The 144,179-nt window shown below is 38.3% G+C and overlaps 3 protein-coding genes across 8 annotated transcripts in view; 2 read left to right on the forward strand and 1 right to left on the reverse strand.

Annotated features, from left to right (window-relative positions):
- Nucleotides 1-3,178, forward strand: part of NEUROD1 (neuronal differentiation 1) — a 4,430-nt gene extending 1,252 nt beyond the window's left edge. Inside the window, exon 2 of the mRNA XM_007422291.3 lies at nucleotides 501-3,178. Within this exon, the coding sequence (XP_007422353.1) occupies nucleotides 511-1,614 (1,104 nt within the window). The 5' untranslated portion in view covers nucleotides 501-510 and the 3' untranslated portion in view covers nucleotides 1,615-3,178. The remainder of the gene's footprint in view (nucleotides 1-500) is intronic.
- A 17,226-nt stretch (nucleotides 3,179-20,404) lies between these two features.
- Nucleotides 20,405-60,702, forward strand: CERKL (CERK like autophagy regulator). 2 transcript variants are annotated; one of them, XM_088135743.1, is made up of 13 exons: nucleotides 20,405-20,854; nucleotides 31,012-31,248; nucleotides 38,632-38,763; nucleotides 44,219-44,282; nucleotides 46,210-46,352; nucleotides 49,611-49,685; nucleotides 50,175-50,352; nucleotides 53,068-53,136; nucleotides 53,609-53,634; nucleotides 53,709-53,817; nucleotides 55,938-56,034; nucleotides 57,499-57,671; nucleotides 58,811-60,702. In XM_088135743.1, exons 1-13 carry the CDS (start codon nucleotides 20,593-20,595, stop codon nucleotides 58,890-58,892), a joined length of 1,647 nt encoding a protein of 548 aa, XP_087991869.1. In that variant the 5' UTR covers nucleotides 20,405-20,592; the 3' UTR covers nucleotides 58,893-60,702. The 2 variants fall into 2 exon arrangements, with proteins under 2 accessions (XP_087991869.1, XP_087991870.1); XM_088135744.1 differs by lacking the exon at nucleotides 20,405-20,854 and adding an exon at nucleotides 21,093-21,284.
- Nucleotides 60,703-60,884: 182 nt separating this feature from the next.
- On the reverse strand, nucleotides 60,885-106,854 carry ITGA4 (integrin subunit alpha 4). 5 transcript variants are annotated; one of them, XM_088135741.1, is made up of 29 exons: nucleotides 106,478-106,854; nucleotides 105,386-105,507; nucleotides 97,747-97,853; nucleotides 97,365-97,491; nucleotides 96,112-96,179; nucleotides 95,225-95,354; nucleotides 93,788-93,873; nucleotides 92,889-92,951; nucleotides 92,654-92,791; nucleotides 91,254-91,365; nucleotides 90,173-90,267; nucleotides 88,899-88,989; nucleotides 85,513-85,558; nucleotides 84,654-84,808; nucleotides 82,875-83,032; nucleotides 80,062-80,211; nucleotides 78,461-78,537; nucleotides 76,013-76,054; nucleotides 73,578-73,728; nucleotides 71,986-72,084; nucleotides 71,289-71,368; nucleotides 70,869-70,958; nucleotides 69,853-69,943; nucleotides 69,008-69,115; nucleotides 67,450-67,569; nucleotides 65,333-65,452; nucleotides 64,955-65,053; nucleotides 64,316-64,435; nucleotides 60,885-63,440 (listed from the first exon to the last, which is right to left on the reverse strand). In XM_088135741.1, exons 1-29 carry the CDS (start codon nucleotides 106,669-106,671, stop codon nucleotides 63,354-63,356), a joined length of 3,126 nt encoding a protein of 1,041 aa, XP_087991867.1. In that variant the 5' UTR covers nucleotides 106,672-106,854; the 3' UTR covers nucleotides 60,885-63,353. The 5 variants fall into 5 exon arrangements, with proteins under 5 accessions (XP_087991867.1, XP_007422354.4, XP_087991865.1 ...); XM_007422292.4 differs by lacking the exon at nucleotides 76,013-76,054; XM_088135739.1 differs by lacking the exon at nucleotides 60,885-63,440 and having other exon boundaries at nucleotides 63,448-64,435.
- Nucleotides 106,855-144,179: the final 37,325 nt, after the last annotated feature.

Raw genomic sequence — 144,179 nt, forward strand, 5'->3', positions numbered from 1 at the left:
CTATAAATCCCTACAAAACGTTACATAACGCTATTTGAGACAAGAGGTGTCATCGTGGGGAAGAGAATTAGAAGTTTGTGGTTGGGGAGAGGCATCAGGAATAAGTTTCATTGCTGGGCAGCATCCACCAGTCAGCTCAATTAAAAAAAAATATATATTTTGAATTGATCTTGGGATTTACTTAGAAACGTGGTGTCCCTCGAGCTGCAGGTGTAATGGGAGTTGTAGTCCAACACATTTGGAGAGCTGTGGAAGTTAGGGAAACTGTGCTAGATGGGTTTTAGTGAGATCCAATTGAAGCCAAAGATAGCTTCTTAGAACGAAATTGTAATGGACAATGCTTCTCTAATAAAATCACTAGTTCAATATCTGACGGTTACTCAGAAAGATGTCTTATTAAGTTCAGTGGCACTTACTCCTTCAGAAGCATGCTTGCAAATATTGTGTGAACATATATGTAGTGCCCATAGTTTAAACGTGTTTATTTCTTCTTGGCCTAGGACACTCAGAATGACCAAATCATACAGTGAGCACCCACTGATGGGGGAGCCTCAGTCCCAAGGCACCCCCAGCTGGACTGACGACTGCCTCAGCTCCCAGGACGACGAACATGAAGTGGACAAGAAAGAGGAGGACTTGGAAACCTTACATGCAGAGGCTGAGGTCGAGTCTCTGAGAAACGGCGAGGAAGAAGAGGAAGAAGAGGATGATGAGCTGGAGGAGGAGGAGGCAGAGGAAGATGAGGAGGAGGCAGAGGAGGAGGAGGAGGGAGAGGAGGACGACCAAAAGCCCAAGAGGCGCGGCCCCAAGAAGAAGAAGATGACCAAGGCGCGGCTGGAGAGATTCAAGCTGAGGCGCATGAAGGCCAATGCCCGCGAGCGGAACCGCATGCACGGCCTCAACGCCGCCCTGGACAACCTGCGCAAGGTCGTGCCCTGCTACTCCAAGACGCAGAAGCTGTCCAAGATCGAGACGCTGCGCCTGGCCAAAAACTATATTGGGGCCCTCTCCGAGATCCTGCGCTCGGGCAAAAGCCCCGACTTGGTGTCCTTCGTGCAGAGTCTCTGTAAGGGCTTATCGCAGCCCACTACCAACCTGGTGGCCGGCTGCCTCCAGCTCAACCCGCGGACCTTCCTGCCTGAGCAGAGCGCGGAGCTGCTGCCCCACATCCAGCCCTCCGGCGCTTCCTTCCCGGGCCACCCGTACGCCTACCAGTCGCCGGGCCTTCCGAGTCCGCCCTACGGCACCATGGACAGCTCCCACCTCTTCCATCTCAAGGCGCCGCCCGCTTACGGGGCGGCGCTGGAGCCCTTCTTCGAGAGCGCCCTGGCCGAGTGCGAGAGCCCGGCCTTCGACGGGCCCCTCAGCCCGCCGCTCAGCGTCAACGGGAACTTCTCCTTCAAGCACGAACCGCCCAGCGAGTTCGAGAAGAGCTACGCCTTCACCATGCACTACCCGGCCGCCGGCCTGGCCGGAGCTGCCGGCCACGGCTCCATCTTCGCCTGCTCGGCCTCGCGCTGCGACCTCCCTCTCGACAGCCTCCTGCCCTACGAGAGCCAGGCCCACCACGAGCGGGTCATGAGCGCCCAGCTCAACGCGATCTTTCACGACTGAGCCCTTCCAGCTGTTCAGGCGGAGGCAGGGTGCCCGCGGCGGCCAGGGACTCCGGGCTCACTCGTTCCGTGCAGGGGGCGCAAAGACGGAGGGAGGGGAGAATGAAATCCTCCCAGGCTCAGAGACCCCTTTATGCGTATTATGGTGACCGCCTTCAGGAGCAACGGGGGGGGGGGGGGCGGCGGACATTTTCCCGGTCCCGCCGGTCATTTCCTCGCCCTTCCTCCTTCTGCCTCTCCCTCCCGCCGCTCCGAATCTTGACGGTGTAAATGAGATGAAGTTCGGCTCCCCCTTGATCTGACCGGGACAACAAAGTCACAAGCAATAATTAGGATCTATGCAATTTTTTTTTGAAACTAGTCAACTGGCCAGTTACAAAAAAAAAAGAAGAAGAAGAAGATGAAGAAGAAGAAGAGAAAGAAGAAGAAGAGAAGAAGAAAGAAATGAAAAAGTATATATAAAATTTATATTTTTCAATCAACATTTTTCCTACTGGTTATCTTTCCCGTGCTGAGTTATTTTGTTGTGATTTTTGTACAGAATTTTTAATAACTTTTGATAAACTATTTTAAACCATGCAGCTTCATCAATTTTTATAACTATCAGAAACAAAGTAGAAGTATATCTAATTTATATAGAATAATTTAAGTAATTTAAACCAGCAGAAAGATACTTAGAAGAATGGGGGGGGGGGAAGCTGTTTTGTTGCCTTAGCATCTCCCCCATCCAATTTCCTTTCAAATCTTTCACACACACACACACACACACACACACACAGAGGAAACTTTTCTTTTTGGGGGGTAAGAGCCAGATCTTTACAGTTTTCATTTATAAAAAATGGTTGAAAGTACAGAATAAGGAAAATATTTATTTCCTATTAAAGCATATTATTCCAAGAGTTCTGCAAAATGTTGTGTGTGTATATATATATGCATCCATGTTCTCATGAGCAAATATCCTGCATTTCTCCACTAAAAACAGCTGTTTTAGGATCATATTCAACTTGCACTGTTTTTTTATGCTCTTTGGAGTCCACCCTAACTCCTTTCAGAGCATCTGATTTTGAAGAAACCAGAGATAATGAGACATTGTTTCCATGCAATGTTAAATGCATGATTTTTAAAATACATGATCATATAAATTTGTTATTTCTGTCCAGGAGGCAAAAAGCAAAAAGGTTTATGATGGTTGGGTTATATTATATGCCATTTGTAGTTAGTAGTTTTCAAACCAATGCAAACCATTTGACTTTGTAATTAGAACAAGATAGTTATGCATGCACAATGCAACCCAGAATAAGTGCTGTCTGAAATGTAATGCTGGTTCACCTGAAATCATTCTGTACTGTAATCTTGTTTGTAATCCTGTATGTGACAGCGTAATGCACATTTGGAATGTTAAAAACCAGAAGCTGGGTGACAAGGTAGTGAAGAGCCATTGGTCAAATGTTGCATTTCTCCCTAAGTCCCTTGCTCCATTCCTTTCCCCTCTTAGTGTAAACAATTCCTATGGGATTATTGTAATAGTTATTAAAAGGTGCAACATTCACTATTTGTACAATAAAATGAGGTTTGAAAAAATCCTGTGGTGCGATCCAGTAAATTGGCAGAAGCACTAAACTATGAAGAGACTATCTGAACTTGAGGCTACAGCAAGTGTGTTTTCAACTCCCGTTAAGTAAAGTATGGAAAAGGTAGACTGCTGAATCATCCCAAGGCCCTGTGTGGCCAGCTCTTCAGTGATGGAATACAATACGCAGACAGTAGTAATAGTAGAGGATGAGAAGGCAAATTGATTAAGGCCACATGTTCAATGATCAAATTGTGGAGATGCTCACTGTGGTTGAAACTGGAAGTCTCATGCTATGCTCTGGAAGCATTCTTCTCTGCCCCAAAGTAAAGTGAAGGAGTTTGTAGACCACAATGTTTGTAGACCATGTGATTTTCATGCAGAAGCTCTCAGGTATAGTATGTGACATCTCTAGTTGAAAAGAATCTCCAGTCAGGATCTCCAGTGTACTTTGATGCTTTTCCCAGGACTAAAGTTACCCGTTTTCTTTTCTTAAATTATTTTGTTGCCTCATGAGTAAAGGAGAATTAAACATTTAGTGGGAAGAGAAAGGCTTATCTTGTTACAATTGTTATTAATGACTCCACAAGACTTAAAAAGAGACCCTGATGCATCTTAAAGTAAACTGAAGTAAGTGTTGGCTGGTCCCTCTCTCTGGAGCAGATATTTAGTTTCACTCTTGCAGATGCTATCAAGATTGTACAGATATATCTGACAAGAAGTCAGGGGGTTACTGCTCCATCCTGTATGCACAAATAATGATTAATAGAAGTTTTCTGTAACACTATGTGTGAAATAGTTACTGATACCAAAGTCAAGGTCTTTCCAAACTAAAAAGAAAAATTATAGGAAAATAAGGGAAAGATTTTAAAGAGCCAAGATCTGAGTAAATTATGACTTCCCAGATGTTCTGGAATCAAGACTTGTTCTCCATTCAGTTTCAGCACCAGTTTTATTTTCTCCAAATCAAGTAGGTGTCACTTGGAATAGACTAACATGAATAATCCTCTGCAACAATGTGTGGAATTAACTTCTTCTCTTTGATGATGACATGCATATCAATAATGCTTACAAAGTGGTTTGTGAGTGAAGGGATGGTTCCTCAAAAGTAGGTTTACAACAGAGGGATGGGCATCCCAATCAATTGTATTAGCTTGAGAGTAATATTACTGCACTGGACATCATCAAGAGGACAAAACTAGTTAGGTATCTTCTTGCATCTCATTCATGTATTTAGAAATCTGTGCCTGAATAGGGCATTACAAATCAAGAGCTTGGAAACTACATTTTTAACTCTTCTGACTTTAATATTCTTGATTTAAATTAAATAAAGTGCCATCCATAGGACATTGATGGCAGTGATGTCTCTAAATATAAATTAAATAATAATTTCAATACACTGATACAGGAAGGGATGGGAATGTTTGTAGACCACATGATTTTCATGCAAAAGCTCCCAGGTATATTATGTGTTATCTCTAGTTGAAAAGAATCTAAATAACATTGATAACCCAGAGAGTCACTTCCATTTAGAATAGATACATTGAGCTAGCCAGACAAATAATATGACCTATCATTATCTTCCAAAAATCCTAGCCCTGTTGACTTCCATGAGAAGGTGCTGGCTAAAATGCACATCAAATTGAAATATCCTCAAATTGTAAATGAAGAGCTGGGTATAAAAGCATAGTGACTTGAACAAGATCATTTACAGACTATTTGTATCCATGTTTCAGTCACTGGGCAGACTAGAATTGATAGTGTCCCCTTGCAACAGCTGGCATAATAAAGCTAAGCAACCATAGTTAGATTACTATGTTGTTACCAGGAAACCACATAAAAGACAGGGTTTCACTTATGGAAGCCACATTCATTTCCATCTTCAGCAGTGACTCAAACCACAGACTCCACATAGCAAGCTTCCTTAGAAAGCTATGACACGATGCCTCCCATGCTTGTCTGTCCATAGTGCTCTTTCCATTTTTATTACAAAATGCTGGTTTGCTGTGCTGACACATGTACATATATTATCTACATACTTCTGAACACTAGTTGTCTGGAATTATTGGTATCTGTGTCAATTTCAAGCTTTCTTCTGAGAAACCAATTCATAATCTGCATGAACACTGCTGGGATTTGATGGCAAAGCACTAGGTGGTTTGTGGATTCCACAGGCCTTTTTCCTTGTTTCCCATACAAGTCTACCCATTTTTCCTCTCCCAAAGCTGATCCTATTGGCTAGTTTCTTGAAGGACCAGCACAGGTCTCCTAAGAAACACAGGAATTCATTTGGGAGAACATAACTTTTTCTCTTCTGGATGAACAGACTAGGTTTACCTGATCTTAAATTATGTAGATTATGTGTCTGCTCCTTGCATTATGTGCTCTGTTTCCACACAACCTGGTTAATAAATAAGCCCATCTTTTGGGTTTGGACAATCCACTGAACCTTAAAATAACCAAATGGGTTGGGTTTGCACAATATGTTAAATCACAAAGAACTTAGCCACTGAGTTTGGCATACTGTATGAATGTATCTGCTAAATCTTTACTTGAACTGGTTAAGTATCTGGTGTGAACACAAACAACATATGTTATGCAAATTACAGGAGTGAGCAAGGATAATGATGGGAAAAAGGTTTTGTGATTTAAATAGGGTAGATAGTGCACAAGGAAAGCCATCCCAATGTGCCATTTCCTCCATTTGAACTGTATTCCCACCAGTGTAGCAAATGGGCTCCAGTAGTGTCCCAGGCTGCCTACATATGGTACATTGAATTGGGTTTGGCATCTATTCTTTATGCTTAACCTATACATCTGGCAGGCAATTCTGCATCATCCTTACTTAAGATCTAAAGTCTTGATTTTAAACCATTCAACTTGCTCTTCCACATTCCCCAAATGCTTTGCTCTAGAAATTTATTGCTCTTTAATTCCTATTATTTCTTGCATGTTGATTGGAGCCTTTTATGTACATTGAATGTGGAGGTGTCAACGTGTATTTATTTATTCATTCATTCATTCATTCATTCATTCATTCACCACATGGCTGGTGCTATCAATGTTGTAGGATCATTTCTAGTTGTCTGATCTTGTACATTTGGCTTTGCTACTGATAGAACATAGGATTTTAATTTATAGATGCCAAAATAAGATCATAGTTCCTCACCTGAGTTTATGACTCATGGGGGATTTGAACGAAACTCATTCTTTTAGTATTACGTGAGTGAAGATATGGGAAAAGAGGAGCAGAGTAGAACAGTAATAAAGAGAAGGCAAATTTGACAAAATGATAAAGTCACTATTGCTTGGCTTCCAAATAGCTGTTAGCCCACAAGTTTAGGCTTACACAAGACTGTTATGTGATAAATCCATTTTCTCCTTAGTTAGTGGAACACTGAGAATAAGCATAAGCCATTATTAGTTGGAGTAACTGCTGTAGAAAATTGTAAGAAAACCAACATTAATTTGTATATATGAGATGCATACTTTGGTCAGTAATGTTTAAATCTGTTTGGTTGTGATGAACTGGCTAACTCTGTTGATTCATTCAAATATATTCTATGTATGGAGTCATTATGGCTACTGCAGGGCCCCATGCTTGCTAGGATATGCAGAACTGTTTGCATTTCTTAATAGCATGATGTACAGAAAGTGTACAGAGAGCCAGTTTGGTGTAGTGGTTAAGGCACCAGGCTAGAAACCAGGAGACTGGGAGTTCCAGTCCTGCCTTAGACACAAAGCCAGCTGGGTGACCTTGGGCCAGGCACTCTCTCTCAGCCCTAGGAAGCAGGCAGTGGCAAAACACTTCTGAAAAAATATTGCCAAGAAAACTGCAGGGACTTGTCCAGGCTGTTTCCAGGAGTCAACACTGACTTGAAGGCACCAAAACAACAGAAAGTGTAGAATTCTATGCTTCTTGAGATTCTGTTTTTATTAAAGGAAAGGCTCATAGTCCTTATAATTGCAAAGATGACTCCTTTAATCTGAGAATCTTTTGACTGAGTAATCAAGGTAAATTGCAGTGGACTGCATTAAGACAAGAATAAACTCCCACAAACACCCATAACTGAAGTTTTTGGTAGTCTGGAGAATAGATGGGGCTGGAGTATGCTACAATCACGTCTGCAGATCTAGCCCAACTGGCAGTGGAGAGTGTTTGCTTTTGGCAGCTGCTCCTTCTAGGAGTTGTGGTGGGGTAAATATGGTCATCTCCATGCAGAGCTGAAGTATTTAAGACAAGCTTACTGAAAGCGAGTAAGGCACTGAAGAATTCCAGTAGGCAACCCCCACCCCCCCAAAAAAACAAATAAAAACCAGAATAAAGTAAACTGCAGAATGAGCAGTTGCCTAATTGAGCCATCTCAGATTTTCTTCTTTTATTTTGGTTGCAGGTAGTAACCACAAGGCACTTTACCTAAGATGAAACCCATTTCTGTCTCAGTAACTGCATGGGCTTGTCCACGTAGTCACCAGGAGTCAAGGCTGACTCAAAGTCACACACACAGAGCTTGGGAAACAGAGAAGAAGCACCTTGCCGTAATTCCCTTGGACCTAGCAAAGGAAGTGAAAGGAGATCTGTATCAAGGTTCATCCCCTGCAAAGAGAAGATTGAATGCATTTGCCACTCTGTTTCCCATTTCCTCTCAGGACTGACTGACATTTGAAAGTAAATTAACAACCTAAAGGTTCTACATCTGCTTACCCCATCCCAGCTCTCATATGTATCTAAGGGCTCTGGAAGACGGAACAATAAGAGAAAATTGCCTTAAGGTGGTAGTGTGAATATATAGCCTTATATCTATTTTTAATTTATATCCCATCTTTCTTTTATGAATTTCAAGGAGTCATACACAAGGTTCCCAGAAAGAAAAAGAAAACCCTGACGTGGCAGACAGAGCATATATATGCACACACGTGTGCTTACACACATGTATATGCATATTTAACTGATTATGTGCCATTAAGTTGGTGTCAACTCTTGGCGACCAGATAGAAGCATACATACATACACACACATCATTCTTCAAGCAACTCATGGAACACTAGAATATTGAAACACCAGAATCTAGTAGGATTCTAAAAAATCTCAATAGAATATGCCATTTAAATCAAAGGTGATGGGACTGGATGTGTGAACTTCCTTGTTTTTAAACATATGTCCATGGAAAATAAACCCAAGTAAATTATCTTGACTAAGAAAAGGTAACACATCACCTGCAAAACAAAGATGACCCAGTCCAACATTCAGCATTGTGAGCTAGTGGTAAGCAATCATATATATATATATATATATTCCTATGCCAAATAGAGGCCGGGGATGAGTCACCATCTTATACCTGTGTGTAGGTATACATATACCTCTATGTACAGATATAGAATGAGAGCAACATGTATCCTGCATAGAGATTATGTCATTTAGAAAAAGTATCTTAAGCACCACTGTCTAGCTGTTCAATCACCATGTTATTCTCTTGTGAAATTCTCCTTAGTTCTGTTTATAGAACTAAGACCAGTCTCAGAACCATCTGAGACATTTAAAAAAAAGCAGTATTTTACTTTTCTTAAACTTTCATGGTTGCTGCATAAAGCTAAACATCAAGCAAACTGATAGTTAAAATAAAAAAGGTGTACAAACTCTGTATTTCAGAGGTCAGAGCCTCTATTTGTACCACATGAACATGACTCTTCCTCCACCCCACCACTGCAAAAGAATGAGAGGTGGTAGCTAGAGAAAAGTTTGACCTAACCATTAAAAAAAAAATAGAATCATTTGGTAAGAGAGGTGAAGGGAGTCTCCCCTCCCCTGCTCAGTGCAAGAATCCAAATTAAAGCTTCCCAGACAGATGGCTGTCTAGCCTCTGCTTGATCGCATCCAGCAAAGAGGAACCCACCACCTCCCTGGGTAATTGGTTCCACTGTCAAACTATTTTTATAGTTAGGAAGTTTTTCCCCCCTAACTATTTAAAAAAAACAAAACTGTATCAAAATCTGCCTTTCAGTAATCTAAAACACTTTTTTACATTTCATTATGTTATTTTTCAGCTCATTCCTCTAGCCTGTTGAGATTGTTTTCAAATTTATTTTGTTTTCTACAGTATTTGACTATCCCACTCAATTTTGTGTTATTCATAAATTTGAGAGCATACCCCTTACCTTCTCATCCAAATCATTAATAAAAATGTTGAAGGGGACCCAGAACTGAACCCAAAAGGGTTTAGATCACTGTTTCTCAAACTTGGCATCTTTAAGATGTGTAGACTTCAACTCCCAGAATTCCCCAGCCAGTGTAGGATTCTATTCTGGGAGTTGAAGTCCACACATCTTAAAGTTGGCATGTTTGTGAAACACTGGTTTAGATGCTTTTCTTCCTCTCCACAGTTTTTACTTTCTGTCAGAGCTATGGCTGGGAACCAGAGAAGCACAAAAGTAATTTGCCACACCTCAAAGGACTTTGGGGTTGTGCTTCTCCAAAAGCAGCCATTTTGCATGGCAAACTATTTAAACAATATTTAAAAACGATTTGTGATGTAGTACAAGAGATAAAAAGATTAAAACAAAAACAAAAAACAAAACCAAAGCTGCATCTAAAACAGTGCTTTGGAACCAAGCCTATCTATTAACCACAAATTATATATGAAAGTTAATTGATAATTATACAAATACAGTTGCAAGAAACATAGTGTCCATCACTTCTTTAAATTGCAAGATAGAAAGCAACAGTGCAGCTAACATTTATGGTTGGTTTTTAACTTGTTCCAAAGAGTTATTGATAAATGTGGAAAAGTAGAACAACAATTTTTGGGTGAGGGGAGCGTTCATGTTTTGTTCTTTTGGAGGAAGTAATTTTATTACAAATAGAAGGATTCTTCTAGTCAGTCAAGGGGCAACTCACATGCCACCATCTTTTATTCAAAGGCAGCACAGATGTTCCTACTGCAGGGGAGATTTTAATTTATGAAAATGATATTTTTTATGCATGAATGCACTCCACATAACACACACAGCTTTCATCTGATGAGAGAAAACTGCAGAACCACTGCCAATGTCAGGAACAGATTCTGCAAATTTAGTTGCTTAAATGTTTAATGAATATTTGGAAGGAATTGGGGAAAAATAGCTTTTCAGTTATCTTGTCTTCTTCACAGCTAATCATTTTCACCTCCTCTATCCAATGTAATTGACTTTAAAGTCTTGACAAATGTTTGTTGTTGCTCTGTTTCAAAAGAAATAGCGATTAAGAGAACAAACAAGCAAATTTACATGGTGAGGAAATATTTGGGTTGAGAGAGATCAGTTTTATATTTTCCAGAAAATTTTTGGAAATCACGGTCAGCATTTTTCCTTAGGAAGAGTTTTATTTATTTTCTCTTATATCAGAACACAAGTGATAAGAACTGTGTCTTGGTGGCAACAGCAGTATCAGTAATTGTATACAATTGTGCTGAAAGAATATTTAATGCTTCTTTTGCTAACAGGTTTATTTGCTATCTTTTAAATGTATTATTATTATTATAAGGTGCTTCTTTGATTTTCAGATTATCTTTTATTTTAATAAAATACATTTACCAGCAACTGTGGCATAAACCCTATCTATGTTCCTTAGCAAATTCAGTTTTTGCTAAAACCTGAGCTAAAACATCTTCTGTCCCAAATGCCTTACGTCTCATGTAAGATCATTTGGGTTGATCCATCTTATTGATTTATGCCATTGAGTTGGTGTTGATTTTTAGCAATAGCATAGATAGACCTTCTTCAGGATGTTCTGTTCCCAACCTGGTCCTTCAGGTCTTCCAATGATGCACCCATTGCTGTTGTAATGAAGTCCATACACCTTGCTGCTAGTTACTCTCTTCATTTCCTTCCTTCTACTTTTCCTAGCATTATGGACTTCTCAGGGAGCTAGGCCTTCATATAATGTGTTTCAAATATAATTTGAACCTGATCATTTGTGTGTTGTGTGAGAAATTGATTTGTTCAATGATCCATTTGTTGGCTATCCATGGTGTTTTCAGGAGTGTTGTCTAACACCAAATTTCAAAGGGTCAGTACTCTTTCTATCCTGCTTTTTGAAAGCCCAATGTTTGCTTCCATAGTGTGTCACTGGAAAAACCATTGCCTACGATTCTCATCTTGTAGGTATAGACATGTTATAGCATCTGAATATATTTCCCAAGATCTTCAATGCTACCCTACCAAGTGCTAGTATGTGGCATATTTCTTGACAGATAGTTGATCTTAAAAGGTAAAAATTATTCACTTTATTGTGAATTCTAAGGCTGGTTACCATACTATTGTCATTAATTTGATTTTCTTTATATTTAATCATAGTTCCATTTTTCCAGTGTGCTCCTTGACTTTCATTACTAGAGCCTGCAGATAATTTTCATTTATTCAGCATATAGGTTGGATAAATGAGGAGAGAGTATGTGCTCTTGCCTCATCCTTTGCCACCTAGAACCAATCTGCTTTGCCATATTGCATCTGGACTGTGGCTTCCTGTTCTCTGTATAGGTTTTCTATGAGGACAATGAGATATTCTGGAATTCCCATTTTCTTAAGGACATTCCACAGCTTGACATGTTGACAAAATCAAGGGCCATTCCATAATCAGTGAAGCACATATTGACTTCTTTTTGGTATTCTTTGGCTTTCCAAATTACTCAGTGTGCATCAGCAATAATGTATCATGTTCTTCTGCCTTTTCTAAAACCATCTTGAACATCTAGCATTGCCTCCTCCATGTGGGGATCTAATCTGCATTGGATGATCCTAAGCATTATTTTGCTAGCATGTGAAATTAAGGGTACTGTGTAAACAGTCTGCATACTCTGTTCTCCTTTTTTTGGAGCTGGTATGTAGACTGACATCTTCCAATCTGTTGGCCACTTCGTTGTTTTTCAGATTTGCTGGCATAGTTTGGATCCATCTTAGTTATGTTTAAATAGGTCCACTGAAATCAAGGCAAAATATGCTATTGGCTAAATGAAGAACCATTGATTTCAATGCTATTAACCTAAATGGGGGGGGGGGGCAACTTATTATTTACAAGTAGAAAAGTATTTGCTTTCAACTCTCAAGAAAATACTTGTTATCATAATTAAATCTACTTCATTCTTTAAAAACCTGTTTAGTAAATTTGTTATTATTTAGTATTCTTTAAACATCTGTACTACCTAAACACTATAAGAATATCTGACACCCTTTAAAATAACAAGTTAGAGAAAACATCGCTTCTGGAATTCTTTCCAACCCCTTAGAAATACTGTGCTGCAGGTCATAAGAAGGAGTGGGGCTCAGAATGGAGGGATCAATAACCTTCTGAGTCAATGGCCAACTGCATTGTTTTGTTTTTTTCTCTGCAGCCCCCATCTAAATTTGGACCACTTTCAAACTTAATCTTCTTTTGTGGGTTTCTCCTACTGCAGCAGCTTTGGTTCTGTTTTTGGAGTTATCCTGCTGACTCACATGCAGATAGGTAGAATCCTGACACCTTAATTCTATTGAGTTAGAAAGAAAAAGGATCTTTACTGAATGCTTATAAGATCTCACTCTCTCTTTTTAAAAGTATAGCTATTTATCTTCTATCAGCTATTTTGTATTAGAAGGACTGGATTTATTATCTTATTTATCATGACCTAAATATACTATTTAGCTGGAACACTATGACTATGGAGGGGTTCTTCCCACTCATCTACATAAAAATGTATTAGTGCATACTAAGAGTAATGTTAAAGAGAGATAAGGTAAAAAGGAGTTGAAGTTTAGGTGATGTAGATAGTTGCTAATGTCTGTCTTGGCAATCAAATCTTAACAATGGAGGATCCCAGAACAGTTGATCCATGCTGAGCACCATGGAATCTTCTAGGATCAGCTTGTTCCCAGGCTTGGCTAATTGTCAGAGGATTTTAGGATTTAAATGTCTGTGAAGTGAGTGGTTACAGCCATTAATATGAATAGGGCAATCATGCTAGGCAGTGGAGAATAAATTAAAAGGACTGAATCAACATGCAGAACAACACAAGGCACAACATATACAGAAGGGGGGGGGGGAGATTAGTTTTCTTATGTCCAAGTACCAATGTGTGAGACAACAATATACTGTAATTTACAAAACTCAAATTCTATTTTACAGAGAGTGTCGGTAAAACATTTGCTTATATATTGTTAATTATATTATAGATAGAAAACTGCTAATTCAATGTGGCTTTTAAAAAATATTGATACTAGGTGAATGCAGTAGGCTATTAATGACAGTGGCAAATTTCTCACTGACCTTTATGAAACAGAGTTTCCCCTACTGTGTGTGTAAATGTCATTATTAATCCCTCTGAGAAAAAAAGAAGGGAAAGGGATATGTTTCTCCTTATCATTTTAACATGCAAAGTTTGTTGTACCTTGAAAAAATATAATAGCTTTCACAAGTTAGTTGTTGACTGACATCTTAAGACAATATACTTAACAATCTCTATTGATAACTTGAAGATTTTAAACTAGAAGAATCAGGCAAGAGTGCCAAGATTTCAGTATCTGATAAAGAAATCAACAGGAATTATTTATAGACCTTGGCACACCAAGTGTCAGATTGTAGATGCAGTGTCATTTAAAATTATTTGTTCTTCCACTTATTCAGTTAGGCTCACAAACTCTCCCATGAGTGTCACCTTCTGCTTACAGAAATACTGTCAATAGGGAAAGGGGAGAGAAATAAAGGCCTCTCCCCATTATCTCTAAACAGGCAAGCCACATACAAGGGAAGCAAGGTAATAAATTAGTACTCATGTCAGGATATTCTAGGATGGAAATGTGACCAGTGAACATGTTAAAAGACCATACAGGGAACAAAGTACCTTTGTATGTGCAAAAATATAGCCATATATACAGTAAACCAGTTAAGAAATGGACACATGCTATACATGTTTGTAAATACTGTAGCCATTCTAATGCTGGTATCTGAACCAATGATTGTTGCTGAACAAATTTTCTCTTTGCCTGTTGGCCTACTCTACCCATTGGGTGCAGAACTATTCCACAACAGGCCAAAACATTGGTTTCACCGTTCAGCATAATCAGTGGAGAGAGACTAACAAAGGACTGAGCATTTCTATCTCCCTTATCCCCACCTTGGAGCATCCAAAGCCCCCTGACTGAAAATAATGCTGGAAAGCTTGATGGAGAGAGACTGAGGAATGTCACAACTGTAAGCATACATGGGGCTAGAAGGAAGATTGACAATCTTTACCTCCCCAGGTGAGAGATGGAAAAAGGATTGAGAGAGGAGATCCAGGTGAGGACTAGGAAGATGGCTGGCTGCCAACCAATATTTCTAGATTAATTGTCAGGAATCCCCTGTTGCCTCTGTGAAATGGAGTTCTGTTTAGCCTTGTTTGTAATTATTTCTGTTTTAGGTTTTATTTTCCCTTTGGTTTTGAGCTAAGATGCTAGATTAGGTCAGTTATTTATATTGTCTAATATTGTTTGATAAATACATTTAGAATATTAACTTGCTGGTATTAATTCTACTTATAGTTGTTCCTTTTCAATTATTCAATTTAAGGCTGTTCTTCTGATGTTTTGAGCCATTTTGGGCAGTTTCTAGTAGGAAAAGAATTTTCAGATAAACTAATGAGCAGTTTATAAATATTCTAAATAAATAATTATTAGTGGTCTTAAGTCATGTTTGCATTTATTGTTAATTGTGAGTTGGACCCAGAGATACACAAATGGAAAGAACAGAATAGAATAGAATAGAATAGAATAGAATAGAATAGAATAGAATAGAATAGAATAGAATAGAATAGAATAGAATAGAATAGAATAGAAATCTTTATTGTCATTGTACTACTTGTACAACGAAATTAAATGCCACCCCAGTGCAGCTTTAAAAATATAAAAACCATAGAACACATAAAACACATATCACACATAAAACATATAACACAACCTTCACATTCCATATTGCACAACCCCTGATGCTGCATTAATACTGCACTATACGATAGAATTCAGTATAGTTGCAGCTCTAAGATAGAAGCTATTCTTCAGTCTATTCGTCCTTGTTTTCATTATCCTGTACCGTCTGCCAGATGGTAAGAGTTCAAAAAAAGGATGTCCCGGGTGGGATGGATCCTTAAGAATGTTTTGAGCTTCTTAAGGCAGCAGGAACTATAAAGTTCTTCCAAAGAGGGGAGAGGGCAACCAATGATCCTCTGGGCAGTGATGGTAACCCTCTGGAGCGCTTTCCTATCTGCCACTGTGCAGTTAGCAAACCATACACAGGTGCAGTAGGTCAAAATGCTCTCAATGGTACAGCGGTAGAAGGTCACTAGCAGTTTTTCATTCAGTTGGTGTTTCCTGAGAAGTCTCAGGTAGTATAATCTCTGCTGGGCTCTCTTAACCAAGGCTGCAATATAAGCGCCCCAGGTCAAGTCCTCCTTTATAGTAACACCCAGAAACTTAAAACTGGCCACCCGCTCCACTCGGTCTCCATTGATAACCAGAAAGAAGTTTGGTTGTTGTGCAGTTCTGTGAGCTTTTGTTCATGAGCTAGTGGAAGTCACTGTATGATACTGTACAAGGCAGTGGTGGACTAATTAGGATAAAACAAACATTCTGGGGTGAGTTCTTGGCCCAGCCTAGACTCATGGGCAGTTACGCCTCATCCATGTAAAAGAAATAGACTTGGATTTGTCTTATTGTGGGCTATCCTCCCCTAGTCATATGCTCTATGGGTCCAGATAAAGCTCTAGTAGAGCTTAAGTGGAGAGTTTTGGGCCTTGATGTTCAACCAGATAGATAGTCCCACATAGAATGGCACATTGGTGTGATTTCATCCCTTGCAGTTACTATAAGAACATACAGTATTGCAATATTCCTTTTACAGGATCTTCTTTATGTATGTTCAGATATCAAGGTCAAGTCTGTGGCAAGTGTTGTTAGACTGCTCCTTATATAACAACTGGTGTGGTGATCTCATTGAGCAAGTTTTCTCACCAATCACAATCAGCAATTATAATCAGCTGTTGCAAGATCACTGCACTGAAATATCTAAAAGGTCACAAAATTCCTAGTTGTAGCTATGGTCATAGAAACTGGTGGGTTCATTCTATAACCAGCTAAGTGGGTGTGGATAAAAGGATCTCAGCTGCTGCAGTTACAGCTGAATTGGGAAATTATACAATTTGTTCTTTGTCTAAAATCAGGGCACACAATTAAGGTGCAAAATCAATGCTATGGAAACTAACAGTCTCCCAAAACTGTGTCTGTTAGAACAGACAAAATCTCAATTACTGACCTCTTGGATTGTACAACTGACAAATTATATCAGGAACTGTGGTCTCCCTGTTTCTTGTCCAGCTGTCTCTGGAAAACAAATTTAAAAGATTGCTGCACAAAGAATTATGGATCGTAAGGCTGGCACGTTGAAATGGATGAGCTGCTATAAATGTACCTTCCAAATTGCCAAGTACAGTATTTAAACACAGAAATGTCTCAACACCTTAGTGGGGGTATTTACTCGAGCAAGATTTGAGCAGCTGGACACAATGCTTAACTATGGAAGGTTTAACCAAGTCCCTTATAATGAACATATTTGCGGAGCCCCAGAGATAGAAAACACATATATTACTTGAATGTCAATTGTTTAAGAAAGAGAGAGATCAGTATCTTGGATCGCACATTAGATGAACAGCCTATTGAAATCCTTAGATCAAAACAGCATATTTCATGTGTGGTCAGAATCCAAAAATTACATATCACATGGCTCTTTATTTGAACAAAACAGTACAGTGGAGAACTGCATATGTGGATCCGATTGAGCTAAATTGTAGGGATGACATGGAAATACAGTTTGCATTTTCTTTTACTTATTTCTTTTATTCTATTTTTAACATATGGTCTTATTACTGTTCTGTGTTTTATATTTTGTATTCTGATATGGCCTAATGGCTAATCAATAAAGTATTACTGATACAACCAGCTACACCCAGGTTCTCCCTTTTCCACTACTATTGACTGCCTTGTTCCATGTCATCCCACCAATCTGCATACAGTATAGAATTCTAATACCTTTCATAATACTTTGCTCCTGTCCAAGTTTGACTTACTTATTATGTTGACTTTTGTCGTGGTCTATATGCTGCTGCTTGTATGTTTTCATTTCTTTTAAATATTGTGAATCTTACTGCTTGACCCTCCCCCTCTCCTATGGTCCATGGCTATTTACGAAATAAATAAATAGAATAGTTTTCTAAGAATGCCCCTAGGCCCCATTGGGATTAAGAGACTGTATGGCTCATAACAACAGTACCCCAAATTTGCACCTTGCTTTGTAGCATGCCACTTTCTCCTTTTTTCTAAACTAAAAAAAGGATTTACAAAATTTCAAGTCAGTTGTAACAGCACTCCTATAAGCACCAAAAAAGTTTTTTTTTTTTTTTTGTCTGCGCTCAGTCATTGCTGACCCTGCAGTGACTGCTTGGACGAGTCCTTGCAGTTTTCAAGGCAATTGTTTTTCGGAAGTGGTTTGCCAGAGCCTCCTTCCTAGAGCAGAGCCCAGCTGGCGAGCGCAGGAGGTGGGGTTTCCGTTGCTTCGCGCCCTTTTCGGGCGCGCATGGTTTTTTGCGCTTACCGGCAACTGCTCCCAACTCCTTTTTGCAAGGCGCCGCCAGCATTTTTCCTCCCACCGGAGTGAGAGTACCCATTTATCTACTCGAGTACCCATTTATTTATTATCGTGAGTTTTCGACCTGTTGGGTTGACGGGAACTGGGGAGGAAACAGGAGCTCACCCTGTTTAACGCGAAGGCTAGACTCGAACCGCTGAAGCGTCGACCATTTCTGGCCAGCAACTTTCAGCGTCATTAAGCCGCTGCGCCACCGCACCACCGCGTCCCCCCTCCAAAAAAGATACCCAGGGCAAATTAATGCCTGAGGACACCATCACTAGACTGAGCAAGAATGACTTCTGTAATTTAAGCAGAAGTGTCTCTCCACCCCCAATAAAAAAATATGGAGGAATGTTTTAAGAATAAGAATGCTACTTTCTTAATTTTCATAAGCTTAAAATGTATGTGAATTGCTTAAAGCTAAGCGCCCTAATGATTTGTGATTACAGTATACTGAGGACAATTCTTCTGGTTTGCCTGTCTTTCCCAGAACATTTCTTTCCACTATCCAGTACAGAAACGTGAAGTAGCTAATGGAAAAATTGATGTGCTTGATGACTGGACAAATCCTGTATTGATCATTTTATTTATCCACACAAGAATTACTTTTTAGTAGAGCATTAAATGGTGGGGCTTATTCTTTAGCATACATGTTTACAGTTAAGCCAGCATTTTCAGATACTTTTCCCAGGTAACCAGAAGCGAAAAAATTGTGAAGTACTGCCTATTCCATGTACAGAATGTATCTTATTGCTATGCACAGATATATCCATACATGGGAATGCACTTGGTGCGCCATCTCTTCTCTCATATGAGCCTTGGAGAAGAAGGCTCATTTTAAGCATTAACAAAACACCAGGATAACCAAGCACCGCCTCTTAGCTTAACCCAATAGAAGAGAATACATGTAGCTCAGGGTTGAACTATGGGGTCCTTGGTGCTCTCGGAGCTTGGTTGTCTGCTTGCAGATGTTTCATTACCCGACTACAAAACATCATCAGCACTAGCGAGTGTGGGGTTTCTCCCTGTTTATATACAGTAGTTTGCCAGTGATGGAGGTGGTGTGGTTTTCTCCTTGGTAGTTTCTTGATTAGAGTATTGTTTTCTGCTTTTTGGCTGGTGTTAATCCCTGCTTATCTAGGTGTTGGCTGCTGGAGGGGATGTATTCTGGTCTGTTTCCTTCTTAGTTTTTTTTATTGTCTCTTTTGAATGGTTTGTAAATGTGGTTTATCTCTATGTGTCTATTGATGGCTGATTAGTCTGAATGCCAAGCTTCCAGGAATTCCCTAGTGTTTTTGGATTTAGCTTGATCTAAGATGCTTAGTTTCCCAGTTGAAACTATGGTTGAGTCTGTCCATGTGTTGTGAGATTAAGGAGTTTTCATCATTGTCTTCTGACTGCTAGTTGGTGTTCATGCATGTGCTCGCTAGCACTGATGATGTTACCTAGTTGGGTAATGAAACATCTGCAAGCAAACCACCAAGTTCAGAGAGCACCAAGGACTCCACAGTCTTAGTTTAAACTAAAGAGCAAACAACCTGACTGAATTTGAATACAGTACAGGTGGTCCTTGCTTAATGACCACTCATTCAGCATTCAAACTTACGAGGACCGCACTGAACGAGCGATACTTACGACTGGTCCTCAAAGTTCCAGCTGTTGCAGCATCCCCGCAGTCAAGTGATTGCAATCCAGGCACTCTGTGACTAGCTCACAATTATGCCACAGTGTCCTGCAGTCATGCGATCGCCATTTCCAACTTTCCCTGCCAGCTTCCAACAAGCAAAGTCAATGGGGAAGCCAGCAGGAGGTCGCAAATGGTGACCACATGACATCACGCTTAACAACAGAGCAGGATTTGCTTAACGACAGCAACTGGACGTGCTGGAACTATGGTTGCTAAACAGCACAGTCATGTGACACTGCACTTTACGATCACATTGCTTAGCAGTGGGAATTCTGGTCCTAGTTACCATAGTTAACAGAGGACTACAGATGAAATCCAGAGCACAGTGTTTGCAGATCCTCACCTGTGTACCCTCATGGGCTCAACTGCCTTGCAAGCCCTACCCAACACCAGCTTTCCACATTTACTCAGAAAAAAGTCTCAGCACAATTTCTTCCAAAGACAACGAGCTTTGGTTGGCAGCCTGAGAAGAGCAACGTTGCCCTTTTGTCCCTCTTTTCACCGGTGACATTGCCACAAAATGAGCTTTTATTTATTTATTTATTAAATTTATACACCGCCCATCTCCCCAGAGGGTGACTCTTGGTGGCTCACAATTAAAATCAAACGGTAAAAACAGTAAAAATAAATTGTTGTTGTCGTTGTTAATGACCACTCATTCAGCAATCATTCAAACTTAGGACTCCTCGTTTTACTCCTCGTTTTGCTGACATTTGGTTTCATTCCTTCCTCCGGCCCTCAGAAGCCTATCAGATTTTTTTTTTTTTTTGGAGGAGTAATCACTGCCATTCCGAATCTCGCGCCCAGCGCCTTTCCCCACTTTGCAAGCGCCAGAGAACTTTCCCTCCCTGCTTTGCGAGGCTCGGGCGGCGGTCGCGCGCCTACCCAGGCACTCAGCCCACGAACGCGCATTAGGCCTCTAATTCGGCTCCCATCCCCCTTCGGGGGGAGGAGGAGGAGGAGGAGAGCAGCTCGCTCCCTTGGTAGCGGCCGCGACGCTCTGCCGGGCTATTCTGCCTTTCTCCTTTGTTCGAAGGGGGCGGGTGAGGTGCCCCAAATGCACAGGCCCAGGAGAATAGCGTGGGCCGAGAGCCCCCCGGAGGTCTCTGGCCACGCGAACCCCGGCTACTCTAGCGGAGAAGAAAAAGGGGAGCCCCCCCCGGGGAGAAGCGCCCAAGTGAGCGACGCGGCAGCGATGGGGGACGAAGTCGACCACCCGCTCCTCAGGGGCATTTTCGAGATCGAGAAGAAGAGCTGCGACGTGGTGCTCCGCGCCCAGCGGCTCAGCTGGAGCCCTATCAAGCCAGAGAGCCCCGTAGGTGAGGGCTGCGTCTCTGTGTCAGCGTGTGCGCGAGAGAAAGTGTGCGGTCCCCCGCCTCTCCTCCCCCCTCGACCCGTTTCTTCCCCAGCTGGGACGGAACTCCGGCGCACAGATTTAGCCGCACGTAGGATACGATCCGCAGCCGTACCCGGAGGCCGGCGATTTTAATGAAATTTACGCTCCCTTCCCCCGCCTTAGAAGCGCCAGCTCCTTCTCCCCGCGCGCTGCCGTGCAAACGGGGAGGCCGGTGAAGGTGTGGCGTGGGCGGCGAAAGAAGCGGCAAAACTGAAGAAAAGTTTTGTTAACTTTGAAGATCACGTGTACCCGGTGACGAGTTACCTAGATCGGAATGTAGCACTGGGTAGCAGGTGTGAGGAGCGAGAATCTCGGCTTTTCCTCCTCCTCCTCTCTCTTCTATACCGGCTAAGGTGTGTGTGTATGAATGCGCGCTTTCAAACTGCGCTTTTAGGTAACGATCTCCCTGCTTCTAATGCGGAAGTTTAGGGGAAATACAGGCATCTTTATATTTAAGTTGCGAGCTCTTTTGCCTTTTTTTTTTCACTGCGAAAAGGAAAAAAAAACCTTTGAAGCAGATGTGTGCCTTTCAGGTGTGCCTTTCCGTAGTAAGGCTAGAAAGTGCCATTTTGAAAGAATCTTGGATTGAGTTAAATTAGTTTAGTCAATTGAGTCTTGCAGTCGTGTCTAAAGTGCAACTCCAATCATTCAGTAGTCCAACCAACAGGCAAAGGAACATTTTACTCTAACGATAAAAAAACGGGCTGACATTTCTCTTTTCATCTTTCCAGTTGAGCTTCTTTTTCTTTATCTTAGCCCTGCCCAAACCTTAAAAAAATTAGTAAGGATGGCACACTAGTGATTGAAAGAAAAAGGATTTGCTCCGTTTTTCTGGAGGGGGAATAGGCGCCCCTTGTATTTGCTGTAGTAGGCGAGGTTTATGCAAATCATACTATTCCTAGCCCCTTCTAGTTAGTATCTTCCTTAATGCCAAGGTCGGGGTGTGGCTGGGGCTGATCATGAAATGTAGTGTTTTCTCCCTGAGTAGGAGAACGCAGTCCCTCATCACCTCCCATGACTTGGAGCTTTTCAACAGGGTCTGGTTTATTTATTTTACAGCACTTCTAGGCCACCTAGTTCCCAATGAATGCTGGGAGGTGAATAAAACAACAGTATATTTTAAACAAATACAATAAAATTCCTGTTGAAAAAGAAGAAGAAAAAAAGACATCATGGCACCTTCTTTCAGTTTGGACCAGAGTTCGTGGCTATTTTCTTAGTAGCATGGTACCCGGGGGTGGGGGGGAATCAGTAATTTGATAACCTGGCTAATTCCCAGAATATGCCTTCATAAAACAGATAGGTAACAGAGTGGTCATTATGGGAAAGTGCCACGTTACTCTGCAGGGATAATAGAGTACCAGAGAGATAATCCACATGATGCCCTCAGGCAGAGTCAGGAGTTTAGGGAGTTGGTGAACTCAAAACAAACCAGGCTCTTAACTACTAGCTCCACCCTTAACAATGGAGTGTCTGTGAGTCCTATGCAAAGTAAAAGAATGGAGCTGTGTATTGAAGGAAGTCTCCATGCAATCCAATCTTGTGTTATCAAGGTTCTATTAGAATTCCTGTCACATGAGTGGACTTTCATTTGCATGATGTGAGCTTTCCCCTCCATTATTCCTGATGAAGAAAACATTATCAAAATATAAAGTGCAACTTGTACATTCAAATTTTAAAAGTAATAGCTAGCAGAACATTTATTGTCATGGATATAAGGTTTTTCACATTAAGGATACACTAGAATGTTAAGGTATTTAAAATTTGTCCCTAGTTATCATTGCTTTGTAGTTGTTTTACATGTAGTAGTGTTTTACCCAAAACATTGAAATGTAAAAAAACCCCTCCTTTTTGTATATATTGGGAAAATTAAAATAGGAATAAAATGACAGTTATCTTTGCTTGTTGACTTGTTCAGTGTAGCAAATCTTAGGTGAATTAATTTATGTTCTATTTTTATTAATATTGCAACTTTAATCAGTGTAGTATTTACAGAAAAATGTGAATTCTGTGAAACATAGGTTACATACTTTAAAATGTGCTGTACTTTTTATGAATTAGCTTTTCATGAACAAACTCTGGTAATCTTTTTAATTATTTTTATGTTCTTATGAAAATGTTCTGTTGAAACGATACGTTACATTATGTGTTTGATACATACATTATCCCTCTACCATAAGGGTCTGCTATTATGTTAGACACCAGCTGATTTTATGATAGTATTGGATTTCTTTCACATATGCTTATGTTTTGTCCAGATGAACTCAAAGAACATCTGTCACTTTTGTGGTGGTATCTGCTGCTTCCTTTTAGAATTTGACCTTTTGGTTAATGATAGCTACAGATCTGCAAAGGGTTTAGTATCATATACTTCTTGTATGAGTTTCTTTTGGGGGGAGGGGATGAATATATTGTCCCTAATTGTCTATCAGTAGATTATTGAATTCTGTGAACTATTTAAATCACTTATAAAACAGGCATATTTAAAATATTTTATTTTACCACTTAGAATTAAAATTATATAGTTACATTTAGTTTCATACTTATTTAACTGCATTCTTCCAAGCAGATTTCTTGATCCTGAGGATGCTGAGAACCAGGTATTTATATTCCCATCCAAATTCTGAAATTGGAATACATAGAGAGTAGATCAGATAGAACAAAGTTCAAGAAGGGCAAGCCACGTACAGAAACTATTTTCTGCCTACTAGCTGATTTCCTAAATAAACTACCTGTACAAAAAAATAAGTTGAGAAAAAGAAAACACCAACTACTGTATAGCATAAATTCGGTATTCTAAAATCATTAAAGAATGGTAAGTATCACAGATCTCTTGTATTTATGAAGTATTAATGTCATAAACTGATTCAAGTTGTCCTGAAAAAGACAAATCACATGTTTTTTAAGTGCAAGTGGTCATTCCCACTGATAACTTCTTTCTTCTGTGATGTAGAAGTCATTTCTTTTCCTTTAAAAAAATGCTTAACATATTGCTTCAAAATGTTCTGTTTACATTTATGTAAGCTAGGTTACATAATCTGAATTTTATTCTCTAAATTCTCTAGCTAGGATTAGACTAGACACCTCCCAATTCCAACAACAAAAAATATATGAACTGGGCAATCTGACAAAAAAGAAAAGAAAGTTTATAGAATTTAGATTGATATAAATGTTTAAACATAAATATATTATGTCTAGACTTTAAATTTAGTTTAATGGAAACTGAGGATACGTTTATAGGACTAGATGCAAACAATCAGTAATATATATTTAATAATAGCATACTATTGTCATTTTAATGTCAGCATAGTGGTGCTGGTTTTTGTTTTGGGGGGAAAATTGTATCATGTTTTTTTCAGATGGAGAAAAAACGACATTGATATAAGATGCGAGAAAGTAGGGAAGCACTGTTCTCAGTGAACATTTTTTTGGGGGGTGGCTTCACAGAATCCTAAAAGGCTGTCTTTCCACTGTCAATTCCCTCCATTTCCAGCCTCCTGTGCCATGTGCCATCCAATTCCAAGGAGTTCTGATATCTGGGAGCATATCTCCTGAAGATGCAGAGGCCATGGAGAAAGGGGAAAAATGGGGAAATTCTCTTCTGCCCTTTAAATGGAATTTAGTTCTGGAATTTCCCTTAATAAGATTTTTTTAATGGTATAAATTTTACTAACCCTAAAGAAAGGTAACGTTTGCATGTTTAATATTTAAACATTCAGGTTTTTTTAAATTGAAAATGATCCAAAATATCAGAAATTAGGACTGTGCACACTTCAGAAACAATTAGGAAGAAGCTCTTCAGACCTTGTGTGAGCATAGGGCCTCCCTGCTGTTCCTTAAACTAGTTCATAGTTTGAAGAACTTCTATGTAAGCCTAAAATGGATACAGCTGCTTTAAGAAGCTGAGCCATTAAAGTTAATGGAACTCTTAAAGCAGTATCAATTGTTTTCAAGCTTGCATAGAAACCTGATGTTGGGCTGCTTTAATGAATAGAGAGAGGTCATCTGAAGTATTTCTTCTAAATAGTTTCTGGAGTGTACACAACTCTGATGGAAAGAGAATATTATACTTAATTTTTTCCATTTTTAAGATAACTGTTCAGATCTATAAACATTCTTAAAATCCCCCAAACCATAATAAAAATATTTCAAAAAATAGCTATAAAAAATAAGGGATACCAATAGTAATTGGATCAGACTCTAGTGTTACAATCAGAAAAATTATTCTGTGTTAATGCAATACTTCAGTGCAAACAGATTTACCGCTGGCACTGAGGCCCTGATAGTTTTTTACAACAGCTAGTACTTGATATTCTGAGGGTGGAGATTTTGAGGAAATCTAAACTTGTAGAAACATACCATGATAATTAGCACAATTATGCAGTGTACAAGTATGATTTCTTATTTCTGAGTCCCAATAAATTTCAAAATTCATGCCTTTATGTACTGTTTAATACAGTATTATATGTAAACATGCTAACTTATTTTGGTTATTTTTTAAAAAAGGAAAAACCCTGATTTTAAAAAGTTACTTCCATGCTTACAGATACATGTGTAGTTATGCCAACATATTATTTTAAGAATTTTAAAATGGAAATTGATAATGCATTTTTTAATGGTGGAGTTAAAATTAGTTTGCTATGTTCAGTAAGTGGTGATAGCATCTGTGGTGTAAAAGAAAGTATGCTTAGGTTGCTTTGCAGACCTTTTAATCTCTGAAACAACAGATGTTATATTCTATCTAGTAGTGTGTATCATGGAAACAGTGATTTTTCAGTGAAATAATTGATGAAATGATATAATTACTGATGCAAGGAATACATTTTTGTTATTTGTTGACTGTGATATATTGTGGTTATGCTGATATTTTTGTAAAACAGTATTATGTAAAATATGAAAAGAAATACTGGAAAAGAAATGATGGGTTATAACAAATGCGTATTTTGTTTGTTTTTTTTAGTTTTCTGAAATGGTTGTGTTAATGATTATGGGCTTGCTTCTAATGTTCATACACAGATGGAGAACTGCTGTTAATAGGCAAGATAAAGCCATGTCCTTGTTAGAAGTTAACAGAAAGGACAGGGAAGTCCTGCTTAATAAGAAGCTGTGAGATGATGGAAAAATGGAGGAGCTGAGTAAGCTGGTCTGCAGTCATAAATGTAACTATGCTGATTCTTGAGGACTGTCAGCTGTCCTACTTCATGATCTCCCAATGTGCTGTATGTACTAAACCAAGTCTCTTTTGCCACATCAGTCAGCAATAGAAATATGTCTGAACTCCCTCTGGAGGGAGCATACCTTGATATTTGCAACAGTTGGCTGGACTTTCTACCTGCTGACAGTGAAAGCAAGATTGTGCAAGGGACCTGGACTGCTTGTGAGCAAGATATGAAATATTTTTTTGCCTTGCTTTGCCAAGTACAGGTAGTCCTCATTTAGAGACCAGAAACTCGGTTGTTAAGTGAAGTGGTCACTAAATGACACTACGATTGTGCTTATGATTTTACTACAGCTTTCCTTTGCTTTTCAGACCTGCAAAGGTTATAAATGCAAGGATTGGTCGTAAAGTTACTTTTTCATTACTATCATAACTGTGAATGGTAGCTAACCAAGGCAGTTGCTAAACAAGGACTACCTGTAGAATTTTGAATGTTCGGTTGTTGGTGTGTGTGCATTTCTTTAGGGCAGATGATATGAATAAGACACAAGACTTAATAGAAAATTGTAATTTCTATTACAGTTACTTTGGATGAAAGCTGCACAGTGAAAATGAAACAAGATTAACCTTACTTTGTATGCAGCTGACATGTATATTATTCACTTTTCTTTTTCAGACACATAGGTGAATGTAATTGAGTGTTGAGTTTACATTTTTTTAATTATTATTAATGAATTTTCATTTATACAGCATCTTATATATCTTTTATCAGGTTTTCAGTTTTTAAGGTTATATTTCTGATCCAAGAACTTATGATTCTTGACCTTATTCTATGACATTTTTGTAATATTACAAGTATCTTGCAGTGGGACGTAACATGGAACACTGTGGGGAAAGAATACAAAATTTGAACTGGAAGTCTTTTTGTTGCCTGAGTAATAGTAGTACACATCATATTGTAGTATGAGGCATGCAGTGCTGTATGGGATATAATTTTTAAAAATTAACTTCATAAATTGTGCATGACTCAAGAAGGGTAAAGGTCTTGTATAAAAAACAAATTCTCCTGCACCTCACCTCTAACACTAAACCCAAGTGTATGTATCATTAATTGCATGTTCATGCATATATACCTTTATTTTCTAGATGTATGTAACACAGCTTACATTCTAGGATAGAAATGGTGGCATTAGCTTTCTTTTATCAAGTCTGTCACAGAATTAGGAGATACCAAGTAATGTGCACAGTCAGTAAATAAGTATCTTTGCTTAGTTTACTTTTAATGATGCATAGTTTGAATGTTTTGAAGCATCGATCATTAGATTCTGCAGGAGTTCCACCAGTAACAGTTGTTTCTGTAGTCCCCAGGTTAAGAACGAGTTCTGTTCCTAAGTTTGTCTTTAACTTGAATTTGTATGTAAGTCAGAACTTGTACTTACAAATGGACTGTCTATTACTAAAAATGGCGAATGGCGTTCTCTTTCCTCGAGCCAACAAATCACTGAAGCCACACAATGTTTTCATGAACTGCTGAAAACAGGCTGTATATTAAAAACACATGCCTTGAGTGGTTCATGAAAACATTGCACAACTTCAGCGGTTTGTCGGCTCAAGGAAGGAAAACACTGCCATTTTTAGTAATAGGCGGCCCATTCGTAAGTATGAGCTGTCTGTAAGTTGGACATTCTTAACCTGGGACGACCTGTATAGAAGATAATTTGAAAGGAAATATTCATTCTTCTGAACACAAGAAATTACTCTGGATTCTGAATGATATTAGTACTGCATTTTCTTGCTCTGAATGTCAGGGAGGTTTGCTTTAGATGGATATTGTTATCAGATTTCTCTAGAAAATGTTTGACATTATTTGATGCATTTGATTTGTATGTAAGTGTGAATTTACAGGTTTCAGATATTAAAAAATTCATCAGTCAGTTTATTTAAATCTTTAAACAGGATAAAGCATGAAAGAATACAAAATTAATTCTGTAATTAATGTTTTACCTATAATACTAGGTGTTGTTAACCTAAAAAGTATTTTTCATAAAATATGTGTGAAATAGCAATCTGACAACTAAAAACTATAAGTAAATAAACGTATGAATCTAAAAACTTTGTATTGTAAGATTTTTCTATAATGTAGCAAAAAAGCTAAATTCTATAGGATTTAAAGCTATACATGAATGCAGACATAATTCTAAAATGTGTATCCCTATAACTTTCAGTAGATTAGTTCTGATTCTATTTTACCTGTATCCTTAGTGATTCAGATTTAGGGTGCAGGGAAGTATAAATCCAAAATCTAAGAGACTAATACTTTGCCCTGTATAACACTTTCAGCTCTGGCAGATATGATCATCAGATCATGTGAGGATGAATGGAAGGCATTGAACTCATTCATGTCTCTATCAGCTAGTAACTGACATGGTTAAAAGTAGTAGTAATATATGGTTATTGTTTAATGCTCTTAATGTAAATGTAGGAGAATTGATTATTTTGTTCAAGACACTTTTTGAAAGAGCCAGATTCATTCCTGAAAGCCAATCTATACATGAAACTTGTCTTCATATTACTTTTCTGGAATAGGAGCAAAACTATTGAAAAAAATACAACCCCTTATACGTGTTTTAGTTTTGCTAAGGCATAATCTTTTATGAACCTTACAGCCCTCAATTCTACCAACTGCAGTCATATATGTATATGTGTATCTAGTTGCAGAATCTATTTTTATAGAAAATCTGGTTTTAAATTTCTCTAGTCATCCAAAGTAGGGGAGAAAATCCAATTGTCTGTAACTATAATTTGTGTCTTGTTAACAATAACAGTTATTAATTGGCTAATAAATAAGTTTCTGTAGGTTCCTGAAATCTTTCCATGTATCCAAATATACTGCCCAATATAGTGGAAGGCATTACTTTCAATAGATGGCCCAATTGAATGCCCATTTGTTTGAGCACTCTACTATAAACAGTACAGTGCCAACCAACAAACTGCGTTGGATTATGTATTCTATTTATGTTGTGTTCACTTCTGTAAGAACAGGTAGTTCTTGGAGAACGTAAGTTCAAAAGTATTTTTGTCTCCTATACCCCTCCCCACATAATCTCAAAAAGTGTGGAGTACAACCCTCTTAATAATTTTACGAGAATTCATGTAGTTCCACTGACTCTTCTGTTGCCTGGCAGAGGTCATACTTGTAAAGATTTGCCAACTGGTATGGTCTTTTTGGAACCATGAAGAAGAAGATGTCTCTGTGCCATGTTGGCTGAAGTTAAACTTCTCCACTGGCAGCTCCAGCATATATTAAACCATGAAGAAAGAAAATTTGTCTTTCTGTATACATAGTTCTTGAAGATAATAATTTGGTTCAGATGATAACACCTAAAATGGTTGTCTTCTGACCAGTTTCCTTCCTTCTGCCCAATATTTGCATCCCAAGTTTAAAAAAGCAAAAGAAAGAGAATGAGAAATATCTCCTTCCCCTTTTAAGTCTCAGAGAAGTAAAATATGAGGAAGTGTCAAAGATAAGTTTGGTTATTAAAGAAAATTATAAATTTGAAATCATTTGGGAAGGTTTAGTTACTTATGAATATGATAACTAAAGTGCTTAACACATGAAGATAGAAATTAATATCATAGCCAACCTTATTTTTGTATTGTATTTGAAGAAGTGGACATGTGCAGAAACTGTGAGTACAATTAGTGTCAAGCAGATAAATCCACCTCTAATCCTGTTTATGCTCTACATCAGGCAGATGTGCCAAAATTGATGTAGACAAGCTCTTGGCTTACAGTAATATTTTTAAGAGCTATGTAGTACTGTTTTTGCTAAGACCTTTCTTAATGTTAAGTGTGGTTAAAAAGAGAAGAAAACCTAACAAGTGTAACCTACTTTTTGAAGGTGTGTGCCCTGCTCTTGTGATGAAACAACGTAGCAGGAAAGACTATTCCTTGTAATTAAATTGATTTTAAAAATACAATGGGAAGTGGGAGCAGAATCAAATAAATAGCATGATATCTAATGTATACTTAAATCCCCTGTAAGAACAGATGGTACCCTGTATCCTTCTAGGTAATATGAGAGGAGAGTTAATGTTTTGAAACAGCTAGCAATAATCTGTATGATACTAATGAATGGATAATTCTTGAATGGGGAAAAAAACTTTGCAGTATAATTTTATAAGCCAGTTTTAATAAAAATTAAAAAGTTTTTTTAACTGAATGAGAACTTAGTGGTGAAATTCCATTGTTTCAGATGAACTTAATTTCACAATTTCCTTCTAATTAAAATTGTTTATAACTGTTTGACATAACATTGTGTAACCATTCCATTGAAACTGTGGCTAACACTGTGATTTCCTTGTGTACAGAAAAGCTGCAGAACTATCACTTCCAGGTAGTAGTCTCCATAAGACCAGACCAAATTAAATTGGAATTTCAAAAAGTCAGCGTTCTCCTCTTTTGCATACTGACAGACAAGATCACTGGGTTCTTTGGATGTGACAGCAGTACAAAACAACACAAGAGACATATTTAATGTTTCTATAAACTTTATGCAATTGGGAGATTTTTCAAAATATGCTTTCCTTCCTACTATGATTTTGTTGGCTGTGGGCCCTTGGCTATATCACTCCACCAGCTGCTAGGTGCACCTATTCGTGAATTGATGTGGTTTTTATTGTTGTTCACAATCACTTCCAATTCTTCATGACCTGATGGACATCATTTCACCAGGATTGTCTGTCAGTAACTACTTCTTGTAAGCTCATGCTTGTGTCATCAATGAGAGTATATAGCTGCCTAGTGCTTCCAGTGAGCACTCTAGTGTGTGTGTGCGTGCGCAAATACATAACATTCTCTCGCACTTACATACTGAGAACTGTATATGATTAAACTGCATTTATTCTTTTCCTTTTCTGCAGGAGGTTCCAGTATTGGTTTACAGCATAAAGAAGAATTTGTTGAAATGAAAGATGTATTTTCCATAAAACTGAAACGTCGTCGTTTTGCTGGGCAAGAAAAAGGCGTATTATTAGGAATCGCTATTTTTGTGTGTCTAAAAAAAGGCAATAAACTTAAAGATGCCACCATCAATCTAGGCAACATAAGTGAAGACCATTGTTATTTATGGTATAGATCTTTGAAGGAAATTTTGAAGGGTAAGTACTTTATTTTCATATTTCCAAAAAGTTTTGCAATAAAAGATGTAGCAGCAGCTTTACCATTTTATTGAATAATAATTTCTACTGAGTTTAGAAGAGTTTATGTCCAGGTAAAGATACTTAGGATTCCAATGATTCTCTTAGCCACATATCTCCTTTTTCTGATTTGATTCATGTTGATATAGTTGTTATGATTATTATTACTGTTATTATTTGTATTTGTATACCTCTTTTTTCACATACATAATGTGAAATTATGAAGGTTTTGTTTTAGCTAAATCTAATTTGTTTTGTTTTTCTGGTTCATATGTAATACTGAACTCTAATTTGCATGTGTGAACCTCAGCTCTTTCCTCTGTTCTCTTCCCTGTGTTGAACAGGAGATCAGAAGCCTTCCCTTCTACTTCAATTATTGCCATTACTCGTTATTTCTGAATCGAGTGAAACTATATCATCTTCAGGTCATGCCTTATGTTCCTAGCTTGTTTTCCTAAACCAGGGGTGACCAACCTTTTTACTCCACTAAAGGTCATATGCAGCGATGACGGAGTATTAGTTGTGGCAGTGGACATGTTCATAGCTGATGGGGTAGCCAACATGGCACAGACATCATCTTCTTCTTGGTTCCAAAAAGTTTCTTCTCAAGACTTACTGTGCCTCTGTCTACCTCTCTGTTTCTGACCCCACAAGTATAATCAGATCCTTATTCTTCCCTGGACATGTAGCTCTACTCCTGCTTGCAAATGGATCAGCAGTTGGAAGGAGAAGGCATGTAGTGGAATAATTGTGATCTTGTCATATGTCTCCCCTTCTGCCTAACCAATAGGCACTACCATCAGTTAGGAGTGCTGTTCCATAATTTCAGTACCAGTCTGCTGGGCAGAAACAATTAGCTTAGGAAAGGGGCCTGCAAGCTGCATCCAGGATTCATTGTTCTCTGATTAAACAGAAGGAACAACTATGAACAGTGGAAAAGCTTCCAGACTCCTTGCAGCCATATTAGAAGGATAGGAGGTAGAAGCCCGTGGCCTCCTCCCATAGTGTTAGATTATAGTTTAGCAATAATGATAAATGATAGTTTAGCAATAATGGACTATGTTCAGATTGTCATACCGCATCTTATTAGCCCAATATATGCACAAATCTTTTGTCTTGCACACAGTCCCTTTGGTTCAAACTATCTTGGCTTGCTGTGAAGCTGGTAATCATAGTTTACCTATTGGTAATGGATTATCATTTAATGGATGTTCACAAAAAGGGCCTGCCAACCCAGGGGAAAAAGTTAGATATAATTCTGTTGTTTTTGACACTGCTATGGTGGGTTTTTAGTGAATTCTATTTAGCTGCTGTGCTGTTGCAGCTTTTTGAATTTATTCTAGTTATTAATTAATTTGTTTTATGCTACTGATTTAGAATTAACCTTTTTAACTACTTTAAAAAAGTTTAAGCTGATTGCAACCCCCCCTTCTATTTAGAAAAAAAAATATTATTTTTAAATGATAAGGGAGATTATGCCTGACTTGGGCAATATTTTCTAAATCAAGTTTCCCATGAATAAATTGCTTCTGTGAAGTCATCCTTATACTAACTCTGCTTTGCTGTTACAACTGCGTTTGTGCAATGCTGACATATTTATTTATTTACCCATCCATCCATCCGTTCAATTTCTATGCTGCTTGATGCCAACTGATTCTGGGCAGCTCAGAGAAAAAAGAGCACAACAAAAATACAATAAATAGAAGAAAAATAATTATTAAAAAAAGATAATTACAAGGTGGGAATCCAGACAACACACCAATACATGTGCAAAATATGGCAACACCTCAAATAAGGGGGTGCCATCTGCTCCACCCCAAGGCTTGGGAGAACAGCCAGGTTTTCAGGGTCTTCCAGAACACCATCAAGAGGTTTTTGTTTGATTGTTTGTTTCAAGGGTCTATTTCTTCAACGAAACATGACAGTTTCTTTGTTTCTATACTTGAAAAGTGAAGGAATTGTGGATGACTCTGCGGGATGACTGTCTTTCTCAAATGTTTCCCACTACCAGTGTAAATGAAGATATGTAATGCCATATATATTTGACAACAGTAGCTCAATATCCTGGAAAAATTATAATCAACATTTTTGTGCTGTCTTTTGATCTAAAAACCAAAAGCAAATTTAGGAATAGAATTAAGATGGTATTAAGATGAAAAAGCAGAGTTAAAACCATTGGCCTCAGATTATGTACTATTAAAAGTCAGATAGAATTAAAATGTTTTTGCCTCCTTATTTAAGTGATTAGGTCTACAGTCTTAAGGGAGAGGGAATTCCATGACTGGGAGTTCTACCAAAAGGCTCTTCAGCATCCTTGATCACTCCTCCCATTTCCTGATAGCGTTTTGTGATTTGGTGCTGTGGCCGAATCTTATTAATCCTGCTTTAATACACAGGATTGTGTTCTCATCTATTGAGTTCCTTTTTTATATTAATTTCTTTTTGTTCCTCATTTTTTGGTATTTCAGGTACTGAAATACTGAAATAGCATCATAGATAGTTAGGTAAATAGGTATGTTACATGACCTTCAATGTCTCTTTTTGTATCAAACGAAGACTGATTATTAATTTGATTGTTTATAAAGATTTTAGATTATGTGCATGCCCGTCTAGTGGGATTATAAAAATACATGTTACTGTATCTGTGTGTAATCAGATTGTTATAAATGTTGGTTTCGTACGAAAAAACATAGAAGTAAAAAAAATGAAAATTCTGTAACCAAAATTGAATATTGTTCTTTTGAAGGCAGTTTCAAGAACCTTTTCTGAAAGTGTAACAACAGAATAAAAATATATATTTTTAAAAAATTCTGATATTAAGGATTCTGTTGTGTCTCACAACTACTTTCTTGCAGAAAAGGTTTCTTTCAAAAAGTTTCTTAAATATTCATCATATGTAAGTAGTTTTGCCCATGCCCCAGAGTTGATACTATACAGAGATAACAGTAATACCTTTGGTGATAAATAAGTCTACTTTGGTAATATTTCTTTTGTCTGTTTTAAGATGACAAGTTTTAACATGTCAAAGGTGATCATATTGAACTTTATTATGATTTAATGTTCATAGATTTTGCTTTAATCCTCATTCTCATGTGCATTGATGAGTTCCATTAAGAATTTTAAAAGTTCTTAAATTAAAACTAGGCTTTGCAGTTCACTCAGATACCACTATATTCTAAAAATATTATGAAGGATAACATTTGTTGGTTTTTTGAAATAATGATATAAAATTTAACATTAAACCCAGAATAGGGTAATTTCAGTGCTTTCCATTTATCCGTGATAAGGTTTTCTAAGATGAAACTGTATAATTGTCCTATCTTTCAAAATCTGATTTTTAAAAACAAAACATGTTAGCAATATATGTTGGTCTTTTCAGAATAAAAGATGGAATGGTTATTTATATAAGCGAGTGTTATTGAATCTCTTTTACAAGATGCCTCCCACACCAAGCTTTAATACGGGTGTCTAAAGCTTCATGCATGAAGGCTTAATTATCCCATTAATGTTATACATTAACAGTTGTAACATCAACTGTTTTATCTCTAGTTAGCATGAAAAATGTTTATCATGTCATTATTACTGTCTCTATGTAACAATTTTCTTATTGCCTGTGGTATAAAATATTAATAATATATATGACAGTGACATCATTTCAGGCTCCTAACTTTTGTAAACATAAACCTGCTGCCATAAAGCTAAATACTGAAAGCAGCACAGATGTGTGTCTGAGGGTAGCGTCTCTGCTGCCCTGCGAGCCTTTGTTTTCAGAACACCCTGATTAACCCCTACTTTTCATGGTTCATTGAGTCGCTCACTGAAAGATCAAGTTTAAACTAGTGCATATTAGCACATTTGTTACCAGCAGAGGAACAGTTGGCTATTCTCTATAAAAGCACTGCTTCAGTTTAGGGGAGAAACTTGAATAAAATGTAGGTTCTGATGGTGCCAAAGCTGTAGCTTCTCTCTGTTTGCACTGAGAGCTGAAACACTTAACATTTAATATTTAAACATATTAAATTGTTTGTTAAAAAGTTAGCAGAATAATATAACTGAGGAAGAGGAAAATAGGTTAGATGATTAGGAAATGCTCAGGGGGTTATTGATATTTTGATAAGGTATTTGCGGTTTTAAAGTTCAGAGGTAGCAGCCTGAGTTATGATTGATCAGACTAAGAATGAGCCTTGTGTCTGCATAATCCTTTGCTGGCACTCCCTTGCCCTCCTGGTAGCTTGTTAAACACAATGACTGAAGGAGCTTACACAAGAAATGAGAGGGGCAGCCCTCCTCTGCCCTCTCCATGCACTGATTATTGTGTTACGACTTCAGGTCCCCAACCTAGTACTCTTCTGCATGGTTCCTGATGTCCATTTGATTTGAGCCCACTTAGTCCTTTCCTGCTCATTTGCTTATCCCAAATTTAGGTTCTGCCTCAGATATACTTTTAAAAGTTATTTACAACCCACTTTATTTGTTGTGAAGAAAGAGACAATCTACTCACATTTAGAGAGTGCAGGGATGAGCACGAGAGCCTCACCTATTGTATCACCCTCCATAAATGAGAGTGACTGACTGTTGCAGAGAGCCTCTTCTTTTTCTTTAATGAAGGCTCTTCAATTTATTGTAAACTTTGATTTTCTAGAGTCTTTAATTGTGTGACAACTTCTATAGATAAAATAGCCTGCCTGCTACAGGTCATTCTGTATGAATGGCAGATAAAGGAATAAAGTGGAACTCCGTATGCTTTTCATAATACTGGAAGAAGCTTAATCAAGTCTGTCTGACCGGTTAATGCTTATCTGAAATGGCCAGTTTTGGCTTATAAAATCTATTTGGTTTTGGTTTAATTAGAACAAATTAACAGATTCTTCAGTTGGAGCCTGTCAAAAAGTATAGACTTAAAATTCATCCTCATTCCCAAAATTTATTCTGAAAGATCCCAAAATAAAATAGAGCTCCCAGTTCTTCAAAAACAAATCTGTCCCTGATTATCCTGTGTTCTTCATTTCAGAGTTCTATTTTAGAGAGTTTATATATGGGAGGAATGTTATTGTAGCTGTCAATTAATTGGAAATCAGAGATCTTTGCTTGTTTAGAGCAAATTATCCTGAGATCTATCAGTAGATTGAGAAATACTTTCCGCTTGTCACACAAATGTCTAGGCCTTAAGGATTTCGGACTATCTGGATTTTAGGAATTTTAGAATTTTAAGAGAGGAAGCAATAACTGACCAAGCTGAATGGTTGAGGGAAGGGCACCAATAAATTAAACAGAGGCTTGGACTCTTTTGTATAGGAAAATCTAAATTAACATTCAAGAGTAAAACCAATTCACACTTAACAAGCATGAATACATGCAGAAGATTGACAACACAAACATAATATGTGGAAGAAAAGAGGCACAGGATTCTCCTCTAGAATCAACCACTTTCTGTGAAATAAACAGAGAAAATGCATTTAACATTCATGGAATGTTCCTTCTTTGTAAATCAAAATGGAATTATAGCCAACAGCACCAGAACCTTAGAGGACTGAAGAATACATGATACAATCAGTAGAGGAGGATACTGGAGGAAGAGGGCAAGCTATGGATCTCCCCAAGGAACCTGTATTCTTGAACCATCAATGTCTGTTACCTTGGCTTTAGAGAGTGAACCCTGCTGCACCATCAACCACATCATCCTTACAAAAATGAGAGGACCAAGGAATAATCTGTTATAGTGTGTAGACAAAATATTCAGAGAAGAAACTCATTATTCTGATTAATTTATTACTTACTGAACTAGAATTTCTTAAGTTCTTTTGGTTATGGTAGGTTCTCAAGTTAGGATAAGTTCTCACCGTATCCATCCAAATTGAAGAAGGGTGCAGTCGTGATACTTTTAAGAAATATTCAAAAAGTAGATTAATGAATTGAACAGAAGTGTAGGTAGTGACCATGCAAAAAGCAACATAGAATCTAAGATAAGCAACAGGGAAAGCATCTACATGCACGGTATTACTTTCAGTATTGGATTTAATTTCTTCATCAATTCACTTCTTCGCAAAATACTAAGGCAATTGATAAAAGTAAAAGATGAACATTATATAACCTTGGATCACCTGAACAGTAACTGGTATTTATACCTGGATAGTTTACTACATCTAGCATTGTATCTTTTGAGAGAAATGTTTGAAGACTAGGAAGACAGAAGGTATCAACATTTGTTTATAGAAGAAGAAACTCTGCCAATTTCATTGCTTACCCCTGTCACAATCTTTCCCAGTCTGGCTCCTTTTAGATAAGTATGAGCGTCAACTCCTAGACTTCCCCAGCCAGCGTGGCTGTTGCTGAGAATTCTGTGAAAGTCTGCACATCTGGAGGGCGCTGTAGCTGGGAAAGATTGCTTCCTCAGAACTTATTGTACATGATCAACAATGTTAACATTTTAAAAATGTGAAGAAATGAACATTTCTACTTGGGCAACTTGTTTTTCATGCTAGCGATTTTACTTTAGCTAAACAGTAATAATACTATTATAATTATAGTAAAAAAGAAATTGAACTGTTTCTTTATATCATTATTTCTATGAATGTGTGATTTTTTTTTTCCTGGGGTTAGGATGGCTAAATCAGAAAGTAACTCTTGTACTTCAGAACAAATGCCCTTTGGCTTTTGTGAAGTCCTACTAGAAATAAATAAGAGTAGAATATGTGATGAATGAAATTAGTTTTGAGATAATTAATAGTTTATTTTTTAAAACAAAATAGGAAAATAACCTCACATTTTATTTAAAATGTGAATTAAATCACTCTGATTTTTGCATATGTTTTCCCCCCATGCCCCTTTTTTATCTTTTAATCAAGGGCAGATTTCTTTTGCACCTGCTCCTTCTGTGTGGCATGATACATAATCTGCAAATCCTGAAAATTGTAGTATCAAATCTCTGCACCAACTGTGAAGGAGTACTATTATCAAATCCTTGCTGAGAGGCATTTCCTCTTATACTCCCAGGAGAATATATTCTCTTCTCACTTTATCACTCTCCCTCTTTCAGGTTTGAACTATGACCTAAAATCTTTTTTATTATAGCTACCACATAATGCTCTTGATGGTGACTGACTCATTTATAGTAGGTATTGTTAGCTATAAACACACAAGTGGGTCAGCGCTCTAGTTGTTCCAGGATTATATTGGAGTTGGATATAAGTAATGAGCATGCCAGTTCCCTCCCCCCACCCCCCGCAAAGGTTATGAAGAACTCTGAAAGTCGTCCTATTTCAAAATGCAAATATATCCACATGTGTTAACATTGAACCCATACTTCCTGTTATCAAAGATGTTGTGACATTTGTTGATTTTTAGGGTTTCCAAGTCGGCCAAAGTCATTAAAAATATTTGTCAATCCAAATAGCCATAAAAAAGAAGCTACTCGGATTTATTATGAGCAAGTTGCTCCCCTCTTCAAGGTTGCTGACATCATGACTGACGTTATCGGTAAGACGCTTTAGAGACTTCAGTTTAATCCATTAGTATGTTGCATGAGTCACTAATACTGGAGATATTTGTTTTTGAGTGGATAGGGCTGTGACAAAATATGTCCTATTGAATTTTCTAAGGCTTATTTTTGGATAGGAGATGGTATTAGCAATAGTATGAAAGCAGTCTGGCAATCCAGAGATCCATTTGCACAAGCTCGTTCCCTATTGTACAGAGTATATTGTTTATCAGAGATGGGATTGGTGTCCTGTGAAAGTCTCCTTACCTGTTTTTGTTCAGGTGTTTTAATTTTGGAAATATGATACTGGCTTTCCCTGGTGATTTAAATGTATTGAATATTATATTTATTGAATATATAACTACATTATATTACAAAGAAATAAGATACAACTGGTTTAATCTGCTGCAGCAGGTAATATGTATTCATTACTAGTTTTAATAAGGGAAATGAATTAAACCTTTTAAATTGATAAGTTGACATTAAATACATGCCATATATTACAATTCTGTGATATGTAATAATAATAATTCAAAGAACACTGCTGGGTTTATTAGCTAGCACTCCTCCTGCAGGAGAATTTGGCAAATTACAAGGACTTCAGATTTATTAAACTAAATAATGATTCTTTGCAATAGTATAATAATTTGATAATCACATATTGACAATCACACAGGAATGTATTCTTCTAAAATGAAACAGAGCAGTGGACTATTTAAAACATATTAATTTAAAATAATGATTTTTCACATCTTTGAATGCTTTCTACAATAAAAATAACTAGGCCATAGTTAATATTTTTTATAGTTTTAGGTTTAAGTTAACCAGGTTATAGTCATTTTTTTGTAGTTTTAGTTTTAAACTCTTATCAGTGATAAAATAGTTTAAGAGTTACTGAAGTTACTAATGTTTACTTATTACTTGGTCATTCAAAATACAACAAAGACAACATAGAGAATTAAAAATAAAAGTAAAATAATAAATTATTTATTTATTAAATAAATAAAAATCAACTTTTTTAGTTTATTCTTTTCTCCTTTTGCTTGCTTCTTTGCTCTTTTTTATTCTAAAATAATTAAAAATAAAAATTATATGTTTTTCAAAAAAAATGTAGCTGAATCACTAGTATATAAATATAAAAATATATTCACTTGATAATGTAGTGTTAAAGAATTAATTTGTGCAAGTTTTTGGCTTCTGTATCCTAGACCTCAAATTCAGTCCTTAGGCAAAGGGCTGATGGTAACATCCCCTCTTTCCAGATCATGTTACCACTTCCCCAAGAGAAAAACCAGGTCTAAAGTCTGCCCCCCAGTATAAATTGGGCCCTGAATAATCTGGGTTAGGTGTATGATAGCCATGAACACCTGAGTTGCCTTCAATGTTACACCCAAGGAAGGCAAATTAAAGTCCCCCAGAAACATAACGCTGGGGAATACCTCTGCCAATCTGGCCACAGCACTGGGTAGCACAGAATAGCAACAGTTCCATCTGATTCCCGACACCCAAATGAAGCCTCAGGTATTATATCCTCAGCTTCATTCATCCAGTATATCTATGAGGGTTCAGAAGCGTTTATTCTTCTTTTAGGGCAGTATTGGGTCAAACCAAGCTTATTTTCCTCTATGATTAGTCTGAACAAACCCTGGCTTGTTTGGATAAAGGAGAGGTGGGGAATTTGATCTTGTTCATGGCCTGGATATAGTCTGCCTGGATAGAGGGGAAGGCTTAATGGAGGAAGGTAGTACTACGTCACCAGCAAAGGTAAAGATGCCTTTCAGTCAAGCTTTATTCCTGGAGACACCGCCCATGCTGTTTTCTTGGCAGCATTATAGAAGAGGTTTGCCACTGCCTTCTGAATCCTTTTCCTCTGCCTCTCAGTCTAGGTAACAGCCTTGAAATTCCCAGGTGGTTCCCACCCAAGTTCTAACTGGGGCCAGCCCTACGTATTTCCAAGATCAGCAAAGGTCGGTTAGGTGCTACCATCTATTTAAGATCCATCATTGGACATTTATCCTTTGAGTCATGCAAGATACATCTGAGAATGATCAGTTCCTGTTTTCTCCTACATAGGAAAATATGGAATGATTCTGTGGAACCACTGGATGGTTCTTGAAGTGGTTTGTCCATAGTATGATTTCCCTGCTTGGGGAAAGGCTCAGAATAGGTGGATTGCTTGGGGAGGAATGGGATGGGCAGTCTCCCTTCCTTGCATCACTTGCATGAAGGGTGAAATAGCAGCCAATGTTCTCCATCCTGCACAGTGTGATTTCTGATCTCCCTGCAAGTATTTCAGTAAGGGCAGTTCTGTCTAATCTTGACCACACTGTAAGTCCTCGGCTTATGTTGGCAATTGGGACTGGAATTGCCATCGCTAAACGTGTTTGTAAAGCACGAGGTCACATGACCGCGCCGGTTAGCGACAGCAGTTCTGGCCGTTCTGGTTGCTGTTGTTAAGTGAGGATCACACAGGTCATTAAGCAAGGACCTCATGTGGCCATGACTTCCGACTTCCTGCTGGCTTCCCCATTAACTTTGCTTATGGGAAACCGGCAGGGAATGTCGGAAATCACAATCGTATGACCACGGGGACGCTGCAACAGCCAGAGCCCTGTGGACTGGTTGTAACTACCACTTGTTCAGCACTGTCGTAAGTTTGAATGGTCACTGAACAAGTGGTAGTTACTACATACAGGTAGTAATTAAACAAGGACTACCTGTATGATTTTCCTTTGGAGAAGGTGCAGAGCAAGTAAGACATTACCATGGTTGCAGGTGCTCTAATTAAGGCACCTGCAAATATAACTCTTCCCATACAGATGAGTGGAAATTAGCTTGGGCTGTAGAACCTTGGGGTGTAGAGCATATGCAACCATGGAAATAATAACAAAGTAGAGTTGGTTGAAAGCAAGAGCAAATATTTCAGATCATCTTATGACTGCATTACAGAAATGGGCTTGTACTTTTAAAGTATGGTCAAGCATCATGTTCCAATATATTCTATCTCATTGCAGTCATAGACTCCTTGCTTTATATTTGCTTGAAATATCGCTTTCTATTTCTTCTCTTTGATTCAGCAAGAGAAAAGGATGCATGACTATTATATTAATTGTTAAACAGTCAATAGGTTGGAATGTATCATTCAATGTACTGTATTGTATCTATTTGGTTCAGTTATCTGGGCAACTAAGAGCCAGTTTGGTGTGATAGTCAAGGCACCAGGCTAGAAACCGGCTGAGCGACTTTGAGCCAGTCCGTCACTCACTCTCAGCCCTAGAAAGCAGGCAAGCGCAAACCACTTCCAAAAATCTTGCCAAGAAAACTGCAGGGACTAGTCCAGGCAGTTGCCAGGAATCAACACTGATTTGAAGGTGCACACACACCTATAGGCAACTGGAAGGATGGGGCTGAGCTCTAGGTATATTTTCCCAAGGATATAAAATCACTGTATCTTTGTCGGTCATTTTAATGTTCTGTCAACTCATCTGCTCAGCTTTGAAGTGTGTACATAGAATGATAGTGTCGAAGTGTTGCTTCTGGGCTTTGTACAGTATTACCCTGGCCTTTAAGGTTTGGGTACACTGTAACACATGCAGTGCTCTTTTGAGTGATAGTGTTTGGCACAATAATCTGTTTACTCACCCTTAAAGACATTTTTACCTATCATAATGAAGTAGGTGAGCAGTAAAAATAAATCATATGAATGTATTAAATGTATTAAAGTATGACAACTTAAAAGTATTAAAGCATATTAAAATTGGAATTTTACAGTGATGCCTTGTTTATCCAGTGAATTCAAACATCTATAAAAGCACTGGAAAAGATGGAATATACCACACCAAAGACAGCTAAGCATGAAATATTAATGTAATCTTGCATATAATAATGCACATTGTTACATAAAAAATCCATCTGGAATTGTCATATCAGTCATCAGAAATCTTTGATGAGTGGATACAGCTGGGCTGCCTCTTCTGGCAACCATGGCCTAGAAGATTGTAAATTGGTTATAATACTTTATACCATCTGCAATATGCCAGTTTATTCTTTATTTGCTGGTGTTCACTGTACTGCATAAGATATCAACCAACAGCAGCAATATACATTTAAAGATTAATTTCCTCTGAGGCCACAGATTCTGGTATACATGTGATCCATCCTCTTCTTGTGTCATATCATTTTGTTACCAGCTACCCAGCTTTATTCTTTCCATAGTTTACTTGTCCAAATTGATGTAAAGACTTACATTTTAGATAATTCAGATTATATCCAGGAGAGCTATTTTCTCTTTTAATAAAAATAACAAATAAAGTCCACAAACAAGAGGCAGGCGCAAAAAGCTAGTATTTGTCATTGAAGCTCATGATGTCTCAGGATTCTTTTAACTCAGAAACATGTTTTCTAATACGTTACAAGAGTTATGTTGAGTTCATTATCCTGTCATACAAAAGCTCAGAAATTTTATCAATTCAAACTTTCAGCATTCTAATAATAATTATAATAATTCTAATAGAAGAAATCATTTTGTTGTTTTGTTAAATCATTAAGTGTTAGAAGCCCTTCCCAATCCACTGTAAATCAACCTATCAATAATGGTGTACAGAATGTTTTGAATGACCCATTTTGCATTTGAATTAGGTGATTTTGATTGTTTTGGTAATATTTTAAGCTCAGAACATTCAGAATATTCCAATGTGATTAAAACGTCCCATCCTTAGTGTGAAACAACTATTTTGAACATAAAATACGTGCTTTGAATTCAAAACATATTTCACACCCTTTGCCCTGATCTATTTTCTGTCCACCCCTGTTCACACTGATTCTTTTATATGTCAATAATCAGTGTTTTATAAATGAATTATTTCTGTGCCCTTATTTGGCTAGAATAATATTTATGTATATGCTTCTACCCTTTGTTTATTATTTATTTTCAGGGAGGAAGATGGCAATTTAAAATTAGCAGTTGCAAAAGTTCAATCTTAAACAAATACAAAAACAAAGGAAAGAAATCTAAATGTATAGCAATAGACGTACTTAAAAACACAACAGGAAGAGCAAAGGACATAAATGGCCCAAGATAAGGGCATCTTTGTCTTATATAAGAACGGAATCACCAGGCAGTCATTGCTGAGGGTACGTTGTAGCTGGGGGCATAGTGCTCAAAAGGCTATTCTTGCAGAACATTTGCCTTCCTTGGCACGTAGCACCACCTCCAGCAGAGCATCTGATGATGGTTGTTCAAATCTGTGAGCATGCAGAAGCAAACAGTTTTTCAAAGTTAGGGAAACTTGGTGGTTTGGAGACCCTCTGTTCCAAGAGGCAAGGGGATTCACTGAGTACACAACAGCTCTCTGGAAAGGGATTTAAGGATTCTAAGAAATATCTGCCACTTTAAGAAGTTCAGTGCTGTTTAAATGGGCACTAATTATTTTTGTCTTACTTTTTTTTATGTAGTTACTGAATATAAAGGTCATGCTCTTACACTGCTCAAGGAATGTGACTTAAAGTCATTCCATGGGTAAGTATATCTTAAACGTTTCCTTCTTACTGTAAGGATGCTGTTAATTTGGGCAAAAGATAGATGAACACCGGTCCCTTTTTATAATTTGTGAAATGGGTGCGTTTGTTTGTTTCTTAGCTTATGTCCCGCCCAAATTACACAGACTTTGGGTAGCTCACATAAAATTATACTACCATAGAACAACAATTTAATATAGTACAATAAAGGCATAATTTAAAAGGCCCTGCACAGACATCTCTCATCCCAAAGACCTGAAGGAAAAGCCAGCCTTCATAGCTTTCCTGATACTTGAAAGTATGGGGACCACCTGCACCTTGGTGCCTAAGCTGTTCCAGAGAGCAGGGGTAGGGGAGTTCTGCCCCAGAGATGGCCTGCTTTGGACTATCACCCTCCTGAGATTTCCAGGGGAGGAGGCTCAAAGCATTCCTTCCTGAACTAATCACACAGGGCAGAAATATCCCATTCAGAATAGACATTTCATAGGCAGCCTGAACCCAAGCCATATAGAACTTCATCAAAAACAGCAGTTTTAATTGGATTTGATTAGTGTATGGATGGCCACATTCTGTACCAAATGACATTGGTAGTCTTCAGAAGCAGCCCCGAGTAATGCAGTCTTGAAGTAATGAGGGGTTTGTTGTTAGGGCCTCCTCCTCTAACAAAAGACTGCAGCGGTTGTACCAGTTGAAGCTGGGCAAAGAATCCTCTGGCCATGGACTCCATCCAGTAGTCAGGCAAGAGCTATGAATTTGAGGATCCTGAAGCTATTGCTCTGCGTTTTGAGGGAGAAAGCAATCCCATCCAGGGCCGGGGTCAAAGCTACTAATGAGTCAGGTCATCTTGGCCATTGTTCTCCAATAGAGTGCAGCCTACCTTAAACAGAACCACTAGATGACACTTTGCCAGCACAATAAGCTTGGAGAAGTACTGATGCTTTGCTGTATCACTACAGTACAGGCCCCAACCTGGCCAAAGCTCTCCCAAAGTAGTTTATAGTCATAAAAATGTAATGCTGAAAACTCATGCAATAATAAAAGTGGCTTACATCACATGAATGTACCCATGTAGTCACCATTATAAGTCATAGTTGCCTAGAAACCAATTTTTGATATAGGAGTTCTGGTATGCAAAGAGAATTCCTCCATGCCTTTCCATCAAATTTGATTGATTGATTGATCAAATTTATATGGCTGCCCATCTCATAAGGAGTGACTCTGGGCAGCATACAACAAATATTCTCATTGGAAAAATTACAAACACTTTTGAACAAGCTATTAGAACTCATATTCACAAAAATGCAACAAGTGTATGCAGAAGTGAAAGGCTAACAGCGAGAATCTTACTCCTCATTTCTGTTATCTTCCACTTGGATCTGCAAATGTAGGCTTAGATTTTCAGTAATATGCCATATAGATGGCATGGCTTTTTGAGAAATTATTAAATGGGGAAATTTTTCAGAAATAAAAGGAGTCAGAAAGGGATCTTACTCAATAACTCTTGACTCATATTTGATATATCTTCTAAGGCATTTCATCTGACAGAATTCATGCCTTATTACAATATTTAATAAAGATGAGTTTTTGAAAAATTAATTACTATTACAAATGGGATGGCTTTTTAATTATAACGTGAGAAGTACTTTATAAAATTCATTATTAGGATGCAGTGCAGATTGATGGTAGGGAAAACTGTGGAAAAAAGGATTGCATAGAAGGAAAAGGATTGCATAGAAGGGTGATTGTTTAAAAATGTTGTACATTGGATGACCATCAGAAAAATCAAGCTGGAAGTTATTTTATTTGTAGAGGTAAACATTAATGGCTAATAAGCTATCAGGAGAAGATAATAAATTTCAACCTGATCATTTCTAATGCTTGACTCTAAATTGTCTTACATGTAATATTTTACAATTCGTTTTTTGTAGGGTGGTCTGTGTTGGTGGAGATGGCACTGTCAGTGAGATTGCTCATGGTCTTTTGGTTAGAGCCCAGGTGGATGCCGGAAAGAACTGTGATAATGCACTTGTACCAGTCAGATCGCAAATTCCTCTTGGGATAATACCAGCAGGTGAAAATGCATAGTAGTTAATATGAAGAAGGTTGCATGTTATAACATAAGAATCTCTTATAGATTTGATAATATGTATATAATCTTTTTAAAATGCATACTGTTTTGCTATTATTTTCTTACCCTGTGTTTCAGATGAACCCGTGATACATTGTTTGCCTTGTTGATTCAGTAGTCTTTAGCTATGGAAATTATTTTCTTTGTCATTCTCCCAGGTTTAAGTAGGGTGCCTATAAAATCAGTCTTTGCGTTAACTCAAGGACCATTTATGGAAGTATAACAAATATACTGGCCTCGGTTTCACTATATGAACAATGGTTAGAAGGCAGCAAACTTGAACTAGCACCCTGGTTAATTGTTGAGAGATCCACATGCATAGAGATGGCAACCCTGGGTGAGAAGATCCCTCTGTAGCCTAGTTTATCAGGGTCAGATATTTCATATCACTCATCACCTATAAAGATGATTTAGAGCCATTGTTTTATGTGCTACTTCATTTGTTTGCCTTCATAAGTAGAAGTTTAAAATAGATAGCAAAATTCTTTGGGCTACTTTCACACAAGGAGGAGACTGCAGTTCTTTCTCCCCTCGCATTTCCCTACATGTCATCAGACCTTCTCTGGAAGACCCCGGCTCTCTGGAGCGGATTGTGATGCACAGGGGGAAAAGAAATCAGTTCTCCCGGGGGATGATACATGTCTTGTTCTGGTTTGTGGATTTCCAATTTACAAATAAAAGTATTTTCTGAGTTAGAGTAAAGTGGTTGGTAGGTGGGAAACATGAAATAATGTAAATTATAGGAAAGAAAGTATGATTAAACACTCTGATTATAGCTGGTAGAAAAGTGGTCTAGGTAGAATGAGATGGCATTTTTCTAGCATCTTGCTCTCTGTCCTTTAATAATGTTTAGTTATTGGTATTTTAAGTAGAGGTTTATTAGAAGTGAGTGAGATGTTTTGTGTCATTATAGATCTGTGACAGAAATAAAAGTTCTCTCTCACTTTTGTCAGGCTGGAAGGAGGTGAAATTTGTTTAAGCTGCACTTAACACGTCTTAATTTTTAAATGTTTGTTTTAAGTACATTTAGTGAAGGTAGACTTTCCAAAGACTATGAAGTAGGTGCTTTTTTCTACTTAAAACATTTGGTATTAGAATGTTTGTTTCATACATTTTTGCAAAACTTGAATGACTAAATCTGAGTTTAGTTGTGAAAATATAGTTTTGAGTGAGATGTTACGTATGACCCACCTCCTAAATTTTAATAGGCAGTATATGCTAAATTGTTTCCCAGATGTATATACTCACATACATATACATACTTACTTGGGCAAAGATGTTTCTGTATGAGTTTGAGATCTATACTAAATAAATTTATACTATAGACAAAATCAAAGGGATCAGATGAAGGAAGCCTACAGTTGTCTTGCTATCTATATAAGAATAGGGTTTATCTCTCTATTGAGTTCCTTAGCTTTCATTCACATAAGACATGAATGTGAATGATAGCTAAAGAAGTCAGTAGAGATATTTGAATAAGGAGTGAAAAAAACTAGGAGGACAAGGGAAAAGCAATTTAATTGCAATAAAACAAAGGAAAGTTTATATATTGACTATAAATCTTACACCCTTAAATCACTCATTTGCAATGTATTCCTGCTTCCAATTAATTTATGGAGAGTAAAATATTGTTATGAGACTTAGCTTCCATTATGGTTTGGGCAAAGCATCACAGTGTTGGTGCAGTTTTCATGAGTCTCTTAGATATGCTTGACTAGGAAGCCATTACATCACATTTATCTATTTGGATGTGGGAGACATTAACAGACTTATGAATATTCATGATGTCTGGTTAATTAAGTTAATTGTTCTGCAGGAGTGCTTGTACTTCCAAGGACATTTCCCTTCACAATTTCTGTCTGGTATCTTATCAGTCATGCTTTACATAAACTATAGATACTTCTGCCTTTACGCTTGCTGCTTGGCATCCTTGAGAATAAAAATTGGTTAGTAATTTAATATTAGCATTAAGCAGAAAAGATTGTAGATTGTGCCACTTTTTGGAATACATGTTGCAATAGAGGATGAGAAGAAATGCCACAGCTTAAACATTTCCGTGATAGCTATTAATAAGTAGTCCTTAGTATTGCTGCCCAGAGCTGTCACTAGGGAAATAGGAAATTTTGAATCTCCCAAGGAGTAAGTAGTCTTTATTTTCAGTTACGTGTCATATATTGTAACTCTAAAGACTTGTAACTATAAATGCTTGATCAATATTTGTTATATACTAGTATCTTTTTAATGCCAAATAAAGGTTAACCAAGAGAATAGTAATTGTAATAATGAATGAAGTAATAAATAATTCTCAGTCTTTGCTTAGTGAGGGTCTGAATCAGAAACACAAAGACTTTGTTCATATATTACAGTAAGGTGTTATTTGCTTAATTGGTGAACAATAGTTGGCTCACATAGTGCAGTAAGTCAAACAACAACAACAGCAGCAACCCCCCCCCCCCCCAAATCAGGCCAAAACTACTTAAATTGGGAATTCTTGGATCTTGACAGAGCCTAACTTACTGAACCCAAAAACAAAATTGGAGCTCCTTCAGTATAATTATCTTGACATTATTGAGCCCTTTTATTTGTATACTAAGCAAAATCATTAAATATTCTTAGTGTTATTAAGTAAACTTGTTGGGGTTCTTTATAGTTAGTTGTGGGAGCTCACTCTTGTTCTATATGGAAAGCACTGAGAGTTTGCCTTGCTTTGAAGATTCTGAGGCTAGAATCTTAGAAAGGAAAAACAAATCCCACAAAGGTAATAATTTAAAAATCAGGAAGACCAAATCTATTGTATTTCATTGGTTGGGTTAGTACAGAAATGGAATAATAGTTTTTAATACTGCTACCTGCAATATCAAGGTATAAATGAAGAATGAGTTCAATGTTACATTTTAAATAGCTGGATACTCAGTTGAATTAGATGTTCATGGCCAAGAAAAGACATGGTCAATAAACTTAATCTGATGGTTGAGTTCATTACTGTGCCAATGGTAAAACCTCATGTTTGCATAAGGAGGCAGGCCATTGTATTATTAAATCTTTCTTGACTTTCTTGAATTTGGAGATCATTCCGCATTTGTAAATTTTGTTTAACAATTCTTCGTGTTGGGCTAGAGAATTCATTTTGAAATATTCTCATATGGGGAAGTTTATTCACTTTGTTTTCCTTTTTTGTTATTCTCTCTTTAATATTTACAGGATCTACTAATATTTTGGCACATACTCTGAATGGAATCCAACACACACGAACAGCAACATTGCATATAATATTGGGTAAGTACTGTCCATCTGAAATTTTAGAGAGGAATATAATATTAAATATCTAGTGGCCTTGCTTTTTATAACTGGAATAAATAGGATTATATCCAACATTTGTCAAATTATGATTCAGATCTTCTGTGGGATGACACACACTTTCTGGAATGCTCTCTCCCCTGCTTTTATTTATTTTTATTTATATTACCTGCTTTTAATTTATTGTAATGTTATAGTTGTACTGGGTGCTGTTTTTGTTGAGGGTTATGTGTCCCATTTAAGTTCAGTGTGCATGCAGTAATGCCTTGGAAGATCACAAGACACACTCCTCTTGATTTATATAAACACAGGCATGCACTCTGTTTCTTGTACAAAATTGTGTTCTAGGATTTTGATCCCTCTGCCCCTATACAATTAGCAGATATAATAGAGTTAGGAAGTGAGTTCACTTATAAAATGTAAATAGACATATGTATATGTATGTTTGTATTAATGTTACAATTTTAGGGCATTTACAGTCAGTGGATATGTGCACTTTTAGTAGCCCAATCAAGCTCCTTCGCTTTGGATTCTCTTCTATGTTTGGCTTTGGATCAAGGACTCTAGCTTTGGCTGAAAAGCATCGTTGGATTCCATCAAAGCAGCGTAAAGATTTTGCTGTAATCAAGACACTAGCAAGCCTCAAGTAAGATGAATTTGAAATAATTTTTGTGTTAATCTAGGATTTTTTAAAAACAGTATTGCTATATAAATTAGATTATTTGGATTCTAATTTTAGCAATTTCCAAAAATCTAAAATAACAGTAGTTTAGGTTGTGATGAAGAGAAAACACCAGCCTTCTTGTGAGTAAGCATAAGTGCCTGCAGATTAAGTGCCTGCTAAGCATAAGGCTGCTCTGAAGGAAGCACAGGGATGAGGGTTGGAGAAGAAGGTTGAGGGAGATGGCAGATGTCAGAGAGTGACAAAAAGAAGCCTACAGAGAAAGCACCTGCTGGATTATCTTTATCAGGCCTGTATAAATAAACTCCCCCACCCTTCTATGTTGCCTGGTTGGGACTCAGCTCATTGCCCAGGCAGAGAGAAGAAAGCTAGTTCCTCACACTAGAAAGCCTTACTCAGAGGGAAGGAAGGGGTCAGAGACTATTCAGGTAAGGAAGACGTATTGACAGTGCTGGTGTGAGAGCAGGTGAACAATCCTCAAACTGCTGCTGTCAGATCTGTTTACTTCCTTGGTTAGATATTTTATTTTGGGTATTACTTTGAGTTCTTGATTTGGACTGCTGAGGCTTCAAAGGGTCTGTTTTTGTTTTCAACCCCTATTCCTAAGGGACTGAGAAGAATAAACTGCAGAACATTCTCTGTATCTTGGAGAGTTTCTGTTACTTTCTAGTCGGCTCCTTACTTCTCTCTCTACAAGGGTCTCTGCCGCATAGGTTAGTGGCTAAAGTTAGTGTTCCCATTTATCTATCCATCTGTCTGTCTACCCCCATCACACCATTCCCTTTTCAGTAAGCTGTGTTATACAGGTGAGAAGTAGTGAGCTAAGAAAAAAGAAGAAGAAATCTAACTATATCTAGTTTACAGTTTACAGTACCATTCAGTATATCACTCCATACTTTTCTGTCCCTATAGCTCATCCTTTCTTCCACCACATTCAAAAAATGGTTGCCTTTTCTTCAATCTTCTTTTTTTTTCTTTTTCTTTTTTCTTTTCCCGAGGATCTTGTCAACTCCCATTCATACAGTGATTGTCTTGGTCTTCTCCTGGATCCCTTCACTCTAACTTCCTATATTTGTTTTGTGGTTTGATCTTCATTCATTCTTTCTATATGATCAAACCACCTCAACAGACTTCTTTCATATTTGTCAGTCACTTTTGCTTCCAATCTGTATTCATTCTTGACCCTATCTTTTCTTTTACTATACACACTTCTTAAATACCCATTTGCACCACATTCTGCTGATTTTTATGTTTTTCCTGCCATAACCATTCTCTTTCACTTCTGTATAACAAAGTGGGCAGAAGCACATTTTTAAACAAAGTCATTTTAGCCACTTTTAACAAATATTTATTCCAAACATGAGAACTTTGGTCTTTAGTACATTAATTTTAGATCCATTGCTCCTGGTCACATCATACAATTTGTCTGATATTCACTGCAAATCATTTGTGTTCTCAGCCAACAGTCCAGCATCATCTCCGTACCTTCACATACCCAGTCAACACATCTCTAACAACAACACATAGGCATTTGCTGTACATCTCTCCATAATACATTAAATAACTAAAGGGTTATCTCACACCCTTGTCTTACTCCTTACTCATTGCTGAATCATTCACTAAGCATTCCATTTGTTCTCACAGATATTTTACTTTCGTTGTATACTGCTCTTGCAAAATATTCCATATTTCAAGCCTGTTTGCTTTATCATTTACTTTCTGTAAATCAGCAAACATGCAGTAAACTTCTTTTTTCACATTCATACAGTATATTTCTCAGTGACCTGCTTAAGAGTAAAACTCTGCCCTGTGCTACCCTGACATAAAGACACACTGAACTTCCCAAATTTTGGTCATTATCAGATCTTACACTTTTTAATCAGAATTCTGTCAAACACCTCAAGGAGACTTAACAAACTAATCTCCCCATAGTTTTTGCACACTCTTGCTGCTTTTCTCTCTGTATAGAAAAACAATAACGCCTTATAATTTTTCAACAAACTGACATCCTTTATTATTTCCTTTGTGTTATTTTTTCTTGGGTGCTAATGTAGCATTTATTTCAACCCCGCTCTTCAATATGTCACTATCATTCCCATACAAATCTCTAAAATACTTCTACCGTTCCTTTAGTTTCACACCATTTAATCATTTTTAGTTTTTATTACATTCACTGTGCTGGGGGCTCCTTGTTTAGCCCTTTGACATGCTTCCATTAAAAAAAAAAATTGCTCTACATTTTTTCTCCCTTTTAATTTTTAACCATTCCTTGCTCTCTTTGACCAAATTCTTTTCCACTGTCTTTTCTTCTATATACCTGTTACACAATTTTTCTCATCCTCATATTTGGAAGTTATTCTGTTACTTGCTTAATTTTTCAACCAAAGCCTCTTTCAACTCTTTATTCCACCAAGCATTCTTTTTCATATTTCTGATTAGCAGAACATAATTCACTGTGTTCCAAGCAACTTCCAGATCTTCTCTTATGTTCACTTTTCATTCATTCTGTTGAGAGAAGGAGTTAATTTTTCTTCTAATACTTTATTCATACAGGGCTCATACTTTCTCTTCCTGTGGTCATTCTAGTGTAAGCTCTGTAATATACTGTTAAATATTCAAACCTAGATATATATGTTCTATATACTTCTTTGAATGGAACTAATCTTGTTCTGTCCTTAGACCAGAAGATTGTGAATTATTGTTCCTCCCACTGAAGCATTTACAGCAAGATGCACAAGAAAATAATCAGTAAGTAAACTAGTCAGAAGTTGATGAATGCAAAACTTCATTTAGCCCATAATATTAATTCTGATTAATTTAACTATTGTATGAAGGTTTCAGTATCATTTTACTGTTGCCAATGTTGATTAGATTAAGACTGTAGCATTGGGCAGCAAACTGAAAATGTTTTCCCAAAGGGGCTAACTAAAAATATCTAAAGGAAATATTAAGGAGTTCTTTTTCATTTAGATTTTGCTATAAGTAGGTTACTTTTAGTATATTTTGTCTGAAAATATGAATCAAAAGTAATAATTTACTTCAACAATGAAATGTGCTTTCCAATTAAGTGTTAATATAGGATTTAAAGCTTTTTTTTCATTTTTGCCTTCTTTTATTCAGTGTTACATGTTTAATTTGTTTTCGCAACGTGACAAGCAAGCTGTATTTTATTATTTATTTTGTCATCCTTTAGTGACTTTTAATTTATTATTATTTTTAGAAGGAAGCAAGGGAGACTTAAATCAGGTAAGTCTGCAAGTTTAACCACTTGTAGAAGGTAATTAGGATTGCTTGAAGTTAATATGGTATGTTATATTTAGACAGCAAGGATGAATGGCACAGAATCCAGGGTCACTTCCTGAACGTGAGCATTATGGCAATCCCTTGTCTCTGTTCAGTGGCACCGAGAGGCTTGGCACCTAATACCAGGTCAGTAAGGATTTGTGAAATTAGAGTACTGTCCTTAACACCTTCTTCCAAAAGCTTGGCTTTCTCAGATTGCATGCAGTCTAGAACCTCAGGGTTGGAAAGCATGATGAAAAAAATTGGACTATGGTTGATTCTGCATCCTTGGGAATTGTAATCAGTTTAGGTTCAGGCAGATGAGGTCATCCATCTAGAATAATCATTGGATAATTACAGTGATTAAATTATCTTAGAAGTCTGACTTAAGTGGTAGTCATCAAGTAATAATCTCCTTTGGGGTTTGTTAATGGGGAAATCTAGTCCTTTGGTTTTGACTGATTAAATTCAGTTATTGTAAAGGCTAAATTGTATTGCAAAGGCTAAATATAAGTGTTAGAGTGAAAACGTGCAGGCATGAGGAAAAGCAAACCAAATTGAAAATGAAAGACCAGAATCTCTTGTTATTTTTATGGGATCTTTGACATTTATAAAACATACTAATTCAGCTCCTAGATTCCTGTGGTCTCTTTTTAATTTTAAATGATTTGCCAATATCTCAGCAAGCAATGGGAATCTGTGGCCCTCCGGGCTTCACTAAACTATAGCTTTTAGCAGCCCTAAATGTCATAGTCAGAGGGTAGGAAGTCTCAAAATCATGAAGACCCAGGAGTCTCCATCCTAATCTAAACCTATAAAAATGAAACAAATAATGTGAGAGGTCTTTTAATGTTTCAACTTTGTGGAGATGCAGGACCTTAATTCAGAGTTGCATAACTTTGGTTAGGCTAAAAGCTGCACCAGCCTTTGAACTTCATGGTTAGGGATAACTATGCAAAAGAGAATGGGGTTACAGAAAAAGATTCTAAAGGTGGTGAGGGGATAAATTTATTTTAATTAATTGTGCATTAAAATATACCAGTTACACTTAGAGTTATCCCCAGCTCTTCACATCTTTGTTGCTTCCCTCATAAGAAATATATGAGCAATAGTAGTAGTAGTAATAATTATAATAAATCTTCCATACTTTCCATGCATTCACTGGGTTTGTTGCAGGTGGCTGCAAAATCTGGAGGACTTGGGGTTCGCTTAATATCCTGGCATGCAACTTGTGGCATCTAAGACAGCTCAAAATCTGATAAAATGTGTAATATCAAGGTTTTCCACAACTTACAGTTCCCTCTGAATATATCAGTTTCACGCCTTTCATCATGATTCTTACTTTTGACAGATGATGTGTGTGTTAATCATGTGTATATATTCATAAAATACTTTTCAAATGTTGAATTCTAGGGATATATATGTATGTGTGTGTGTGATGTATAATTATTTAAATGTAACCTATGTTGGATAATAACATTTTAAACTAAAGTTGTCAGAATTAAGCCTTGTGGTCCTTAAATGTATTTTTAGGAATTCACAGTGTGGCCTGCAGCATTCTTACCACATAACACATAAATCTTTAGTTTCATAAAGGAAGTTCATACCTCTAAGAGGGGAAAGCAACTAGATAACTGGTTCAACAGCATCTTCCCATTTAGTGAGTGTCGTGATATTATGACCTCTCTGAGTCAATTATTACTCGTAATTGGTAGCTGCCTGGACTTTCTCGAAAGAGAATTTCCTAAATACATTATCAAACATTTCTGCTGGCTGGCTTTTAATTACTTTCTTTTAAAAAACATATCATTTTTAGGGTAAAAGAAATAAATGAATGGGAAATAAAATACAACTAATTTGAAATAGCAGTATAATTTCTCTTAACAATAAAAGCACCTGTATTTAGTTATCCTTAGAATGAACTTGCAAAAAATCTTACTGTTTCTACAAAGTTAAAATAAGCTAAGACAAGGCACAGTTCTCCCTGCATCTCTTTGGATCCAAGTCCTACCTGATACTGGCTGCCATTCCAAGGAAGGCTACAGCTACAAATATTGTCATATGCTGATTCTGTTGGAGGTATTTTCTGGGAACAGCTAAGGGTACCAGTGTCATGCATTGAATATTGATTATTTTACTTTTAAAGGCAGAGATGAAATGCTTGGGTTATTCAGGTAGATTCCTGAATAATACTGTATATTCTTTTGATTTATTCATTGTTAATTGCATTGTTTAATTCATGCTTAATTGAACTGTGTCATTTCTAGATTGGATGATGGAAGCATAGCTCTTATAACTGTAAGGAACACTTCCCGGCAAGAATTCATTAAACATTTGAAAAGATATGCTAGTGTGAAAAACCAGGTAAAGGGTTACCCTTGCATTTGCAACCTGACATTATTTGGTTTAGACTTTCTTAGCAATTGCTTTCACCAAAAGCCACAGAAAGAAACAAGCGGATGAGGAGGAAAAGTCACAGGATTTAAAATATAATGTAATAAAACCAGACAAAGATTTAAGGTGGAAGTAAATTCATGATAGAAGTTTTTAATGCTTTTGTAAAGAGATTTAACTTCCTGTCAGAATACATTAGCCTACCTTTTCTGATTTTTGAAAATCACCAGACTAAGGCCGATTAGCCTATTTCTGTCCATCTGTTGTAGTTTTATTATAAATAGTTCTTATATACAGGAGGTACTACAGTGCAAATCTGCTAAACTGATTTTTTTTAATCCCAAATTCTGTATTTAAATATAGACTGTGCTATATTTAGGGCAAGAGGAGACTTGTTACATGTTGTAACACGATTTGTTAAATTTTGTGGATAGTATTTTTTAATTTTTATTCTCACTTATACATATCCACAGTTAGCTAGATTTGCTCTTATGTGGCTCCTCCTGACAATGGGAGTGGCTAGACAAACCATTGATTTTTCTTCTATGGTTTTTTATTTTGATACCTGAACCAGGTACTCCAGCTTATCATTCTCCTAACCAGTCAAGGTAGAAGTCTTGATTTGTTCTTGGCTTCTGATTCTGGGATTGTTTGAAATAGATAGCCATGTTGTGATGAAGAAAACATAGTTTGAGCTTCCACAGTTTTTAGGTTGCTGCCAGTGGTAGGAGGAACCAAAAGAGAGAGTCTCAGAGATTATGGCTTACCACAATCATGTAAACACATTCCAGGATAAGTGATACAAAACATGACAGCAAACACCTCCACCAAGCATTTATTGAAGGCAGTATATCTGGATTGAAGGGGGAGGTAGGAAGGGTCTGATCCTATTTATTCTGATCATACTCTCACAATGGGAGGGTATCTACTCATGTATCATAATACCTAGTTTACAAATGCCGAGGAACATCCCTTCATAGTTTGGGAAATATAGATTAGGAGTTATGAGTACTCAGCATGGTTTCAGATTAATGGCTCAATACTACAAGCCTGGTATCCAGGGCTGAATTAAGGAAGGTCAACCATCCAGTTGGATTTGGCAGAAATAAGCATATACATGTTCCTGGGATGTTTTTTGTGAGAATATAATTTAAGTTTTATTTCTTTATTTAACAGTCCTACAGACTGGGTGGCAAATAACAGAAAAATAAAAATTACATAGCAAAATGTAAAAGAATTTTTAAAAATTAAAACTTTGTTTTCCAAATGCCCTTCTCCAAGGCCCACTCCAATTTTCTGTAAGAGTGCTAAAATGCCCATAGATGGATCCTTTCCTCTCCTAGTATTAGTAAATGAAAGCACAGGGTTGTGACGAATCCTGTCCTTTGCAGATACTACATTTTTCAACTGTTGCATTTGTGCTTTGTATTCTAGTTCAACTTTCCTTTTATTGAAACGTATATTGTTGAAGAAGTAAAAGTCCTTCCAAGAACTGGAAAGAAATGTATCACTGGAGATAATCTGAGCTGTGCAGATTCTGAGGAAAAGAGCTATCCTTGGAACATAGATGGAGATTTAGTGGAATGGGCAAAAGAAGTTCATATTCGGTAGGATTAAATTTAGTTGTGTCTGAGCTACAAATATTGGTAATTCCTTTTAGTTTAGCATAAGCTTTGCATGGTATATTTTCACACTCTACACTGGACAATCAGAAAATTCACATTGATCCTGTGTTTGGTTCTAATTTCTTGCAGAGGTTTGAGAAAAATAATTGCACTTAGCAGATCTATTCAGGATGCATTACTTGGAGCAATGAGAATGTTGGAATATTTGAGTGGCTTGTCTCCTTAAAGTTTCACAGTAATGTAGTTGTCTTGCCACTGCTGTATGATGCCTCCTTCTCTTCTAGAACCATAGACAAATCTTACATTTGATGCAAAGAGCATGACAAAATGGGGAAACATAATCACGCCTATCTCCACCTGACATTTGTATGTCACATTTGCATATAAACAGATATATCGAAATGTAATCTGTAGACTTCCATTCTGTAGATATGGCTTCAGTGTGTGCCAGATTATGCAAGAGATGCTGGCATGTCAGTCCCTTATGACACATATATTGGAAATGTCAGTTTAGAACTTAATATCAAGTGTCAAATATCTCAGTACTATTTCCTATGGATAGTTTAAATCAAATGCCATGTTTTGTATATCCTTGCTGGTTGGAAATCTGTTTGAAGATAACTGCACTCCCGACTGACATTATGTATATTTACTGCCTTCGGTTTAAAGCCTATCAGAATGCTGAGATAGGCTCTCATGTGACTGTGTTGCAATTGCAAGGAGAAACCTTCAACCAAAACTTAGCAAGACAGGGAAACCAATATTAGATTTTGAATTTTGTCCAAGGGGTGGGTCTTAGAAAAGCTAATCCAGTTTTAGTTGAGTTACATGTTGATATATATGAAAACACACAAAAGCCATCAGATTCTTTGCAACTCAGCAATATATCCATGCTTTGGTTCCATCAGTTCCTCAACTTGTTACATAAATAAATTACACACAAATACTCCACTAACATTGCACACATACAAATAAGGCAGACTCCCATTTGTATGAAGAGGACTATAGGTAAAATTAATTTGTTTTCTATTTATTTTCTATAGAGTAGATATTTTTATAAGTACATGTTCAGATAGAATAAAACAGTAATATGATCATAATGGTTTTTCTTGCATTTTCAGGGTACATCCCCAGTTGATTAATCTGTATGGAGGAAATGTTGTTATTTTGGATAATCTGAAAGAATCTTGCAGTTGTATTTAGAAATAATTTATGAAGAAAAGTTACCTGCTTTCCAGCTGAATCATATTTGTGTGACAAAAATTGCATAAGGATATGGAAGCCTGGATGATTCAAGTTAGAGGTATGCAATGGATCTCAAAATTCAGTTGAGAACACAATTCAGAGCCTTGGGAAAGTGACCACTTTCCCATCAGGTCAAATGCTGCCACCTTCATGTCCGAGCTGGATCGAAGACATGTTTTGTGATTCCTGTTTTGTGTTTTGTATGCAAATCAAACACCTATAGCTTTGACAAATTCTCAGAAACATTAAATGGTTAGGGGAGATTGACTGCCCAATTTTAGAGAAATAACGTAGGCTTTTCAGCTCCTTCATTTTTTAAAATTATTATTTTACAACTTCATCTGTAACTTTGTTCCTTTTAGACAGAATTAGATAGTGTTTGCCCGTAAAATTGCACCATCAGTTTTCAGATAGCTATGTCATGGTGTTTTTGTGCAAATCTTTATGAACTTAGTAGTGGTAATTACAGTGGGGAAAAAAATTCACTGACTGCCCCCAAGTGGATACAGGTAGTCCCCAGTTTAAGAACGAGTTCCATTCCCAAGGTCTGTCCTTAAGTCAAATTTGTATGTAAGTGTCAGGCCTAGCCCAAGGAAATCCAGGAGACCATACAGAAATTATCCAGCAAGGTTTATTAGCTACAACCCATTTACAGGAATCTTCCTGTAAAGTTCCCAGGCTCAGCCAGTTCATACCGATAGTATTTCTCAGGGAGGTGCCAATCTCCTCCGCTTATCTCTTCCTCGCTCCTCTGGAGATGAGAGCACATTCTTTACTCCCTTCCCACCATTCCAGTCCATCACAGTAAGATACCGTATAAGTAGTATTGTGTAATTAACTCAAACCATTGTGTATTTAACTCAAATTTTGCTACAGTAGGCTCCATTCTTAACTATGGGTTGTCCTTAAATCGGGCATTCTTAACCCGGGGACTACCTGTAGTATCAATTGCATAGGGAATGACCTGACTTCCTGCACTATACCAGGATTTTTCAAACTGTGTTCCATGGAACCCTAGCAATCTGCAAGAACTTGATGTGGTTCCATGAGAGACTAAAGGCAAAACAAACAAAAAAGTTTGCTTGAACACAGGCAGTTTTCTGTTACTGGAGCTTTGCCTCTTGATCCAGGGGTGGTGAGGATTTTTTTTTTAAACTAACCAGTTCCATGGCATGAAAAATGGCAAGATGGAAAGTATAAAAATAGAACTCTTTAATAGATCATTCAGAGAAAAAGATGCAGGGGGATTGGTTTTTAGACAAAACTAAAGTACATTTGGTAGAAGAAACCACTATTTTAGCAAGTATTTGACTTGGACATGGTTTGAGTCTTCTAATGAGTGAATGGATTATAATGAATGAATCCATGCATTACACTAGGCATTCACCTGACCTTTTTAGAACATCATAGGCAAAATGACTCCTTTCTAATAATTCACAAGTTGCAGGATAATTTGAGATGAGTTAATATATAAAATTCAATTAAAACTCAGTTTTTAATTGAAATAACAATATATTTGCATATTACTGATGTTTTTAAAAATAAAGGTAATTGAGAATATTTTTCAATTTGTTCTTTAAAGCAAAACAGCTGAAATACTTAGTTTTGTATTGAATGATGATTTCATAAGAGTAAATACAACCAGTGAATAAATTGGCACAACTGTCAACTAGACATTTCAGTAAAGCTTCCACTGATAATTTGGCAGATTTTGGCTGATTTTTGAAATAGAAATCATACAGTGGATTTGTACATTATGGCCTTATATTAAACTTTTGTTCCTTATATAAATTCATTCATAAATAAAATCCAGCAAATGTACCAAATTCTTTGCATTGTTTCATTTGGTAAAAAGTAGATCTAGCTGGAAGAAGAAGGAGGAACTCAGTGTGCTGGAGACTAATTATGATGCCTTCGTATCGCTAATAAAATGAAACTACTAAAGGGCTGAGTTTGTGCAGGACTAAGCTTCCACTTGTTACCACATTTATGGATAACTATGATGCAAAGTATTTGAGTTGTTCAGTTAAAATGGAACATCTTTTAACAGTCACTGGTGATTTTTCCAAGGAAGAAATTTATAGTGTTTGGGTCTGAAGTGTTAAAAGGCTGTAGCCTAGACTGTTGAATTATTGGACTCCTGATGTTGAGAAAATCTAGCGAAGAATGAGTTGATCCCTGAATATTTCTTTTTCTGACCCTCAGGCAAATAGATGCAAAGTATTTGTTTTTTTCTAGGTAATATCAGTGGTGAGAGTCAAACTGTAAAAGCTAGATTAGAATGCAATAACTTATTGTGAGGGTTTTGTGATCAATTTCCTTTATTAGACACTGGGCTGGACTTTAACAAGATGAAAGGGTTAAAACAATTAATGATAGGCCTTCAAGCTATGTGTAATGCTGCAAGTTCTTTCACTCCCTGTTGTAATAACAAAGAGATAGTCAAAATTAATACTCAATCTGGGTGTGTTACTCCAGGGTTACAAGGTCTATTCCCTGCTTGCTATGGGGCTAGAACATAGAGGATTATTAATATCACTAGGGCTATGCAAATCCTTTGAAAGAGGGGTTCTGTAATAACATGGGATTGCATTCAATGCATTTTTTTTAAATTAAGGCAGCTGCCTCTTTTTCATGCAACTGCTCCCAGTGGGTCTCTGCATTTGCAAAAAATGGCTGTTTATGTACAATATAAGGTGGGAGCAGCTTCTGAAGTAAGTTTCTGAAAAACGTGCCTGCTTTAATGATTTCAAGAGAGGAGCTTCATGTATGGTTCCACTCACTGGGAAGCCTTTCTTTCACAGGATTAGCACCATCCTAGAATTCACATTTTTGAGATGGGAAATACCATACAAACATTTATGTGTAATAGAGGTTTTCAGCCTCTGTACTAACAGTTAGTAAGCAAATTACAATGATAATTTGCATTGTTATCATGGAGGGTATTGGAGAAAAATACTGTTAAAAAAAATTGTCAGGAAATAAAGTGTTCATTTTTAAATAAGTCTCCTTAGGCTTTCAAAATAGTTAAACGGCACAGCATTGCAAATACCAGTCTTTGTAAGTACATTAAATAGGGAAAGTCTGTTAATAATTTTATCTTTGTTAACAGTCACTTTAAAAAATAATATTCATGTCACAGAATTGTATATTTATGAATGAATTTGGATATCTACAATTATTTGACAGCTTCATGTTCCATTTTATTTAATATTTTATTAGTTCGATGTTGATCATTCCCTTTTACAGTGTAGGATTATACAGTGATAGAACAGATTGTTTTTTAATCACATTTCAGTCTTTAATGCTTTTGAGGTACAACTGATGTCATAGACTGTTTTGTTCAAATAATAATTACCTTGGGATTAAAGTGCAGTACTTCACCATCTCCTTAAACCTTATGCTAAACATTCTTAACCTATATAATGTGTACAAAAAAATACTGGCATCTAAAAATTAGGTAAAGGTTCTTTCTCTTTGCTTCTTCAAAATAAAAAAATAAATAAAATGATTGCATAAGAGGAACGGGTTACTGCAATTCCCTGATTTTATACAATGGGAGGACTTCTCCAACCAACCCAGGTAGAACCCTCAAAACATGGTTGAAAGTTGCACAACAACAATCCCTCATACGCCAAAAATCCCTTGAGCCAAAAGTTCTATTCTACCATTTGGTTTTTCAGATTGAGACATACAGGAGGAGCTTACAAACCAGATTAGTTTCTTCATTTCCACTTACATGACCCCTCCTTCTCTGCGACAGGAAGCCTTTTCTCTTGAGTTAGACTCCCTACCTGACCGAGAATGCCAATTTTCCAGGGTTCTAAACTGGGTGGTGAGTCTGACCAGATATAATGGAGGGGAGATCCAAGTTAGCATGCTGTTCCCCTTTCCATAAAGCAGTTGCCTCACTTCTTTCCTTGAACAGGTCCCACGTATAAGCACAGCTCTTCTGTACCTGGAGGTTCCCAGTATTCCCAGAGCAAGGAGGTGGGGAGTAGAATAAAAATTGTCAGCAGTCACTAACTCTGAAAAGGGGAGAACATGGTTCTACATTAATTGTGTGGAGACTAAAATTGATCTAATTTAAGCATTCTCCTATACATAGGAGTCTCCTGAGCGGTGAGGTTATACATTCTCAATTCAAGTATGATTAGTACAATGCTCCTTCTCAGTACTTTCTTTTTAAAAGCAAGGAGCAATTCCTAGTGTTTCCTTGTCGTTTTTGTATTTTGAGTTTTTCTTTTCTTTCATTAGAAGTCTTGAATATCTTCATCCTTCAGAGTTTTCTATGGTTTGTGCTTTTGGAAGCCCATTTTGATGAATACTTTCTTTCATATATGATAATGAGGGCTTAAGATTTGACAGTTCTTCTGGCGGGTAGTTCTTTAGTTTTACCAAACTTTCTACTCTGTGGCATTATTGTGAATGTTTAAAAAACTCCAAACTTTCACTTCTAGTTTCTTCTTGAGGAAAATGCTTGTATTTTCTTTTAAAGAATCCCACCTGGAATATACAGTTCCAAAAATAGTTACAAAGCTTGCAATTTCAAAGCACTTATATGTATATTTTAGAAAAAGGACATGACCTATCCAAAGATAAGCACTGTTTACATTATGTTTAGATATTTATTGAAAAAAGGGTTTTGACTAATGGTAAGAATAAAATGTACACCTAAGCATTTTACCAATTCTTTGTATAGCTTGCATCAATATTTTTGAAAATATTTTCATTAAAAGTTGCATTCATTTTTAAGGAGGTTTAGTGGCATAAAAGAGCAGACTACTACTGTGCTATTGTTTTAAACTGCATTTTATGTATTGGTTATTACACCAAGATTTGGCTACATTCAAAATGCATTCCAAATAAAAACTTATTTTTTATGTTTAAAAAATGGACACACTTCATCCAGCAGGAACATCCCACGAACCAAGTAAAAAGCATTCTCCCTTTGATGTTTAAATCTATTGTTTTCCAAATTGTAGAATGTTTAAAACGAAACAAGAGCTATTTATTTGGGAGGTCAGGAAGCCTAAAATCTCTGAGTTAGATCTGACTACCACAGCACTTCTCCCCATAAATCCCAAAGCCTGATTTCCTCCCTTGCCATCTGTCCAACGGGCTGCTTGTTTTGGAATTCTCTGCTCATTTTTTTGCTGTCATTTCCTCAAATCACATTAAGGTATAAGGAGCTGCATAAAAATCTCATTTGTCCACAAATGCCAAATAAAAATCATTATAAAATATGTGAAAGCTGTGTCCTCTAGAATACACTGCTGATTTCTGTTTGTGTTTGGAAAAGCTGTATTTTTCCTTTTGGATGGATATCTAGCCAACCCATAAAAATGCACCAATGTGTAGATTAAAACTGAAATACGTACCTTCCATAAAAATAATACAAGAAACAAAAGCAAAATAATTCCAAATAGGGAACCTATTACAATAAGCAGGACAGCGACACTATGTTTTGTCTTTTGGTTATGGCGTCCCTCCAAAATGATCTGTATAAAATAAGGCACACACAGTTATCGCAGGTAGAAGCACGTATTTGGAATATTCTTTAGGAGGCCTATGTTGTACAGTTTTGATTTGAGTTTCTTTGGCTTGTTTGCCTTCAAGGTACATATATAACAGAGATTAAATGCCACTGATTTCAGTGGTATGCTTTAACTCTGATTACAATTTCTGACTAAATAATCATACGATAAAGATCCTGGCATTTATGACATCGCAAATTTGGCTTTCTTGCTAATACATGCAAACAGCATACTGTGCTTCTTCACAACAGCCCTTGGTTTAGATGTAGCAGAATATGCATCTGATGCTGAAATCACGCAAGAACCAATGCCAAATGAATGATAAATCCTGTCTGCTTGGATGATCCAATCATCCATTTGAGGTTACTGCTTTTCTTCAGTTTCTGTTTGAGCAATTTGACATAAAAATTCCAAGCAGATCTGGGTTAGATGCTCAAAGTTGTCAGAATATTTTCTAATCTGATGCCATGTAAAGATACTTACATAAGTGGTTTGCTTAATTTTGTGGAGTTCAATAACTCTGGGATTTTGATGTGCTGCAACTTCTCCTTTCACCTCAAAGGTAAGCACTGAAGCTTCATCCTGTTTTTAAGAGGTACGAACATTCTAAATCAACTGCACTGTAAGGATTCAAATACAAAATAATATGAAATATTAAGTGAGGTTAAGGAGGTAAGATGGAGAATCTACACGGGACTCAGGCGATTCAAAATTAAGTGATTTTCATCTGAGGGATTTCAGAGAAAGAATATTAAGCAGCTGCTAAATCTGCTATTGAAGTATGGCATTTTGTCTGTGGTTCTGACTCTTAAGGATATGATATAGCCTCCAGTATGATAGCACAAGGATTAAAACATTTACTATGTTTAATAGTGAAGGTGTTGCTTCCAGTTGAACTTGAACAGTTGATTCCTTGCCACTCTCCATGTCTCCAAATTTGCAAAATATTTGCCAACACAGTGGATCGTCCTTCATACAAATCTTTAGGAGAGAGAACGAACATAAAGATGTATTGTAGAGAGTAAGTTCAGACATGAGTGCAGCACACATAGACATACATATAAAAGAGAGTGTAAGCATGTTTGTACACCAACTGAAATATAGAATTAAATTTTGACTTCAGGCTTGCTCAGCGTAGAAAAGAGTATGGTATTCATTTCTCATCCCATAAAGCACAGTATCTCTCTACATAGGCACATTTACATGCCCCCTTAAATCCAGCTTGAGGATTTTGGGGTAGCTGTTTTTGAAGGAGACATTTCTGCATGATGCAACTTTCCTGTCAAATCCAGCCCACAGTTGAGGCCAGTTCACTTCAAGTTTTTCTGAACCTGAAATTTAATGTTGTTTTCTCCAGGTTTTCCCAACATTAGTTTTGCTATTTGTATGATGTGTCATGCTTTGGCAGTGGCTGAGATGAAGATACAACAGGGTACAATCTGCCCAGCTCCCACTGCTTGCTTTTAGCTAGTGCACACATGCTCCCTCCCCTCTATGGGGTAGTGCCTGGCAGGCAGTTGCACAATGGACAGAGAATGACTTCTTGAAGGCCTATTTACTCTTTCCTCAATCCCCCACAAACCTGCTGGCAGATCGCATGCAATGGCAAGTAGCTGAAGCCAATGCCATCTCCACTAGTCAGCCTTACGAGGTAGACCAGACAGGAAACATGACCAGATGAGCTAATTCTACTTTACTGTAAGGTTACATTAACAGAGTCTTGCAAGTCTGAAAGTACTCCCCCCACCCCTCGCAGTCCCCTTTACAGCCCAAAAGCTAGGGAGGGTCCCTTCTGAGCCTCTTGCCCCATCCACGTACCTGTTGTGGGCTAATCTGCCTTTTATCTGACTGCTCCCTTGGTTGTATCTCTTTGCCCTGTCTCCCAAGGTCATTCTCACATACTATTATAACTACCTACCAAAAGATAGGGATTTTGGGTCAGCAGGATAGGCAGGGAGAGATTGCTCCTGCTTCAGGGTGTTGACAGGTTGCATGAGTAATCTAGGAATTCAGCATCATGGTTCGCTCCAGTTCGTGGTTCAAGTGCTGTAGGAGGCAGACAGGCAAGGCACTGCCCCACACTCAGCACGCTGTCTGACCACCCTTCTCAGTACATTGTTTGCTTTGCTTTGTTTTGCTGCAAACAGTGCAGGTATGCAGAAGCCCCTAGCCACCTGCAGTGCCCGACAGCTGTGGATGGGTGACTGTGATGGATCAGGCGTGCAAGAGATCCAGGGGGTGACTACAGGCTGCTTCCCAGTAAGGCAGGACTCTCCCCCACAGCTGATAGGCCTCTGACAGATCACTAAACTCACTGCTACAGCCTTTGCCCCAGGCCATGTCAGGGGGAGCAACAGGTGGTTGGTGTTGCAACCCTGCACATTAACTTGTCTTGCAGTAAACTCTTAGGACAACACCACTCAATCTCATTAAGGACACTGAGATGAGATTGTCTGGGCCAATAGAACGTGTGTATACTGAGCTACTTTGCGCCAACTCCTGTCTGGAAGACAGCACATTAATCTGGATTTCTGGAAAAGCCCCACATGTAAGCATTAGATGCTGTAAAGCCTTGATAGTAATGTATTTCTAATTCATGTCAGGAAACACCTTCAGGAGGAGACACTGGTTCTCATTTGTCAGCTGTTTTGAATATGTGCCATTAAGCTTTCAAATTGTAACAGTACTGAAGCCTTAACAAGCATTGCTGTCCTTTGCCTTACGTCTACCTAAGTTTATTTCCAACTGTTGAGTTCCTGACAGCACAATGCTGCCTATGTCTTTTGAGAAATAAATGCACTTGAGTTTAATGTGACTTGTCCCCAGATAGCTTAAGAATGAAATGAGGCATACATTAACTTATGAAAGCATAATCAAGCAGTTCTGTGGTTCTGAAAACTCTGCTTATAATGCAGAAATGTGCAAGAGGATGACATTACAGCTTTAACAAATCAGTGAAAAAAAAATAGAGAAATTACCAGTGGCCTATTGTCAAGTTTTGTAAGGAACGTAATAAGATCTTGCAGCATATTTCCATTCTTTTCTGGTAAATTACAGTCTCTCCTATGATTTTCGTAGGTGCATTGTCCATCAGTGGTCTGCAAATGAACAAAACCACAACTGTATTGCATTTTGATACTAAAGAAATGTGTTGACATTGCATGTAACATCATAAACAAATCAGCTCAGTAAAAAGTTACCCTGTTTTAATAGAACATTGTTAGCTAAAACAGAACAAATGCAGGTAATAGTGGGAAGAGCAAGCTTGTATCTAAGCTTTAATACTATCTAAATTTGACCCATACTTTAATCCATGTCTTTAAATACGCTGGGGCAAGGGAGTCAGTGGCGTGAAGAAAAAGGGTCTAGTTTTATAAGTAGGACATCTGCAGCCCTTATTAAGGTTTCCTAAGGGATATCTTAGGGTAGGAAAGCACCAGCATGCAGTGCTCACAAACATAATTCATAAGGACTCACAGTGCCTATCACATGTAAGTCTTCATGCCCATATTGGAAAAAGATGACCCTATGTGGCAGAAAAGAATCCCAAATATTGTATGACTGACTGCAGTCTCCTTGGCATTTTATTGTTGATGCAACGTCACTGAGTCTTTTCTCCTAATACTAGGCATGGGGAAAGTTTCAAATTCCAAATACACTGCTCTGAGTTTGGAGGAACAGGTGTGTCACTCAGGCTGAGAGTATTTTGAGTGTGAAACAGAGTTGTCTTGGCCTCAGAACACTTCCAAAGTGATTGAAGCAATGCAAACCAGCTGTTTAGAACTCAAAACAACTACTTGGAACTTACTCATGTTTGAAAAGTTTTGAACATCCCTACCTAACCCTCCCTCCCTTTCTATGGAAGTGGAGCAGCACTAATTACTTATTACTTCCATATTACAACCATTCTGCTGATCTTGAACAAGACACCTCAAAGACAAGATGCCAATTACAGTGTAAATCTGGACATGAGGGAACCACAAACGTTTTGGGCAAGCAGCAGCAATCTTGAGGTAGACCCCTGCTCAGGAGTATCTGCAGGATGTGTGTCAAAATCTGCAAGATGACAGGTACAATATCATGATACAAGACCTGCCCTTTTTGCACATCTGTGTGACCCTGAGGCATGTACAAAAGGAGTGGGTCTTGCATCACACCCGCTCTCTTGTAGACTGTGATCCCCTTGTGGATGCTGCTGCCCCTTCTAGCTTGAAAATCAATTATTTACCTATTCTTATATTTTCCTAGTATTTTCTGCTGATTTTCAGTCAAAGTCAATAAACAAAGATCCTTAAGTCCTCCTTTGCCTGTCTTAATCTGTTATAGCATACTTTTCCTTATCTGCTTTACCCCTTTTTTCATCAACAGCATTGCTGGTTTGGTCTTCCTCATGCCCTATTAAACCATAAACATCAAAGACGGCATATCACAGACATTCATAAAGTTTGCAGATTTATGTAGGAAGTTAGCAACTGAATAATTTGTTATGCTGTATCACACTTCATCCTCCAAATTCAGAAAATAAATTAAGCATACCTTGACATCCAGTACATTAAACAGCTTGATATCTCTTGGTGCAAAAGAATTGGGTATCTGTATCAGCAGATTTACATCAGGAGCCAGACTTACTCCAGGATTACTGACCTTTGGTGTAAAGAAGGCCAGAGTTGAATTTGTGCTTTATTTGAATTGGGATCAAAACTATTACACACTATCACCTTCCCCCATTCAAAACTTAAAATGATTGGAATATCAAAAAACCTTCACTTCAAAATTTTGAATTCTGAACACATAGTTCCTGATGTTCCACTATACTGCAAACTAAAAAGTCTGCATATTTTAACATTTGCGGGTACGCGTCCAAAGCATACATTGCATATTTCAAGATATATAAAGGGTATGGCAAGACTACAGGAAAAGCAAACATTTGCATAATTAAAACTATAGTAGAACATACAAAAATAACTCTTTGCCATTCCTCCAACAAGAAAGTCTAGTTGAAACAATGAATATAAGGAGAAAAATTTAAACATCCATTTTAAAAAGGGATATTTAAATTATAATAAATGCAGCTATTCACAATGGTACTTGTAATTCAAAAACTGTCAGGTGATATCCTTTATTGTGAAAACTTAGAGAGTAGCTGTGACATAATAGGTAACATTAAATGAATAATGTTCTAGAGAGTGATCAGTGTGGGCAGAGCTTCAGTGGCCAAGAATGCAGAGATTTGTAGAGGGTTAATTGTTGGACTTGGACTGGGGAGACCTAGATTCAAATCCACCCTAAGCCATGGGAAAGCATTTTAAAAAAATTTCTAGTTTAATTTCATTTAATTCATTTTTCCAAAAGGCAGAGAGAATAGAGAATAATATTCATACATAGAAAGTGAAGTTGATTGTCTCCTTCATGCAAGAAACTGGTGAATTTTCTTCACTGGGTCCATAAATAAATGATGCTGGAGACACAGACCTACAAATAATGTTTTTCAAAATAAATGTTAGGGAAAAAATATTGATTAAATTGGAATCAATCATATGATGTTATCTTCCTTGGCTACTATTTACTATACAGATCTAAAAACTTGGTTACATCCAGTAAAACTCCCATAACTGGAATTTTCGTTGTCCTTCCTCCTGCTTTCCTGGGTGGTCTCTAAACCTGATCTTGACCTTCCAGAGCAGTTCTGAGAGGTGCAGGAGGGGATACAGGTGCAGATGGGACATGAGTCTGATCTGCTGGAACTGACTGTCCTGGTGGAGTGAGAATCAAAATAGAACTCACCTCTCTTGGGAAGACTGCTCCACCTAGGTGAGCATAGTCAACACTGTAGTTATCTCTGCAGCATTTGAAATAAGGGTATTTTCTAGCCCTAGCTGAAGAATCCTGGCACCTTGTAAATTACAAAAGCATACCCTCTACCAACTATATGCCACCTTTAAAAAAAAAATGCTGAAATCTTTCTATTCTTTAATTCAGTTTTATACTATCATCCATATTCCTATGTATGTATTGCAATTAAATTTATACAAATAAATTTTAAAACTGTTTAATTCATTAATAAAGCTGTATTAGGATCACAGCTACTGTGTACTTTAATTTTTTCAGAAATTGAGGCTTTCGTAAGTCAAATCTCAGCTATCCATCTTTATAACACATAAGGACTACATTAAGTCTCTTCATAAGGTTCAAAGCACCAATGCTGAATTTATCCAATTATCCTGTTAAAACAGCATTTGTGAAGCTTTTATACTGCCTTTCCATAAAAATGAGCAAAAGGCGAGCAATTAAAAGAATAAACAAGAAGATCCACAGGCTCAAAATGCTGAGAAATCAGCAGACCTCTGAATGTTGCTTTGCTACAGCTCTATACAGATTTGCAAATGCATTAGCTTACCCATAAATGTTCAGCTCAACCTCGTGTTTCTGAGCCAAAGTTAAAACTAGGCTGTTATCTGATAGCAGGTCATGGTCTAGTTCATTTTCACTAAAGGAGGACAGAAATATTACAAACCATCACAATGCATATGTGCCTAGGTCTTGTTTGGTTATCTTTCTTACACAGTACATTTGGCATTAGATAGCATGGTCCAAACAAATGCAAACAAGCACATTTTGTTCTATCAATTCAGTACAGAAGTTTTGCCCATTTGTGGATGGTATCCATAGCCTATTTTTCCAAACCCCAACAGAAAGATTGTGCCCACAATACATGATTTCTGGAACTTCTGCAGATTATGAAATGTATATTTTTCTGTAGTTCTTTGTTGTTTCAAATATAAGTCTAAGGCAGCAACCTGTAGTAAGCAACATTTACCAAGTTGCATTAATGCTGATGTGTAAGTCATCTTCTGCTCTGCTGAGTGAACTTGCATCCAACACAAAGCTAATATCCACCTGAAAAAATGAAAAATTGTCAGCTTACATTAATCCATCTGTATTCTATCAGAATGTATATAATGTATTGCATTTAGTAACATCAGTCGTAATTATATTATTGAAGTCTATGTGAGTCATCAAGGCAGCATATAGGTTAATGATCAACCCAGTCCTCAACATGTGAACCTGTGACTTAACAGAATTTAACTACTAAGCATTTTAGGACTTCTGTCTTTACAGATGTACCCCCTAGCCTTGTTTGTTGACAGTTCTGCTCCATTTTTATGGTTACATGCATTTCCAAAAATTTCACTGAACGTGTGCAGACGCTACAGCAAACAATCCCCAAAGTGCTACCATATGTCACACTGCCATCCTCATACTTAAGAAATGGTGCAATTTGACATTTTAATCTGACCTATTTTTTTAATCTGTTTACCAATAATTATCATTGGAGATTAGCGATACTACAAAATGCATATGGACACCATCTCTTTTTTGTTAATAATTAATAATACTTTGGTAAGAAAAACATGCATTTGAAGCTATCCACCACAGTTCCTTAGTATAAAGGATATGATAACAATGAAGGGTGTAGTCTATATAATGAAGTCACATTTGATCATTATTCTTACCTTTGAAAGGTGATCAACATATAAATATCCAACATTACAGTTAATTCTCACTCCATGACTTTCCTTTTCTGATATTTGAAAATGTATCTGTGTTTCTTCCTATAATAAAAATGAACACTATATAAGGAAAGCAGCAGGCAGAAGAAGGTGAAAGTTTTGCAAAAAAAAAATATATATTTTCAAACTGACAAGGCAACAAAAATCTCTATCTAGATGTTCTGTGATACTTTGGTTATAAGGAGGTCTTGCACCTTCTAACCTGGAGATTGAAGCCAGGGATCTATGTCTAACCTTTTCCTGTGTTGCTGCTTTCCTGATGAAAATTTCTCCCTATTCTCTCAAAGGGTTTGCTTTGCTAGAAAAGTACCTGTATATCTCCCCCCCCCCAAAAAAAAGAAAATAGCAGTTTTGAAGGGGGAAAAAAATCATAAAATGATTTAGGGAGAAAAAGTTAGCAGGAGTCCCACTGCTCCAAATCAAAATCCTACACCCCAGTTGCTCTTTACACAGAAATACAAAGATATTTGGAAGATTAAATAAAACAACAAAACAGGAAAAATTTACCCAGAACTTCTATGGTAGTAATCATCACCATATTATTTGTGATCTTTGGAGGCCAACACCAACGCTACCACTAATAAAAATCTGAAAGAATCAGTCACTCCAATGTAAACATCAGGTTTTTACAGAAGCATTTTATTAGGCTTATCCAAAGGGAAAAGGGTGAATTCTATTTTTCCAAGTTATATCATACCTACTGAAAAGTTTGAAATCTTTCACATTCTAAAGAGGAGTTATTATTTATGAAGTCAGTGTGAGATTGTTCTTTTGGAAAGAGAAAAAGAGAAAGGAAAGATACAAGAAACCACAATAAAGAAGGCAAATTATGTTATTGCATGCATGATCATAGTCTGTAGCATGGTCGAACAAAAGTGATTTCCATGTGGGGTGATGGTGGTGATGCATCCTGCTAGCTGCCACACCCTATGAACTTAATTCAATTTTTTTAAAGTGAATTGGAAGCTGTTTGAAATCCTTACATTTAACACAGAGTAAATTACTTTGCGTTGCTTCAGGTGTCACTGGCCACACAGAGGAGACAATTTATAGGCCTAAATAAAACATCTAATTTTTAATAATATTAAAATTCTGTTTTTAACCTTTCTCTCTTGGGGAAAAAGTGGTATTTGGCATATAGCTTGCTTGCGCTTCATCAATAATGCTTGGAAATTTGCCATTATAATTAAATATATTTAATTTTCACCCATTTATAAAACTGTTTTATTATATAATCCTTGACATACAGTAAACCCCACTGATTTCTATGGAACAAAAAAGAAAACTTCTTGTTTTTATCTATTCATGTTTTTCTCTTATTCAGTGACTAATATTGCGTGGACCAAATAGTCTGGAAGAATGACTATAAATCTGTGCATTTGTTTAAATCAGTTGCACTGCTTTATTTCAGTATGTCTTGTGAATTAAGTTTCAAATGTTTTAAAATGAAACTTTGCTTTTTTTTTCCCCAGTCCAATGAATGACAAAGTATCTTGCAAATTATTTTAGAGAAAGATAGAAGATACGTTTCTTACCTGTGCCAGAAGTTTGGTGAAATGGAGACCTTTAGGCAGCTGGATATGAAGGCTAGTCTGATAAGCATCATCACCAGCATTGTACAAGGTGACATTCAACATCACCATTTTTACATTTCCCACTGAAAGGAAAGATTTCTTTTCATAAGGCCTATACAAAATGAATAAGAATATATATAATTTTAATTTGGCATAATTTAAACCACAAGTTTTTCAAGTACAAAAGAAATTACCACCTTGTTTAGCCTATAAGCATACAAAAAGGTTTCATATGACTCCAAAACCTGGGTACAACTCCTAGAACACCTCCTCAGATTGCAAGTGAACTGCAACAGAAGGGGAAACATCATATTTAATTTTAGATTTCCTCTTCTGTCCTGCTTCCTAACTGTTAGAAGTTCAGACCTGGCTTACCACTTCAAAATCAAATATGTGCATCCTTCCACAAAAAGAAATGGAATTTGTTCTTAACTATGCTATAATTTTGGAAACGAATCATTTGCGAAATACATCTTTGACATAAAACTAAGTTGACACTGTCTGTGGGTAATCATAGTATACTCCCCGTATTTGTATTTTTCAAATGAATTCCTATAAGCTGATTTAGCCTCTCTCGATCTCAGAATGAAGAGAAGCAGCCAACTGTCTAGTGATAATTTACCAAGTGGATATGTCTGACCACTTGGTAAGCTAGTTGTTTAAGACCATGTTAAAGGGTAAAAATCTCACTTCAGGGTGAATCTCGTTCCAGGATAGTCCAGTGATGTGTGGAAATATTAACCATGTCCTGTGGATTTAGGTGCTTCAACCAAATATTATGTAACAGAGGAGCACAAGAACTAACTAGCTTCATGGACTTCAGAATAGCATCAAATGTGTTTCTGTGGGTGAAAGGAAAATCCCTGTGTGATATTTTGAGCTGTCTGGATGAAGGACCAAATAAAATTGTTATAACCAATTTTTTTTCATCCATATCAGGAGTGCACATGCTGTATCTCCCAAAGACCTCTGTGTGGCTTCTACTGAATTTCCAGCAAATGTCAATAAACTGTAAATGTCAATGCAACAAAAAAGAAAAAAATACACTGGGAATATTCATATTAACTGTACTTAACGTAAATACATTTTAATTAAACTCAGATCAAATCCAGTTCAGCTTTTATCCTGTACTAGCTTTATCTAGTTTCTGGAGGATGGCCTTTGGCCTGAAAAAAATGTGCATCTAAATTCAGTCTCTATTCTAAGAGTGAGGATGATCTCTTTGCAGGACAGAGTAGTTGCTTCTGTCCTCCTACCAAAGAATGAGAAATATTTTACCACATATTCGAAGCAGATAGGCATACAACTATTATTTATTTTCCTGTTAAATGGAGAATTTTACCATTCCCCAATTGATAAGGAATGTGCATGGTATAATTTTCCTTACCTCTTGATCAAGGTAATATCAGATGACCAGTGATCACATATCAACACTATGACAAACTTTTATTTGCCTTCGGCCTCTGCTCAAACAGTGACTCTTTAGTTCTTTATCATTTCTTGAAAATTTGTTTTACTCTGCCTAACTGGAATTGCTCAGTTCCCTATAATTAACAATACATGCCTTCTATGTCTGCTACTTCCACTATCACTGTTGGCCAAATGTGCCTTTGTTTAATGCAGCTGATATATTATCTTATGCTGTACAAGAGTGCCTGTCATTTCACTCTCAGTCAAGGTTAATGAAAGACAGGACTTGTGCACATGAGTGAACATGTCTATCTTATGTTCCACCCAGTGTTCTCTAATCATGTTAACAAGCGGAAAAAAAAAAAAAACACCTAAGAGGATTTGAAAGTAAACTTCAGTTTGACATTAAACTTTAATTAAGACTTGCAGAAGAGCTGTCTTGAAATAGGCATTTATCAAACATTCTGGCTTGAGACCAATACATTAGTCATTTAATACCTTGGGGAGAAAAGTTGGCACTTAGACAGGCAACAGAAGGTAAAAGTACTACATAAGCAGTAAGTTTCAAATGAAAGTAAGAAATGCATATGCTAATATTTCAGTGGCTGGATCTCTAGTTAATGGTTTGCTTGAAAGTTTCTTTAAATTTAAATAATTGATATTCTTTCCTTTCCTGCTTTCTACATTATGGCATTTTGCTTTGTTAGCAGGGTGATGTGAAGGGGGAGGAGATGCCCAGTGTGGATTATAGGCATCCATAAAACAAATTAACAGGTATACATCTAAGGATGTGAGAGAGAATGTAAGAAGGCTAAAGTTGCTCATCTTACTCAGAATTTCTTGTTCTTCCTTTAATCCAGTGCACACAATTCATGTCAAACATGTATGTGTCATCTCAAACTAAATTACCTGATTAAACTCATCTAGAAAGTGTATGGGCAGATAAGGCACAAGAGTACAGTAAAGTAAACCATAAATATTGTTACCTGACTTTCTTAGTAGAATGACTGGAGGAGAGCTGTGTTAGCCTATGGCAAAAAGTCAGAAGAAATCGGGTAGCATCTAATGAAGTGAGCAACAGCTTGCAAAAGCTTATGCCTCCTAATAACATTTGTTAGTCAGAAAAGGTGCCACCAGACTCCTGATTATTAGAATGGAAGCTAGTAGCCTTAAGAAAAGTACTGTTCACAGATAAAGAATAAGTGTCCGGAGAAAATAAATTGGTGTTTCACACTTTGTGGAAGCAAAACTAGATGTGATAGCACCAATCCCATTTGTTTACACCTCTGCCTGCCACAATTCAAGTTGGGGGCTTTTCCTTTAACAGCAAAAGACGACATGGTTAAAAAACAAATTTCTTATAGTTTTCCTATATTGGAAACATCTTCAGAGCAGGAAGAGGCATGGAAGTATAAACAGTAAACGCAGGGAGATCTCTGTTCCCCTCCCCAACCATTTTGCCCTAAAAGTTAAGCCTCCCTCTCTGCCTTACATATTTAAACAAATTGATCTCTCACTCTTACAGTAGGATTGGCACTATTTAATTAATAAAAAGGGCTAATGCTTTTTATCTTCAACCTATTCTATCCCAACTCTAAGAACTAGGATACCCAGGAGAATTTGATGAATCCCAAATTGAACTGATTTTGAAAGTCCCGGGAGATTTCGGAGATGAAACAGAACTCTTTAAAGCAGACCAAACCCCTATGACTTCCTTGATGATTTGGAAGGGCATAGAGAGGCTGCAACTCACTCTCTATAGAAAACACTACCCTGGAGAGAAGGGAAAAGGAGGAACAGTAGTAGCTGAATGACTGTCAGTTTCTAAGGAAGGCTTAAAATGAGTTATTTTGACATAATGCAGAATTTTACAAGTTGGCTATGACCCTGAAAGAACCACACTTTAGAAAGTGCAGAAACAGAAATGAGTAGGACCGGCATTCGGAGAGAGAAATATTTCTAAGCTAGGGGTTTGTTTGTTCATTTGTTTCCTAAGGGGTAAAAAAGATTAATTCAACCCTGAAAAGAAGGGATTGATAGGCCAAGCAAATTCAGGAAATAGAAGAACAGATCATGAAACCTGGTATTTATAGAAGGGTAATTTAAAAAATCTAGTCTTTGTAACCAGTAAAAGCATTTTGCACTACAGAACTTCTGCCTGAATGTAAAAAACAATTATTGTCCCTTTTTATTTATGCACCACGATTGAGAAAATAAATACTGCTTGTTTATGTTAACTAGGTTTGCAGGTGATGTCATTTAAGCCCACATATCTATTTATTCTCCTCAAGGAAGGTAAGACTGGCCTGCGAGACTATTATATACACAAAAATGGAAAGACTCTGAAATACCCACAACGAAGGAATGGTTGGTGAAGATGACAGAACTAGCAGAGATGGCAAAATTAACTTGTTTGATTAGAGAGAGATCAGCAACTACATTTATCAGTGACTGGAAACCCCTTATGGACTTTTTGCTGAAAAAGAGAAAAATTTATGGGTTTGAAGATTAGAAAGGTAGCTTATGGAAAGAAGGGAATTATGATATAACCTTAGAGAGGGTAAAATATAAATGCATTTATAACCGCTGTCAAAAAGATCAGAAGCCGCTTCTTTATAATCTTTTCTTTTCTTGATTGATTGATTGATTTCAAGACTGGCAGGTCCAAAGAGCAGCCTGGGTTCCATGCATGAACTGGGTTTCCCCAACCCTGTTGCCCATTAGAATAGGGGAACCTTCCCAATGTCCGTATTTGTGTATTTAATAATACATGGAAAGCCACTAAGTAATCTAGTGTTTTAAGATTTAATACTAACTGAGAACAATTGCCTACATGGAAAATATGCAGAGCCCAAAACAAAGAAGGTATAAAAATATTAACAACCGTTAAGTTTATTGAAAGAAGGGAAAACAGAGTGCTCATTTTGTGCCACTGGCAGAATGATTATAAAAAATATTTTATATTGTTTAATCTTAGGAAGTTGCTATGCTTCCAAGAATGTACTCTTTTGTTAAATTATAATGCAGGGGTCTATATGGACATCAGTGGATCTGTTGCATTCATAGATAATATCAAGACAGATTTTTTAACCGTTATTTGTTAAATGTGATAGATTGGCCTGGTTTACACATAACATTGAACTGGAAAGAGTCAGTCTGCATATCATGCTAAGTCAGAGAAGCAAACAATTTATTTTAGATATACTGTATCTCATGTAGTGCCAAGGCTCTGCATGTTTACTCAACTTCTCTTTGTGTCAATGGGACTCCATTGTGTAGCCTCAGACAATTCTCAACAAGATTCTTTATGTCCTGAGAAACTATCAGGCATTCCATCCCATCCCTTCTAAAATGAACATATTTTTTTTAGGTAGAGTTGAGTTAATAAAGCTTGTTCAGTTTCTCTCACCACTTATGAAATATACTGCACTTACTTTGGAAATAAAAGTTTTCCAGACACTTGAAGGTTTGCTGAACAATTTTCTTGAGTACAAAATCTTGCAAAGACAAACTTTGAAAGAACAACAAGAACAAAATCTTTTTAGAATAATTTTGCACGCATACATTCAAAAATATTTCTACCATGAAATCCAAAATGACCAATAAGAAAACATCATCATCTGCCTTTCAAATTACATGAACCTAGCACCTAACACTTCAGTCATGCCAACCTGTGTTACCTGAGGCAGAAGGTAACCTCATTCTAGGCAGCTTTCTTAACCAATAATTATAGTGACCACATTTTCTTGGAAAAAAAGACAGGACAAACCTGAAAAAGGGGCAAATATGAGAGAGATTCCTAAGGATTAATGTTTATAAATTTACAAAGTAAAATTCAACTCTAGAATTTTCTATTTCTATTTATTCAAGAAAATAAATAAATTAAATAACTCTAAAGGACAGCTTTCTGAAATAAAGGACTGTCCTTTATAATAAAGGATGTATGGTCACTATACCAATAGTTCAAGTAGTTGTGTACCAATAGTTCAATAGTTGTAGTGTGGCTGAAGCCTGAACACCTCAACACCAAATATGGGCTATTCTTGTAAGAACATATAGTGAAAAAGCAGCAAAATCCTCTCCCATACACAAATACATAAAGATGCCAAACCTCAGAAATAAGCAATTTGGGACCTTGAGCCAGCAAGACCCAGAAACATTTCCCCTATCTTGAGTAAAAATACAATAACAATAAATTAAATCATTAACCAGTTGCTGTCATTTTATAACAAAAATAATTAAAAACAATGATTCTGGGACAGCCATATCACACTGCTTTATGACAAGATCTACCAAAATAGTGTGTGATGAGAAGAATACTTCTAGTAAATGAAATAGTTTCCAAAGCAAAGTGATAACCAAGAACAGAAGTTAGGGTTAACATAACTCCTTTGACATTTTTGTCTGATGCTACTAGGAAACTTCATAGAGAAACAAATCCCTTTGACCTTTCATCACAATAGTATTTGTCTAGAGAGCATGTATTAATTTAGAGGGTTTTTTTAAAAATATTCAATTGCTTTTCTATCCTTTATACTGGAAAAGTTAGTATCAGAAAATAAAAATATTTGCCTTGATCCAAAGAATTACATAAAATTCTTATGTCTGAACTACTGCCTGTGGATTAAGGCAGTAAGTTAGTCATTTGGCTTAAAATGCATAGAGGTGGTTTACCAACTGACATTTATAGGACCATCTGAAGTATATACAAGGCTAGGGCTTTATCGTGTCTCTATTACATTAAAAGAACAGAAGAATCACAACAGCAGATCATGATCCAAGCTCCCTACAGTTTTATCAGATACCGAATTTAGCACAAATGTGTTCGCCCTCCCTCCCTTATGCATGAGAAAATGCTCTCTCTATAGTTCCATATGTGATAATGCTATAAAAAATCAGGCCTTTATTCCTACCCACCGAGTCCATAGAAGTAAAAAATGATGGTGGATCTGAAACAGAAAAGTAGCCCGTTGCAGCTGGTGTCCACCAGCTTGTTAGAGTTCATCTCCCATAATACCAAGCCAGCATGACATACCTTGCTGTGTACAATATTATCCTCCTTCCGTTGCTGAAGTACTGGCTGGAGTGGTTGGAGTTCATCAGTATTTCTCTTCTTCAAAACATGGTGCCCAAGGTGATAGGCGGCTTCAACATGTATAGGAGTCCGGATATCCCTTACATCTTTCTAAGCATATGAAATCAAATAAATGAATTACATAAAAATGAAAATAATACTCTTCTTTTATATGAATCAGATGGTTCATATTAATAACTGAAATATTAATATCAAGGTTTGGACAGCATCAAGGCTGATGCTTCAGGAATGCCATGGGGCCTTTCCATGTCTGAATAAAGAGCTTCTTTTTAATTTCCCTACACATCTGGTTAATAGTTTGATACTGTCTGTATATTAAACTGTACACATACACACAAGAACCTTGATAAAAATTACTAAACGTTGAGTGAGAGAGAGAAAAAAAGAGCCTTTTCTGTTGTGGCATTATCTAAATATTAAGGGGACACATAATTTTCCACATTCCACACTGTGTCCTCAGGGCATTACTATGCATGGAGGCTGGAATGGTAAGAGAGGAGACTAGAATATGGCAGGCTGTGCTACACTACTGGCTGAAGCTGACACTTTCCCCTATAGGTTTAGTTCCACTGACAGTAGAGGACAGATTTCAAAGTGGGTGGAAACAAGCATTTTACCACAAGCTCTCACTCCCAGGACTTTCCCCCACTTACTTACTATCTCTGGGCTATGAGCATGCAAGGGCCAAACTCAAGCAATGTTTGTTCAACATATTGTCAAACAGATGCTGGTAATACCACTCAGCTTTCCAGACAGATTGAGATACACTCTGGTGCCAGCTATATATCTCGCCCAGCTTAACTTCCAAATAAGAGAAAGGCCTTCACATTAGCCCAGTGTTGGCTAGGGAATTCTGGGAGTTATCCCATACATCTTCAAGTTGCCAAGGTTGAGAAACACTGCATTAGCCTGATGCAATGCTCTTCTTCAGCACTTCTGACTTGAATGTACAGAAAGTATGTCCCTGGGACCCAGGACAGGTTGAAACTATTGAACATGTTCTTCTGTACTGCCACTTTTATATGGAACCCTGAAATGCTCTAATTACTCCACTCCTGACCAGCAAAACAGAATTCACCAATCAACAGTATAAGCAATTTCTATTTCCCGACATTTATCCTGAAATAACACACAGTTTTGCATGGCGGCATGCAAAATCAAGCAAAGGATAATTAAGAGCAACTGAACCTGCCCAAGTATGGATATTCTCTTCTATTGGTAAGTGTGGATAGTCAGAAATGGATCAGGCTTGCATTAACCCTTGGTTATTTTTTAACTTCTTGAGTTAAAAAGAAGTTAAACTTCTTGAGAGTGTTTTTAGCACATTTAAACACATTTCCCTTTTTTTGAGAAATATTTTAGATCCCTCAATGTTTTTATTATTTTATCCAAAAGCTGATAACACCTTTATACCATTAAGTTCAGTCCAATTATGTTACCCAAGAATAAATTGCTAAAATACTCATGGATGTGTTTCAGCATCTGCTAGACCTTTGTACATCATTCATTGTACTCATTTGATGTTATTTACTACATTCATACAACTGCCTTTAAAACAAGTTCTTTGGGCAGCTTGGGGGGAAAAACCCCCCAATATGAAACAAATGCTCTTAATACCCCAGATTTAAACTCTCCCTTATAATGCTGCTAAGCAAATCTATTCAAAAGCAAGTGTATGCAAAAATACAGCCTAAATAGCTTGAACATTGCATATTTAAGAATGTTTTTAGCATAATTTTTATTGCTATCTTAAGATGACTTATAACGCGTATCTTAAGATAATGTGTGAGATTTTCTTGCTCAGGAAAGATACCCTTCCCTCTATGGTCCATGCTGTTTAACTTGATCAACTTATAAAGCCCAGACTGAGTCATATTTAAATGTTTTGAGTCTCTTAGATTTATTGTACTGTAATATAAATGGAAGTGCTGCCTATGTTAAAGTACCTAAGGGAGGACAGTGGAGGAATTAGCATAGATCTCGAAACGGCAATGAAGCTGATATTCCATTTCTCTCTTTGATTAATGGTGCAATCCTGACCTTACTAGGACGTAAGTCCCATTGAGCATAATGGATGTCATTCCTGACTAAACAATACATTTAGGTTTAAATTCAAGATATGGAAACTTGTATGCTACAGGAATTACTATCCTTGTATGCTGGAATAAGTACATTTCCTTTACTTTTTCCTAGGTATGGAGGTTTCTATGTTGGGTTTAACTGCTTGTGAAAATAAATCTACATAAAGAATCACAGATCATAATAAAGTTGATTAAATTATTCCCATGGTATGGGAGATAAACAGCCACTGATTGTCCTTCCACAGGTCCCCTGCTTTAATTTTCACCTACAAGCTTGTTTTGATCAATTCATATGTTATTTGATTCATTCTAATTTTCCACAAGGCTTTCCCTGCATCTGCTCTACATTATTTTCATTACACCAATTAGCTATTAATGATTTTCTCAGGTATTGAAAAAGCATGATTTGAAAAGTGAAAGGTTGACACCTGACACCAAATTCATTTAACCCCAATGTTTTCATACAAGTTCAAAAGTTACAGGAAGAGGGAGAAAGACGATTTGTAATCATGTGAAACAAAAATTGTGATGTAAGACTCAAAAGAGTCTATTTTTATGGCTTGAATACATCTCGGCTGGTGACCACGGTCAGAGTTTGCTGCAGACCTGATAGGAGGAGGTTAGACACACTAATCACTTCCATGCCAGTAAGTCTAGTAAAGGCAACATTACCCTCATGAACGCCTGGTGGGTTCTGCATGTAAGATTGCTGCTGCTATAAATCCGGATACTTCCAGAGGTGGTTTCAGAAGTTCCATTAGAGGAAAAATAAAACCTTGCTGCAATATCTGGCCTTCTACTAATATCCAGGCTTATATTATAAAGCAATACTTTAATTATTAAAAAAAAAAAAAAGGAGTAAGAGAAAGGGTTATAAAAAAAAACTTTAGAAGCATTTCCATATTCATTAAACTGACTGTGAGCTACTTATGTTAAAATATAATATACAATGCAGTAAGTTGTAAACAGTTCTACATTTTCAGGATTTTCTGTCCAAACTCTGGAATGTCACTTTTTATTTTTAAATCTTAAAACAAATCAAATGTGTAATCTGAATGTGGTGTGTGACTCTGGGTGCATGTGTATATATGAGGATACTTCAATGCCTTTCTTTTAGCATGACATAGTTCTCTGTCTTCATACAAATATAATGCTGCTTAGAGAACATATAGCTTTTCTCCAGAGTGTGCTCTAAGTCTGTAATTTACCAAGCTACAATAGTCTGCATAAAGGACTATGTACTTACCAACCTTTTTACACTGGTTTCAAAAGTGAACTGTAGTACATACATAAAAAAAACCCTGCAAGACTATGAGCAGATCTCTCCTTTTATTATCATAACCCCTAAGGAGGAACATTGTGGGCTAATTATGCCAGGATAAATTACTTTCAAATTATATTTTGTGTGCGGGCGTGTGTGCATGCGTGCGCACATGCATGCCTTTGAGTGATGCCTGGAGAAGTCCACGCAGTCTTCTTGGCAACATCTTTGGAAATGGCTTGCCCTTTCTTTCTTCCTAGAGCTGAGAGAGAACGACTGGTGCAAAGTCACCCAGCTAGCTCCATGCCTAAGGCAAGATCAGAATTCAGAATTTCTTCGTCTCTAACCAAACGCCTTTAACCAATACACCCAACTTGCTCTCTATGATCTTCTTAGGTCACATTAACTCTTGTACTTTTTTTTAAAGTTGCACTATTCATTTTTTGGACTAAAGCATGGACATCTGAGACACACTGTTCCCCACTGTTTCTGACCAGTAGGCTGGTCAGAAATCAAGATTTGATGCAGGATTTCAGAGGGTTTTGTTTCTAAACTTACAACAAGCAAGTAATTCTCAAGAAGGGGGATGATATTGAAGGTACAATGTGTTGTGTTATTGACTTGGGTTTCTGCCATTTTCTTAATTCCTTGTAATCACTGGGTTCTATCCTCAAGCATGGTCATGTTCTTCCAGTGACTTGCCAGACACTAACCTCTGCCAGAGTTATAAGCCTACTAAGGCTTCACCCTAAACCAGTCCTTTAGAAATGAACCCCTTAACTCTCATCCTTTGATCCTCTGTCCCTGGGCTCTCTTGCAGTGTGAGCATTTTCCCCCTAAATGTTACAACACCAATTTGCAGCCAGAGGTGAAATGACTGCCACCAAGATTTTTGTTGCTGGATGTTTCCCTTTTTTTGAAGGTGGATTATTTTTGGTGACTTAGCATACCTTATTCCCTTGCTGACAGAAAATGGCAGGAAATCATGCTGCCAATTTTTGATGCACAACCTTTAGGGAATTTAGAGGATGTAGAACACTCATCTGTGTTGTAAACCACTGGCAAAATAGCAGTGGATAACCACTAGCTTTGATTTGTGGATCAGCTAGTAAGAAATTCCTTTTAACCATCAGCATTAATTTTTTGAATATTAAGTTAGGAAAGTGCTAAGCACAAAGTAAGCAGCTTACCTATGTAACCTGGTATGGTTTGGCTACTATAGTTAAAACAAAGCATTAGATCAATGCACACAGCTGGTTGTCCATTTCTCACACAGTCCACTATGGTTCGGTTTACAGAGTTGGGGTGTTTTAATGATGCTTCCACAATAATTACAGCCCTTGTCCTAAAAAGGGGAAATTCATAATCACAAGATGCTCTATTAATATTCATAATTCTTGGCATTCCTTTTTTTTTTTTTAAAAGACAAACACATTGATTTAGATTCTAATGGATCAAATGACATATTAATTATGTAGCATGCATTTCTAACTTTTTGTTATTATTTAAAAGCAGACAAGATCAGAATTGTAGTGAGCTGAAACCAGAGGCTGAGTTTTTCTTTCCTTGCTCATGATCCTTGCTCAAAATGCCACTGCCTTTCACAGAGGTAATTTATAGAAAGATATAGATGGGGATGAAAGGATTGGGTCACTTCTGAAAGTCAAAATCTCTATATGGATCAGAGTACCCAAACTTACTTTGAAAGCTGATTTAGTTTTGTGTTACGTATAGTTAAATATTTTAATCCAATAAAGTTTGCAGAAGAAATGCCACACTTCCTTTTCCCTTCAAAACCCCTCTCTGAGTGGTAATGAACACCTAATGACAGTATCTTAGGATGCAAGACATGACTGTGAAATATATAAATCCTGAGGCGCCCATTGCTTGGAAAATAAATCTTAGTGCTCCAACATATTAAGTATTTAAGTGATGTACTAACATCGGAGCTTAATGACTAAGTTCAGAGTTTAATAGTTTGATGAGATCAGCTGTATATTGCTAAATTTAGTTCAGTTGTCTCTACACCCTAAAATGTGCTTGACCCACCTCAATACTACAGCAGAATCTGACAAAAAAGCACCAACTGCTACATCTGTAGAAAAACAAGAACAATATAGGTTGAGAACTGAGTCATTAGAAATGATCTCTTAGGCACTTTTCCTTTATTGCATATTCATCTCTGGACTGCATTAAATTGCTATTTGTACATTATTAATTAGATGAATATCCTGATATGTTAAGACATGTTTTATCATTAGAATTTCTGAAACAGATTTATCAAAATATGGCTTCATTGTTTTAATTAGTTTATTTACTTCTGCTCCAAATCCACAAGAAATCTGAAACTGAAGAAAGTAAATTTTAGAGCCCCCCAACTGGAAGAGCAATTATTTAGAGCAAAAAATTAAACTCCTAGTCAAAATTTAAAGATAGTAATTTACAGTCCTCCCTGCTTCAGCAGCCTTCTTTCCAATATGTGGAAGGGAAAGAGGTCACTTGGGCATAACCATCTCTAACCTTTGAAGGAGATTCTTCATGTACTTTGGATCAGTGGCATCTGTGGGATCTTGCTGGATTTGTCAGAATGAGAAAAGCAGCGTTGTGGCATCATGGCACGAGCTCCGTCTCTTTGGGGCCCCTGTGACAATACAACACCCAATGTAGAAAAAGAGCAGGACTTGCATCATGATGCCACAACACTGTTTTTATCAGTTTGACTCCTCCTCTTGCAGGTGCTGCTGCTGCTTTGAATTCCATATGCAATCAAGAACATCTGGAGAATTCAAGGAACCTTCAAGCACACCCTAGCTTCAATGGGCAAAGAGAAAGAATTTTCCCTTCTTTATTCCCTTGGCAGTGTAGCACATACAGCCCCACTGTCCTTCCCCTGGTTGCCTGAAGGGGCCTGATGCATCACACCAGGGAACACTCAGTTAACTAAAAAGTTCTAACAAAATATTCTCAGCAAAAAGCACTTCCCACAATGCTTGAGAGGAAGCATTGGAAGACAACAATATAAAATTGTGGTTGTTGTGTAAATATGCCAAGTGTCTTATCCACTTCCTTATTTCTCATTGCTTTCCTAGGAAGTATTTACCAGGATTGTTGAAAGGCCTGTTCTGTCTGCAAACATGACTGGGTTACAACTACCTCTAACACTATACAAGAAGAAAAGAATTTTGTCAGTGTCATTAGCATCTGTGCTGGTACAACACATCCAATCTTCACCTCACACTTCCTAAGAGTCAAAATAAGACAGGAATATAAATATAATAATGATTTCTTTAATTTCATTTCATTCTTCTTTTTTAGTCTTCTCTGTATAACTTCTCAGTAAAATCCCGCACATAGAAGCTATTCACTCATTGTGACAGATCAGCTTGTTAGATATGTCTTCAACACAAGATGCCAGGAACCTTTGATGAGAATAGTTCAGAGAGCATCCTCGTGATTAGTTTTAGGCTTCTTTATGGTGATGCTGATAGGCAGAAGCTCCTAGAGTGCAGAATTTGCATTATGCAGTAAGCCATGAACAAAATTAAGCAATTGTTGTCAAGCAGCATGGCTCTAGAGAAGGAGCAATTGAGCAAACAAGCCTTGTTCACCAATACCTAACAAGTTTCTCATGTCATGTGACCATGCTAATAATTACCATTGTTCATGGCATTCTTCTGGACCAGTGAACCCCAATGGACCCCACCAGTGAGAGTTGTAGATTGGAGGCACCCTGTTACATTGTTTCCCCCTCCTTTATGGTTCCAGCCTTGGGGATGAACAGCTGAGCTCTGCTGTGGAGTGCAACAAGACTTGGTTCTCTCCCTCATACAGTTTAACATTTACATGATACCACTGGGGAAGTCAGCTGTCAGTCTGGGATGAAGGATACTGTACCCTGCTATTCCAGGCTGGATGAGGATACTGTGGAAACCCTGATCCAAAGTCTAGAAGCTGTGAGGACAGCTGTGAGCCTGTATGGTCAAAACAAGCTCAAATTAAACCCCTGCAAGATGGAGCCATGATCAATCTGGCTCTATCCCAACTCCAACATTGGCTGTGGATAGGGGGGCAATTCCCCCAAAGGAGCAGCTCCATTGTTTAGGAGTCTTCCTGCAGTTGTCTGCTAGAGAAGCAGGTGGAGGATAGAGTTGGGAGACTTTGCCTAGCTTCAGCTGGTGCACTAATTGAAAGACTTCTTTGGACCAGGAAGTTCTGAAAAGTGTGACTCATTCCCTGAGCACCTAACTTAGACTACTGCAATGCAGTCCACATGGGACTGCCTTTAAAGATAATTTGGAAATTACTGTTCCAAAATGCGGTGGCCTGACTACTAATTGGAGGTTTAGCAATGTAAATGCCATGCTTTAGTTGCTGCATTGACTACTAATTTTCTTCTGAGTCCAATTCAAAGTGTTGGCTTTAACCTAAAAAGCCCTATGTGGCTTAGCTCCCAGGTCCCTCTAGAATTGTCTCTCCCAGCCAGTCTTGACCCATAGCGTGTATGCAAAGGGAGGCAGAGGGACCCCACCATACATGAAGGCAAGGGTTGGGGGCAGGACAATGGTCTTTCTTGGTAGCTTCCCCTGGCTTTGGTATACCTTGCCTCTTGAGGTATGCGATTCTTCCCACTTACTGGCTTTTAGGAAGAGGCTAAAGATCACTTTGTTCCACATGGCATGTGATTACTAATGGTGGCAAGGTGCCTCATGGTAAGTCTGATTGGTTCACAAATTGAATCTTCTTAGTTTTACACTTGTATACTTGAGTCTTCTCTTTTGTGGAACTGTAAACTGCCTTGAGTTTTTGAAGCTGGCAGTACATCCTTTCTCCGATAAATAAATAACCCAGGAGTAAGTTTTATCAGAGCCAACAAGATATGCTCCCGTGCAAGTGCACATGGTATAATAGCCTTACAGCTCTTAAACAACATTTCACTTTGCAACCTGAATGCTCAGAACACCGGGTGCGACCATTGTGGCATGTACTAGGTATATTGCACTTACATGGCAGAATTACAGTTTTAGGTGTTTTGATCTTCTCACCCCACTACTAAAGTTTCCTAATAAAATTACATGTCTGTTTCTGTTTTTCCATTTTCTTCTTTCCAAGTTGCCAAATTCCAGTACGTTAGTCTGAAAAAGAATTTAGCATAGCAGTGCTGCAATTTTAAAGCATTAGAAAGGTCTGTTTAATTAAATGAGACTCAGTGCTAAATAGATGCCTGTGGGACCGTGCATATTAATTCACTTACGTATAAACAAGCTGTCTTTAAATTGCTTTTTAAAACATTTGTGTTTTATGCCAGTTCTATTGTATTTTATCATTTGGGTCAGACTGATTTTGATTTATTCATTTAGGTTTATGTCTCAGAGAGATGGGCAAGAAATAACAAATATTCCCCAGCTGGTTTAAAGCAAACAAAATACATAACTCACCTGAATACCCATTGCTGTCTACATCAATTCTCCCAGATATGGATTGACCAAACATGCGTAAACCATTGCTGATTTGATGTCCTTGAATTCTCTAAAAATTATTATTAAAACAAAAATGTTTGGGGATGAGGAACAGTAGTTTTTTTTTTAAAAAAAAGCACTGTATTTGCAGTTGAAGAATAACAGAAAATAAATAATCCTTTCCTCATTGTGGAGGGTTTGTATTCAGTACTAAATTTAAATGATGATTCTCTCAACATCCCAGAATGCTTCTTCCTTTACTAGACTCCTCTCAGGATTAAGCAAGCACTGAGCTACTCCGAGAGCAACACCTGATCTTCCATTAGGCTAAGACAAAATGGGCCACATTCTCAAAAGTAATGGGTGGGACCCTGCCCAAAAAAGTTGTATTGATTTTATTCCATCTACATTTAAGGGAATGTATTGATGTTGGATATAATTAAATTAATTATAGCTAACATTACTTTGTCTTTTTTCTGCTCTGTCACACATTAAAAATTATAATTTGGTAACAACTCTGGACAGGGAGGGGGCATGTGAAAGAGTTTCAGGATCTACAGGTGGCCTTGGAACCTCAGGACATGCATTTCCGTTCTACAACAACTTCTGTGCTGTTTCCTTAAAATATTGTTAGCATAAGCAACTTGCTTCTACAGTTGAGCTGGACCACCTGTGAACCTTTAAGTCTGATACTATGACTCAGTTTTGCAACTTACTACTAATAGAAAAAGGCTGACATGTAGTGGTCTTTTTCCATTAATGACAGATAGAAGGAAGGGCTGTTAAGCAAACGGCAAAACACACTGAGCAGGCAGAAGGGTTCTGACTAAGAGTACCAAATAGATGGAACAATATGACTCAGATCTTTGTTAGGCATTCCACCCTTCCTCTTCTCCTGCCCTAATCTACTAATACTTGGAGCTGTAACCCAGTATCTAGTTACTGGGGAAATTCTGTCAAAGCATCCCTACCCTGCTTGCTCTCCACTTATATATTCTGCTTAATACAAACACGTGAATATAAGTAGCTGATTTATACTAGTTCATCTAGACCAATGGACTGATTGGCAATTGTCTTCCAGGACTCCATGCTGGAGATTTTTCAAACCTGCCTGGAAATACTGGAAAATTGAACTGGGGACCTTGACAATTGAGCCCACTTAAACAAACAAACAAACAAGCTAAGCCATGTACTTTGTTACAGCTGGATATTCATTAAAAACAGTAGTCATGGGGACAGTTAAAGAGACCTACCTGTGAAAAAGTTGGTGATATTCCATCTTCCCTGCCATTGTATATATAAACTGAACCTTCTAAATCATTTTCTTGTGGAGCCCCAATGGCTACATCTGTAAAAACCAATGGAACATGAAACCATCCATGTGTTAATTACATTTTACGATTCTTTTTTTAAATAGAAAAATAATGATGACTAATTCATGTAATTAGAGAGGAAGCTAGTATAGCCCCCCCCCCTTTATTTTTTATAGAAGAATCACAAGATAATGGAGGAATTGACTTGACAGAGTAGAAGAAGGGAAAGGCAGATCTGTATTAGGGGACAAAACCTCCAGGGCTAGAGAGGGAGATTTCAATAAGCTAGATTCTATTTCCCTTGTAGTTAACTATTGGAGAACTTCAGAAAGATACATCAGAAAACTTTAGATAGAGATAGAGCAAATGATAAGTTATTAAGTTGCTCTCACAGATCAATATAATAGTCTATAATTTGGGGAAACTGTAATGCAGGGAAACTTCAACTGCTGTACATTCTTACACATTTTTTTAAAGTCAGCTATAAGTTATACCAAGTAAAGCAGGTAAAATCCAATGGGAAACAGATTCCTTTGCTGAAATAGATTTCCCTTTCCTTAGTGGGTCCCCATGCTCCCTGAATATTCCCTAAGGGCACTGGAGTTCTACCACAATGGATTTGGGGAGATAAAAGGATGAAGGGGAAAATGATGTTGCGTGTAAGCCCATATCCAGGCGTTCTACCAATTTTTTTTTTTTTATAAGAATTCATAACAGCCACGTCCTTCATCCTAAACGTTACATATAAAATGAATTCAAGAATTTGGAAAATCTTTTTTCTTGAGACAAAAAAGCTACTGCCAATTAAAGGAAGTGCTAGATTAAAACTAATTAATCAATATTGATTAGCTATAAATATTTGCTGCTAGGCACAGCATGGAATCAAAATACAACAATCTTAAAATAATTCCATACACCTCTAGACATGGTTCAGAATAGCTGCATTCACAGGTAATACTGAGCAATGCACCCTCCCTTCCCTTTTACAACACTACAGATTTTTAAAGAAACTTATTAATACCTTCGAAGCCATCATTATCAATGTCTCCTAAACAGGCAATGGAATCGCCAAACCTCGCTGCATACAAATCACTTCCAGCCAGTGCTGTCTGCAGCTCCACCATCTTTGCTCCCTAGAAAAATATGCTTTATTAACCCTGAGTTTCTAGTGTCATATTGCAATCACGTTGAGTTCTGTTTTGCTTTTAGGTGTACCCCCCAAACCACATGCAGCCTCCATTAAGTGTACCTCTTACAAACCTCCAGGCAGTGTTACCAAACTAAAATGTTCAACATATTCAGTTGCATTTTCTATAATAACAATTACTAAGGCTAATTGATTAAGGAAGTCATACCCCCACCCCACCCTAAATAATCATACAAGTAACTGACTAAATGTGCAACTGAAGAAAACTTCTACATTGTAAAGATGTACTTTAATAGTGCTGTGGAAAGCTTTTCATTGCTATCTCCTTCATAGGATTATTTAATAAAAGAGAAACCTAAATTGGGGGACATTTTAGTCTCTGTAAGTGATTTGACTTTTGGATGAAGGGGTACCTTAGCAACTTACAAGTATGAGATGAATAAGGTCTTTTAATGAAAAGTGTCTTCTGTTTGTATAACTTTGAGAAAGCAAAATCCACATCGAAAGGTTAAAAAGCAGAATTCCTGCCATTCACTTTCAAAATGGGACTATGCAAATGTTCAAATAACATTTGAAGGAAAAGAAGTTACCCACTGTAGCCAACAATTTCCCCCCAAAAGTTATATCCCCATGCAGTTTCACTTCCAGGAATATTCTTTCAGCAGCATTATAAAAGCATAAAGAAGTAGTGGTACTTCCTAGCTTTTCAGTACTATCCTCCAAAAAGTTTTTAAAAAAGGGGGGGGGGAATCCACAAACTATTTTGCATCACTCTAAACCAGTGTTTCTCAACCTTGGCAGCTTTTGAAGATGTGTGGACTTTAACTCCCAGAATTCCCCAGCCAGCACACATCTTCAAATTGCCAAGGTTGAGAAATATTGCTCTAAGCTAACCACATGCAAGGCAGACATTAGTCAGACAAAGCTTAGGTGCCTCCAGATGGGAATGTCCTTCTAGTGCTATCAGTCAAAACACGACTTTTCTTCACAAATATGTTGCAAAGAAGAGAAAAAAAAGTATGGAAGAAGGGTTGCAATATCTAGACCACCGTAAAAGTTCATAGCTATATTTTGGCAGTGGCACAGTAGACACTTTATCTGGAAATTCATTGCATTTCCATGTTAAAAAAATGTCCAACATTTCTATCTGTACAGGAAGCTATCCAAGTGATAATGAGCACTTTGAAAAAAGCTGGTCCTATGAATGGAGCATTATAGTTATCCATGTGAATCAACCCCACAACAACTGTCCACAAGAATGAGGAAATACTTACGGAACCTGAGTTGAGGTAAGCATAAACCCTTCCTTCTTCTCTGACTTTACTATGCATGGGCGCTCCAACTAGTAAGTCTGAAAGGCCATCCCCATTGAGATCCACCGCACAAACAGTAGCTCCAAAGTAAGAACCAAACTACCCACACAGAAGAGACATTGGTTAACCATGAAATCACCAAGGGGTATGGATATATCATGACATTTAGCAGTCTTTGTAAATATAGGAGTATTACCTTTTTACCCCTTAATTCACTTAAAATTGATAGTTGTTTGGGTTCAATTTTAAAAATGTAAACCTGAAATAAACAACAGAGGTCAGCTGCATCAGAGACCCTAAACAAACAAAAAACAAGAAGTTTCTTTATCAGTAGAAGAAGCACAGCAATATATAGGGTTACTACACGGTGAAAAATTAATGCTGGCCTGAAAGGGGCAATTGCCTGAGGCAACAGATTCTGGTAATCACCCATAGCAGCTTTCATGAACTTTCTGTTCCTCTATTAAGTTGGTTATGTTGCACAATTTGTCCTAAACATGCTTGCTGTCTCAGCTGAAATAGAAGTTACTCCATCAATAATAATGTAGGATTCAACCACTGGTCCAGCCAGCTTCTGTATGCAGATTGGTAGTATGAAATCATTAGTTCTTTGCCTCAAGCAGCAAACTGTCTTGGGTCACTTAAGTGAAGATTGATCAACTCAGGAACCTGTCTTTACAATGACCTGAGTTGGACATATCACTCCCTGATCCCCTCTACCTACAGCAGCTTCACGTGTTATACCAAAATATTATCCTCCCCCACTCACAAATTTTCCAAGACTATGCTTGTCTTCGTTTATTAAAGCAATGAAAATGCATTAATTCATGAACCTTCTATTAATACTTGGTATATGAAAGTCTGAGGATCATTGATCATCTCTAACACAAATACAGAAACAAGCAGCATCTATACATGAAAAATATGTCCTAGGAAAACATTTGTGGAAAAAAAAATAATCCTTAGATTATTTAGTTATCATCAAAGAACCTCTGGCAGATTCTGCACCGTTGCAAGCTGTGAATTTATTTTTAACCAGAAATATTTTCATAATATACCACCATTAAAACAAAAACAAAAAGCAAAACCTCTTACTTTACCAGTCTGCTCCTGCTGGGGAGCACCTCCAATTACTTCTGAAGTATGTGCAGAAAGGAAGTGACCTGCTCCAACAGAATAACCTGTCCATAAAATAACAATGGATGAATGTAATTAGTTTTCAAGTACAGTATTCTGTCTTACTGCAAATAATCTGAAGATTTAAAGGAATTCTTTCCCTTGATATTTGAGCACTGATTCCCATAACCAGGAATAAGAACTGCTTAAAAATGTATAAGCAGATTAATCCTGTGCCTTTGGCTGTGTGTCCGAAAGGTGGATACCCAACCCCTTTAGCAATCTGTTTAGGAACAACTATTACAATACTTCGATGGAATGCACCGAAAATGTGGACATATGCTTCTATAGAGTAATCCCATTTATACCACCCAGAGGGCGATCAGATGACTCTCCTGCTTGTCTCACAATATGGTTGGGAATTCATGCCACCATATGCTGTCTTGGCATATTCAACATACCTTGCTGAGTAGAACTAGTCTGAACAAGGGGGGAAAATGTGCAAATGTTTTTGTATACCAAAGTTAAAATTGGTAAGTTTGTCTATAAAACCAGTTTCCTGGGTGTGTATATATATATAGTGCAACCACTGAAAACTACTTTGCATATGTCCTGTTGAACATCTAAAGGGTGAATGATTCTCTAAGGAAAATAAAACAAGCTATGCTTTGAGTGAGAATCAGTCCTAGATAGATAGATATCTAGATAGACAGACAAATAAATAGATTTTCTACAGAAAGAATTTAATTCACAAATGCACACTGGGAAAAAAGAAGAAACTTCAGTATCTTAATATCGGTTCTGGTGGGATCTGATTTGCAACCCTTATCACATAAATGAAAAGCATAGAGCAAGAAATGTTGGAGTCAGAACATCTCAAACTCAAAATATTTTGCACAACCCCACCAAATCCCCACACATAAGGCAACAAAACATTGGGCTGCCATCTCCTAACATTTTCCTTTCTAAGAACACCAATGGAGTCCATGTAGGGCCCAGAGGCCATACTGATCACGCTTGAGGCTTCTGCTTGGCTTCTCACATGCTTTGTATATGGAAACGGAATTGTAAAATTAAGCCAGAAAGGGCAAAATACTTAGCCATCACTAAGGAATATGTCAGGAAGTACACTGCTGCCTTGGGCACCATCTTGCAGACCCAGATCAGGAGCAGCTGGCAACAGTACACAAATGGATCCATATTGCCATGATACACTGAAGCCTTAGCTGGTTGCAATGAGAAGAGTGGGAGTCCTTTTCAACGTAGCTCGCTGAAAGGACTCCTTAGGCAGAAATGAGGCTGTATTCATTGTAACAATAAATTACTTTCCTACTACTTTTTGTCTGGGAAGCATACTGTCAGCAACTACGTTAAGCTGAAAGTTCATACACAAATATTGAACATAAAATCATTTACCTAAATAACTTCCATACTTTACTTGGTTATTCACATCCAGATATGAAAGAAATATGTTTGCTGTTTTGTTGTATACAAAGATGGAACCAGCCCAATAATCTGATCCTGGGGCTCCCATAATAATTAAATCCTAGAAGAAAACAAAAAAGTTTAAGTCTTAATATATGTTTTGGAAGCTATAGTAGCTACTCCACTGCTAAGTACTTCCAAGCAAGCCAAATGAAAAAAGCCACTGTGTGAACAATACGCTACACAATGTACCTTTCTTATGCAGAGCATAAAAACTCACGGTGAAGTCCTCTATTTCCCCCACCTCAGAGAGAATGTGGTGAGTTTTATTATTGCTTTGCATGAATTATTCCAGATCAGATTATAACTTACGTTCTGTTAATTTCAAAATAGAAATGTTAGGTGTATGTTAAAAATATAGGGCATTACATATATTACAAATCTTGTCACGGTCTTGCCATTTTTGCAATAGCAGCCCAAGATCACAGATTGTCTTAAATTGAATCCAAACAACAATATTCCAAGATGCCACTGTGGCAACATCTGCCTCCCAGGAAGAAGATGCAACAAGTAGTCTAAAGAGGAGAACCTGAATCAGCTTCTTCTCTACAGCTCACTTCACTCACCTCTTGCCAAGGAAAGAGGAGATGGATGGCAAAAAAAGAGGGAGCACATTTTGAAGACCATCAAGCAGCAGCTCCATCCAGATGGATGAAGCAACAGCTTCCCAGAAAATGTGTTTCAGCCCCCTGAGCAGGGCAGGGGTGTGAGCACACACTAACTGCAAGTTCCCTGACACATTATCACACTAAACATATTTTATTTCATGAGTAAAATAAACAGCTTCAACAATGAAGTAATAATCTTAACTTACAGACCTCTGTGTAAAATGTTGATATCCCAGCCTGACAAGACCCATATTTTTCTCCGTATTTTCTCCAAAAATCTGGATATCCACCATGTGATTCAGAAAAAGAATATATTAAGACCAATGAACTAAAAGAAATAATTCTTCATGAATATTACACATTTTCTATAGCTGTTTTGAGAAGCAAATTGGAATTAGCTAAACAATTGCTACTTGACAGCAAGATAATATTGTGCTTACTAATACCAAAAGAATAAAGGTTTGGAAAAGCATACCTTTCAAAAGGAACCATCACTGTCCAGTCTCACTTCCAGAACTAGTTTAAATTATTTCAATAAAATGAAGAGACTCATTATGGAAAATATTTTCCTAATGAACAGGAACACTATGTGTTTTTGTTTTATTTGGGTTTTTTCCCCCCCATTTTAGGCTTCACTAACAAAGAGAATTGGTTGAATTGCTGTTTTCTTCCCATCCCTTTTATAATTTCAGACACAGTCTGAAAATTATATTAGCATGTTCCAGGTTGTGGGACCTGTAAGTTTAAAAAAAAAATCCTGGAACCCCTGATCAAGATGCAAAGCTCTAATGATAAAAAACTGGCTCTGTTCAAGTGGATTTTTTTTCTCTTAAACTCTGGCTTATTCTTCCAGGCCTATGCTCTGTCTCAGACAAAGACAGGCTTGCCTTGGTCCAATTAACTTCTACGTTCATCTAAATCAGAATTGACAAGCTTTTCAGATAGTCCACAAAGTGGGAACCAAAAGTTTTAAATGCCCAAGATCTTGAGGAATATGTGGAAGAATTCAGAGATCTGATATTTCATTAAAAAAAAATGGGTTTCTGTTCATGGACGCAACCCAGCTATATTGGGGTGCAGTGTTAAGTTCAGTCTAAATTCAAGGAGCACCAGGACTCGACTGATTTCATTCCTATCCATACTTTCCTAACACAGATACACCAGGCAGGAAACACCGGAGGAGATATCAATCATGCTAATTGTCTCTGAACCATTCTAATAATTCCTTTTGTAAAAATCATTTTTTTTAATGCATAGTTGCAGGCATACAAAGAGATGTACTATAAAATGCATTTGTAAGACTTCCAAACCATTTTGTTAAACAAGGTAAACATGTACTATATTCAAAGCTGCCTCAAAATATATGAGGCTGAACATGAAGCTTTCCTGGTTGCGTCTTCTCCAATATTCTTACAACATATAATTCTATTTTTTATTAATCAACAGCAGGACCTTTTACTTACCCTTATAGCAAGGACATATTCTTTGACTCAACAGCGTTCGAAAATTGGAAGGTATCTCATAACAAATGCCATGTGGAAGTTTGTGCTCCCCAACATAAAATACATTTTTCCATCTATGTCCACAGACCTAGGTAAAAAATGAGACAGGAAAATAAGTCTGGTGATCAAAAAGCTTGACAAAATATAAGACTACTTCCAGAGCCATAAAGTCAGGTTATTAATCCATCAATCAAATCTTACTATAGGATTTCAGAGAGAAATCTTTCAGAAAACTAACCTTTTGCCAGTAGAGCTACAGCCCTCTGCCCGATACATAATTTGTTAATTGTTAAACTAGAGATCCTTCCCAAATACTTACAGAAGGGAATATAAGAATACTTACAACAACAGATCCATTTTCTCCTGGCTGCCTTGCTAGGCTCACTCCCAACCACTGATTGTCTCTTTCTTCAGCACAGGTTTTTCCACATCTTTCCCCTTTCGGATCACCTTTAACCATAAAATTAAGGTATGTATAGAAACCTTAAAGCACAGTAACATTGCAGATTTATCCTTAAGTTGCAGGTAGTCCTCAGGTTATGACCCTAATTGGAACTGGAATTTCCACTGCTAAGCAAAGCGGTTGTTAAGTGAAACATCACATGACCATGCCGCTTAGCGATGGCAGTCCCAGTGGTCTCAGTTGTGGTCATTAGGACAGGAACTCACACTTCTCCTGCCCTGTGTGAACGGCCTCCACTTCAACTCCCACCACCCCCTATCTCCCACCCATCTCTACCCTTTTGGTTGCCCTGCACAGCATGACTGAGATGAAGAGACCACTGTATTCTGCCTACCTACTGCCTCCCCTGCCCCCAGCTGCCCCTTGTTGTCTTCTTCACCTCCCCTCTCCTGGACTTGCCACCGCCAGCTGGCCTCAAGCCCATGAGATGGGGGGTGGGGGGGGTCTGTCGGTGCTGGGCTAGGCTCCACCACCACCTTGCCACAGCCTCCCTGGCTGCCAGGGTCTTGGCAGGCCTGCTCCCCTTTAGCACTCTCAGCTCACCGCCAGCCAGGAGAGCTCTGCATGCTCCACACAGTCCTGCCCTACACAAAGAAGTTCTCCACCGCCACTGCCCCACACAACGGAGGGAGCCATCCAGAGAGTGCCACCCCAGACCCGATTCCCTCGCCAGGAAGGGAAGGGGCTGAGGCCATGAGTGCTGCACCGTGTGCCACTGCTGGCCAGAGCAATCCTCCTGCCAGGCAGCAAGTTGGGAGCATTTCCGTGGTGGGCTCAGACAGTGGGGAGGTGGTGGTGGGGTTCCCCTGCACAGCACGGCTGACAGAATCCCTGTGCTGTGGGGCCTGAGGCTAGCTGGTGTTGGCAAGTGCTGCAGAGGGAAGGCGAGGTGAAGAAGACCTCAAAGGTTAGACGGCAGTGGGTAGGCGGTGGCAGCGGAATATAGCAGCCTTTTCATCTTGGCCATGCTGTGTAGGGATGTTATGGGGGAGAGAGGTTGGAGGGGAGCTGAAGCAGGACACTGTGATAGTCATAAATATGGACTGGTTGCCAAGTGCCTGAATTTTGATCACGTGACCATGGGGATGCTGTGCAGGTTGTAAGTGCTAGAATCGGTTGTAAGTCCATTTTTTTAGCACCATCATAACTCTGGTCACTAAACGGACATAACTCAAGGACTGCCTGTACATTGTCCATGTGAAAATAAAGGTATAATTAAACCTCTTAAGTTCCTATTACTCAAAATTACACCATTATTGAGATGCCAAAATAGCAAAATGATGACATTACATTAGTACAGGGGTTCCTAAACTTTTCCCATCACATCTCCCTTTAGTTTAATCTTAATGTACACAACTCCCCTAAAAATCCAAACATCACAATGAACACAAATGAACAATGAAAATAATACAATAAAACTACAATAGAAGAGTGGATTTATTATAACAATGTAACAACCCCTGGACCACCACTGGACTCTGTCTCCACCTCCCCAAGGGAGGTACACCTCATAGTTTGGGAAACTCTGCATTAGTATGTGTGTATAAATAAAGTTTATAATTCACCTATCAAAGTAGGCAGCATATAGCTATACTATTTTCCCCATCTAGTTAGGTTTTTCTGAGTGTCCATAGTACAGAAAACAAACTACAAGTTTGGCAGCAGGTCACCCAGCAAAAGAGTAATGAAAAAGGCAGGGCAGATGAGTAAAACTGTCTTCGAAATTCTCAGTTTCACACTAAATCCAATGCAGGGGGAAAAAAAACAGTCTAGGCAAAAATCACTTATAACCTCATAATCGGAATAATAAAGAAGCCTTCCAAGATGTCTCTACTGCCAGCTGTAAGTAAGAATGTGCATTTTCAAATAACCACATTACCAGTTGCCACCTATGATCACATGGGAGACCACCAATTTCCTTAGTGTGATCTCAGGCTATGTCATTATCACCTATTGTGATGTACAATATTGTATCTAATGCTAAAATGCTGTTATCTGATAGATTTTGTTTTTGAGTGCATACTGAAAAACAAGAATTCTACTTTTCAATCATAGATGACTTTGATAAGCATACTTTTTACAAGTAAACATGTCTAAAACTGGCTGCAAAAATAGAGTTTCTTCCACATTGGTATAGCAACCTTTCTCAACCTCTCCCCTCACCCCCACTCAGAGGTTTAGAACTACAAATTGCCAAATTTGGAGAGTTCCAGTCCTAACAAATCTGGAGATAATTAGGTTGGCCAAAACTGTGTCACAGGCAAACAACCTTAATCATTGATTTCCCATGATTATATTCTCATAGAAGAACTTGAAAATAATTTCCGGATGTCAAGTCATAACCTCACTGTAAGTTCATAGATGTATGTTCATAGTCTGTATATTACTTGAAACCTTCTGATCCAACCTGCTTAGCCCTATTCATGTCAGTGGCTGTAGCTGGGAGCAGAAGTATGATTTTGCTGGATTTTAAGCTTAGTTCTGTAACTGTTCGAACTATTTATCTATTTATATAACTGTCACTCCCATAAGCTTTCTAAAACAATACTATACCAAATATAAAGAATATAATATGCATGTTTTAAATAACTAAACATAGAATATAGATGCCTTTAAAGGAAGCACAGCTCATTTTCAAAATAAATATTCTGGAAACGTGTATAATCTAAAATGGGACAAGTACTTTGTACTAAACTAAAAATGCTATCGTTCGTAAAACCCTGGGATTGTATTTCCTAAATCAGGTAAAATGTTTATTTTGAAACACAAAATGTTCCAAAAGTAATTACAGGTAGTCCCCAGATTAAGAACGCCTGGTTTACAGATGACCCATAGTTAAGAACAGAGCCTACTGTAGCAAAATTTGAGTTAAATACACAATACTACTTATACAGTATTATACAATAACACTGTTCCGACTTACATACAAATTTGACTTAAGGACAGACCTTGGGAACGGAACTCGTTCTTAAACTGGGGACTACCTGTAGTATTATTTTTTACTCCAACCTAATTCCAGTTTTGCTGATGCATGTGATTTGCAATTGAGAGCTAATTACTTTAAAATAAAATTATATGTAACTATGTCAAAGGTTGTTAATCTTGCCGTTCTTCCTTTTTACAACTTGCACTGAAGAGTGAAAAACAGAATGTGTGTAAAAGACAGACATAAGAGAGTACCTGACAAATAAACAATTGCTTCAGTGCAACATTCCGTTTTCCCAGATAAAATGTACTGGAGAAAGAAACTGACTCATTCTCTCTTAATTATGAATTATGGGTTTGAAAGCAAAGTGCATTAGTAAAAAATAACAATACACATTTGGAAGCTTATGAACAAGAAGCATATAAGGTTGTAAATAAAAATGAACAGAAATGCTTCAGAAATCCAAAAACAATATCATATGGATTAACTCTTAGAGGATTAACTTTCTGAGAATTTCAAGACCACTCCCAAGAAGCTGGAGAATTCAATCCTATCTCCACTCAGTCTTTCCTTCCCATGGCTAACTATCCCAATTCCTTCAACCTCTCTCAAGATTTAGTTTTCAGTTCCTTCATTATCCTTGTAACTGTCTGAATCTTTTCCAGTTTCTCTGAACCCCTCTTAAAGTGTGGTACCCAGAACTGGATATAATACTTGAGGTGAGTCTAAATAATGCAGAATATGGCAGACCTATCACTTTCCATGATGTGGAAATTAAACTTTTGCTCATGCTGCCTAAAACTACATTTTTCTTTTTTGTAGCCAGATCACATTGTTGACTCATACTCAGTTTCCAATAACTAATATTCTAAGATCTTCTTGACAAGTAGTGTTATTGAGCCAGATAGCTACCATCCAATACATAGCTCTGTTTCCTACGTGAAGAACTTTGCATTATCTGCAAAATTAATTCTGTTAATATCTATGACCTAACCTATCAACATTGTTTTGAATCTGATTTCTGCCTTCTGGGGGAATAGATACCCCATCCAATTATGCATCATTGCAAATTTGGTATTTTCTCCACCTCTTCATCCAAGTCACTAATAGTAATATTAAAGAGTACAAGGTCTAGGACTGAACCTTATGGGATCCCCTCGAAGCTTCACTGCAGTGTAATGAAGTGAAAAGCACTACATGAGCCTTTTTCAGTATAACTACCCCTCTTCTGCTTAGGATATCCAGCCATACCCCCCCCAAATCAATCACCCCTCAGATCAGATCACAATCCTCTCCTCCATTCAAGCTCATCTAGCAAGTGGGGCCATAACTCAGTGGAAAGGCACATGCTCTGCACATAAAAGGTTCAAGTCTAATCATGGCAATCTCTGGTATGGCTAATATTGTTCTGCCTGATATCTGGGAGAGCTGCCACCAGTAGTGATCCAAACAGACCAAGGGTCCAACTTAATAGCCAGAAGCCTCCTGTGGTCCCAGGTCTTGCCATGTTCCATAAATTATTATGAACAACATGATAGAGGGCAAACTTCAATAGTGGAGAGCCTCCTTTATCTGAAGCAAGGGGGGCAGGCAGGGTTTGTATACTAGTCCCAGTTGCCCCCCCCCAAACATGAGTAGCATCGTACAACTTCTAATCTGTCTTTAAACAAATTTCATTTCCTCATATTTCTTTGTACCACAAACACTCAAAGGCAACAAATCTCCCTTGTAATTGCTTCTCCATGGCTACAAATCTATAGATACTTTGGGAGAGTAAGTCCTTTCCAGACTTATACTTGATGCCACTGAACTGAGCATCACAATAGCTTTTTTGTCCAACTGGTCATATCAGTTTGGAAATGGCTCTATCCTCAATTCCTGAATAATTGCTTCTGTCCCTAACAGAAGATCCCAATTCCATTCTTGAGAACAAGTTCTAAGCAGTCAATTTATTTAATTCACTGTTCAAAATCATAAGATTTATCTATAAAATAAATACAATAAAAATGATTAATCTTACTTGCTGTGATGATTAATTCTGAAAGAACTTTTCAAATGCCGTGACCTGCCTGACATACCAATCAGCAAGTGCATCCTTGCCCGAAATTCCTCTATGTGAAAATCTGTTTATCCAACGTTGTATTTTTAATTCCAGGCTTATAGGCTTGGAAGTTTAGTTCCAAGTTTAGTTATGTGACACCTGGATGCAATACTTCAATAAATTTACTCATATTTCTGGCTGCCCAATGAGAGATAATTTATTTTCAAATTAAGAAAACCAATGAAGATTTCTTTAATCTGTATCTTGGTAGTTTAAATGGAATTGTTTCTATCCAATGAACAAAGTTAAATTATAATTCTTCATGAAACTCATTATTATATAACCCAGCATGAACTGTTTGAACATCGTTTGCCATGGAAAAGAGGCTATAACCAACAAATAATATGTCCCTTCTTTACTATATCCAACAGGTAACTTGTCTCACATAATACTGAATGTTATACAATGATTACAATCAATTGAGTTGGGGTCCTATAACGGTTAAATCAAAATCATACAAACTACATTGCACTTTAGGACAATGTGTGAATTCACCCCGTGTGATGAACTGCTAAAGTTCACACAACATGCTAAGCCATAAAACTTTTTGTTTTGATTTGATTTAGCATGATGGCATGAATCACTTTGATTCACGAGAAGTAGGGCAGTACAAAAATTTGCAAAAAATAAATAAAACCAAGCAAGTTGTAACTTATTCAGCAAGCAAATCATGGTTCCGCATCATTTGTGAACCAGATCACTGAGTTATATGAAGATCATTTCACAAGATAGTAAAACAATGTAACAATTTTCTTTGGCCCAATTCCTTCACACATATATACTACCATTTGAAGTTGCAACTATCAGGCAATGCGCATAAATGTGTGATCTAGTCCACAGAAATCCTTAAGATAAAAAAAGAAGAGCTGATCTTTCACCTAGTGTTCAAACCATCAACAGAGAGATTTTACTGTGTTCACAAAAAGCCTAAAGGGGATATAACACTCAATATGACCCTTTTCCTTGAATGACTGTATTTTACATGAAGCTACACATTATGGCAGACAGATGCTGAGTGCTGACAGCATTCCTCTGCTAATTTATCATGAGGTTTTCTATTTCCAGCAACTATTCATTGAGTAAAACGCATTTCAGCAACTGATATGTTATGAAAATCAAGTCCACTGAGCATAATTGTAAAATTCTAGAGGTTATTTTCCTCTTTTTGTTTATTGGCTAGAATTAAAATTAACTTTGTCTCTGAAATTCACATATTCTTGTTTCTATACATCTTTAAGAGAGTTCTCATAACTTGTCATAAGCTTATGAATAAATGTTCCACAAACTTTGTCTATGAGAGGAAATTTAGACTATATGAAAGAACAATTTTAGGTTCAAGAACTAATTCAGTCTCAACAGCCAAGTGATTTTTCATCTGAAAATTGCCATGAATCTTAATTATTTTGGTAGTCAACATCTTATATGCTTTAACTATATTCTCAAAGTGTATGATACACTTCAAAGGGGCACAATCCATCACAGAGCTAGATTTGCACAAATTGTTTGCTGTTTATGGGCCTCTAATTCCGCATTAATTTATGAAGGTTTTCTTTTGTTTGTGAATATTATTATACCCAAATAGTCCACTCAGATCCAACAATATTATTGCTTGCTGATTCCAGTGCATTTTTAAAGTACATAAAGCACTTAGTAGAAAGAAATTGAGCTTTACTGTTGAGAAAATATACATACGATTTGGAACGCAGGTTTTCCTAACTTAGTTTGTAACTAACAAAACATGCTGCCTTGGACGCCTTGTTGAAGAAAATATATTTAAGTAGATATTATATTTAAGTGGATATTAAGTATGTTAATGAGATAAAGAAAAATGACCCAAAAGTTGAAGCACCACAGAGAGTGCATGTTTTGTACATTTACTAAGATAAGCACTAGCCTATAAAGCTGATAAATCTTTTTTTTCCTTCCAAAATAATCAACTGTTGTGTGCTGACCTTAATTTTTTATCATTTCACTTTATGAAAGTCATGACAGAGTGACACAGGAAATTATGAAAAGACAATGAAGATTTGGTATATAAATGTTATAAATAATAAAATAAGAAAGGTGATGCAGAACATGCTTGTAAAGTATTTAGCTAATGTATTTGTTCAACTGATCATGGGTAAAGCATTTTAAAGAACTTCCACTTTCAGGTCATCAGGATTTGGCACGAGTACAAGAGAGGATTCTCACACTGATAATATGGGTAGTATCAAAATCCCCAAGGACAAGAGTAGTGTTTGCCCTGTTACAGTGATAGCACAGGAGGAAGATAGGCAGAATCTAACAGTTTTGAATTGCTTATACACAGGTTCTGTTATTTGGAAGCAAAGTTACTTGCTTGAATGCTGGTATTAGCAACATTTTTCCTAATAAAACTTATTAATCTGAGTCAGTGAGAATTCTTCCTTTGCTGTTCTTCTCCAGGCCTGATTGGTGCTTAGGTGATCTGATAACCAACAAGGTGAGATCAAATTTCCAGTTCCACTTACCCACTTGGAGGATCTCACAATCTCTCTTAGGGTTCTTTCCAATTTGGCATCTGAATATTGCCCCTGGATTCACCACGGAGCTATTGGTGGGCCAGCTGGCTTTAGGGGCTCCCGCTATAAGCCTGAAGGAAGAAACAAAAACGAAACAAAACTCAAAGCAGCCCAGACTTGGGTAACCAAGCATTCATTGACTAGGACCCACAGAGGTACCAAGGAAGAAACAGAAATGAATGCTTCCACTTATAGAATTGGAAGACTCCCCACCCTGCATTAACAGCTAGTTTGTGATAAGTATGGAGGGGACAGTGCATGAAGAACACAAGCCATGCCCTAAAAACTGATGTGGGGAAATAGCCTAGATTACAGTGACCATATTTTCTTGGAAAAAATAAAGGACAAACCTGAAAAAGGGGCAAATCTGAAAGAGATTCATAAAGATAATTTTAATTGTTTATGTTTATAATTTTGCTTTGCAAAGGAAAATTCAAGAAAAACTTTACAAAAACGCATATTCTAATAAAAATATCTAACACCAAACAGTACATGTACATTTATTTATAAAAGACAATTCAATTTCCAGATTTTTCATGTGAATGTGCATTAAGTGGTACCATTTGTACGGTAAAAGTTAAAAGACCAAAACAAAGGACAAAAGTGAGTTTTTGAAAAATAAATACATCTAAAGGACAGCTTTCTGCAATAAAGGACTGTATTTTATAATAAAGGAGGCATGGTCACTGTACTCCAGATATGTCCAGATCGCTGGGAATTGCAATTCCAACTCATCTGAAGGCATCAGGGTTGGAGGTTGGGATGCCGACACTCTCCAGCAACTGCTGAAAACAAAACTTTCCGAGACAAGGAGGCAAGCGCACACTTTTGGTTAGCTTGACTCAGAACAGAAGGTCTCACCTCCTGGTTTCAAACCGTCGTTGAAAAAACCGTAACCGTCGAAGGTGCAGACGGAGATGCATTTGGGGGGGGGGGCTGAATGGCGGGGGGGGCTGAATGGCGGGGGGGGAGAGAGGGGGCACAAAAGCCTCCGTCCCACGGGACAAGCGAGCAGTCTCGAGAAAACCCCCCTTTACTCACCACCGGCTGGTGCCAAAGCTGTGCAGCAGCACCGAATAGCCAAACAACGTCCCATTGAGCCCTTCGAAGATCAGGGGGCTCTGAGTATCTAGATTGTAAGGGCAAGCCGTCGGGCAAAAGCTTAGCAAGAACAGGAGCCGGGAAAGCCCCGTGGAGGAAAATCCCATCTTCAGCTTGTCCCAGGCAGCCCTCATCGCTAACTCTGGGTCCTTGGAGGGGACGGAGGGTGGGGTGGGGTCAATTGCTGAAGCAGAAGAAAGTTGGCCGCCTCCAGTTGCTTCGCTCCCTAAGACTGGATGAGACGGAGCCCCGGCGAGAGGGATGGGGAGACACTCCCTCCGCCGCCACAGCCACTAAACGCCAGGTCAGGACGGCTTCTCATTACTTACTATTGCTGACGCTGCGCTTTGGCTGCTCCCCCCTCGCTTGGAGCCGGGGGGTGGGCTTTGCGGCCAACTCCGACAAGCTTCCGGGGGCACTCCCAACTCTTTCACCGAGCGCCAAGTTACTCAAGAGGCGGCGTCCGAGCGCTCGGGGTTGCAACAGCCGCTCTCAATTTGAGTTGATGCCTGCCTGGCTCTGCGGATGTCAGCAAGGGAGGGGGAGCTACTCTGGCTGCCCAGGGAGTGACCTGAAGGGGCGGCTCTGACGGCGCCGGGCGGGAAAAGTCTGTATGCCAAATAGCGTTTGGGAACCGGCGGGAGATTAAACTGAGGGAAGACTTTCTCCAGAAGTAGCCGGTGGCAGCCCTACACGTGGCACTCCTCCTCCCGCTGTTTACGCAACAGGTAGAGAGTGACTCCTCCCGAGGGAAGCGCCTTCTGCCCACCGGCTTCCCCAAACCACGTCCAAAGCAGAGGCCGCAAAAGGCGGGCAGGAATCCCAAATTCTTGGTCGACGTTAAGTCTCAAAATAGTGAGTCAGCGTCTGCGAGCAGATTATTTCTCTGTTATTATCCCAAAGGCGTCCGTTGGTCAGGGTTAAACGGAACATTTAGCCTGAGGAAGGATGCTGGAGGACCCAGAAGCCTGGTTGTTGGTAACACGCCCGCGGCTGTTTCTAATCATGGTATTGGCCCCACTGAGGATTTTCGAATGATCCGCCTTGAAGGGAATGGTGTAAAAATAGAATGGAACAAGTGCTTCTAAATAAAATTGAGGCAGAAACAACAGGATATCTTTTGAGATGAATGGAAACGGTCCTTAAGAATGAAACCCTTTGAATGTTACACTTTTACTATCCCCATAATTTACAAAAGCCATCCAGAACAGGACAGAATTGTTAACCACCTAAAATCTTTGGAACGAAGTGGCATAATTCTCAGTGCATACACCCATACATGCACACACACTCCCAAAGGGTGTGAAATTGATAAAGGCTAATTCAGTGTGGTGTGTGAATCCAACCTTTATGACTTATTCAACAATATGGCTTAGCACCATATGTGAAGCAAGTCTAATAGTATTTAAAGACTATCAGCTCATACTGTTATCCAAGCATTGCTAATGTGGTATGAAAAGCAATTAGATTAGTATTAGAACGTCTGTATCAATATTCTTCAACGTTAGCAACTTCCAGATGTTTGGGCTTCAACTCCCAGAATTTTCAGCAATGTCCATTCTGACTGGAAGATTCTGGGAGCTGAAGCTGCCAAGTTTGTGAAACGCTGGTCAGTATCATACAGCTATGTCGAGTAAGCACAGAATACTTCTGTGTTTGCTAGCACGGACCAATCAGATTCTGAATTCATATAATACACTAGGTTACAATGTCACTGCGTGTTCTGCCAGCTGAGTGTAGTTAACTTATGGTTTGGTTGTGCAAATCCAAACAATTGTGCTAATCCAATAAACCCTAGCTCTATTAACCAGATGATGATGATGATGATTTAAATTTATTATAGTCTCCCACTCTCATATACTCTGGGCAGTTTACAAATCCAAATCCAAAATACTAAGAACCATTAAAAACATACAATCCTGTAGGCAGCCCTGACTAAATCAATTACAAATCAGACTTTGCTGCTCTCCAAGTCAAGGGACTAAGTCAAGGATTGTTTTTGTTGTATGAATCTTTCCCATATTGCACCTAAGCAAGCTTCCAGGAATACACCAACATGAAAACCATCTAACAAAAAAAGTCCTTGGTGGTCTGCTCTCCCCAACTTAATTCATTTTGCATTGAAGGAATGAAGAAGGATTGTGTTCAAATTTTTGAATGATTATAGGAATCTGGCACATTTATTACAAAACCCAACTTTCTACATCAGGGAAAGACAAGAAGTCACAGGAGCAGCAGACTACTGCATGAGATTTCCGTAATCAGGACAACTACTAAATGTAATATAAATAGATCATCCAATTAGTGCAGTGAAATGGAAAGTTGGGACAACCTCAAGTGTGGAAACAGAACAACTCCAAGATGCAGAATTCAGGGTTCAGAGATATACAGGAACTTACCATTCCGGACAGCTAATTATTTAGATCGACAGCATGTTGCAAATAGATGAGAAGGATGTTATAGCTTTCCTACATCTCTCTCTTTCTGGATGCAGATGTGTGGCATTCCATGCCCATTATGCTCAATAAATCATCATTCATAGCTTCTCAACATGTTAAAATGTTCTATAAGATTCTGTAATCCTAACCGAATGCTGTAGTTCTTAGTGGTATGCAAAACACTTCAGTCTGAAGTCTTTTGAGTGCAAAACTTCATGAAACTGCAAAACCTCCTATTTCAGGTATGAGTACTGCTATGTGCAACATAGAAAAGCACCTTCTGAGCATTTCAGAAGTCTTCCAAACTTGAAATAAAATATGTTGGGCTTGAAATAGAGGTGTTTTGACCTTAAAACACTTCCAGAATGTTTAAATCACCCTATTCATGTTTGAAACAGTAGTTTTCCATGCAAAATGGAAAGTTTCACGAAGTTTTACATGCAAAGCAGTTTGAATCAACATATTTTGTATACCTCTATTCTTAATTAATCTGTAATTAATCTAGGGGCCTCCCTAGATTCAGGCTTCTTTCTTCTTTCCCATCAACTGTGATTTGGGTGGGAGGCAAGACAGTGTGGCAGAAGTGAGAGCCAGCTGGGGTGAAATTCTGTGGCTTCTTGATACTAGTGGGAGGGTGCCTGGGGGTAATTATTTGCAAAATGTTTATGGCTTGGAAGTCTAGTAGCTGCAGACTTCCCCCCCCTCCTTTTTTCTTCTTAATTGGGAAGGATGTTTTGGTGAGGTGAGAGCTAGGTGCCCCTGATGGGAGGGGTCTGGCCGAAGCATGGGGCTGGGGGAGATATAGTGGAAGGTGTCAGGTTGGCTGTTCCAGGGGACGGGAGCTTTCCATTTTGCTGGCAGTCTCCTAACCTGCCAACTCCATCCTGTAAACCAGGTGATCAGAGTGCTGGTACCATGAGCCTTAAGTGGCTGATAGTTAATGCCAGATCCATCTGCAATAAGACCATTTTCATCCATGATTTAGCGTTGCATGAGGGAACAGATCTGGCATGTATTACCAAAACCTGGCTGACTGATGGTGACGATGTTGCCATTGAAAAGGTCTGCCCAGGCAGGTATCAGATCCTTCAGCAACCTCAGTGCCATGGCTGGGGAGAGGAGTGTGGGGCTCTAATTGTGAAGGAGGCCTTATCTGTGACCAGGCATGCTGCTGTGGAGATAGCAGGATGTGAGCGTCTATTTATCATGTTAGGCTGGTGTGTCAGTTGTGACCCTACCCAGGGCAGGAGAACCTACCTACAGTAATTCATACTCTTATTACCATCAGGTTGGACTACTGTAATATGCTATACAGTGCTTGGGGCTGCCATTAAAAACTACTCTGAATCTACAGTTGGTCCAAAACACAGTGTCTTGCACACTTTCCATAATACTATTCCGGCTTACAAATTTGACTTAAGGACAGCCCTTGGGAACAGAACTCGTTCTTAAACTGGGGAGTATCTGTATATGCTTCTTGAGGCTGAAAACACTCGTCTGCTTTCTTACTATTTAAAACCATACAGTATGCACATATTTAAAGAAAGGGAAGGAGAGAAAGGAAATAGGCTTAAAATAATTTTGAATGCTTTATTTAAACTCTGTAACACTTGCACTGCACATTCTGGGTTTTTAATGTGGACTTTCAATGTGAATTTCTAAAGTTTTTTTTTTTAAGTATATTCCTGAAAATCTAATATGTTAATTAAAAAGACTTGTTTAAAACACATTTGGTTTATGCTTCCTGTAAAATGCATATTTATGTCACATGCTTGGTAGCAAAGAGATAGATTTTTGTTAGAAAACATACTCTAGGGCCATTTGGATCCATACCTAAGGTCAGTCTCATAACATGGATAAAATGCCACATGACACATTTTAAATGTCCTACAAATGTCAGAGTCTTTAGGATTGGGGCAGGATATAAATATTGGGGCTGGATATAAATATAAATAATATCAATTCATCATTCAATGGCTTGGTTAGATTGAACATAGATTTCAATCCAGTGTAGTGCTAGAGTTAATTTACTACCTTTAACCACGCAGCCATGAAAACTGTTTAATGAACAAATATTAATTAATCTGACTCAGGTTTTGGGATTAAATATGGCTGCACTTTTTATACCATTTCAAGCTCCTGGGGTGGGAGTAGGAGACAAGAAGGAAGATAGCACTGTTATAAATAAATAAATCCATCAGATTGTATTCCCCAAATGTGTGCCACTTCCTTCAGCCTACACTGAAAAGTTCTTCTAGCTTATCTTGAGATATATTTATTTACTGGGTTTATATGCTGCTCCAATCATAGACAACTTTAAGCCCTGTACATGCCTTGACATCTGTATATGCCTGACATCTCAAAGAGCAGGTGGCAGTTGTGGCTAGGAGGGCCTTTGCACAGCTTTGTGTTGTGTACCAGTTGTGCCCATTCTTAGATTGGGGGGCTCTGCTCAGTCACTCATGTCCTAGTCACCTCCTGATTGGTTTACTGTAATGCGCTCTACATGGGGCTGCCCTTGAAGAGTATTTGGAAGCTTCAGCTGGTGCAAAATGCAGCAGTGTGGGCAGTTATGTGTGCCTCTAGCACATGTCACACCTCTGCTCTGCAAGCTGCATTGGTTGTCAGTCTGCTTCTGGGTCCAATTCAAGGTGCTGGTTTTAACTTTTAAAGCCCTTCATAACATGGGGCTGGTTATCACATCTCCCTGATTATATCTGCCTATCAGATCTGGCAGAAGAGGCAGGCTACAGGTCCCATCTGTTAGAGAGCTACATTTGGCAGGGCCCAGGAGGTGGGACTTCTCTGCCGTGGTACCTGCCTTATGGAATATGTTCCTCTCCAGAATGAGGTTAGCTCCATCCCTGTTGATTTTCCAGAAGTCCCTCAAAAACTGGTTATGTTATCAGGCCTGGGGGCCCCAGGGGACCAGTGAGATCTTGAGATGGCTCCATTATTGTTGTTAATATCTGCTGTTCTCTCTTAGCCTTGTGATTTTTTAATTTTTTAAATAATGATTGTTTTTATATGTTTACTGTTTTATAATTTTGTTGTACGCTGTCCTGAGTCACTTTTCATGAGATGGGCAGCCATATAAATTTGATATATAAATAAATATCTACTGTAAATCAATCAATCTGTAAATCGGGTTAAAAAATGACAGAATTACAAAACTAAAATCAGAATTTATCTACATAAATAAACATTGGGAATATCAATTACCGTAAACAAATTCTACAGTCCCAACTCCCAAGGGCTGCTGGAACAGTCAAGTTTAAATGACCTTCCTAAAAACCAACGGGGTGGGAGCTATTTGGATTTCCAGGGAGACAACAATTAAGAAAACTCTCTTCCCAATTTTAAAGTAGGGAACTAACTTTCAATCCTGTATGAAGATACCAGTTCTGAATCAGAAATATATCTGAACGAAGGATGGGGTAGCACTTCATATTATTGTGACATGGTTAATTAATATGTTCTAAGACAGTGATTCTGTTGCTGTTCCATAGAGGTCCACTGACAGTCATCCGGCCAAAACCTGCTTGCCAACTTATCCTTCTTCTCCCTGCATTCACTGCACTCAGCTCCTTTGATGTTGTCAGCTCCTCCAAGGTGAGGTTCCATAACATTTGCTCCATCAAGACCACTTTCTTTTTGTGGAGGTTGCAGACTGTTGCTCCCTAGTGCCATGAGACTGTAGTGCTAACTGGGAGAGGTAGGAGATTAAAATGTCTCCCCCACTCCCAACCTGCCTGCTTTCTACAAAGTGGTGGGCTAGTTGCTGTTTTGGACTACAGTGGTACCTCGGGTCACGAACTTAATTCGTTCCGCGACTCTGGTCGCAACCCGAATTGGTCGTGACCCGAATCAAATTTTCCCATAAGGTTCAATGTAAATACAGTTAATCCGTTCTGACCCCTCCGAATTTGGTCACCAACCGATTTTGGTCGTGTCCCGAATCAAATTTCCCCATAAGGTTCAATGTAATTATGGTTAATCCGTTCTAAACCATATGTTGTTGTTTTTTAATCCACAAAAGTATGACACAAAGTACAGTACGAAGAGAGAGAACGCTAACCTTGTTCGACATGACTTCTGGCGTGGAGGACAGGAAGGCGGGTGGGGAGGCGGTTATTGCTTGGAGGGAGAGTCCCCCTCCCTACAGGAAGCCACGACCACGTGTCATGGCAGGGAAAATGGCCGCGGATCCTGTTCGTCACCCAATCCGGCGTTCGCGAACGGAAGCAAAATTTTGCGAACAGTGCTGTTCGTGACCCGAATTGGTCGTGAACAGAAGTGTTCGTGACCCGAGGTACCACTGTATTTCCATGGACTGCAGCAGCACAGAGATTTTGCACCATTTTGCTGGAAGGAAGAGGCTAGCAATAAAAATCTCTCTTTTGTCAATAAAGCAGGGCAAAATCAGGGCAACATACAAAGGATTTCATGCATAGTGTTGATAGTTGGTTTACACATTTTTCAGAATTGGTCTACAACTTATTTTCTTGCCATCATTATTTTCTTTAGTTTTTTTGAAAATATCAGTTCAGTCACGATACCTGCCTTGTATCTTGGACTGGTGTAGACTGGTAAAAATCCAAATTTGGCTTCTCTGCAGTCTCTTTATCCTACTTTCATACTCCTTTGACATCCAATTGCCTCCTTAACTTGTTTCTTGCATCTGCTTCATTAAATTTTTAGCTCATTAATTGGAATATTACTGATGATATAGCCCTTGGTTCACTTTTTTCTATCACATATTGCTCTTCAAATTTATTTTTGGCAAGTCTGTGTTACTTTCAGTTCTCTGTATTAGAATGGTATTTCTATTTTAAGAAGGAAGCTCCCCCCCAACTTTCTCTCTTTAATAGAGCCTTTTACATGACTTGTTAACTGCAGTAGTGACCTCATGGACTTGGTAATACTTTTCTTGACTGACAGTATCCGTGCTAGCTGTAAGTGTTATGACCTTGAGTCTAACTCCCAAGCTTTCTATAGAGACGTGACTTGCTTATTTCTTCTTTGGAAGTTAAATGTAACAAATGTGGACTTCCTTTGCAATCTTCCACTTACATACTGTATAAACTGCATTGGATAGCACTGCAATTACTGTTTCCAGTCAGTTCAACAATCCTTATATTTTATGATACTGTATGTCTTCAGCACAGTGAACCCTTTGTAGCCTTGATCAATGTAATATCCACCTTTTTAATTAATACCATCTGTAGAACACAGCTATCTAATTAGGCACTGGGGCATATAGCTGCAGTGATCTAATGTCCCACTTTTTATGTGTCTTGAGCTGGCCTATCTCTATCTTATTGTGGGGTGGAATGTTCCAGAACAAAATAAAAGGAGTATCAAAGGCAATGTGTCAAACTAGAAATCCTTTAATTCTAAATCCAGGACGGCTTTTGTCACCCTTATGGAACCATAACCAGCTGCTCTATGATACAGTCATTTGGGAGCCTGTTTATTTTACCTTTTTGCTATGACCAGAAGACACATTTATCTATGGGAGAGAAACTGTAGCCATCCACGACTGCATATTTTCTTCTCTGGATGCTTCCTGATTTCATTTGCAGGATCACTCTGAGCATTTTGGTCAGGAGATGGTTCATTGCTTCAGTACTAAATTGGTGTGTGGTCAGCCCCAGTGATCACGTGAAGATCTAGTCGGCAGGTCTAAATTGTTATGAAGGAAAGAGTCCTCCATAGAGCCGCTCTTTAATCCTCCTAGGATTAAAGAGGCTGCTCTCAATTCCAGCAGGTTTTTGTTATATATCCCCTTTATCTAGATAACAATACTCTTAATTGTTGGAGGCTGCACATAAAGTTTTGGGGGAATGTGTGCCGTAGTGGGCAAAACAAATTGGGTGATTGGGTGACAGGTTTCTCACTGCTACTTTAAAACCCAACATGTTTTTTGTTATTATGTATGCCAATCAGCAGGGGTGTATTAATAACATCAGTAGGAGACAGTGAGTTGTACAATTTTATTCCTGTAGGTTTTTGGGAAGGGAAGGGAAGGGAAGGGAAGGGAAGGGAAGGGAAGGGAAGGGAAGGGAAGGGAAGGGAAGGGACGCCTGGATGTGATCCAAATGCTGATAATCTTTTTCAGACCTAAAAAAGCACACAAACTCTTTTTGAAGATTTGTTGCAAAGCTGCAACCTGACACCAGAACTAATTACAAGCAGTGAGGACAAGTTCCCAATCTCAGAGAGATTATGGTTTGATGAAACAAGACAAGGCAGAGAACAAGAGTTCAGTGTGGGAAAGATATGAAAAGAGGTAATTTAATAAAGCATCTGCTTGAGCTATCTTTAGGAACTCTGTTTATATACTGATGGGAGGGTTAGTCAGTGCAGATTGGAAATTTGTTCCAAACGTTTGTTTTCTTTCTCATATTGTATTCTGGAGCATTTCACTGCCCCCCACATCACCTTCTGATATAACCAGTTCAGTAAGACAAAGATATGCCAGTTCAAGACTCATCAAAAATGGGGCATACTAGATCTCAAATGCCCCAGAGCCTAATTAGTTAGCTGTGCTCCACAGATGGTATTAATTAAAAAGAGGGCATTACATTGTTCAAGGCTACAATGGTTCTTTGGATTTGAGCTGAATTTATTAGGGCACTCTCCCACCTGCTGTTTGCTGAGCTATGTTGTGGTTCAGGCCTGCCAAGAAGTTATCTTTGTTACTTTGCATCCAGCTTCTTTGTGAGCTGATTATAGATCTTCATGGACTCAAGGCCAGTATACCACTTCATATATAAATATAGAAAACAGGATCTTGCTTTTCCATGCTGTTCTTCCATATCCAAGATTTGCATACCCTGTTAAGTGAGAGCTGGTTGAGTACAAGCACTTACAGTATCAGACAGGATAGAGACATTTAGTTGAAGTACCTGGTAGACCATGAGGCTTGTTGGGTGATCTTGATCCAGTCCCCTTCAATCCCTCCAGTGGGTTGTTGGGAGGATAAAAAATTATGGATTGTGTATACTACCTGGAGGTTCTTGGAAGAAAGATGATACAACTGCACATGTTAGCTGATTTTATATCACTGTGATATTCTACTTAAAAGCACATGAAAATGGTTTGGGATTAGTACAAAATTCCAGAGGAAGGAATATAAGAATAGCTTTGCTCTTTACCGTGTGATCCCATGCGGCTATGACACAACTGATTGTGTGACCTGGAGCTCAGCCAAAAGTTCTTAATTAATATGATTGCTCCCCACATACTTAAAAATTAACTTTGGAAACACTTGGAAGGTCTAGATTCATGGCTTTCGGGGGCTAAATGTAGCCTTAGAGCCAGGGCCCTCTCTAGCCATTTTGGCAGCATAGGCATATTCTGGCGCCCCCTATGGTTTGGCTCATCTTCCAATTCTGGTGGGAATTTCAAAAAGGCACCCTCTTGTTTCTCTTTTTTCTTCAAGTTCTTTAGCTTTGCACTTATGATTTTCAGCCCCTGACAATTTTTTTTTCTTTTCATGGATATTTTCACCCTATTTACACTGCACAATTATATTTAACCCTCAAGTGGGCATGCTGGCTCACAGAGTGTGCTATTACTGTTTTTGGCTTTTTTATTGTGTTTTTCAGAAGTCTTTTCAATTTTGGCACCCCCTAAAATTCGGTGCCCCCAGGCTGGTGCCTACTCAGCCTTAGCCTAGAGCAGTGTTGTCCAAACTTGGCCACTTTAAGATGAGTGGACTTCAACTCCCAGAATTCCCCAGCCAGGCATGCTGGCTGGGGAATTCTGGGAGTTGAAGTCCACTCAAAGTGGCCAAGTTTGGACAACACTTGTCTAGAGCCAGCCCTGCTTAGAGCCTCAAGACTGCACTGTTGCCTTAAGAGGTTCTGCTGTCACTGCCACAATTTAAAGAACGAAGAAGCTTCCTATAAGATCTTGGAACATTAAAAGAAAAATCCTCCCACTAAAATTTATCTGAAATTTCACAAGTTGAGAGGATGGTGCTTATGAGTTGGCACTCCATAACAATTCTGCGTGGATAGAACCTATTTTTCTTTGTCTTTTGCATGTAGCTTAAAAAATAATAATATTTACTAGCTTGGCATCCTAGGAGTGTACAGCTAAAAATCCTGTTAAATTTAATTGGACTTATTCCTAGGTAAGTGTGTATTACATGTATTTAGGGTAGTTCATGTATGATAAATATTTCATATTTTTCAAAATTATACAAAACAGACATTTTGTGATATTTATTTTTAAGAATCCATAACCCAGCAAGAGAGACAGTTTATTATCAAAACAGGCACTTGAAAATAAGGAGCATGCCCTTATCACAATGTATTGCAAAGATTTAACACTTAAAAACAACATCTGCTGTTTGGATGGTTTTTGAGGGGGGAAAGGGTAACCTATTTTTGATTTGTTGCATATATCAGTGATAGCTTTACATTACAAACCTAATGATTTGTTGCATATATCAGTGATAGCTTAGCTATCTAATAAAAGTAAAGGCTACTATGTGAGCAGTTTCGTCATAAAGTACTGTTTGTTTATACACTGCTTTGATGTGTTCTGACAGAACAAAATAAAATAAAATACCCATCTGATAGATCCGAAGGTGAGCAGAACAAGAGCTCCTTAACATCAGATGAACAGTTTGAGTTGCGATATGCCCAGAGGCATTCCTGTTCCGTGAGCACAAATGCCTACATAGCTTCTAGATCCCAGATGCTGTTGCCACGACCTTCCTGAACCTTGGCATCTGTGGCCCAGTATGCCTGTAGAAATACCTTAGGTGCTAACCCCATTCTTGATGTAGGTACAGAAGCATCAGATGAAATCATGGATCCCTTTGCAGAGAATAAGAGCTGAAATTCTACCTTAAGTGCAATAAAAGCTTTTTAAAACTGGAAATATGGGTATGACTTTGTTTTAAAACATTTTGGAAGTTAATGCAATAAATGTTACTGATGTAAAATAGTCCTTAGCAAAGATAAATGTGTATGTGTGTATGTATATATATCCATGAATGTTCCAAAATATAGTTAAGCTGATAATCATACTTTTACTGTTATTTAAAGGGTGAAATGAATGAAAGGACAGAATGAAAGAATAGTGTATATTTTGCTGGCACTTCAAATTTTGCAGAGATTCATCCTAGTGGCAAAGAATAGCTATAGTTAACAGTTCCATCCTTTTGTCTTTTTGGATGATGATAACAACAACATAGTGATATAAGCTTTTACTAAAAAAAAGTCCTTGTCATTTTTCCCTGATTTTATTTTATGGATCTAATTGTATTTATATTTAATAATTATATTTTAAAAATAATCTATGAAACATATTTATAAAAATAATTTTTTAAAATACATTTTTAGCTTACCTATTATCCAGGAGCTCCAGGTGGGTATATAGCATTCCATTCTGCAATCCTTGCACCAACAAGGCTGAGCTGAGGGAATGATTGGTCCAAAGTCATCCAGGATCTTCTTTCAGGGGTCTCTCCATAGGCCTATTGCTATGGAGTGCTAAGAGATGGTTTCTCCTTAATTTTAAGTTAAAACTTATTTTTAAAAGACCAGATAAAAATACGAATTCTTGAGACCTTGCTCCCCTTTAAGACCTCTCTTCCTATCTTCAAAATCCATCACTTTAATCAGTACACCATACTATAGTGTCATGTGATTTTAACAAGGACAGAATTTTCTGAGCCCTGAGCACCAGGCAAAAATATTGAACATAGGTGACATGTATAGATGTATGTTAGTCAATTAGTCAGCTGGTGGAACTACAGAAGGGTTTGAAGATTAAGGATAAGACTTGGCTACTGAAAAAATACAAGGGCCTGACTCCATCTGAAACCCTAGAGACTGCTAAACAAAGGCTCACACTGCTGGCTGCCAGGCTAAGGAGATACACTAGAGAAGCAGAGCCCAAGAAGATAAATGCCCTGTTCTCCAAAGAACCATCCAAGGTGTACTCCCAACTGCAGTACAACAACACAGTAACAGCAGAGCCACCAACAGCAGAAACTGAACAGTACTGGAAGAACATATGGGAGAAAGAAGACACATAACACCAGTGCAAAGTGGCTGCAGGACCTGAAAGCAGAGCACAGCAGTATCCCAGAACAAGAACCAGTCACCATCACAGTAGCAGACATCGAACCGCAGGTCAGAACATGAAGAGCTGGACAGCACCTGGCCTGGACATGATCCATACTTACTGGCTAAAGAAACTAACAGCAGTGCATGAATGCCTAGCAGCAAGATGAACCAGCTGCTAGCAGCAAGCTCCCACCCAGACTGGCTAACACAAGGAAGGACAGTGCTGATCATGAAACACCCCCACAAGGGAACAGCACCATCCAACTACCAGCCAATAACCTGCCTTCCTACAACATGGAAAGTCCTATTAAGGCATCATAGCTGCCAAGCTACAGAACTATATGGGCCAGTACATGAGCACAGCTAAGAACGGCATTGGGAACAACACCAGAGGCTCAAAACACCAGTTGTTTATAGACAGAGCAGTTGCTTGAGACTCAAGGTCTAGACAGACCAATCTGAGCACAACCTGGATTGACTACAGAAAAGCCTATGACTCAATGCCACACACATGGATCTGTGAATGCCAGGCACCATACAAAGTCAACAGGACACTAAAGACCTTCCTCAAGAACTCAGTGGGACTGTGGAAGACAACACTGGAAGTGAACTCAAGACAGCTCGCACAAGTGGCCATCAAGTGTGGCATATACCAAGGTGATGCACTGTCCTTGTTGCTGTTCTGCATAGGCTCGAAGCCCTTCAGCCAGATAATCACAAGGACTGGATACGGGTACAAGTTCAAGAGTGGAACTACCATCAGCCACTCTCTCTACATGTTTGACATCAAGCTGTATGCTAAGAGTGAACAAGACATCAGTTCACTGATCTACCTGACATGGATCTACAGTGAGGACATTGGGATGTCATTCGGACTGGAGAAGTGTGGCCGGATGGTAGTAAAGAGAGGGAAGGTAGTTAAGGCTGATGGGGTGGAACTACCAGTGGGCCACATAGCAGACATAGAGACCATCTGTAAATACCTTGGTATCCCATAGTCACACGGGAACCACAATGAGGAGGCAAGGAAGACCGCAACATCCAAGTACCATCACAGGATAAGACAGGTCCTGAAGAGCCAGCTCAATGGGAAGAACAAGATTCATGCCATCAACACGTATGTCCTGCCAGTCATCAGATACCCTGCCAGTATAGTGAGCTAGCCAAAGGAGGACATGGAGGCTGCTGATGTGAAGACCCAGAAGCTCCTCACAATGTACAGAGGTTTCTACCCCAAGTCCAACACCCAGAGACTGTACACCAGCCGCAAAGAGGGCGGGCGGGGTCTGATGAATGTCAAAGCCACTGTCCTGAACGAAACCCGGAGCATCCAGGAGTACATCAGTAACGTGGCAATCAAAGATGAGCTGCTGAGAGAATGCCTGAGGCAGCAGCAGACATGGAAGGAAGTTCAAGTGGAGGAAGTGGCATGGCAAGACAAGACCCTGCATGGGATGTACCATTGACTGTCCGCTGAGGTGGCTGACATTGGGAAATCCTACCAGTGGCTGGAAAGGGCTGGACTAAACGACAACACTGATCATAGCAGCACGAAAACATAGCAGCACAAGAACAGGCACTAAGCACCAAGTGCATAGAAGCAGGGGTCCACCACACTAGGCAGGACCCAAACTGCAGATTGTACAGAGAGGCCTCAGAGACAGTCCAACACAGAGTGACAGGGTGTAAGATGCATACACTGAACGGCACAATCAAGTAGCTGGCATTGTGTACCGGAACATCTGCACAGTGTATGGGCTAGACCCCCCCCCCCAAGTCTAGATGGGAGATTCTACAGAACGTCTTGGGAAATAATGGCTAAGATCCTGTGGGACTTCCAGATCCAGACAGACAGGCAGGTACTGGCCAATCAACTAGACATTGTAGTAGTAGACAATGACCAGAAGACAGTGGTGGTGATAGATGTAGTGGTGCCAAGTGATAGCAACATCAGGAAGAAGGAGTATGAGAAACTGGAGAAGTACCAGGGCCTGAAGGAGGAAATAGAGAGGATGTGGAAAGTAAAGGCCAAAGTGGTCCCAGTGGTGGTAGGAGCCTCAGGGCTGTGACTCCTAAGCTGGGAGAGTGGCTCCAACAGATCCCAGGAACAACATCAGAGCTCTCTGTGCAGAAGGGTGCAGTGCTAGGAACAGCTAAGATACTGTGCAGGACCCTCAAACTCCCAGGCCTCTGTAGAGGATCTGAGATTGAGGTAGACATGTACCACCCATGAGAGTGAGAGGGGATTTGTGTGTGTGTGTGTGTGTGTGTAGGGGATTTCTCTGTGTGTAGGGGATTTGTGTGTGTGAGTGTGTGTGAGAGAGAGAGAGAGAGAGATTTCATTAGACTTCTGCCTTCAAGGGTCATTGATAGTTGCACTATTTCTTTCCTTTTCATAATTTGCTGGTATCTGGATTTAGTTCCTCTAAAAGTGTTAACAAAAGATAGTCCACATCTCTCCTTCCAGGCCCAGACCATGTTGTAATCTAAAGTCAATACTTAATTTAATTGCAGAGGTAGGAATGATGTGTGATGAGTTGTGAGTTTCATTCTTAGGAAGCCTAAGGTCAAACCTGGTCCTGAGACTTTAGCTGGGATTGTTGAAGTGGAAAAAGACAGCTCCAAAAAACTATGTCTGTTCTGAATAATAGGCTATTTAGTTTCACCTTTTGCAAAAGCTTGCAAATTTGCAGTTGAAGTGCTGCCCCCCTATGCATTTGACTCACTTTAGCTAGTCCTATTTTCCTTATTTTGAGGGAAAGCCATACAGCTAAACATATGCGTACATATATAGGGAGTAGAACTTTTCCTTGTGAAGCGAAGAAACTCCCATTCCATTCTACTTGAACTAGATGTCACAGTATTCCCCTTTGAGCTGAGAGTTTTCAGATGAACTTACCAAACATGCAGTATTATTGCACCAATATCCAGCAAAGACCTCCATGATCATTGTGCCTCTGCACCTTTCCATTGGTGCCTATCATATTCAAAATGCTGAAGTATTTTTGAAAATTAAAAATAAATGGAAAGTGAACATACAGCAAAGCAAAGTAACAAGTCTTGGGCATTGTCTTTACTTCCAAAAATGTTTCTGACTTTTCAGACAATAAAAATAATAGGTAGCTGCAGCCCATGCTTTGTTTGGAAGTATGTCTATCTACCTTGGAAAAGGACAACGTTAATCTCTGGATACTGATAGGGGACATTTGATGGGGGGCAAGAAGGGATCACAGGGGGCACCTTTGCATTTGTGACTGGACATATTACCATGGAAGCTATTTTGTAAAAGCACTTATGGCATACAGTCAAGTTCCAGATGTGGCCACCAGACCAGAAATATTGGGGACCATCTAGTTGCATGCATGGATAAACTTTTGACTGGAAATGGAGTGAGAATGCTTTCACGTCAAAATCTGTTTTGGTACTGACTGCCACTTTACCTCAAATGAAGGGATATACAGTATATAAATATAAATGTCATATTGATCAATTGATTGTGTGCCATTAAGTCAATGTTGACTCTTAGTGACCACATAAATAGATTTTCTCCAGGAGGATCTGCTCCTAACCTGGTCCTTCAGGTCTTCTAACAATGCACCCATAGCTGCTTCTTCCTCTCTTTCTTTCCACCTTTCCCAGCATTTTACACTTCTCCAGAGAGCTACGTGTTTCTGGAGAGCACAATGAGATGTTCTGGGATCCTTATGTTTCTAAGCACATTCCACAGCTTGACATGATCAACACAATCAAAGGTCTTTCTGTAATCAATGAAACACATATTGACATCTTTTTTGTATTCTTTGGCTTTCTCAATTATGCAGTGTACATCAGTAATAATGTCTCATGTTCCTTAGCCTTCTTAAAAGCCAGCTTGAACATCTGACATCTGACATGTGGGACTCTAGTCAGTGCTGGATAATCCTAAGCATTATTTTGCTAGTGTATGAAAGTAAGGATGTTGTACAATAGTTTGCACTCTCTGTTAAGTCTCCTTTCTTTGGTGTAGGTATGTAGGTATGTAGATTAACCTTTCACAATCTGTTGGCCCTTTTTATTCTCCAATTTTGCTGGCATAGCTTGGTTAGAACCTTGACTGATTCTTCTTCTATTGCTTGCCATATTTCAGTAGGTATTCCATCAGTTCCTGTAGCCCTCCGACTTGGTAATGACTGGAGTACTATCTAACTTAGTACGAGAGGGTCTTATAAATAGGGAATATCCTCTAAGGTATCTTGGATGTTGACATCTTTACTATACAGGCTTTCAGTATATTTCTTCCATCTTTGTTTGCTCTTCTTTGAATCAGTTACTATATGTGCTCAAGCTTGGAGCCCCCATTGTGTGACAGAACCTGTTTCTTGGTTGCTGCTGCTGCTGCTGCTGCTGCTGCTGTTGTTGTTATTATTATTATTATTATTATTATTATTACTACTACTACTACTACTACTACTACTACTACTACATCGTATTTATATAGCCGCCCATCTCACACAAGCTGAATATTTGATTGTTGCTTCTATAATTCTTCTGGTTGCTATGTGTTTTATGTTTTTTGTATATGTTTTTATCATGTTTAATATTGTTAGCTCCCCAGAGTCATGCATTTGAGGCAGACAGCCATATAAATCTACTAAATAAATAAAATATGTCCATTGGCATCGTTTAACATACCAATTTGAGGTTGGAACCTCCTGCTGAGTTCAAAGACCTTTTGGAAGACTTTCTTTGCTTTTCTGTGTCTGCTTCCATCTTCTGTATCTGTATAGATGTTGTTTTAATACTGCTTGTTGTATCTTCTAACACAGTGGTTCTTAAACTGGGGTAATTACCCAAGGGGGTAATTTGGGCATAACCAGGGGGCAATTTATAATTCCTTGTTTATGAGTCAAGAATCCAGTTTGGGGCTGCTGCTGTCAAGATGTTTGTGTAGAACAACAGGGTCTGGGTTTTTCTTTTCTCTCTTTTTTTGGTAGGAATAATGACATTATTTGAGATTGGGGAAAGGGGTCATTGAGTTAAACAGTTTGAGGACCACTGTTTTAACATCTCTCTGAAATTCTTTGTTAAGTTTCTTCCTGAGAGTCTTGTGTTTCCTGGCTTTGGTTTCTCTTCTTGGCAATTTCCACAGCTTGTTCTAACATCTAAGTTGCTTTCTTCTGTTTCTTTAACTTTGGCAGTCTCCATTCACATTCATCCTTAACAACTTCTTTGATTTCATTCCACAGTTCGTCTGAGTCCTGATCAATGAGGTTCAGGACCTCAAAGTGATTTCTCCTTGAAAATGATGGATATATGCTCAAGATATATTGAGGAAACTGGTTGGCTTTCTTCCTTTTTAGCTTGGAACTTGCACACGAGCAATTTGTGATCTGTTCCACAGGCAGCCCCTGGCCATATCTTTCCTGTTATAACTGAGCTCTTCTGCCTCTTTCTACCAATAATATAGTCAATTTGATTTATGTGAACTCCATATAGTGATGTCCATGTATATAGGGGTTTGGGGTTTTTTTGGTTGTTTGAAGACTGTGTTAGCAATGAAGAAATCATTGGATTGGCAGAAATTGATCAGTCATTCTCTTGCTTCATTTCAGTTGCCTAGGTCATACAGTCCAACTACATTTTCTTCCTTAACAATTTCAAATTCGGCATTCCAGTCTCCAACCACGAGCAACACATCTTGCATGCAAGTTCTGTCAATTTCAAATCATAGAAGTCATCAACCTCGTCTTTTTCTGCATCAATATTTGGAGCATAAACTTGGATAATCATCATATTAAAGGGTTGTCCACGAAGTGTTATTGATATTATTTGATCATTAAGTGCATTGTAGCCAAGTACTGTTTCTGGTACACTCTTCCTAACTATGAAAGCAATGCTGTTCCTTCTTTGTTTTTCATGTCCTGAATAGTAAACAGTGTGACCCTGCTGGGACTATATATTCTTGTCATACACTCCTGAAATTCTTTGCTTATCCCTCCCAGGAACACTCCTCTGCCACTATTAGGCAGCACAGTAGCACTTGGGGGAAAAATAACTTATACCATGCTAAAATGTTGTTCCAATTATTACTTTTAGTGCACCAAGGATGGAACTCTGGAGGTTCTGGAACTAATGCTAATGCCATGGACATTTTGTGCAGAGAACCTGGCTATGCTTTTTGAACCTTGACATTGAAAGAACAATAAAAACATTAGCTCAGCTGTGCTGGCTGCCTGTAGCAGAAGCTGTGAAAAACTAGCTGCATAACTCTGGTGATCAACCTGATGAAATTACACTGATCTAATTTGCACGCTATGGAGATATTTGGCACAAGCTGTATGCTGGCCTTGACATCTTCATCAGAATGTTAAAAATGATGACCCTGTGTTCACCATCTGTCTAGATGGGCCAATAACCTTTTCTTCCTCGTGTTCTTTCTCTTAAAAAGGGATGGTTTCAATAAACTTTCCTTAAGTGTGGAGTTAATGCCTGTCACTCTGCAGTGGCTCAGTGTGTTAAGCCAGGAAAGCTCAGCTGTGATGAAGTTTGGCACCAACAGCCCACTCAATACCTGAGCCATCCTGTGCAATTTAATTGGCATTCAGTTGTGTGATAAATGGATCAGCTTAATGAAACAATATATTTGACATATGCAGGGCTCTCCTGAGAAATATGGCTCATTTTTGCACTCTGCACATCAACATGCTACAGATACCAGCACAGCCACCTCCAACAGCTGTGCCATCAACCATGGCAATGCCATTCCCCTGTCCTCACCAATAAAGCTGCAGCCTCTTAATCAATTGTAGCATAACTCTCTCTATAACATACTTCCTCTAAACCTTTGCAGCATGAACCTGAGCTTGGATATCCCAAACATAAAAGCCCTTCCCAGAATTTCATATTGAGTAGCAAATGTACAAGAAACAAGAGCTAGACAATTCAGTTTGCGTGATAGGCTGGTGCTGAATCAGCTTCAAGGAGAGCGCTAACAGTTAAGACAGGGAATAGCCTTTCCTAACCTGTTGCCCCAAAACTATTGGGTTGCATTTAGGTAATCCTGGGCCTGATTCATGTAGGCAGTCACACTTTAAACCTATGTACCTTAGAGCAATTGTTAAGTAATCTGAAAACGGAAGACATGGTAGTTAGTCCTTTTGCTGTAATCAGATCACTCCCGGGTTCACCTTCGATTAGTTGCTGTCTGGAAGCCTGTGGGGTGGGAAGGTCCATTAGATTGGTTTGCTCTAGGGATCTGAATAGATTACAGTGGGCATTTGTTGAGTTTCTCAGTTATTGGAGGGCATTTCTGCCAAATGCCTGATTCAGCTACTGAGGATGGAGGTAACCAGGGCACTGACAAGTTTTCTCCTGAGTAGTCTTCCCTCTTTGCTAATCCTGGTCCTATGAGATAAAGCTGCCTAGAGCATTGATGGAAGGATGGAAGTGTACTTGACCAAGCATGGATTCAAGCCTATACCATGGCAAAAAGAGTGCCCATTTTGGGTGGGAAGAGTTGGTAAGATCTGCCCATAGAATGCTATGAGATTTGGAGGCAGTAATTGTGCCAATAGAATCTCTCAAATTTGCTGTTTGACTTTCATAGGGATAGGATTATGGTGGTGATAGAGATAGTTAGAGTTCTGTGGTGTTAACTAGGATTCATTTCATCCTCTGACTTCTGAGGAAGTGGATAGGGTGCCACGTGTAGCCTAGACCCTTGCCCTACTTGGCACCTTCAGGAGGTCATGAGGGAGTATTGGTTGGCTTTGTTGAGAGAAGGAATCCTGGTGTGCCACCTCTTGAAGAGGTCCTCCATAGATCCAGCCATTTTAAACAACTACCATCAGTTTTCAATGTTCCCTTTTTAGGGAAGCTTGTGAGAGAATAGTCACACTTCACTGCAAGGCATCCTAGGGGAAGTGGATTATCTGATTGTTGTTGAGTCAGGCTTCAGCCTGGAAACCACATTGGCCATGGATGACCAGAGTCAGGACTGGATGTGATTTCCTGTAATGGGCAGAAGGAATTACCTTGAGGAACAAGGAGGACAAACCACAGCCCAAACAACTGCCAGATAAAAGAAATTTGAGTCTGAGCCAGATCTGTATCCCAAGTAAGCATCTCAGGCAAGATGCACGCGCGCGCGCGCACACACACACACACACAGTTCTCCAAAGATAAAGGAAGGTGGGGGGAAGTGCATTTAGACTTGCAAGATTCTGTTACTATAACCTTATAATAAAAGTAGTATTAGCTTGTGTGACTTTGGTTTCCTAATCTGGTCTACCTTGGAGGGATGACAACAATCTTGTTTGCAGTTCTTCCTCCTATTCCTCAAGGTTATTCCTTGTTCTCATTACATCTCCTTTCAGACCTTTTATATCTCTCAGTCGCATTCAGTATTATCAATGATAGTAACTTTTGGGGTCACCTATGAGAGTTGGGAGTTGGAGGCACTGTTTTACAGTAGCTCCACTCCTTCCTGACTGTGCAGTTCCAGTTGGGATGGGTGGGTAAAAGAAGTCTACCCAGTGGTTGTTTCATGTGGAGTGCTGCAGGGTTCTTCTCTGTTTAACATTTATATGAAGCTCCAACCCAGGCTAGGACAATGACTCCTGACCTAGTGAATTAAGGCTATAAGGATTTGGGTGGGGAGAAACAGATTGAAGTTGAACAAAACCAAGTTACTGCTTGCCCACAAACCTTCTGGCTTTCTACTCTATCTACCCCAGTGGTGGTCCTGGATGAAGTAACACTTCTGAAGGAGTGGGGCCATCACTTGGTGGTCCACCTAGACTTGATGGCTGCTGCTGAATAGGCAAGTAGAAGCAGTAGGCTATGTGGGGCTTTGCCCAGCTTCAGTTGGTATGCTAGTTATGTCCCTTCCAGGAAAATAAGACCCTAACAACAGTGACCCATGGCCTTGCAACCTTCCTGTTAGATTACTGCAATGCACTCTACACGAGGCTGCTTTTTTAAGACTTCTAGAAACCGCAAAATGCAACAACCCACTTATTGGTGGCTGAGAGCTGCATTACTTACCAATATGCTTCCAGGTACAATTTAAAGTTCTGGTTTTGACCTACAGTATGAAGCCCTATATAGGTTGGCACCATCTGCTATAAATAAATCGTATCTGTGTGTGGTACCCATACCCGAGTAGACATGTTGTGGGCTCCTTTCCCATGGGATATTCAGGGGACAGCAAGAAATTTGTGCTTCTCTGTCGTGGTGGCTACTCTCTGGAACAGCTTCCCACCAGCTTCCCACCAAACTTTAAATTGTACCTGGAAGCATATTGGTAAGTCTTCACCCCTGATCTAAGGCAATTAAAATGGTGCTGTTCAGAAGGGTCTTCAGGCATTAAGATCCAGTTATTGGAATGCTGAGTAATTATAATATGTTAGATTAAGATAATGTATCAAAGTATGCATGTCCAGAAAGACCCACCTGCAGAAAGAAATGCAATTGACAATTGCTTTCCTGGAACATAAAGGTGGGAAGGCACAGCAGCAGGAAATTGTCCAAGGGTAGCTTGCAAGAGCACCTGATAGCTTGCAGTCTGAACTGAACTGAACACCTTGCAGGCTGTTGTCCAAGTGTCTCAGTCCAGAGAGGAGTCAAGCCGGCATCAGCACAGAATAGGAGCAGTTTAAGGATGCAGTGTGGAGATGCCCTAAGGAAAGCTTCATTCATGCAAATAAATCCAAGGAAGGTAAAAAATGAAACGGTATGTGACAGTTTCTAATTACTGTGTAAGAAGAACATATGGAAACTTCATTGTCCATTTCATCTCTCAACATGTACCATCAAGTCAGATTTCTTTTGCTCAATCATTCTCTCTGGAGCATTTGTGAGCCCTTTCCAAGGGAGAAGCAGGCAGCTGAACAGAAGCGGTGCTGCTGCTTTGATTTCCCAGCTTCAATTTAGGTTAAATTCTACTTGGTTGGAATGCATTAAACCAGCCTGTTGTGCCTCCAAGAAGAACAAACTAATGTGTTCTGGTCCAAAAGATGTAAACCTCATTTGAACAAAGTCGTTTTCTAACCTGCAAATGGAACCATTTCAACTCTGAGCAAAGCTAGAGCATTAAACAGCATCATTCTTGCCAGCAATCAGAACAGAGAAAGAGGGTACCCAACATTTTGCACTTTTACGGATCAGAGACATTTTTCAAGTTTTCACATTTAAATACTAATAATGTCAACATGAGGCAAAATGGAAAAGGCCATGTTTAGGCCAATGAAGTTAGGTCAAGCCCCCATTTCTAAAGAGCAAAAAGCCTCCCAGCTTCTCCTATTATAGCCTCTGGCCATCAAAACACAGTCAGTTAATGAATCAGAAAAAAGCTGGTTACCAGATGTCCCAGCTTATTAACACACACGTTGTGTCCTGTAATGGCATTCAGAGAGCAATCTGTGAGAAAGCAGACTCATCCTCAGCAAAATAGGTCTCTCAGAAAATATTCCCCTCCCTCTGGGGCCTTGCAGGGATCGTGGTGGTTTGGTGAAGTTTGTTTAAGAGGCTGTCAAGCATTTTGCCAGTGACTATCAGGCACCCCAACTCCAACACACACACACACTCCAGTACACAAATGCAAAGAAGAATCTGGCATCCAGGGAAATGGTCCTCCCTTTGTACCTTACTCTGCAGGGAATTCTTTCTATAAAAGTATAACAAGATAATTTTAAAAGGCTAAGTGAAAAACTAAAAGAGCAAAAGGAAATCAATTCTCCCCAATTGGTTTCCCCTGCTGGTAATTTTAATACCACCCATTGTTCGGCTCTGAAGTCTAATTTTATGTTAATGTCCTGAAAGTTGTCAAATCTTGGCAAAACCTATGCATAAATTTCACAGAAAGTAACTCACAGGAGGGAGAAATGGAATGACTGTCATGGTTAGCCAAACCCATTAATAGTCTGATAAGCAATAACCCAAGAGTTCTGGTCAACTGCTGCTGGCATCTGTGAAAGTTTTGCAATTAATTTCAGGGGAGGGAAACCAAGGAATGACAGGGTATCATCTGCAGACTAGTGCCCAAGTGAATGATTATGATCAGCTCTACTGGTGAAAGTAGGCCTGATCAACCTTCAGCCTCCCTCCATTTTTTAGATGGCGGCCTTTGTGTTTGTCTGACTACAAGTCAGTCTTCCTCATTTCTCACCCTGGTTTAGGAATGGAAGGACAGAGCCATGGGAGAAGAGCCATACCAAACAGGTGGACTGTGGCAAAAACACGGATGGACAAAAGCAGCCATCTTGCCTTAAGGGTGTGATTTCTAGGGAGGAGGATGGAAAAAACCCATCTGCTTTGTGTACAAATGGGTGCTTTCTACCAGTCTGCACTTCTTGGAATTCACTTATATGCCAAAACTGGTGCTCTTCTGAATATTTGCATACCTTTTGCTATAGAGAAATTGCTTACAAAAGCAGAGAAAGCAGGCAGAAAGTTGTGCACAAAACTGTGTAAAAGAAAGCATCTTAAGGAACATGGAAAAGCTGGAAAAGTCTCTTTGTGCTCTCCTATGTATCATTGGTGTTCAATTTAATAGTTTTAGTGTGGCCTTTGCTGCAGAACTCTTGTGTGATTACAAATATGCCTAGAAGTGAGGATAAGGATATGTGGTATTTATACTTTTCACTATGCCACAGTTTGCTTAATCATAGTTTATTAAATAAAGTACTATTGTTTGGGATCTCTCAACATCTTAACCCCTAAACCACAGTTCACAAAATAAAATGGCTGGATTCAAATAATATGCCAAGCCAAAAGCAGGTAATTTTTTGTTGTTGTAGTGCAATGTGTGAATTCAACCATTTACTCTGTTGCAATTCATGCTTTTGAATGGTCTTTAGTGCTTAGAATTTGCTTACTCCAAGCCATTGGAATCTTTATCACACCCCATCTGCCTGGCGGAAACTGAAAAAAAAAAAATTGGTGTTGCTGTTTTCTATGTGCAACTGAAGAGATACAAAATAGAGAACAGCACAAGGTGTGGGTTTTTTTTAAAAGTTAGTTAAAATTACTCTGATGGGGTGAAATGGCTTAAGAGTTCAGGATGGTTTGGGATTAAAAGTTGATTACCTAAGAATTTCCTTCCCATCTATTCTGCCAATATCTATAAATATAGCAAACAAATAAGTAAGAGAGTAAGCCCCATTTGGTCCCAAATACTCCTTTCTTGATCAGGAAAATAGTTCTGGCAAAGGAAATAGAGAGCATGAGAAATTATTTTTGGAGATTTTGGGTGTCACACTCAACTTCCTGCAAAACTGAAGTCTAAACAAGAAAAAAGCCACACACATCCCCTACCCTTCTCTCTCATTTTTTTCCCCTCTCTCTCCACTCCCCCCACCCCCTCTTCTCCTGCCTCTGTCTCTATAGTGTAAAATGCCTAGCTGGATTGAACAGCAAACGTCAATCATACTTGGAGAAGGCTTAAAGGCTTATATTTTCTATATTCTTTTAGACTGAAATACTTAGAAATCTAAATAATACCACAAAATGGAAGGGTGTGTCTAAAAAAGGATGTGTCTTTAAAACTTGGAGACAAAAAAGCAAAATATGCACTGTCTTAACAGACCAATGAAGAATTCTTAATCACCTTATTTCTTTATTTGCTTCCTTTTTTTGCCACTTTTTTGCACCTTAATACACTGTATTAGCCATTGATCATAGAATTATAAAATCATAATGGTGGAAGGCACTGTTTAAGCCACTGAATCCAATCCCCCGCCCTGCCCAGGGCAGGGATTCCAATTAAAACATCCCCCAAAGACAACTGTCTAGCTTCTGCCTGAGTACATCTAACAAAGAGGAACCCACCACCTCGCTGGGTAACTAGTTCTGTTGTTGAACGGCTCTCATGGTTAGAAAGATTTTCGACTATTCAATCAGAATTTGCTGTCGTCATGTAAATTAAATCCATTATTTTATATATTGCACAGAATGTAATAGAGAATTGATTGATTGATTGATTGATTGATTGATTGATTTAGCCAATTTATATAGCTGCCCCTCTCACCAAAAGCAACTCTGGGCGACATACAACAACTAGACTTTCTTTTATAAAAAGTTGGTTTAGGTATTCAAAGGTATCCCTCTGCCAGTCTTCAGTCCTCTCTTTGCTCCCGTGGCTAAACATTCTGCAGATACTTCCATCTCTCTTCATAGGACTTAGTTTCTAGTTCCCGGATAATCCTTGTTGCTCCTCTTGCTTGCAGCTACATCACACACCTGATTCATATTCAGTTTGCAAACAATTACTATGCCAAAGTCTTTCTCACAAGGGCTACAGAATTGCCAGCTCTGATATCTCCTATCTTACAGTATAACTGAGCATCTGATTTTTGGTTCCTGAACTGAAGAATACTACATTTGTCCCTGTTAAGTTTTACTCTGTTATTTTGTTATTTTCAGTTCATTTCTCTACCCAGTCATTTTTTTTTACTTTTATTTCTGTCTTCTATAAAATTAATGGCTGTACCATTCTGTTTTGTGTCATTTATCAATTTGACAAGCATTACGTCTAGCTCTTTGTCGCTGCTGAAACTATGAACTGTTACAAGCCCATGACTGAATCTCATGGCAGCATCCGTTCAGTATTTCACTCCAGTTTTATTAGATACCACTGATGAATCTTGAGGATGATTTTCAAGCTATGTAGCCACTTAATTGTTATGCCATCCAGCCCACACCTAACTAGCTTGCTAATCAGAATGCCTTTTCATATATCACACATCACAAATATCAAGATAGTTCAAACAGTCTTTCAATTTCTACAAGCCTTTCTTTAAAAAAAAAAAAAAATCAGCCTTTCAACATTACAGCCTAATCTTCAAACACAGATTTGACACAACTCATTATGAAATGACATATTTGTTTTGGGCTTTTTTTTTTTCCAGAATTTTTACACATTGAACTGCACAATGGATTTACGAATGAAGTCTCTTTTTCTGGTTAAGTTACTCAGTTACTCAGACTTATGTGAGAGACTTGCTAGAGTTTAAGTTTAAGAAAGTAGGGAGACTGAAACGGCAGCTGGGATACAGGTGAGGAATTCAGCACAACCACTTGCTTCTCATTGACTTCAGACACCAGGATGTCATTGATGAGAGGGCACCTGGATTTAGTAATACAAACTGGGAATCCAAGTGGATATAATTCTGGAATTCCAAGAAAAACATGCCTGCTTTAGGATGAACAGCCCAGGAACTTAAGTGCAGAGGAGGAGAATAAAGTGGAAGCCATTCACTCCCTTCACTTTGTACTGGGTGGAAGAATTCCACATCTCTTTGCGCAGAAGGTTTTTTTGGGCGGGGGAGACTGTTGCTTAATTCTGTAAAATGCATACTTTTATACTTGGAAGAGGGAGCATAAAAACAGGAGGGAAATGACTTCATAACTCTTTTAGCTCCTTTCAACTTTGGCCAATGTTTAATCCCAAAGCCATCTAGTAATATATATTTTTAAAACAACAACAACAATACAGAAAAGGAATATGATTTGAAAATCATTCCTCAGGGTGGTCTTTCCCTTGAAACTGTAGTCTCAGCTGTGGATTTTGTACAATGACAACAATAGTTGTATGTTAAAAGTATACTTGAATTATATATAACATGTAGGTTCCACTCCAGGGGGAAGTCTTCATTCTCCCAAGGGCCTCTTTACGTTGTTTTATTATTGATTGTTTTATTTAATTGTTTTTATTGAATGTTGTTCCAATTATCTTTTTTGTATACTACTCTGGGATGGATAGCTAGACAGACAGGCAGGCAGATAGATAGATAAGCAAGCAGGCAAAAACACCAGATTCTTGTCAAAGACAAGAAAAACACAGGATAGGTTTGATATTTTTAATGCCAGATGGAGAGAAGGGTGGAAAAGCTCTCTTCAAACTAACGTTCCCTATCTTCGGTGATTTGGAGAATTTGCTGTCCCACTTCTCCAAGGACTTAGGTTTATACTTACAGAGTATATTTTCAGGAAACATGAAGTATACGTTGTTCTTTTAAATAAAGCCAAAATTTTCTGATAACTTGTGTCATCTGTTTCTGGGCTGAATATTCTAGTTAGGGAAGTAGACTTTAGGAATGTCAATCTACAGTAATCTTTGCCAATCTGGCTCAAGTGGATTAAAGAACAATGGAGGGGGAAAAATAACCCATCCTGCAGGTTAATGAAATGGAAGGGGTCTAATCCAAAAGAAAATAAATTATAATAAATTGGGGATTAATACAAAACAAAGTCCTTGGTAAGTCTTTTATATTTGATATTGTTATGTGTAACTTTACAAAGACAGGATTTTTTATTTCAATTCATATTGTGGTCCTATTATTTCCTAGTTTGAGGGTGCTGTTTATGTAATCAGATGAGTTGTTTTTATATGATTTTAATAATAAAATAAAACTCCTTAGTAATTCATATATCAAATACACATAAGGCAACAAAAGGAACGTCATAATTATCTGAAATGTTCTATTTCAATGAAAGTAGAGATTTATTGGACTTATAAAGCAAAAAAAAAAAAAGAATGTTCCTTGCAAAATAATGATCTGTATATATATATAGAATGTTAAGCTAATTTTTGTTTGTTTGTTAAACTAATGGACAGCTAAAGCAAAATCTGGGCTTTCACTGCTTTTTATTTTGCCAGAGTAAACATAGGAGCACATAATCAATTCATGAACAGATGAAATCCGGGCAGATTATCTTTACTAACTATCTGTCTATCTTTCAGAGCAATCTGTAATCAGATTTTTAAAAATTAAAAATGTTCTAACATTCTTCATTCATTTCTAAACCTGTTTTGGGTCCATTGACCTTTAGCTGCTAATGGAACTACAATAATTTTGCCTGAGTTCAATGGGAACTGAAAAGGCTAAAGTCTACTGTAATGAATTAAAGTATAATTAGGTTAAAATAAATGAAAGTGAATATGTGATTAGATGGAATGGAGTCTGTTATATGTTGGTTATTAAGTAATTAAGTAATATTACTTCAGGTTATATTCATGCATGTTTTGTTTAGAACAGGCCAAAAGTGAGTATTTAGTATCTTTTGGCAGATTAATAAGTCATTTGTTATGTCAGATTCCATGGCTGACACCTGCCATAGCATCTATGTCTAGTAAGGATGTACAAAATGTTTCAAATTTAAAATACGTTGAGTTCTAAAGTGTTTGTTTCTATGCTGTTTCAATAATTCCAGAAGTCTTGAGCTCAACAAATCTATTTGAATTGAAGCCTTCTTTATAACATTTGAGAGGGCTGTACCAGCAGGTAAGGGGTTCAAAAAAGAGCGGGTGGCACATCTGGCTCTTAGCCTCACTGGAAAAGCCTTGAGAACTTATGCTAGTCTTTCAGTCAGATAGGTACCGCACTGGTATGTAGTATACACATCGGCAGAGATTCAGGGAGTATTCATGTGGCCCACGGGACGTGGTTAGAAAATTATGAGTCAGGTTGCTGCATTTAGGAATCAAATATAATGTAAAAATTGGTGGACAAGTGATAGCAGCTGGGCAGAATCTGAGCAGAAAAACAGCACATTCTTGCGAATGAATAAGTGGGAAAGAGAGGGGGGAAAAGTGAGTTTGGGCTGAAAACTCCAGCTGAGATTCAGAGGATTTTGCAAGCCTCAGTACCAGAGATGAAGCATTGCACGTATGCTTTTGCAACAAAGTTAGCAGATGGACCAGCAATGAAACAGGCATGGTTGAGCCAAAGCTTGGTGCAACCTTTCCTGTAGCAAATGGGGGAAGGGGGGAGAGCAGCCCATGGCTGGCAAAATGCTTCCAGCTGACTTGCCAGAAAGAGATGGAGCAATCGGGGGGTTTATGGTCCCTGGTGCTAAACTCAATGTTGACCAAAAAATCTTCCCACAGCAGGTAAGGGAGGAGGGAACCCCATGGCTATTCCTCAATTATTGGCTATATTCCTCAAAACAGTGATGTCAAAAGCAGGAGGGTAGACTGGGTAAAGATTTTCCAAGAAATACTTAAACAACCAGGGGAGGAAAGGAACTGGACAGAATGGTTCTTGAATGGTGGGAACACTCATTCTAAGGTCAGAACAACCCATTTCAAATGTTCAGAAATGCTTCCAATTTTGAAGCACCCTTATGTGAATGTCCTATAATGGGTTGATGTGAAAAAGGCTGCATCCCACCATTGTGGAACATTACCCATAGCTCTCTGTTGAGGTATTGGTCCAGGGCATTGCGGAAAATTTAAATAACTAGGTCATAGATACTTGGTACTACTCAGCTCCCTCTTAAGAGTACAGCTCTATCTCTCTGACAGATTACTTATTCTGGAACAGATGGCCATTTATTTCAATCCCAGTAGAACAGGTAAGCTCCAGTGAATATGTAACCATTTTCATTTCCTCTGATTTTGATAGGAAAGTGTTGAGCCAGAGGTTCCCAAGCTTTCTCAGGTCACGGCATCGCTAGCAATTCTGAAATTGTGCATCACTAACAGTTCTGTTTATTAAGTAGTAAAATGTCCCATGACGCCCCTGTGAGTTTGCCGTGGTGCCCTGGGGCACTGTAGTGCACAGTTTGGGAATCTCAGTGTTAAGCACATGGTCTACTCTCAAAAAAAGTATGTAACCTCGTCTGAATTCCTCCCACTGTTTGAAGAGGGTTGAGAAAAGAGCTGCAGGCTTATGAATCTATAATCTTATAACATTAATACACTTTGAAATGTGCATTAGTGATGGTTGCTGGGCTGCTGCTGTAGTTATTTTTATTATAACAATTTTATTATTCTAAATTTGATCCATTTTTTTTCAAGCCAATGCTTTCAAAGATTGCACAATTCTGATGATTATTCAGGTGCTCATTAAAAAATCATTTTTTAAAAAAATCTGCTTAAAACTTTAATACAGTAGCCTTCCCTACCCTGGTGCCCTCCAAGTACATTGAGTCTACATTTCCCATAATCATGATGGCAGAGGATTATGAAAATGTGAAGTCCAACCCATGTAGAGGACACCAACAAGTATGTTATTTATTTATATCACTGGATGACTTCCATCTGTCCCTGCCTCAAATCTCACACAGACCTCCATGGATGAAATATGGCTTTTGAGACCATATCAAAGCATTTTGAAAGAAGAAATGTTATATTCAAGGAAATATTCACATTTTAATGAACATTTTAAAACTGTACATTTGTGAGGAGCTCTTGGTAAACTTTTCTTTACTGATTAAGAATTAATTGTAGTTTATACTGCCACACTGTTGGCATCCAATGGTTCAGATCATAAAATCAGACATGTAGAACTGATAAAAACAGAAATAAAGGTCAAATATAAAAAGAACAGTACATGAAGTAGCATTTCTCCCATATCATTCCTTCATGTATTTTTCATTAGCATTATTAGAGAATAAAAGTCCAATAAAATAAAATAAAATCAATTTAATTTCTTGAAACATTAATAAGTCCCAAGGCAGTTATAATTGTTGTAGTGCAATAAAAACTGAAATCCATATAACCAACAAAAGTATTTGAAGTTTTGCTATACTTTCCTCAGTTTTAGTTTTTAAAGCAAGACAGTGGTGTATTTTAATTAACTGACATTTCATTTTGTGATTAATTTTAGACCAACAGCACAAAAACTACAAACTCATTTTAATGTGACAAGCATTTGGTAATTAATTTTCCAAGAATGCTATGGGATTCTAAAAAAGCACTCCTCATTTGACATGTATTTTATAATTTATTTTAAAACAATGCTGCACAAATCTGCAAAGGCATTATTCATCAGAGAGTTCATTAATTATGCAAATGTGTAGCAATTAACAAATCTGTTCAGAGGACGGCTTTTGCATAATAATGAACTTCATGTTGGCGACATTATTTAATAAGATACCTTTGTGCATTCCTTCCCTCCTCAACTAGACAAGCCCTACGAATACTTTGAATTGGGAGACAGTTAAAAATGGAGGGGAGGGGGGTTAAGATTAAAGATATGATCTAAGAAATAGCATTTAAGAAAACCAATGATTCAGAAAAAAACACACATGCTACAACCAATATTGCTTTATTAGCCTGTGATATCTCCAAGGTATCTCTGGTGCCATTTAATTTTAATTTTTCTCTATGAAAGCAGTGTCATAGGAACAGTGTGGCTTCCATCGGCCTCCAGGATTTTTCCTCTTCCTTTTACTCTGTGTAAATGTGTTTTTTTTATAAATTTAACGATGTATTTATTTATTGTTTTAATCTGTTGTAAGCCGCCCAGAGTCCCCCATAGGGGGGAGATGGGCGGGGACAAGTTTGATAAACGAATAAATAAATAAATAAACTACTAATGGAAATACTGATAAGAACGGGAAATCAATACAAATTACATACAAACAGCTATTTAGTATTGCTGTGTGCAATAACAGTTCTGATGGGATAACCGCAGTTTTTTTTCTTCCTGGCGTTGTTCCTGCAGGGATTGATAACTGCAGCAAGAAGGTCTTTTCTAGGTATAGCCAAGAATGATAGATGAGAGAGAGAATACCTCTTTTATATATTGTTTGCATTTATAAGACAACTCTAAGATATTCTAAACACTGTGCAATTAATTTGAAATAGAATCATAATAATACACCACAAAATATAAATGGAAAGTTAAAACTATTAGTCCGTAACACTGATTAAACAGCAGTAATTTAAACCTTTAACTGATTTGCCTGCATGCTCCAGCCAGATTGTCTCAGTGACTTTCTCATAAGAGCAGGAAGATAAATCCTATCTCTTCCTTGCAGTCTAAAAGCCAGGACAAGAAAAGCAGATGGGGAAGGAGGAGGAAGAGAACAAGCAGTCGGTAAGAATGAAAACAGTCTGCAGTGGAATGGATGCTCACCAGGCAACAGTTGGGGAAAGACAAAATATGGTGTCCCAGCAGAGCCATACTTCTCTCTCTATCCTGCAGCCAGATGAAATGGCTGGTGGCCTTGGGGCATCTAACTTTCTGTTAAGCCAAAACCTGAGTTACTTGGCACCGCCTTTGAGCTGAGATGCCACATTTGGCCCCCAAGAGACTTAAGTGCATCCAAATGTTGCTGCTGAATTTGAACAGACACAGGGCAGTAAAATTAAAGAGGGATGAAACCCGTTCCATGTTACCCATGCAAATCACTGGCAGAAACACTGAACATTTTTTATTTGCATTAATGTCCATGCCAAGATGGCATGTGTATGTGCGTGAGACATAAACAGATGACCTCACCCAAGGCTTGATCGTACAGATAAGCATCAGAATGATGTGATATCACTTTGGCCGTCACCATACATGCTTAACAAATATTCAGATACATTGTATGTGCTTGATATGGAGTCTGCTTTTGAAAGCTGTTAAGAAATGAGAACTGATTCAAAATGTACCTGCCAGAGCATTGATATGCAAAGACTATAACTCTGGTTCAATTTCCCCTTTACTGACTACTAGTTCTAAAGTGTCTGGGGTGTCTCCCAAGAGAGCAGGCCAACAGAGGCTGGAAGTTTGTATCTCCCATGGCAAGAAAGAGCAAACTTGGTTTGCAAAATCCTAACCCCCCAAATGCCTACCTAGCTAGTGAAAGAGTCAAAAATGTTGCAGTGTCAGTGCAGTGTTAGCAATGAATGGGGATGATGCAGACCTCCTGGTGGGTGGCTTTGAACCTATCCCCATGGGATTAGAAAGAGACTGAATAGGAATGAAGTGACTACTCACTGATCTTTCTCACCAACAGACCAACAGACATGATTTCTTAGGGCTCATAACCAAGATCCTGATCATGGGACAGGAAAGTTTTACATTTAAATAAACAATAATAAAATAAATAAACCACAAGATGATATATGCCAGATAACTTGCCAATTTCAGAAAAGGTCCCTCTTTTTCTGGGAATTGTATAGAAATGTAGGAATCTGTTCAGCTCTGGAAATTGGGACATGTCCAAAAAGGTCCACATTTTTCTTCAGCAGGCTTTGTAACATCTTTGCTGTCTTCATTCACCTCACTCTTTGTAATGGGCTCTGAGAATGACCTTGGGAGACAGGAGGAAGAGCCGCAGCCAGGGCAATGGTCTGCTAAGAGACATCTGAGTCCAAAGGAGGGATGGGGTGGAGACGGTATCTCAGAAGGGACCCTCCCTAGTTCTCTGGAGAGTAAAGGCAGGGGAGGGGGAAGTGCTTTCAGACCTGCAAGTTTCTGTTACTGTAACCTTTCAATAAAGATAGTACTCATGCTTTTGGTTTCCTGTCTGGACTACCTCGAAGGGCTGACACTTTTTGTTCATTAATTTTATTTATTTAAAAGACATATAGCTGCCCATTTTATGCATCATAACCTTGGATGACATACAAACATTAAAAAAAAACAGCAAAAAAAAAATCCACAAAACCATCACAAAAACTCCTGGTGTTCCTCTCCCCATCAATTTTCAACTTGACTGGGTTCCAGCCTGACTCTGCCCCAATGCTTGCAGGAGGAGCCAGTTCCTCAAGGCCTTCCAGAAGTCCAGGAGGGTAGGAGCCTGCCCAGTCTCAGGGGGAAGAGTGTCCCAAAGGGAAGGGGCTGCTACTGAGGGCTTCCTTCCTGGTTCCTATTTAAGGGAAGGGACCTGGAGCTGTTTTACAGCAAGACCTTCCTGACTATGAGAGCTGCAGCCTGAAACAGGTTTGAGCTGCCCCCCTTTCAAATGGACCTCAGATACTTTTTCAGATGTCTACCTGTGTTTCAACCATGCTGACCTTTGTTGTTGTTGTTCAGTCGTTCAGTCGTGTCCAACTCTTCGTGACCCCATGAACCATATCGCGCCAGGCCTTCCTGTCCTTCACTCTTCCTGTCCTTCACTGCCTCCCTGAGTTTGCTCAGTTTCATGCTCATTGCTTCAGTGATGCTATCTAACCATCTCATCGTCTGCCGTCCCCTTCTCCTTTTGCCTTCCATCTTTCCCAGCATCAGGGTCTTTTCCAACCTTTATGTTTGATTAATACACAGTATGGCTGTTTGAATGGTGATGATCAAATTTAGCACCGAGAGCAACTTGAGTTCAACCACTGATACTATTTTGTGTATCAGTGCCTTTTCTGGAGCATCCCCTGCCCTGTGGGACAGCCTTCTCCCCAAGATCCAGCAGACCCTGGATCTTACAGAGGGCTATAAAGAGCTGGCTCTTCCCTCCAAGGTTGGGATAGGGTGAGGTGGGAGCCTGGGGATGATTTTGTTGGATGCATCCGAGGAGGATGGCTGAGGTGCCAGGTTTTGTTTTTATTGTTTTATGATTTGTATTATTCTTGTGTGTCATCCAGAGTTGTGTTTAAGATGGGCAGCCATGGAAATCAATCAATCAATCAATCAATCAATCAAATAAATAAAATCATCTAAATGTTTATAGACCAAAATAGCCAAAACACTGAGATGCGATGCTTTTCCCCATTTTTAAAGCTGCCAACACAGGCCCAACTTGGTCTGGACTGTTAGTTCCAGTTACATCCCATTCCAATTACAAAGGGATAATTATTTTGCTAAGAAGATCCACACAAGCAAGGGACAGTGTCTCTCCCAACCTCGGGAATTTTCAGATGTATGGATTTCAACTCTTAGAATTCTCAATAATGGCCATGTTGGCTGGGGAATTCTGGGTATTGAAGGGCACATATTAGGAAGTTGCCAAGGTTGGGAAACATTGAATTAGACGATGCATTGTGCCAAGGATGCTAAAAGTGTACCCTGGGGCCACAACCTCCCACAGCCCCATTGTGTCAACCTTTTTTGCATTTGGGAGAATTTGGGAAGCGTTAAGGGGCAAAACTGTGTCTTAAACCTTGCAGAGGCTGGTTGAAATCTAGAAAGCCATCTCAACTATCTTCTTTCCAGATGGTTGATGCATGGGAGTCAAGCAGCTTAATACTATGTTGCAGGAAAGCTCAACAAATAAAAGTAGTGGAGAGAGGAGGACAAAACTACCCCTTTGACAAGCAAGCACCTTTTGGGTGAGAATTTTGAGTAGAAGTTGGGCAGTTGGCTCAGTCTACACCCTTTTCATCACACAGCTTTCTCCAATCAGGATACCCTTCAGAAGTGACTTCATCCCCCAGAATTGTCTAGCCACGGTTAAGATTGTCTTATCAAAAAGGAGTGAAATATCAAATGGTGAATCATGGGGTTCAATCCTGGGCCCCAGAACTCTTCAGTAGTTTCATAAATACTGTGGATGAAGCAGTCAAGGGAACGCTGGTCAAATTTGCTAGACAGGATTGCTATGAAATGATCCCAATAAGTTAAGAGAAATGGACTGCAACAACAGAATGGCATTTAAGGGAGACTTGCAGAAAAATCAGATTATAGATATACGATGGGGAATTTGGGGCTTGGTAACAGTGTGTGTGAAAGTCATCTTGGAATTGTCCTTAATGAGAACACAGTTATGAGTGTGATGCAGCAGCTAAAAAATAAATACATTGTTGGGTGGTACCAATATAATACCAATATTAATATCAATATGAGATTAGACTTGCCCTGACTCTGCTGGCCTTTCGCAAGGCATTAAAAACTTGGCTTTGCCATCTAGCCTGGGGCCCTGGCAGACTGGCTGAGCCTGTCTCATGGTTGATTTGAATGTGGTATGTCATGAATGTTCTCATCTGCTATTTTATGCTATTGACGTTTTTACAAGTTTGGTTGTTTTTACTCTGTTTTTATTTTGTTTTTAATTGTTAGCTGCCCAGAGTCATCCATACGAGATGGGTGACCATATAAAATTATTAAATATCATTTCCAAATCATGGGAAATAATAATTCCACTGTATTCTGCAATGATCAGACCTTACCTCAGGTATTGTGCCTACTTCTGGGCTCTTAATTTTAAGAAAAAGTCAAAGAAACTGAGTGGACATATAGAAGAGCAGTGAGAATGATAAAAGGCCTGGAGATGAAACCCTACAAGGAGAAAACTGAAGGATGTGGGCATGTTCAGAGTTGGGAAAAGTTGGCTGATGATGAGGAGATCCCTTTCAGATGTCAGAAGGGGCGTCATGCAGAAGACAGGTGTGTGTTGTCTTCCCAGAGTGCAAGACGTGGAACACAAGGAGATCGATTTGGAATGCGTGTTAAGAAAAGTATTTTGACAGTGGGACCAGTTGCCAAAGAGATGAAGGCTCCTTTTCGTTGGCGGTGTTCAAGCAGAGGTGGACAGCCCTCTGTCAAGTGCCTTCGTTTGGGTTCCTGTGCAGAGCAGGGGCTGGACTCGACGGCTCCTCCCAACTCTAGGATTCTGGCTCTTAATCTGAGCAGGGCTGCATGCTTCCCAGCATATTTTACCTTCATCTAACCTGTTTTCCCTTTTAAGGAAACCAAAAAGAGTCTGTCTCCGAGAGACCCAGGTAAAGTTAGGAAAATCCCTGTTTGCCCTTTCAAATAACATCGCATTAGAATACTAGAAGGAGGAGGAGTTTAATCTTGTTTCCATTCTTCATTAAGATGTTTTGTGTCGTTAGTAATGTTTCTATTGGAATAAATGGTAATTTGGAATGCATCCAAATTGAAAACCTAAGTGGAAAAGGAACATTGGCAATGCCTTGCGTGTTAAGAGAGTAAACTTCTCTAGGGCAGCTGCACTCGGTGCAGTTTGGACCGCTTAAATAAAATCTACACGATCCTTACGGAATTTAAGATGGAATAGATGAAGTGGGAGGGCAGGGAATGCAAAGGAAAACAGATTTTCAGCCAGAAGGGCAATTCACTTATAGTTTAATGAAAACCCCTAAAACTAGGCAGAATTATGTATGCTACACTGACATTTGTTTGGGTATTAAGAGCCTATAAATAAATGCAAAAAAAACAAAATATGACTACATATTTGTCATTACTGAATTCTTTTTGCACCAAGAAGAGCTGCTGCAAAGTTTTTCTGGCCTAATGAAATTCTGTTGAGTATTATAATAGCTCTCCTGAAGCTGTTCTGGGAAAGACTGTCACAGCCTGTACATTATAAATTCCAATTTTTAGTTAGCAATGGGCAATTTTAAAGTTGTAAGAATATTCAAATTTGTGAACATTTACATTTGTGAACTGAGCCATATTCACATCACACACACACACACACACACACACACACGCACCCCTAGCTGAAGTTCACGTTTTGATT

Source organism: Python bivittatus, unplaced genomic scaffold, assembly GCF_059951505.1.
Source record: "Python bivittatus isolate LINGU-HERP-01145 unplaced genomic scaffold, Pbiv_v1 ctg000200_np1212, whole genome shotgun sequence".
Classification (NCBI taxonomy): Eukaryota; Metazoa; Chordata; class Lepidosauria; order Squamata; family Pythonidae; genus Python; species Python bivittatus.

What these genes read in the sequence shown, in the direction of transcription:
- CERKL (XM_088135743.1), top strand. Translation starts at nt 20,593, where the DNA reads ATGCACAGGCCCAGGAGAATAGCGTGGGCCGAGAGCCCCCCGGAGGTC. An exon ending in TCTTGGGATAATACCAGCAG is followed by an intron (nt 46,353 to 49,610) that starts GTGAAAATGCAT and finishes TAATATTTACAG; the next exon opens with GATCTACTAATATTTTGGCA. An exon ending in AACATTGCATATAATATTGG is followed by an intron (nt 49,686 to 50,174) that starts GTAAGTACTGTC and finishes TTACAATTTTAG; the next exon opens with GGCATTTACAGTCAGTGGAT.
- ITGA4 (XM_088135739.1), bottom strand. Translation starts at nt 106,671, where the DNA reads ATGAGGGCTGCCTGGGACAAGCTGAAGATGGGATTTTCCTCCACGGGG. An exon ending in GAGAAAATGGATCTGTTGTT is followed by an intron (nt 97,492 to 97,746) that starts GTAAGTATTCTT and finishes TTTTTTACCTAG; the next exon opens with GTCTGTGGACATAGATGGAA. An exon ending in AATATGTCCTTGCTATAAGG is followed by an intron (nt 96,180 to 97,364) that starts GTAAGTAAAAGG and finishes GTGGATATCCAG; the next exon opens with ATTTTTGGAGAAAATACGGA.